Here is a 131,331-nt window from a genome sequence, read left to right on the forward strand (position 1 = left end):
GTGGGTGGTGGAAATGCCTTGGATAATCAGAGAGGAATCTCCACGGTTACTCTCCCCAGCCACAACAGCGCCACCCAAACCCGCCACCTCTGGCGCCAAGGACAGAGGGGGGGGGGGGGGGGGGGAGGGCAGCAAGGATCTGTAGATATGGACATTGTTCCAACTGATCTGTATCCTGCTGGAACCTTCAGCCATCTTGATTTACAACACCACCAACTATAGTTTCATCTGTGAACTTGTATCTACATTCACATCCAAGTCAATAACGTATCACTAGCACCAGCGGTCCTGGCATCCCGATGGTGCACCAGAGGTCACAGACCCCCCCCCCCCCAACAGAAAAGCATCCCTCCCCCATCACCCTCTTTCACCAGGTCAATTGTGGGACCAGCTGGACTGTGTCGAAGGCCTTACTGAAGTCAATGTGCCCCACCAATAAACATAGTTACAATTCAATCAATTTAATTACGGTGAGACTCCACAGAGAAGGGACCTGAAGACCTCCTTTCCCCCATCTACACGAATCCTGTTTGTCGTTATTGGTTCCTTATCCTTCCATTCCCTGGCTAGGGCCTGTCTAACATTGTGATTGTATCTGATTCCAACACCTCCACGGCAGTACCTTCCATATAACAGGCACTCTCTGTAGGAGGAGGCACTTACCCCTCAGATCTCCTTTCTCCTCTCTCTGTAAACTTATACCCTCTAGTTTATGATAAACACTACCATGGGGAAAAACATTCTGATTATCGACCTTATCTCAGCCTCTTGTAATTTTATATATATACTAGACCAAGTGCAGACCCGTTGGGTCTGTTTCCCCAACGGCGTTTTGCAGGGGGGGGGGGAGGGTGGGGCTGCGGCATCAAACTCATATTAACCAACCCCCAAACACACAGGTGGGGGGAGGGAGGGGGGATGTGAAGAGGGGAGGGAGGGGAGAGGAGGTGGAGGAAATGGGACAGATTTGGGAGGGAAAGGAGAGCGGGGTAGGGGGTGAGAGAGGGGGATGGGGAGAGAGATGTGGTGGAGGGGGAGGATGGGGAGGTAGGGAAGGAGGGAGGGAGGGGGAGAGGGGTGGGGGAGAGAGGGGAAAGAGTGGGGAGGGAGGTGGAGAGGGGTAGGGGGAGTGATGGAAGAGGGACAGAGGGGTAGGAGGAAGGGGGTGGCGTAGAGAGGGAAGGGGGGGGTGGGGGAGAGAGGGATGGGTGGGAGAGGGGTGCGGAGAGGGAAACATAGAACCATTGAAATTAAGTGCAGGAGTAGGCCATTCGGCCCTTCGAGCCTGCACCACCATTCAATATGATCGTGGCTGATCATCCAACTCAGTATCCTGTACCTGCCTTCTCTCCATACCCCCTGATCCCTTTAGCCACAAGGACCACAATACAGCCAATGAACAGGCCTCAACCACCTTCTGTGCCAGTGAATTCCAGAGATTCACCACTCTCTGTGTGAAAAATGTTTTTCTCATCTAGGTCCTAAAAGATTTACCCCTTATCCTTAAACTGTGACCCCTTGTTCTGGACTTCCCCAACATCTGGAACAATCTTCCTGCATCTAGCCTGTCCAACCCCTTAAGAATCTTGTAAGTTTCTATAAGATACCGCCTCAATCTTCTAAATTCTAGCGAGTACAAACCGAGTCTATCCAGTCTTTCGTCATATGAAAGTCCTGACATCCCAGGAATCAGCCTGGTGAACCTTCTCTGTACTCCCTCTATGGCAACGATGTATTTGAACATTGGGCATTGTGACATAACACGATGGAACGTTCACCATGGGCTGGGGCTGGTGCTGCTTCTATGGGTGAGAAGCCAGTTTATTTTTGAAATATTGGGGGGGGGGGTGGGTTAGGATTTGATTAAAAACGTGCACTTAAACACGACGACCAATGGCAAACCCGTTGGGTCTGATCCCCCAACGCAGCCGTTCCCTACCCGTAGCCCCCACTGGGGGGGGGGGGTGGGGGGCGGCATCACACACACTAACCACCCCCACACACAGAGTTGGAAAAGTGTATAAAGACCGTTCTATACCTGTAGCCCCCAGGGGAGACGTGGTCGTCGAAGTCGGGTTCCGGCCGTCTTAAAATGGCGTATCTTGAAGTCGTCGAAGTCGGGTCCGTCTCGGCAACGCGGGGGGGGGGGGGGGGGGGGGGTGTGGCGGGGCGGCATCACACACACGAAGCATGCCCACACACAGAGCCTTAAAAGTGTAATGCCCCAACGCAGCAGTTGCCTACCCGCAGCCCTCACGGGAGACGTGGTCCTCGAAGTAGTGCCGTCCCCGAAAGGCCGTTTTTAAATGGCGTCGCTTGAGGTTGTGCTACGGGCGCCAGCAGCCGTTATGGTCGCTGGCCAGCAGGAGGCGACAAAATGAGTGAGGGGGGGGGGGGGGGGATGAGATGGTTTTAATGAAAAAAATGGACATAAACATAACGAAATGTAATGAGGAGTGGATAGCTGGAAGGGAAAGTGAAATGTCTACCGAAATGTCTGCTTGTATGGGGGAGAAGCCAGTTTGTATTTGAAAAACTGGGGGGGGGGGGGAGAAGGCATTACACTTTTGCGTATGTGAGCTTGGGCATTGTGACATCACACGTTGGAACGTTCAGCAGGGGCTGGGGCTGGTGAAGGTTCTGTGGGTGTGAAGACAGTTTAGTTTTGAAATATTGGGGGGGGGGGGGGGTATGTTATCCATTAAAAACGTGCGCTTAAACACGACGGAATGAAATGAGAAGCGCATACTTAGAAAGAAAAGCGAAATCTCTGACGAAGTGGAAAAGACGTGGGCGGTCCTGCGGCCCCCAATAGCCCCCAATGGGGGGGGGGGGGGCCTCACACACACTAACCACCCCCACACACAGAGTTGGAAAAGTGCATAAAGACCGTTCCCTACCTGTAGCCCCCAGGGGAGATTTGGTCGTCGAAGTCTGGTCCCTGCCGTCTTAAAATAGCGTATCTTGAAGTCGTCGAAGTCGGGTCCGTCTCGGCAACGCGTGGGGGGGGTGGTGGGGGGGTTTGCGGTGCGGCATCACACACACGAAGCTTCGACACACACAGAGCCTTAAAAGTGTAAATGCCCGACCTCTTTTCCGTTTTTCTCTAATTTAATTAAGATGTGCAGGTGGTGTTCTTATCGTGGTTCAGGGGTGAATGACGTAAATATTTTCACACAATATGGGAACATCTCATGTTGTCTTGAAGGCTCCTCGGCCCTCATCTGACTCTCTGTACTGTCACTATGGCAACGATGTCTATGAGCACTGGGCATTGTGACATCACACGATGGAACGTTCACCATTGGCTGGGGCTCCTGCATAGGCATATGTAAATGGGTCCATTCCGATTGGTCATCTGTGAGCATTGGGCATTGTGACATCACACGATGGAATGTTCAGCAGGGGCTGGTGCTGGTGAGGCTTGTGTGGGTGAGAAGCCAGTTTAGTTTTGAGATTTTTGGGGGGGGGGGGGGGGGGTGGGTAAGGTTTTGTTTTAAAACGTGCGCTTAAACACGACGGAATGGAATGAGAAGCGCATACTTGGAAAGAAAAGCGAAATCTCTTCCGAAGTCGAAAAGACGCGGGCGGTACTGCGTCCGGTTTCGGAGTTGCGGAGAATCACAGGGAGCGCGCCAGCAAAGGGAGTGGGCCAGGGTGCCGGACGGACGGAGTTCCGTTTTGGAATCTGGGGCGAGAGTTTTATATATTATATGATATCGTCACCCTTCAGCCTTTTAACACCAGCAAAAGCAAAGCCCACACAATCTATCTCCGTAGCCCTCTATGGAAGCAAAATACTGGTGAATCTCCTCTTAACTCTCCCCAGTATAACCACATCCTTCCTGTAGCGTGGTGACCAACACTGTACCCAATGCTCCAAGTGTAGTCTAACCAGTGTTCTGTAAAGTTGGAACATCACATCCCCACGGTTCTATGCCCCAATTTATGAAGCCAAGCATGCCATATGCCTTCACTATCTGATCTACCTGTGATGATATTTGAGAAAACTGTGGACTTGAACTCCACGATCCCTCTGGCCATCGACATTCCTTAGTGCTCTACCATTTACTGTCCGTATCCAACGGCCACTTCCTGAAACACGTCACCTTCAGACCGTGGGCCGTACATCCAAAATGGGTCTAGATTTTGACTTTTGTGACTCATCTCTGGTATCTACTTGAAATTTGGCACAGAATTAGATAAACAATAATTGAGATGGAATTCACAACTAGTGCAATAAGATGCACAATAATTAATTAAGCTATACTGATGTAAAAGCTCAGTGGTATCAAAGAAAATAATATTCATGACAAAGTTAATATGTCAAGGAACTATCAACTCTTCATCTCAATCTTCATCAGATTCCAATTCTTTTGTAGTAAGAGAGTTTCTGCAGTCAACACACTTACATAATTCAGTACATGGCACACCATGCTGTTGACATGCACATCTTCCTTTTGCTGTATTTGACTTCTCACAGCTAGTTTTCTTGCATGAACTGTAGGTTAGTTCTAGCACGGTGCTTGGGGCTGGAGGCAGATCACCCCAGTCAATGTTTTGGAAGGAGTATCCTTCCTTTGGCTTTCAGGTACATGACATCCTGGGCAACTGACAGCAGACGGTGATGCAGCTCGTCAGGCACAACAACTTTCCCAGATTCTTTGGGCGGACTGTTCACTCTGGTGGTCCATGCCAAAAGCTGGTGGACTCTGGTGGTCCATGCCAATAGCTTGTACAGTTCAGCTGGGACAATCTCTTCAGCCTTATCTAATGTTGTGTCTTCAGAAGTTGGGGGGCATTGGATGGGGTTTGGTGAGTTGACGATACTGTTCTGCACAATCTGGACTACATGAAACATGTCGCTGAGGTGATGGAACGATGATCCACCTTGTTGATTTTCACCGACAATTTCGCTGCTCTCACAGTCTTCACTTGAATTATCTTGTACAACGCCTTCAACCAGCTCTTCAGCAGCAAGTGATTCTACAAATACAATATCACTTTCTAATTGCCTTATAAAACATAAGACAGGATGGGATTTCTTCAACCTTGCCTTCAAGCGGCCTGTCTTGTGAGATGATGCATCCAAGCCCTCAACTTCTCGAACCTCCTTGATGAGGAGTTGGTTATGTTTAGCAAGTCTTAAGATCTCTTTGCCACGGATGATTCTCTCCTCGATGACTCTCTTGCAGATACTAGAGTAGGACTTCTCATACACCGGCCGATTATTATCTTGTTTACTAATTTTTGCAAAATTAGTGACAACTTTTGTGTATTTACGGTGGCATGATTTATGGTATCTTGCCACCTTACATTAAGACCTTCAATAGCTACAAGATCTCTATCTCGTATGTATAAAATTCATCTTGCTTCATGGCGGCAGCAGTTAGTAATTGCCCCCAATGTTTTATTTCACATCGTACTTATTTCTCTACTTTTCGTTTGCCTGTAGCTTGTTCTTTGATGTACTTTGAGCCTTTACAGATGATGCAATGCACTGGTAGGTCATGCCTGCTCGACAGTAGCTGTTTGTTGACCATCACTTGTCATGGACTGAAGTCGTCTCTTTGGGGGCGGCTCATGTGGTTCGCCATCAGGAAGTGCTACTTGAGGGGATTCACCTGCTTTAGGCTTTTCAGCGTCTGTGGTTTGAACAAAATTAGAAGAGGAAAAAGAAAACAGAAAAGTAAAATAATTCAACTTCCTCAAATATATTTTCATTGTACAAAATAACACAATATGACCATAAATACTAATAAATGATTGAATCCTATCCAATATTTCAGGGGTGTTTCAGTAACAAACTTTGAGCATCACCCAAAACGACATTTAAGTGCATCGAGCATATTTGTTAAAATGTTTATTTACATCAACCTTGGTCACCATGCCCCAGTTGATGTTTAAAAGCTTTATTAAAATTTCACACACAACATTCATTGATCTATTGACATAATTTCTGAAACTATAAATTCTCGTCATACATTTTATTTTATTCTTGATGAGCTCTGCCTTTTTATTTATCATTTTTATTTCACAACATCATAACTTTACAAAGATAGAATTAATACATCGTCCTATACACTTCTCTGGAGTGTGGGAGGAGACTGGGATACCCGGTGAAACCCCACGCGGTCACGGGGAAAACGTGCAAACTCCACACAGACAGCACCTGTAGTCGGGGTCGAACCTGGGTCTCAGGCGCTGTGAGGCAGCAACTCTACCGCTGCGCCACCGTGCCGCCCCTCCCTACTTCCTCCACCGCTCTGTGTGTCCACGCCAAGGTTTATTGGTTGTCAAACTGACTCCAGCAGTGAGTGATTTGGCAGCTGCCCCGGGTGGCCCCGCCAGGAGCGGGCAGGTTGCAGCAGGAAGCGCGGGGCAAGGCGCCCTGGTTGGGGAAGGCGTGGAGCCATCAGCGGGGGGGTTGACTGGCGAGGTCGAGCCGCCCCAGCCCGTGTTTACCAGAAGCCAGCACTCGCCCAGCGACCGGGACAGCGGCTCACAGCCGGTCAGAGGGAGGTCTCTGCCCGAGTCTGGAGAGAGGCGACCCGCCGGCACCCAGTGACTCTGGGCACCATGAGGAAAGGGGCCGGGGTCTGGAGGCTGCCATCAGGGTGGGTGCCGGCCCGGGGCGGGGGCTAGATGGAGGGTGGGGAATGGGAGAAGAAGTGGAGAGGAGGGACAGGAATGGGAAGGGGGGGGGGGGGAGAATGAAGGGGAAGTGGAGGAAGAGAGGGGATGTTGGGAAGGGCGAGAATGGAGGCGAGGGGAGTGTAGGTGAGAGGGGGGATGGGGGGAGAGAGGGGGGTGGGGGGGGGGTGAGTGGGGTCGGCGATGCGGACACTGCGGATCGCCAATGAATGTTGTTTCTCCTCGAAGCGCTGGAGCCGCCGGCCGGAAGCCTCGGGCCGGTAAAGGGCAGAAGCCGAGGAGAGACCCCGACGCCCTGGAGCCGCCCGGCGGCAGCCCGCTGATGTACGACCCGCGGGTGAGTCCGGCCCCCGGATTAGTTCAGAATGAAGGGACGTTCTTTTAGGAAGGAGATGAGGAGACATGTCTTTAGTCAGAGGGTGGTGAAGCTGTGGGATTCAGTGGATAATTTTAAGGCAGAGATATATTCTTGATTAGTACAGGTGTCCGAGGTTATGGGGAGAAGGCAGGAGAATGGGGTTAGGGGGGAGAGATCGATCAGCCATGATTGAATGGCGGAGTAGACTTGATGGGCCGAATGGCCTAATGATGCTCCTATTCCTTATGACCCCGTGTCCCGAGACCCCGCACTCACCGGACGATGCCCCTAGGGCCGGATTTGCGTAGAAGCTTCACAAGTTTAAGCTTAGGGCCTCGAGATCTAGGGGGGCTTCATGCCCCCTCGCTGCCCCCCTCGCCCCCGCACCATCCCGACCTCAGGACCACCACCAGCCCACTTTGTGCCAATTCCCAGTTCCGGCCGCGATTCCACAGTGTTCACACTGAACACGATTCCAAGCTAAACCAATCTCCTCTACCAGCTCGTATCCACATCCCCCCCGTTCCCTGCTCCGCGCACCTCACAGCTCGGCCCTCTAGTCTTTGATGCCTCCACCCTGGGGAGGGAGGTTCTGGCTGTCTGCCCAAAGGCCCCAATCTATGCCTCTCATAATGTTATAAACTTCTATCAGGTCTCCCCTCAACTTCCAACAGTCCAGAGAAAACAATCCAAGTTTGTCCAACCTCTCCTTGTATCTAACACCCTCTAATCCGGGCATCGTTCTGGTAAACCTCCTCTGCCCCCTCTCCAAAGCCTCCACATCCTTCCTGAAACGGGGCGACCAATATTGCAGATGCAGTCTGTAAAGCTGCACGGCTACAGCCAGGTGTTGATCATTGACCGTGCCGGGGGGGGGGGGGGGGGGGGGGGGTTAGAGCGAGAACGCAAGGAAGGAGGTTGACTTTGATGGGTCTAATGAAGGGTGGGCCATTTATAGGGAGTGTTGGAGAACGGAGGCCTCTTGGTGTACAAAGACCCCTGGCGGTGAATGCGGCGCAGCACCGGGCACTGAGCAAGGGAGGGCTTGTGTAAGTTTGTGACACTCTGGTCAGGCCACACTGGAGCACCCCGTGCAGTTCTGGTCGCCGTTTTCACCAGGACTTGTGCTGGAGCTTCGTTGTCCCCAGGAGACCGACGTCTGTTCTCTCTGGAGCGCAGGGAATTCTTGACAGGCGAACACAGTTACCTGGGGGCACAGAGAAGGGAACGAGGAAAAACTTTTTCACCCAGAGAGCTGGGAATCTGTGGAATTCTCTGCCACAGAAGGAAGTGGAGGCCAATTCACTGGATGTTTTCAAGAGAGAGTTAGATTTAGCTCTTAGGGCTAACGGAATCTTCCCACTAAGAGGTGTCGAAAACCAGAGGACGAGGGTTTGGGGGAAATGGGTCGAGGATTGGAGGGGAACCAGAGGGTGGTTGGAATGTGGGACGCATTCCCTGGGGCTGTGGTGGGGACGGAGACGCTCACTGGAGACGGTTCCAGAGGAGCTCATGAATCGCCGAGGCAGAGAAGTGTTGCTGAATGGGGATAGTGTAGGTGCGAACATGATCGATAGCGTGATTCTCACATCTATCTCCCCCACTCCCTGCCTCCCGTCCCAGGCTGCGCTCCAGGAGCTGATGCGTCGCCACCGCCCGCCCCCGGACCTCGGCGCGGCTGTGGAGATCGCCGGGTACGAAGCCTCGGTGAGTGCCGGTGGAGGCGGAGCTGGGCGAGAGCGGCTCAGTCTGGGCGCCGGGGACCGGAGCTGGGAACCGGCGCTCCGTCTGCGAGTGGGAGGAGGAGACGCTGGAGAAACAGTGAAGACAGAATGGGAGGGGGGGAGGGAGAGGTGGAAGAGTTGGGGATAACGGGGCGAGGGAGGGGGGTGGGGGCGAGGGAGGGTGGTGGGGGAGAGGAGATAACGGGGAGAGGGTTGGCGAGGGAGAGCGCGTTATGCGCGGCTGACTGCGGTTTTTCCACGTGTGCAGGTGCGGAGATATCCGCGCGTCGAGGGCAGCCTCGCCCTGTCCCAGCGACTCTGCAGATTCTCGCTGCCCAGTGACCTGCGACAGCTGGAAGGTGAGTCCGACCCCACGACCCCCTCCCATGCCTGACCCAGGGAGTGTGTGATGGGACGGTGTTGAGGGAGCCTCGCTCTGTGTGTGACCTGTGCTGGTCATTCCCTGTCATTCGGGGCAGTTGCTGATAAATCCACTCGTTGAATCCACGTTTCCAGGTCTGTCGCCGCAGGGTTACTTGATGAGCTATTGCCACGTCTGTCCGCGGAGGCAAGCTCACTACAAGAGATATTTCGATAAGTTTGACAAGGACAGAGACGGACTCCTCTCCTTCCAGGTAACAAGTGGCACCGTCGCTCTCTGCACCGCCCTCCCGACACACGGACCGGCAGAGGGGAGCAGACAGTGGGAACTGCGGGGAACGCCACAGCCAGTCCCAGTCCTGCGGCCCGCGGGTTGACCCCTGGGGAGGGGGTGATATCCTGCTCCCCTCACAAGTTCCCGTTCAACCATTCGCTCCTCGGGAACAGTTCACACCTCCAACCGCCGGCCAAGTATGGAACAAGCTGCCAGAGGAGGTAGTTGAGGCTGGGACTATCCCACGTTTAAGAAAGTTAGACAGATACATGGATAGGTCAGGTTTAGAGGGATATGGACCAAACGCAGGCAGGTGAGACAAGTATAACTGGGACATGTTGGCCGGTGTGGGCAAGTTGGGCCGAAGGGCCTGTTTCCACACTGTATCACTATGACTCGAGGTTCCTGTCCACCCTCGCTTGGCTTCTGGCGACCAGTTGGAGCTGCCTGACCTTGTGATCCCAGCACCAGAGCTCCTCGATCCCAATCCCATCTCCATTTGGACAATAATCTGCCTTTCGCCTCGCAGGAAGCGGCGAGGGCTCTGTTGGATTTGTACAAGGACCTGGTCACTCCGCTACAAGTGAGGCAGCTGCTGGGCGTGTTACAGGCGGACCACGCCACCAGCTTCTCCCAGCGCCTCTTCCTGCCGCTCAGCGCGCTGACCGAACGCCTCCTCTACCGGCCGTCTGAGTGAGTAAAGGTGTAGGAATGAACTGCAGGTGCTGGTTTACATCTAAGATAGACACAAAGTGCTGGAGCAACTCAGTGGGGGGGGGGGGGGGGGGGGGGGGGGGGGGGAGCAGCATCGCTGGAGAGAAGAAATTGGTGATGTTTCTGGACGAGAGATGCTTCCTGTCCCGCGGAGTTACTCCAGCATTTTGTGTCTATCTTGAGTGAGGGTGGGATCTCATACAGGACAGAGGCAGGTGAGAGGTTAGAAGTTGGTGTGGAGGATGGTGAGGGGAAGTTTAGTGGACAGAATCGGCAGGTGAAAGGCGGAGAGTGAGGAAGGAGGGTAGGTTTAAACTGCACGTATTTTAATGCAAAGGGCCTGACGGGTAAGGCAGATGAGCTTAGGTTTGGGCATGGGCGACTGGGACGTTGTAGCCATTATGGAAACCTAGTTTACAGAGGGGCAAGACTGGCAGCTCAATGTTCCGGGATACAGATGAGACAGGGGTGGGGGAGGGGAAGAGGAGGGAGGGGGAGGAGGGTTGCATTGTTGGTTAAGGAGGATGTCACGGCAGCGGTCAGAGGTGACATTGTGGACGGTTCGTCTAGTGAGGCTCTATGGGTGGAGCTGAGGAACAAGAAAGGGATGGTCACCTTGTTGGGGGTGTACTACAGACCCCCGAATAGTCAACGGGAATTAGAAGAACAGATATGCCAGGAGATTGCAGACAGCTGCAGGTCAAATAAGGTTGTTGTAGTAGGGGATTTTAACTTTCCCAATATTGACTGGGAAAATCATAGTGTGAAGGGTTTAAATGGGGTGCAATTCCTCAAAAGTGTTCAGGAGAGTTTTCTCAAGCAGTATGTAGAGCCCCCCTCCCCTGTTCCTGCTTTCCAGGAATGAGAACAAAGTGATTGAAGACAGGGAGAAGGACAAAGTGGAAGAGGCCGATTTCAGTGGTTTGATGTGGAAGTTTCAAGGCTGTCAAATAAGTGATGAGTTGAAGAAACTGATCTACCTTCTCTAAACTCCAAATGGAAGGCATTACTGACTGTACACCACACTGCAATGGCAGCAGGAACTGGACAGGTCAAGTTTTCACATCTCTGCCACGTTTGGGATTAGGGAAATCATCTTCCCAGTACACTTCACCACACAGCTTCAAGTCTTTAATCAAGCAGCAGGCAATCAAATCACCTTTTGTAGAAACAAAGATAGGGCTCTCTGTATGGACAAAGAGTTGCCTATCCATGTTCTCCAGGGATGCTGTCTGACCCGCTGAGTTACACTCCAGCACCGTGTCCTTTTCCATCATCCGTTCCTCCTGAACTTTATTATGGAGCTGATGTTTCAACGATTCAACAGAGTTGTTCTGTATTAGACAACAAATTCATCACACCTCTAATTTTGGCCTGGCAGCAGCAATTAACAATGAAGACATAGCAAGATTTATTTGAAGACACAAGGAACTGCTGATGCGGAATCTTGAGCAAACCACAAAGAGCTGGAAGAACTCAGTAGGTCAGACAGCATCAGGGAAGGGAATGAACAGTTGACATTTTGGTCAGGTCCTTTCTTCAAAATGAATTCACCTTGGTAATTCTTAAATATAAATAACTATCAATAAAAAAAATGTTTTAAAGTTTTTACCCATAGCTGTGAATCTGTGGAATTCTCTGTCACATAAGGCAGAGGCCAATTCACTGATGTTTTCAAGAGAGTTAGATATAGCTGTACGGGCTAATGGAATCGAGGGATATGGGGGGGAAAGCAGGTGATGATTTTAGATGATCATATTGAAAGGCGGTGCTGGCTCAAAGGGCCGAATGGCCTACTCCTGCATCTATTTTCTATGTTAATTAAAAGACTTTACTGCTGGAATGACAGGATTTCTTCAGATTACTTATTTTAATCAGCTGGATGAGCTTGGGGGTTTTAGACTAGTAGCTGCCATTTGAGGACCTAGCACTATTTGCCTTTTGGCCACCCCCATCTCCAGACCCATTGGATTCACCTAGTGCAGTCAGTGGTGGCAGGACACTCATTACATGTGTGACCAGGAGTCTCAGGACCTTCCTGTTGTCTGAGTGGTGACAGGTACTCCCAGGACATTGCTCTTCCAAGTGGCAGAGTATTTGAGATGCTGTTGCTGCAGCTTGATCTGATGTGTGCTCACTTTCCTGATACCCAAATCCATGGCTGTAACCCTTGGGACAAACAGCTTCTGATCTTTTTAACAAGCCAAGATTAAAATAAATTCCAGCACAGCTGAAACTATTTGCTTGGATCAATTCTCAATTGCTGATTTACACTACTCACCTGTTACCAACAAAACTAAATCTCAACAAGTTAATGTGCAGTCATCATCAACAGAATGTACAACTGCACCTAGTCAAGTCTTCCTTGACACCAACTCCCACCTAGGTCAAAGAATGCATGGAAATGCAACTGTTTGTTTCTTCCCCTCCAACTCTCAAACCATCCTGACCAAAGATTTGTTAATTTCTGCTGAGGCAAAAATCCTGCACTCCCATACCCCCGAGAACAGAGGGACCCACTGGACATCAATTCAACAGGCTTCACCCTCTTGGTCATAGAGCATGGAAACGGGGCAACATGTCCCAGCTACATTAGTCCCACCTGCCCACGTATGGTCCATATCCCTCCAAACGTGTCCTAGCCATGTAACTGTTTTTGAAACGTTGGGATGATCCCAGCCTCAACTACCTCTTCTGGCAGCTTGTTCCATACACCCGCCACCCTGTGTGAAAAAGTTACCCCTCAGATCCATATTAAATATTTTCCCCCTTCACCCTATGTCCTCGATTCACCTATTCTAGGCGAGAGACTGGGCATCTACCCAATCTATTCCTCTGGTGATTTTATACTCCTCTAGAAGATCACCCCATATCCTCTGTGCTCCAAGGAATAGAGTCCCAGTCTTCTCAACCTCTCCCTATAGCTCAGACCCTCTAGTCCTGGCAACATCCTCGTATATTTTCTCCGTACCCTTTCCAGCTTGACATCTTTCCTATAACATGGTGCCCAGAACTGAATACTATTCTCAACAGCAGCCTCACCACCATCTTATACAACTGCAACATGACCTCCCAACTTCTATACTGAATAGAAGGCCAATATGCCAAAAGCATTTTTGACCACCCTATCTACCTCTTCAGGAAAATAAATTTAAGGTAATCTATTAAATAATTAATTCAGAAGAGTTCCCCTGTGGGGAAGAGTTGTGTTCTTCAGTGCATCCCATCAAAGAAGCAGAGCACCTTGCCAGCAATGGCACAAGTGAATACATCTTTTAAAATCTAGTTAAGTACCAATGGTGAAGCAAGAGAACGCAGTAAAGTTGGCTTTTTAGTCTGGATTGTCTTGTGAGCAGTGAAGTGGAACTTATCCAGTTGAGCAGAAAGTGTTGCATCACATCCCAGCTATGTGCTTTGCAGATGATGGAGGTAGAAGGCAAGTCTTACAACCACACAATTTGTATGGCTGGGTCAGAAATTTACAAATGCCATTGAGGGTGATGTTACTGAATATCAAAGGGCCTTGGCTATTTCTTTATATTTATAAATAATGAAATTGCTAGTTTCTGGGATAGCATCAATCTCAAGCAGAGGTCAGAATGCACTATTTGTTGAGCATTTCTGTGTGAAGAAATTGCTTTAAGCCAGCATTTTGTACTCAACGCTAGTTCTAATTTCATATAGGATTTGGCTATTGTTGAGGTCACCTCTTCTCATAAAATGTCCATCACAATTCAGAATGGTCCACAAAGATTTGGCTTCATTGCATTGTTGCAGAATTGGATGTCTGTGGCAATAACATGGTTCTTTGCTGTGTTTATTTCTGTTGTAACACCATCAGATCAGCACCAATAGGCTTGTTACTCCTGGCACAGCCTTTTGCATTTCCTCACTGAACCAGAGACTATCCTTGTGTCGAGCAGCTGGTAGCTCTCAACTCATGGATAGGCTCAAACAAACAAGAATGGGGCATGTTAGAAAAGGGTAATGAAGTGGAAACATAATGAACAGTTCAAGTAGTTAGTGATCAACAAAATTGATCGGTAAGGAATCTGAAGTAGATGGGAGATTCAGCTCTAACCAAAGGCGCAATGGATTGAACCTAGCTGTTCTGTGCTGTATAGCATTCTGCAAAGAAGTTCTAAGAAATTCAGATTTGCCTAAGTTTTTGAAGTTCTTGGAACAGTGAAGAAAATCGGCATGCTTCTCAGAAAGACTTTAAGACAAACTCAGTCAGAATACACAACCGTTAATTAAGACAGAAAATGCTGGTCAGACAGAATTGAGATAAACAGGTTACACTCCTAGGGAGCTACCCGACCTGACTACTGGCATCATTATTCACTTTTACTGCACGTTTCAATTTCTGCTGTCCCTCAATAATTCTTGATATCATCTTGAGCATTAAGTTATTTCTACTTAATGTTAAGTATTGCCCTTCCCCCATCATAATTTCCAGTCAGTTAGTAAAACATAGCCGTTTTCAATTCTTTGTTGGCTCCTGCGTACAACTATCATTTCCCTCTGCCTCCCAGGGAATTTACTAAACTGATTCCTTAAATATAATTTGCTAATTTACTGGGCTAATTCTTTCCCACATGAACCTTAGCCCTCATTTACAATTCTTCAGCCAAACCATGCCCTTCATTTTCCTATATTACAGCATTATATCATTGAAAAAAATCGTTCCAACTACTTCTATTGTTTGGAAAATGTCCCCAGATCTCTTTCATGTTAAGCACTTGAGATGGTGCAAAACCAAAAAAATATATCCAATTAAAACTTTCTAAACATTTTCCGTATAATTGCTCCACTGCCTGGTCAACATCCCTGCAGCTATTTTTAAATACACCAGTGTCTGAATTGTTCACTACATAACACTGGTTGAAATTATATTTTCCTCATTCCTACATTTTACCAAATTATTGATTCTTTAGGGCTGCTGACAGTTTCCCCCCCCCCAAGAACTTCAAACAGTAAGAGCCTTCTATTAGGCATAGGGACAACTTCCATACTGTAGCATGAGCCTACCTATATTATTTTGGTTGAAAATTGTCACCTGCCAGCAGAAAGTAGTAGGTCGTTCTGTTCCACTTTGCAGGCAGTCAGCTCAACATGTGGTCAGAGCTACTGCTGCACTCAACCTTACTTCATGGCCAGTACTCTACCTTGCAACTGATTCTCTGACAACAAGCCCCATTTACAATTCCATATTTATCACAGTATTATTTAAATAAATTGGATGGTCACATTCACATGAAGGATTTGACCAAACATTTGAAATAGATCTCAGAAACATCCAGAATTAGCCTTTTGTTTTACCTCTTCAGAATGCTCCCTACCCATTGTGTCGTTAGCAAATTTTGCAATCAAATCTTTGTTGCCTTTATCCAAGTAATCTTGGGAAATTGCATAAATTCAATCCCTACCACCTAAGGCACACTATTTAACACATCTCACCCACCAGATAATTTTCCAATCATGTTCTTTTGTTCAGCCTGGGAAAATTTGTCACAGGCCAGTTTAACAGATTCTGTATTTAAACCAAGATTCACCAATTTCTCTCCAAAATCTCAAATCGTGACACCAACTCCTTACAAGGGACAATCTCCCATTGAATGAATCTGCCTATTTACTACTCATTGTTTTCTCAATGTCTGGAGAAAAATTGACTGTCACAGAGGATAAACAGCAAGACAGCTCTTAATTTAGGTTCTTTTATTTTAAGTTTAATATTAATCCATGCTGTGTTTCAGTAAGAAGGATACAGATCTGTATCGGTGGCTCCAGTCAGATATATCCAGTAGTACAAATTAGCTTCAAGTTACACATACTGAACAAAGAGAGAAAGAGAAGGGAAGGGGAGAGAAAGAGGAATGGGTCAGAAAAAAAACAAAAAACTTGTTTTAACAAAGCATGCAGGCTTCAACAGCAGCTCAAACACGACCTGCTCCGCCAGGATGGACAAAAATTAACAGCAAAGGACTACCTATGGATTGTAACTGGCACCTGCTACCTTCAGGGTTAAAAACACTGAAAGAAAACACTGTGCACATCACGTTCAAAGACTTTCAGAGCAAGCTACTCGACTGCTCACCAGGAACACAGTTTTATTTGCTTAGCTAGATGTGCGTGTACATTTTATTTAGGGGAAAAAAGCAAACCAAGAACATGCAATCACAAAGGTGGTTAAGACTGTTTGGTGTATTGTAAATGCCTAATTCCCCATCACCCCCCTCCCCCCAAAAAAAGACCAAGGGTTTTCCAGCATTTGTAGGAACTGGGCTCAGATCAATCATTGATGATTCATGACTGACCACCAATTCACTGTTCAGATTGCCACTGGTAAAAAGGTGGAGGCATGAATTATTCACAAAGCTGTATTTAGTAGAATCGAACAGTTTATTCAAAAAGATTTTCAAAGGACTGTGATATCTAGTCAAAGACAGCAGGTCCCAGTTAAGCATCCATAGAGAGCCAGCAATGCCTTTAGATTTTTTTTAAACAAGTAAAAAATAAAAATAAAAAAACAAAAATAATCCTCGGAACCCAAATGGGCACATAGCTAATTCTGAGGTCCAGTACCAACATCAAATTTACTGGTTCTCAGCTTGGACTAGGACTGTAGGGAGGGCAGGAGAGGGGCAGACAGGGTCTTCTCATTCGCCATGTCTTCTCACTGATTGTCATCATCAACATCTTGCACCACATCTTTACTTGGTTCTTCGCCTGGGCAAAAAGAACGAGGCAATAGAAAAAGCAATTAATTTACATAACAGCAGCACACGACAATACTGGCTACAACCTCCCTTTGCAGCCCATACAGAGATGCATGCAGGATTTCTAGAGATTAACTGTTGCATTCCTCCAGCTACTGAAGCAACAGGCAATTTGCCCCAAATCATCTTCTAATCACGACACGGCTCTTCAATGCTGACAATCTGGCCAGATTTCAACAGCTTCAAGCACACTTTCATCTTACAAGACGATCAGAGAGCTCACAAACCTACCCCCATCACCATTCCTTTTGCCTTAACTAGTCACAAAACCTAAAGGAAATTGGATGATTTTCATGCAGGACTCCAGAGTAACACGTAATTCTGCAAATGCCACAGAATAACTGAATGCTATGCAAATTTTGTATGCTACAAAATAACTATTTTCTGACTTTTTTTCAGTTGGAAGAGCACATTAAAATAGGGCATGATCACAATTATTCAAATGACACCTTTAATAACTGACAAATTCATGGCAGTGGTGAGTGGAAACAGGAGTGGGGAGATGATATATTATAATATAATGTCTGTGTGTAGACCGGAACCGGAACACCAGGTGAATGTAACACTTCCAACTGTAAGGGCACAAGCAAATGCAAGATCTATGCCTCCGACTACAAGGCCCCAAGATACTAGCATATAAATGCTCAACATACTTACGCATTAACTGGCTTACTTTAGAATGGATTAATGCCTGTTAAAATAGCAGTGGAAGGATTGATTTTATTTCTTGTCCATGCTACAACAACCAGAACAATGGGCCCAAAGCAGGCCACCTGGCAAAGTCATTCACTATCTTGGGAAACATTTTCTATGATTTATTAGTGGTTAACAAGTACAATTCTGGTTATTCCAGGCAAATATGTTCATGAGACAATAGGACCAGTAGTTCCTCAATAAAGAATGTAGTCAAAATGTAAAGGTTCAACAGCCAACTCAGGCAATTGGCTCAAAAGCAAACTACCCTGTAGAAGACAGTACCGTCCAGAATTTAAATTAATTAGGCACCATGTCTAACAATTAATAACCAAGGCCCTGGAATGACAATGGTGGTCTAAGTGATCTAAACTATCAAAAGTATTAAGTATCGTTTCAGGGTTAGTTGCAAATTTCACAACTCTATAACATGCACCAATGCCACTTAAAACTGAAAACCTGCGATTGATGTCAGTTGAGGACACACACACACAGCAAAACATCAACTTTAAAAAATCACTGTATATAGGCGGTGTGAATATCATTGCTCCCAGTTCAGGGAAAGATCTCAGTATCATGAAGGGTAAATTTCTGGTTTAACCCTAATGTTTATGAACTACACAGTTTTGCAGTATTTTAAAAACATACCGTTTGGCAAAAACAAATTAAAGTATAGAAGAATCAGACTTACTGTAAACAGTAGCTATAAGTATAAGCCATGTAATAGCAGATGCTACAGTATTTCTTGTGGTACATCAAGTCCATAAGGACCCAATTTGTGTGCCATACGAGGTCAGTGTAATGCGTGTCCGCACTGCAAAGGTAAATAGCCACCACAATACTGGATGCGCCTGACACTATGTGTCCACACACCCATAAAGCATGGTGATAATTGCCTCTTACCTCCAGTGCATGGGCTCAATGAAGGAATGCAATTGATGGGAGTCACAACACAAGTGGGAAGCATTAAATGGTGCACAATTTCAAACTAACCGTACAAATATATGAAGATAGACAAAAAGCTGGAGAAACTCAGCGGGTGAGGCAGCATCTATGGAGCGAAGGAATGGGTGATGTTTCGGGTCAAGACCCTTCTTCAGACTGATGTGGGGATGGGGGGGGGCGGGAAGAAGAAAGGAAGAGGCGGAGACAGCAGGCTGTGGGAGAGCTGGGAAGGGGAGGGGAAGGAGGGAGAAATTGGAGAAGTCAATGTTCATACCGCTGGGGTGTAAACTACTCAAGTGAAATATGAGGTGCTGCTCCTCCAATTTGCGGTGGGACTCACTCTGACCATGGAGAAGACCCAGGACAGAAAGGTCGGGTTCGGAATGGGAGGGGGAGTTGAAGTGCGGAGCCACTGGGAGATCAGGTTGGTTAATGCGAACTGGGCGGAGGTGTTGGGCAAACCGATCGCCAAGCCTGCGCTTGGTCTCACCGATGTAGAGCAGTTGACACCTAGAACAGCGGATACAATAGATGAGGTTGGAGGAGGTGAAGGTGAACCTCTGCCTCACCTGGAAAGACGGCTTGGGTCCTTGGATGGAGTCGGGGGGGGGGGGGGGGGGGGGGGGGGGGGTGGGGGAAGAAGGTAAAGCAACAAATGTAGCATTTCCTGCGGTTGCAAGGGAAAGTACCAGAGAAGGGGGTGGTTTGGGCAGGAAGGGACGAATTGACCATGGAGTCACGGAGGGAGCGGTCTCAGCGGAAAGCCAAAAGGGGAGGAGATGGGAAGATGTGGCCAGTGGTGGAATCCCATTGCAGGTGGCGAAAATGTTGGAGGATTATCTGTTGTGACGGCTGGTAGGGTGGAAGGTGAGGACAAGGGGGACAAGGGGGGATGGGGAGTGGGAGCGGAGCTACGGGATATAAAGGAGACCACGGTGAGCGCCTCATCTATAGTCTAAGAGGGGAACCCCCGTTCCCTAAAGAATGAGGACATCTCGATGCCCTGGTTCGGAACACCTCATCCTGGGTGCAGATGCGGCGTAGAATGAGCAATTGGGAGTAGGGGGATAGAGTCCTTACAGGAAGCAGGGTGGGAAGAAGTGTAGTTCAGATAGCCATGGGAGTCAGTGGGTTTGTAGTAGATGTAGTGGATGAAGTCAGTGAGTTCTGCATGGATGCAGCAGGTGGCACCAATGCAGTCATCACTGTAGCGGAGGTAGAGTTCGGGGATAGGGCCACGGTAAGCCTCGAACAAGGATTGATTGGCGTACCCTACAAAGAGGCAGGCATAGTTTGGGCCCATGTGCGTGCCCATAGCATTGGTGTCACCTCCTGCACCCATGCAGAACTCACTGACTTCATCCATTTCACCACTAACTTCCATCCGGCACTCAAATTCACCTGGACCATCTCCAACATTTCCCTGCCGTTTCTAGACCTCACTATCTCCATCGCAGGTAACACATTACTGACCGACATCTACTACAAACCCACTTACACCCCAGCGGTATGAACATTGACTTGTCCAATTTCAGGTAGTCCTTGCTTTCTCCTTCCTCTCCCCAGCTCTCCCACAGCCTACTGTCTTCCGCCTCTTCCTTTCCTCTTCCCGCGCCCCCACCCCAGTCTGAAGAAGGGTCTCGGCCCGAAACTTCACCCATGCCTTCGCTCCATAGATGCTGCCTCACCCGCTGAGTTTCTCCAGCTTTTTGTGCACCTTCGATTTTTCCAGCATATGCAGTTCTTTCTTTAACAAATATATGAAGTGCTCAAAAGACTAAAGAAGATGCATTAAAGTTGGTGAGATTGGACATGGGGCTGAGGGAGCACACTGTAATTCATTCATAGAAGTTACAAAGGCAATAAAGTGCAAGGAAATCTGACATTTCAAATGAAAAGGGTGTTAACATTCAGTGTTGGTGACTCAATAAGGCAAGTAGTCGTTTTCAACAAACCAATTGCTAAGGATCTTCTGAAATACATATCTTTCCATTGATGTTAATCAGTTAGAGGCAAATAGGACAACTGCAGTGGTTTTAACAGCTCAGAAGTTTAATTCAATTTCACAAATCACTAGCCTGTACCGATTTAGAAGAAACTAACTGACCAGTGTTAAAGAACAGGAAGCACAGCAACAAGTGCAGCCAAGGAATGAGCAAATTAAATTTGAGCAAGCCCAGACTCTGGACTGAGACTACCCATCCTGCATCATAAAAAAGCACTTTGGATTAAAAAAAATCTTTCCTGAGATTCAGGTCTCCAGGCCATTTGCTCTGATCACTTCTACGGGAGACTTTGCATTAAGCAGAAATAGCTGGAATCATATCAAGTCTGAGCACACCCACAAGTTGAAATGCAACTATGCCAAATAAGTTCCAAGTCTATTAGTGCACTGATTCAGGTCCAGCTGTGAACAGCCACAAACGTTACTGCAAAGATGGGCTAATGTCAGACATAAAAAACACAATCCAATTTTAACACTGCAATTTCCCTCTGCCATTTGCCCAGAATGATTTCTCAGCTGCTTAAAAATTCACAATTGCCCATATGATTAACACCTGTTTCTGAGAATTTTTAATATTTTATAGGAAGTATTTTAAAGGCCAGTATTAGTGGCTTGTAAACTGTACAGAGACTGGCTAAGAAACTAGTAATGGAGTGATTTTGTCCAGTTGCCATTTTTTGGCAAGTTACTAATTTTCTATAAATTCTCTTTCAAACATTTCAGAACCCGAGGACAAACATTTGCCCCAGCCCCAGATTTTGGCTGTGCCATTTGAAGCAGCTGTTATGATGGAAAGCATCAGCAAGTATCTGATCTTTAGTTACAAACTCCACAAATTCATTGACATGATCGGGTGGGAGGGAGCCAGCAGACCTCAACTCTTTTTGAGCTTATATTTTTACATTTCCTCTCCTTGTTCCCTTTGATAATGCCCAGACTTAGTCTAGACAAAATTAAAAGGATTTCACCATGATATTTACTGCATGATAATTGAATCCCCCATGCCTGATATTTACAGCAAATCACAAAATGGTCCTGAATCAGCATCAGTTAACAACTTACTGCTTGCAAACCAAAAGCACCAAACAATGCATCATTAGAATTTAGTTTTAAGATGGGACTGAAGTCTTGGAGATGGAACTGCTTGACATTTTAGAGCAACTTACAAATTACAGATTACAAGGGAAGTGAATGGTTCATATCCTTTAGGAATCTATTCAGCAAGAAGAAAAAATAAAAAATAAAACAGGATGAATCCAGAATCACAGGAAGATTTAACAGTATTACAACAAAGGACACAAGTAACAGCGCAAAATCCCTCATGAACCGTGAGGTTAGTGATTGAAGTGAAGGCCTAGTTATATTGCAGTGCTAATCCACATTCACTCAGTAACCACAACATTGATATTCAATGACACTGATGTCACATTCAGTGCTAAATTTCTTGAGACAAGATTTTCACAATATTAAACCCAGGGACAGAGAGAAGAGTGAGTGGTGTGATAAAAATCTGATCAGCAATGCCTAGCACCTGAAACATTACATTTAAGTATATAAACAGTTCTAGCCATTAAACCTAGCTATATCATAAATGACACTACATAACTAAACGGTTAATCTAGAACAAATATTAATTTTAAATCTGAAAAAAGGGATTTATGAGCAAGGCACAATGAAAGATACTTATTCCAGGGACAACTGGGATTTTAAACTTTGGACTAAATCAATTTTGTATGGACATCATCGGGTGGTTTCCACTAGTGGGAGAGTCTAGGACCAGAATAAGTTTTAAGATGGGACTGATGTCTTGTAAATGGAATCGCCTAAGAATAAAAGGACGTACCTGTAGAAAGGAGATGGAGGAATTTTCTTAGTCCGAGGGCGGAGAATCTGTGGAATTCATTGCCACAGAAGACTGGAGGCCAATTCAATGGATATTTTTACAAGAGGAGATTGATAGATTCTTGATTAGTACGGGTGTCAGAGGTTATGGGGAGAAGGCTGGAGAGGGAAAGATAGATCAGCCTAGATTGAATGGCAAAATAGACTTGATGGACCAAACGGCCCAATTCCACTCCTATAATTTATGAACCTATATTTATGGCTGCCTACCTAGTTATAGCCATCTTTGGAAATACTCCAAATGCCATTCAGCAGATGAAAGCAATATATCATCAACTCAGGGTAGGCCAGTCAAGTGTTTGCATCCTCCACTTGTCTGAATGTTGAGAATTCTAAGAGCACCCAAACACTAACATGGCTTCAGACACACATCCACGAGATGACTTTCTGCAAACACAAGCCATGTGCATTTTGCAAGTGTCTAGTCAAAGGAACATAGAGTGACTTCATAAGGTAGTGCAAAATCTAAAATCTTGCACCAAGTTAAGTGGGTCTTAAAAGCTCGCAATGCTGACTTTACCATACTTTACGTTCAGATAGATAATTTCATCTTGGCAGTAGAGACAAATGTTGTTCTTCTGAGATCCCAAAAAGCTTTTTAAAATTTCCTCTCCTTGTTCCCCTTTGATAATGCCCAGACATAATAGTCTAGCAAAATTAAAAGGATTTCTCCACTATCTTTACTGCATGATACATGCAAGGATACATGAAATAGTTGTAGTGATTACACCACATACCTCAGACAATACATCCACCCCTTCTTGGGTTTCAGAGAAATAAAGTCGAAAAACTGGCAAAACAATTTCATACTTCACAAGAAAACAAGGTTTCTGCAAATCAACAGATGTTGCTGTACACGTACCATCTCCCTGCATGTCTGAAGTCCATAGTGTCAAGTTGTCACGTAACAACTGCATAATGAGTGTAGAGTCCTTGTAGCTTTCTTCACTCAAGGTATCCAGTTCTGCAATTGCATCATCAAATGCTGCCTTTGCCAATCTGAGAGGCAAAAATTATTATTTTGTTGTGTCAAGTTAGATATAAATTTCACAGCCCTGATTGGTTCCAAACACCTCAATCCAAAATGTTCAGACTATCACTTCTGGTGGAGTGTCTCACCCGGCAAGTGGGATAGCTGTTTTAAATCAGCAAACTTTCACAAACTGCATGTTGTAAATGAGAAAGCTGTTTGTTTTGGCAGCACTGCAAGTGGGGGAACTGCAAGTGACTGGAACATCATAAATGCCTCAAACAATTAGAGAATTTTTTATCCATTTGACAGAGAAAAAACATGGCATTATAAAGCCACAATGAACCCCACTGGATTACCATGTTTGGATGGGGGTTAACTTCTACTATCCAGGCACAAATGTGGACTATTTTACTCTTTCATGCCACCACAGCTGAAACATCGGCTGAAGAATCACCCAAGCTCACACAAAGGGACCTTTCAGACAGGGTGCCTGGACCCATTGAAATGCATTTACAAGGATCAATAACTTCAAGAGAAGCAGCTATAACAAAAACTGTGCATTTGCACATAACAAAACAACTTTTTTTGCCAAATCTTGCAATTTCATATCCCATACATACCTGCAGGCGCGGTCAGGCGAATTGAGAATTTCATAATAGAATACAGAGAAATTCAAAGCAAGGCCTAAGCGGATGGGGTGCGTTGGCGGAAGTTCTGTCATTGCAATATCACTAGCCGCCTTGTATGCAACCAGGCTGTTCTCTGCTGCCTCCTTCCTGTCATTGCCTGTTGCAAACTCTGCCAGATACCTGTGGTAGTCACCTTTCCTGCAGTCAAACCAATGAATAATCAGAAATCAAGGAAGATAATTAAAGTGTTTTCCATTATCATTTTCCATTACAATGTAGATTTAAACCTTAGTTTAATCAAAACAGAAATACATATTATTTGCTTTTGAAAACTGTCAGCAATCAAATGATATAAAGCAATGATTCTAAATGGAAGATGGACACAAAAAGCTGGAGTAACTCAGCGGAACAGGCAGCATCTCTGGAGAGAAGGAATGGGTGACGTTTCTGGTCTGAAGGGTCTCGACCCGAAACGTCACCCATTCCTTCTCTCCAGAGATGTTGCCTGTCCCGCTGAGTTACTCCAGCTTTTTGTGTCTATCTTCGATTTAAAGCAGCATCTGCAGTTCCTTCCTACACAATGATTCTAAATGATTTATCTATAAAATCACGAGGGGGAAATGCAGTTAGGTCAGGGGGACCTCCCCCCGCAACTGGTACTAAATAATCCCGTGCTACCTGCTCCATGGTCGGATAGTCAGCGACTAAACCGTCTCCCCCACCTGGTTTGCCAGGTGAGGAGGGGGCTGTGGACCCCCAGCAGGACCAAAAACAAGACCTGTCAAAGGGCGGATGAGCTTCTAGCGAGTCTTTAACATTCATGATAGAACATCCAAGCATACACATTAGCTCGGTATACAGTGCCCTCCATAATGTTTGGGACAAAGACCCATCATTTATTTATTTGCCTCTGTACTCCACAATTTGAGATTTGTAATAGAAAAAATGCAGAGTCAGATTTTAATAAAGGCCATTTTTATGCATTTTGGTCTCACCATGTAGAAATTAAAGCAGTGTTTACACATAGTCCCCCCCCATTTCAGGGCACCATAATGTTTGGGACACAGCAATGTCATGTGAATTAAAGTAGTCATGTTTAGTATTTTATTGCATATCCTTTGCATACAATGACTGCTTGACGTCTGCGATTCATGGACATCACCAGTTGCAGGGTCTTCTCTTGTGATGCTCTGCAGGCCTGTATTGCAGCCATCTTTAGCTGATGCTTGTTTTGGGGGTTAGTCCCCTTCAGTTTTCTCTTCAGCATATAAAAGGCATGCTCAATTGGGTTCAGATCGGGTGATTGACTTGGCCACTCAAGAATTGCGCTTTATTTAGCTTTGAAAAAACTCCATTGGTGCTTTAGGAGTTTGCTTGGGGTCACTTCAGAATTCAATATGCTACTACCATCAGTATTTGTATCCAGTACTTTTAGCAGCCATACATGCCCAGGCCATAACACCCCCACCGCGGTGTTTCACAGATGAGGTGGTATACGTTGGATCTTGAGCCGTTCCTTCTCTCCTCTATACTTTGCTCTTGCCATCAATCTGATATAAGTTAATCTTCATCTCATCTGTCCACAAGACCTTTTTCCAGAACTCTGATTGCTCTTTTAAGTACTTCTTGGCGAACTGTAACCTGGCCATCCTATTTTTGCGGCTAACCAATGGTTTACATCTTGCAGTGTCGCCTCTATTTTTGTTCATGAAGTCTTCTGCGGACAGTAGCCATTGACAAATCCACACCTGACTCCTGAAGTGTGGAGGTCTTCCTTGGCCTGCCAGACCCTTTGTGATTAGTATGCTCACCAGTGCTCTCTTTCTTTTGAAAGATGTTCCAAACAGTTGATTTTGGTAAGCCTAAGGTTTGGCCAGGCATGATATTTACCTCCAGAAAAAAAGTAGGAAGTACTAGCCGGGGGTCCAGGAGGCCGGTTAGGCCCCCCCAGTAGAGGTTCAGGGGGCTCCTGCATTTTCAATAAATTGAAAGTGATTCCCAAGCATTCTGCTGGTAGTTTACATAACAGAAGCTTAGAATTTTTATAATACATAACTAATAAAATAACACCCAAAAGGTAAACATTTCATGAAATAAATGACTTCATACAGCTAAAAAATCGTTACAAAAAATGATACCTGAAATGTCTCTTTGCCTAGCACTGTGTGCAAACAGCACAGAAAAAGTGATTTTGGGTGCAGCTATCTTCTGTTTTAGTAAGGGAAGCTGGTCGGTGATTGGCCGCAATGTCCCTCGGATACTGCATCTGATTGGCCACCAAGTGACCGGCGCATTATGTGGTTGGACAACGCCCTTAGAAACAGCGGCTCATTGGATGGCAGGAGACCGATTTGTTGATTGGACGGGAATTTTAAGGGAAGCTGGTCGGTGATTGGACACAACCCCCTTAGAGTCAGCGGTTGATTGGCCGCCAAATAATCGGGCACAAAAAATGAAAGAATAGTAAAACAAAAAAAATCGGAATTCCGATTTAAATCGGAAGATATGCCTGTTTGGCTGATGTCTCTAATAAATTCTTGTTTCTCAGTCTCATAATGGGATCTTTGACTTTCATTAGCACAACTTTGGTCCTCATTGATAAACAGCAATAAAAGTTTCCAAAGGTGATGGAAGACTGGAGGGAAGACTAGGTGCTGAGAGCTCTCTAATACCTGCATGAAAGAGGCAATGAAACCTACCTGAACAATTACAAATACCCATGAAACCATGTGTCCCAAACATTATCCTGCCCTGAAATGGGGGGGGACTATGTATAAACAGCTGTAATTTCTACATGGTGAAACCAAAATGTATAAAAAAGCCCTTTAAAAAAATCTGACATTGTGCACTTTAAACACATGTGATTTTTTCTATTACAAATCTCAAATTGTGGAGTAGAAGCAAATAAATAAATGATGGGCCTTTGTCCCAAACATTATGGAGGGCACTGTGTCTCCTCTGGACTGCCTCAAATGTTAGGGCTCTGCACAGTACTCCAGGTGCAGCCTCACCTGTACAATTCTAACAATATTTCACTCTTTATAAACTTCAACTCCCCAGAAATAAAAAGCTTTCATAATCACCTGTTGTATGGACTGAAAACCTTCTGTATTCATGCATAAACCTCTTTGCAATCCATTCACTGGTAATTTCTCTCCATTCAGAAAATATTGCTTTATTTCACTCAAGTGCATGACTTCATACTTTCCTGGATTAAACTGCATTTAGGTTTTCACATACTCGCTCAACTACAAATATCCTCATTTTACCATACCTTCCAACCTTTGTGTCATCTGCAAACTTACACTTTACTGCCAGCTCCAAGTCGTCAATATAGATGGTAAATATTGAGGGCTGAGAATAGATCCCATGGGGCACTGCACTCATTGTCCTTCCAGCCTGATAAAGGACCACTTTATTCTGACTCAGCCATTTGTGAAATGTCCAGACTTCAATTCACATTAACACACTTCCTTCAATACTTTGACCTCTTACTTTATCGAACAGGCTTTTATCAGCATGAAGAATTTTAACAATAGTGTACTTTACTGCTTAATAATAATGGATGGGATTTATATAGCGCCTTTCTAATACTCAAGGTGCTTTACATCGCATTATTCATTCACTCCTCAGTCACACTCGGTGGTGGTAAGCTACTTCTGTAGCCACAGCTGCCCTGGGGCAGACTGACGGAAGCGTGGCTGCCAATCTGCGCCTACGGCCCCTCCGACCACCACCAATCATTCACACACATTCACACACAGGCAAAGGTGGGTGAAGTGTCTTGCCCAAGGACACAACGACAGTATGCACTCCAAGCGGGATTCGAACCGGCTACCTTCCGGTTGCCAGCCGAACACTTAGCCCATTGTGCCATCTGTCGACCCATTAATAGCATCCTTCTTCCCTGCCTGACCCAGCTGTGATGCAGTTTGATAGGATGAAACAAGCTCAATCATAACTGGCTGATTTTTTGAAGATCCACATGGAGACACTCTGATCAGTCACCCGATAATTATTTTTGACTGATATTTTATTTCAGCTGAGGTACTGGCTAATTACAGAACCCCCAAATGTTGTTCAAATAACAGCTAACTCCAATAATTAATAATGAAGGGTCCAGAAATCCATTGTGTCTTGTGATCATATGCACATGAGCAATCAACTGCTAAACAAACAATTATGGTAACATTTATTTTACTCATCTCTTAAGTAAACTTTGGCTATTTTATTTTCCATAAACACTGCTATTTGATAATATCACCAGCAACTGGGGCCAAGGAAAGAGCGTTCACGTCGCGGCCCTGTTTCAACCAATCTTTCCACCACCACGCACAAGAAGCGCAAGACAGACACCATTGTGCAGATGCCGAGAAGTGTGTTCAGCTCTGGCTGAACAACTTCTAGTCTTGTGTGTGGACTCGATAAGAAGAAGAGACCAGCAACTGAGAAAATGTAGTACAATTGCAATGGCTATAACTGGCCTTTGCTCATGGAAGAGTCAGAGTTCAGTTTATGGCAACATATGTACTCCTCTGTCCCAGCACGTCCCACCTGATACGTACATTTTATAGTAGAAAACCTTCGACTCCCCAGTGGTGGCAGCAGGAATGAGGTGCTTATCCAGTACATCCAGAATGTCATTACAAATTGATTTCAGCTCATTCTCAACCTGAAATGACAATAGCATTTAATACACGCTCTAGTGGTAGGATTAAGCAGCATTACATATTGACACAAGATAAATAGAAATTCAACAATAAGAGGCAAAATTTGTGCGTATAGGCTTACAGTGACATTTACATATTGCAGATACCATAAAGCTAAGGAATGCAAGACATTTAAGATAAAATGTTGTCATGCATTCAGTCATCACTGATAGGTTAATGAGTTCCAAAGATTACAAGTTCAGTTTTACTTATAACATATTCCAGAGCAGCTTTCTCATTTTAAAAACAACCAACAAACAAACATGGGTATCCACAATGAATTCAAAATAAGCACTTTTTAGTTGAGATACCTTTATTGGATGGCATTGTTGTGGGAATACATTTAATACGTGCTCCTACGGCAAAGGAACTTTATCCTAGTAGTTTTGTGGGGCCAATTAATGACTCAATGTCTCACACCACATGCAAAATACTGAACTAAACAAAAGCACCAGAAACACTTTCAAGTAATTGATTCATTAATTGATTGGAGGTCTCCAATGATGCACCACAGGGATCGATGTTGGAACCTTTTGGGATGAGAACAAGTGTCCTGATAAGTTTGCAAACAACAAAAATTGGAAAGGTACCCCTACCTTTTGTTGTACATTTCACTCCTCTTCTCTCCTCATCAGACACCTTTGTCATCTCTTCACCTCTATCTAGCCTTTGGCCACCCATCTGCTAAACAAAACCCCTCGCCTGTATCCACCTATCACTTTCCAGGCTTTATCCCACCCCACATCTTCTCCAGCTTTCTCCTCCCCCACCATTTACAATTAGTCTGAAGAAGGCCCCCATCAGAAAAATCACCTTTGTATTCCCTCCACAGATACTGCCTGACCCACTTACTTGTTCTAGCTTTACTCATCTCCAGTTCCCTGCGTCTCAATTTCTCATCTGGGATTTGCCATAAGCATAAAATAAAATCATTAGTGATTCAGGCATTAAATTTTGTGCCTAGATGTCACACTTCAGCATCAAATAATAACGGTTTGGTTAGGTAATCACTAGCTGCAGACAATCCATACACATTTGCAGCAATTGCATTGAGTGGAGATGGAAGAAACTCGTGGTATTACACTGGGTCAGGCCAACCCCTACTTCAGACCCGCCAGGATACAGGCCTTACGTGAGCAAGGAAATTACATATTTCCATGGCCCAAGATTGGGCATTTCAGAAGCTTGGAAATTGCAAGTTGGCAGCAAAATCTGGTGGCTCTGTGTTGTTCTAAAAGAGGATCTATTGTACTTATGTATAGTATGATTGCACTGGATATCATGTAGTACAAGCATTTCAATGTGCATCTGTTCACATGACAATACTTTAATTTAAGCAGTAAATGAACCAGTTAGATGTGGCCCTTGTGGCTAAAGGGATCAGGGGGTATGGAGAGAAGGCAGGTACAGGATACAGAGTTGGATGGTCAGCCATGATCATATTGAATGGCGGTGCAGGCTCGAAGGGCCGAATGGCCTACTCCTGCACCTATTTTCTATGTTGACAAAATGTTTACTCAAGCTAATCAATATTCCTATACTCGGCTCATAAGGGCCTCGACCCGAAACGTCGTCCATTCCTTCTCTCCAGATATGATGTCTGTCCCGCTGAGTTACTCCAGCTTTTTGTGTATCTTCCCTATGAAACTTTCCTATCCAGGTATGTCTAAATCTCTTTTAAACATTGTAATTGTACCCGCCTCCATGGCTGACACTGGCAGCACGTTCCATATATCCAGCACCCAATTTGTGAAAATGTTGCCCCGCAAATCTTCTAATCTTTTTTCTTTCTCACCTCAAGTCGAAGCCCTCTAATTGACTCCCCTACCCTGAGAAAAAAGACTGACTGTTCACATGATCTACACACAATATGATTTTATATACCTCAAAGGTCACCCATCAGCTGCAGGAAAATCTCAGCCTATCTAATTCCTCATTTTAATTTAAATCCTCCAGTCCAGGCAACATCCTCATGAAATGTTTCTGCACCCTTTCCATCTTCATGGCATCCAGTACATAGTGATCTCATCCATTGAGCACAGATGCAGATTAGAAGGTATTAATATGGATCTCCCACCTGCTTCAGTTGAACATATCAATAGCCAATTAAATTCCCGCAGGCAGTCAACGGAATGGGGAAAATGCCACGCATTTTTAAACTCGGTTTGATTTCTACCAAGCAGGAGTCAAAACAGCTCAATTTCTATCAGATTTCGACAGGGTATTTGTGTCAGGGCACATGCCTGTCCCAGCAGATAAATCAACTCAGTCCATTCCTCTCTTTTCCTCTAACTCTGCAACTTATTATCTCATATTCATCGATTCATCCTGGGTTCTTTTTGCCAAACTAAACGCTAATTTACAATAGCCAATTAAACTACTAACATGTTTCAGATATGGAAAGAAACATGCCATTGGTCGAGGAGAACAAGAAAACTTCACAGGTCAGGATCAAACTCAGCTGTGAGGCAGCAGAACGGCACAGCAGCTTAAAGCCGGTTTCAAATTAAACCAAAAGTCTGCAGTAATTGCTGTGCAAGGGATCAGAAAATTTACTTTTGATTTCTTGAAGGGAAATGTTAAAATATTTCCAAACTGAAGACAAATGAATAATCAAACCATTTACCCCATGTTCCAAATGGAGTTTCACTAACATAGCAACATATATTTAGTCAAGATTAACTACCCTTCTAATTAGATCAGCAAGTGAAAATTATCACAAAAGGAACATGGGAAGAAACTTCAACAAATACTTAATCATAGAGAAATAAGCAGCTTCTCAAAATCTAAGGATATTCTTGGTCCAATGTCTCAACTCCACACAAAGTACAACCTGTATCAGCCATCCACTAAATGCTAGTTTGGATACGCTCTGCATTATTCTGCCATATTGTGCTCTGTAAATCCCACAAGTACTAACTGAATTTGGAAAGAAACATGTAAAATGCAAGTTTGCAAAAAAAAGTTTCACAACCCAAAGGAAGGGTAAAGAAGGAGGAAGGAAAACACCAGAAGACACTGAATTTTTGCCCGTGTGAAAAAAAAGATAATTCTCCCATTGTACTAAAGCTAACTAAATTCACTCCCATACACTAACGAGAGATCACAATGGTTATTAACTCAGAGCAACAAGATCATGTACATAGGCAGGGATTCTGCACTACACAAAATATTGTGTAGTACTAAATGCTAGTACTTAATGTTACATAGCTATGGTGGATTATAAACCAAATGAATTTCTAAAAAAAGGACCTGCCGTCATAATTTAACTGAAACTTATATGCTAAACACCAACCAGAGCAACAGGATGTTGGAATTTATTCATCTAATACTCAGCAACCTTCAAATCAGACGCTTTCCCCATACAATCTCTTCCACCAGCTCGTGTTCAGCATTCCCAGCCACAAATTCCTTGCATAGCAAGATTTCATCTTGATCACAGTCTTACTGATAGTACAGTAACAGTAAAATAGTGCAGGGATGAACTGCAGATGCTGGTTTAGCCCGAAGATAGACACAAAAAGCTGGAGTAACTCAGCATCTCTGGAGAGAAGGAAGGGTGATGTATCGGGTCGAGACCCTTCTTCAGACTGGTTATGGATAAGGGAGATATAGACGATAATGCAGAGAGATGCAAAAAAAGTAACGATGATAAAGGAATCAGGCAATTGTTAGCTGTTTGTTGGGTGAAAACAAGAAGCTAGTGCGACTTGGGTGGGGAAGAAATAGAGGGAGGGAATGCCGGGGCTACCTGAAGTGAAATAAATCAATAATCATACCACTGGGCTATAAGCTGCCAAAGCGAAATATGAGATGCTGTTCCTCCAATTTGCATTTCGCCTCATTCTGACAATGGAGGAGACCTAGGACATTCCCACCTGTGTGGGAATGGGAAAGAGAATTAAAGTGTTTAGCAACTGGGAGATCAGGTAGGTTCAGGCGGGCTGAACAAAGGTGTTCAGCTAAACGATCGCCCAGTCTACGTTTGGTCTCACCGATGTATAAGGGTCCACATCTTAAACAACAGATACAGTAGACGAGGTTGGAGGAGGTGCAAGTGAACCTCTGCCTAACCTGAAAGGACTGTCGGGGTTCCTAGACAGAGTCGAGGAAGGAGATATAGGGACAGGTATTGCATCTTCTGCGGTTGCAGGGGAAGGTACCTGGGGAAGGGGTGGTTTAGTTGGGAGGGGATGAGTTAACCAGGGAATTGCAGAGAGAACTCGCAGTAGCCACGATCGGCCGGCCCTCCGCTGCTTTTCACCGTCCTCAGATCGCTCCGGGCCTCGCTCTGGTCCATGCCGGCCGCAGCCTAGCTTGGGCCCAGTTGGGAGGCCTTCTCTACGACCTGGATAGGTGCTGCCTCTACCCCCACCCCGGGGAAGAGAAAGAGAGAGAGAGAGAGGGGAGGGGGGGGGGGAAGAGGGCCCTCCTTCTCTGCCCCCCCCCCATCCCCCTCCTCTCTAGGGAGTGGTGAATATTGGGATCCATGGGTGATTGGTGGACTATTGCGTTTGGGAACCAGCCCTCCCCACCCTTTCTACCCCACTCCCCCTCCCTCTCTAGCCGCGCCTGCGCAGTTGGGGGTTATGCGAGAGTGGATAGGGCGGGGGATGGGGCAAAAGGAACAAAATAATAATATTAATATCGGGGGGGGGGGGGGGGTAGTGTGTGTGGGGGTGGTTAGTGTGTGCGTGATGCCGAAGCCCCCCCCCCCCCCCCCCCAAGGGGATGGGACCCAACGGTCTAGTATAGCTTATAAGGCAATCATTAAACTTGCAAGGTTCTACTTTGCTACTACCACCTGGCAATTCGTTGCAGTTGTAATATTCTCCACTGGCATTTTTCTTGTTGCACTAACTGTTGTACTTGTGTGTGGTTTGATTGCATCCATTTAATTTTCCTGAAAGGGCCCAAATCATTTTCCATTTTATCTCAGTATACATGACAACAGTACACCAAATTGCTTTCAAAGGTGAGTCACTGGAGTATTTTTGATGAGAACACAATATATTGCAACGTCAGGAAGTGTGTAATTTGAGTGGAATTTAATGGCAGTGGCTTATCCACATACCTGCTACCCATGTTATTTTAGATGGTAGAGGTTGCAGGGATGCAAATCATACACTGCGGCCACACTAATCTTGGAAGGCGGAAATATGTAGATGTAATAACAATTAAAAAGGTTGTCATCCTAAAGGTGCTGATATGATGTTGAACTCATTGGTAAAGTAGCCCATTGCACCTCACTTGTAAATTCAAAGTCAGAAGCCGTAAGCTGGGGTTAGCACGTTTGTGGATGACACCAAATTATGTGGTAGAATGGACAGTGAAGGTGAGCGAATATTTGAATAGGATCTAGATCAACTGAGAATGTGGGCCAAGGATTGACAGATGGAATTTAACTTTGATAAGTGTAAAGTGATACATTTTGGAAAGATAAACAAGGGCAAGACTGAGTAGAACAGATACCTTCCACGGTACAAGTACATAGAGTGATACAGTGTGGAAACAGACTCTTCGGCCCAACCTGCCCACACCAGCCAACATGTCCCAACTACACTAGTCCCATCTGCCTGCGCTTGGTCCATCTCCCTCCAAACCTGTCCTATCCATGTACTCGTCTACCTGTTTCTTGAATGTTGGGAAAGTCCCAGCCTCAACTACCTCATCTGGCAGCTTGTTCCATACACCAAACATCCACCACCCTTTGTGTGAAAAAGTTACCCTCAGATACCTATTAAATCTTTCCCCCTGCACCTTAAACCTAGGTCCTCTGGTCCTCAAATCCCCTACAATGGGCAACAGACTCTGTGCATCTACCCGATATATTTCTCTCACGATTTCGTAAACCTCTAAGATCAATCCTCATCCTCCTGCGCTCAAGGAATAGAGATCCAGCCTACTCAACCTCTCCCTATAGCTCACACCCTCTAGTCTGGCAACAGCCTCGTAAATCTTCTCTGAACCCTTTCAAGCTTGACAATATCTTTCCTATGACATGGTGCCCAGAACTGAACATAGTATTCTAAACGCAGTCTCACCAACCTCTTATACAACTGCAACGTGACCTCCCAACCTCTATACTCTGACTGATGAAGGCCAATGTGCCAAAACCCTTTTTGACCACGTTATCTACCTGCGACTCGACCTTCAAGGAACCATGCACCTTCAAGCCTATTGCCTACAGGAAGGTGAAGAAAGCATTTGGCACATCGGTCAGGGCATCGAGTATAAGAATCGGGACATGATGTTACAACTGTACAAGATGTTGGAGAGAAAACAATTATTGTGTGCAGTTCTGGTCATCATACAATAGGAAGAATGTAATTAAGCTGGAAATGGTGCCGGAGAGGTTCACAAAGATAATAGGACTGGAGGGTTTGAGTTTCAGACTGCTAAGGCTGGGGCTGTCCCCCATCTCCTCCCCCAAGAGCGTAGGAGCCTATGGAGCAATCTTATCTTAAAGAGATATAAAATTATGAGAGGCATATATATGATGGATGCTCACCATCATTTTACCAGGACAGGGGTTGGGCATAGATTTAAGGCAAGGGGAATAATTTAAAGTGGATATGAAAGGCGACCTTTTCAATACAGACAGTAGTGGATATGTGTTGAGAGCTGCGAGAGTAAGTGGTAGAGGCAAGTAAATTACAACATTCGAAAGACATCTGGACAGGTACATGGATAGACAAGGTGCGAAGGGAAATGGACCACACACAGGTAAATGGGACAAACTCAGATATATAACTTGAGGAATTTCTGTGATATATCTCAACAACACTTTTTCTCCTTTTGAAATAACGCTCAAGTTTTAAGGACGTTATCAAGATTTCCACCAGTTGCTCTGACAGAATGGCTGCCTAGACAATCCCAGCGTTGGAATAGTCCCTTTTCAACCAAATCTGGCAGGGCCCTCGCCATCATCTCACCTGCCATTTTTTCCTGCATTTTCTCCAAGGAACCTTTGCACTGGACAATGAAAATAAAATTGAACAGAATTTTAAGATACGTCTATGTATAAAAAAAATCAAACTCAATGGCTAGACGATTGGACATTGAGAAATCAGCATGTCAAGCAAATTATTTACTGCAAACAAATGCCACACATCCACAATTTGTAAACAATAACAAATCACTGGCCTCACCGTCTGTCTGTATTCACGTATCATTTTTAGTTTCTCCTCTCCACCTTTGTTCTCTTCCTTCTGCTCAATACTGCTGATTATCCTCCAGGATGCTCTCCGTGCTCCAATGACATTTTTGTAGGCCACAGACAGCAAATTCCTTTCCTCAACCGTCAACTCCACATCCATACCAGCTACTTTCTTCATTGATTCGACCATTTCTGTTGGACAAGGAAATGCGCGTATTGGTCAATACTTGTTACAACGCCAATGTATTGAATGACAATTACCACAGTTTTGCAAGTTTACCATTTCAATATTTTATGCAAAACAAATGTTTGAATAATAGATGTCACAAGTTTTACCATCCAAACATCAACAAATCATTTGCACTAATACTCCATACTCAAATTAACTAGAAAATCATTTAGGGCTTGAGCGATGTTCCGATACTTTTCCGATGCCATGCAGCCTTCCAGTGGTTGCTTTTCTCGTTTTCAATCCTAAAAATGTCAGCTTAATTTAATTTAGCATTACATTAAGGTAACACAGTGGCACAGCTGGTAGAGCCACTGCCTCACTTGGGTTCAATGCTGTCTATGAATGCTATTCGTCTGGAGTTTACACGTTCTCTGTGAATCTATGCAGAGCTGCCAAGTTTTGTCAGAGCATTTCAGTATTCTAGTACCTGAAAATTAGTATTTTGCTGAGGTGCCATTTTGCTGATTTTTTTTTTTTTTTTTAAATATGTGCGATCATACTCTTGTAATAGTACAAGAATGCATAACTTGTTTATTGTGTATTTGTAATACAGTTTATTGTGTATTTTATGTCATAGCTGCGTTCTTGCATTTGTCCAGAAGTTTATCATCGAAAGTCATTTGGTAACAACGTTGTAATCTCTCTATATCTCGTTCTTTCTCGCTCTCCTCCCCCCCCCCCCCCCCCCCCCCCATCTCTCTCTCGCTCCTTCTCTCACCTCGGCATTCCCGGAATCATTTGACATTATGCAAAGACAACTGCATCTGCAGTTCCTTCCTATTGAAGAAGAACCCAGGCCCGAAACAACTCCTACAGGCATGATATTCACCTCCCGAAAAAAAGTAGGAAGTATTGGCCGGGAGTCCAGGGGGCCGGTTCCCACCCGCCCACTGCACCTCGGCAATGGGAAATCAGTGACTCCTTGTTACGATAATCTATGGGCATTTTTTTTTAGCTCCGTATTTAACAACGCAAAATCGTATTTTAGTATTCTTATTGCATTTCCGTACAAAATACGAAAAATCCGTACTACTTGGCAGCTCTGTGTAAGGGTTATCTCCAGGTGCACCAGTTATCTCCCACATCACAAAGACATGCGGGTGTGTAGGTTAATTGGTCTCTGTAAATTTACCCCTTGCATGTGGGGAATGGATGAAAAAGTGTAATAATGATCAACGGCCAGAGTGAATTTGGTGGGCCGAAGGGCTCGTTTCCATGCTGTATTTTTACACTAAAAATTACAAAGGTTTCCATTAATATACACAGGGGAGCCAACATGCAGAATTATACAGAACAAAAAATCAAAATGGACAAGAATTATGCTACATTTTACTAACCCAAACACGTTAAAAATCAAAAGCTATTAATTTTACATGGGTTTGACCACTGAACTTGATTATTTCCATCAGAAAATAATTCTCAACATGCAACTCATTGTAATTTGCCTGTAATTTTAGTCCCAAACATAGGCTTTTGCACAATTTGCTATCTATTAGATGTCAAGTACAGCACTTCCATATTGGTCAAGCACCTAAAGCAACTTTGCTTCAGCACACAGAACAGCTTCACTATTAAACTATATACCAGTAAAACACTTGCTTTAAGGATTAATCAATTTTGTTCCAAGTAGAATAAATTTAGAATCAATCTCATGAACAGCAGAGAAAAACACCCTTCAGCATTTATGCTGACCGCCCTGGCCGCCTACATGAATCCCTTTTGCCTGCATCAATTCCATATCTTTTTATGCTCTGCTCATTCACAAATACCTGTACAAACACTTCTTAAATGTTGTTACTGTTCCTGCCTCCAGAAGTACCTCTGACAGGTCACCCCAGAGACAAACTACTTGTAGCGAAGAAAAAAATACAGGGAAATGTGCCACTCCCAGCAGAAGATGCTTGCAGCACTGCAGTACATGACAAACTCATCTCATCCACTCCAATGGACGTCCAATAAACACACGTTTGTATGTACAGGCCATGTGTAAGCCAGCCATTCATAACCAGGGAAGAACCTGTACAACCATTAGAGCCAAAGCTTTTCAAAAAGCACTGATAGTTGTTTAAATGCAGAAACATATATTACTGAGCAAATACAAATCACTCACAAAGCTGTTCTGGGCAAAAACTCTCCACATAATCTCCAATAAAATATTTTATATAAGCACCAATAAGCACAATGCTGCCTGAAATAGAAACTGGTTTATGTCCTGATATCCACAATTAGAAGAACATGTTCCACTTTCTGTGTTGCATTAATCTCATACCAGTATTAGGAATTCCTGAGGGGCCAGAACCAGTACAAGACATTCAAATGTGTACTCCTACTAAGAATCACATGCTTGCCACAACTGTCAGATATCAATTCAAGTTATAATTATGACAAGGTGCAAGGGCACATCTCATCAAGCAACCTATTACACAACAACAAATGCAAATTCCACTTTTAAGCTGAATCACTGGGGCGCAGGAGGCTGATTGGTGACCTTAGAGCTGCATAAAAGGCGCATAATCAGCCTTTTATCCCAGAGTAAGGGAGGGTATGGGTTTATGGCAAGAGTGGAAAAAAATCTTTAAAAAGGAACCTAAGGGTCAGCATTTTCCATATAGAGGCTCTGTACATATGGAGCAAGCTGTCAGAAGAAGTGGTAGAGGCAGGTACAGTCACAACATTTAAAAGACAATTGGGACAGCTACATGGATAGGAAGAGTTTATAGTGGCACAGGCAGGTATGGTTAGTTTGGTCAGGCAACTTGGTTAAACCCTATTCGTCTAGATGATAGAGCCTAATCTTGTCAGTTTTTGCAGCACACTTCACTGTTTACACATTAAAACAGTTCAACATTTGGAAAGTTCTGTGTTCTTTCACGTAGGCACCTCTTTTAGGTATGCCTGGAGCGGCATGCACTTCTGAACTCAAACCAGGATTGATATATGGATATGTCAGCTGTGATTACAACCGGTTCAGTACACAGTTCCGCTGCTGCCAACTAGCCACTGTGCCTCGAATGTCCAGTTCTGATCTGCCAGATTTGCTCTAATCAAATTTAACATAATTCTAGAGCCACATAAGTGTTTCCTTAGTATGTAGATTTAATTAGGTTTAATCAGCCATCTCAGGATAGCATTTTCAACAAGGACAGTACCTCAATGCAACATTGTTTCATTAAGCTGCAGTAATGACCTAGCATATGAGAGATGCCCTCGTTGATGAAAGCAGCAACGTGTATGTTTATGGCAACACATTGGTTCTACTTCATTGGAAGTTGGGAGCGAAGAGTTGGAGTGCTATTATGATAGGAGATTCAACTGCAAGTTAATTTTGCAACAGCGAATGAAATTAAATGGCATGTTGCCCCAATGCCAGGATCAAGGATGTCTAAAGACTGGCCAAGGAACATTACAGAAGAGGGTAAACCAGCTGGAAGTCGGTCCACATTGCCATAACATTGATAAAGAGGGAGATAAGGTTCTGCAACAACAACTGCAAGACTTAGTTCCGATTAAAAAGCTGAACCTCAAAATGTGAAATATGTTACTGAATATAGGAAAAGGATAAAGATATAGGAGGCAGGGCTTTTGTGTTTTTGGATCATTTGGGGCTGTTCCTGGGAATTATGGGACCCATACGGGCAGAATGTGAACAAAATGGACCAAACATCATAGTTGTGAGGTGTGTTCATGCCATTAGTTTTAAATTAATTTGGAAATGAATGGGGCAGAGTACATGTACAGTTGGGGGATGGGATAGAAAGGTAGTCAAATATAGATAAACTAGGTCAGTCCAGACATGAGCACGTAAATGTACTTGAGAGGATTGGATGGCTAAATTGCATTCTACTTTGAAAGCAAAAAGATTGTCTGGTAAGGCAAATGAACAAGAGCATCAATCATCATTTCAAAATAATTACCAAGACATTGTTGAAATGACAAGACTGGTGACTCAACCTTTCATGGTAAGAATGCTCCAAGTATGATATGGAAGAAAGTGAGGGCTCACTGCTATATTCAGTAGTGAGGATAGCCCAGAAAATGTTCAAATCAGGGCATTTGGGTGGAGCTTAGGAATTTAAAAAAAAAAAGGCAACCACTTTGCTGTAGTTACAGGTTTACCAACAGTCAACAGGAGAAAGAGAAGCCAACTTGCAAACACAATGCATCCATGCAATAGTCACGGTAATAGGAAATATCAACTTTCCCAATATTAACAGGGATTGCATTAACATGATAGGAATAGTAGGGTGGATTTTCTTTTAAATTGCACACAGCATAGCCGTTTGAGTCAGCATGTAGACAGAAGGGATAGTATTGGACCTCACCTAGGGGACTAAAGCCAGGCAAGACATATAGCCGAACCATCTGCGCTTCATTAAATAAGTTTCAAGATAATTCTGAAAAGCGATAAGCGTGTTCTAGAAATTAAGGTGCTTAATTTGTGATGGGGAGGGGGAACGGGAAGAGAAAGAAAACTGGTTTCAATATTATAAAACATGATCTCGCAAAAAGTCACGTTTTTTTATTGTCATGTGTACTGAAATGGGACAATGAAATTCTTACTTACAGCAGCACGACCGATTTATAAACACAATACTCAATAGATAATATAATGAACAAAATAAAAACATTCAATAAATAACAAAAGTGCAAAAAAAGCCCAAAGAACAGCTACTTGCAGGTAAGTGTACATTTGAGAAGTGCAAGTCCTAAAAAGGAGATTGTTGAGAATAGGGCAAATATGTTCCCATAAGGGTGAAAAGTAAGGAAGCAGGTCAAGGGGACTTTGGATGGCAAAAGATATCAAACGTTCAACAAACAAAATGCATGGCTGGCATAGGGTACTGAAAACATGAAACAGTCTGGAGTAGATAATGTGAAAAGGAGTATCTCGAAAAGAAATTAGGAAGGCAAAGAGGGGCCAAGAAATAATGGTTTGATTGTTTTTTGACTGTCACAATATTACTGGTAAACATGATTAGGGAAAATCCCAAGATTCTCCCAAGTATAGAAATATCAAGAAGGTAACCAGGGATATTATGGGCCAAGACAACAATCTATGGGTGGAATCAGGTAAGTGGTGAGATCCTTGATAAATATCTCATTTTATTTACCAAGGAGAAAGGCTTGTAGTTGTGGAATTCAGGGAAAGAGGCAGGGATGTTCTAGATATTACAAAGGAGGATGTATTACATGCCTTCAAGAGGCATAATAGACAGACATATCCCAAGGGACCTATGACACGCATTCCAAACTGCTCAAAGGCAAGGCGCCCGATTACTAAAGGGCAGAAAATGCAATATCCTTATTCAAGGACAGTCAGGTAATTATGTTCCAGCAAACTTAACATCAGTGCAGCAAAATCTGGAACAAATTGAGATCGGATTAATCTAGAGGGTAGTAGTATAAATTTGGAATGCACTGAGGCAGTTACATACATCATTTAAGAAATAAGCATGAGCACTTGCTACGGAAGTGAAAAATGGGATTAGTGTGGATGGTTAACTCGATGGTTCACATGAACATTGTAGGATAAAGCACTTTTTTAGTGCTGCATTACAAAGGAAATTACAAGACAGGCCAGTTGACTGCGTTGAAATAAGAATGAGACCACTCTAAAATATCTCCAATTACAACTAAGACCTTAGTGGGCATTAGAGCTAGCTGGAAATAAGACACAACTCAGTCTAGCTTACGATAGAAATACCTATGTGATGAGGCTTGGTCACGTGGAGAGCAAGATCTTTGTATGAACTGTCAGAAGCAATCAGTTTCATGCTCCTCAATACTTGATTTGCTCAGTACCAATAATCAGTATGCTCAAATGTGTAAAGCTAATGTTCCAGCTGCAATGAACAAAACTGAATCAAATGGGTCAGACCAGGATTGTCAACATGATAACAGTCTAAATAGAAAAAAGGCAGAGATGGGTACGGAAAATAGGATGCAACTCTTTAGCAAACTGTGGAATGACAAAAATTTAGAACTGCAGAAACCGTGGTATCAACATTCATAAGGACAGATCTTAGGTCCAGGACAGTGTGCAAAAGAAAGCCATTTGTCTGATTAACCCTGATCACGCGTCTTGGAGGCTGGTATATATTGTGTAAAGTCATTTACAACTGTAACAGTAATGGTACAACTGAGTGGCTAGCTAAGCTATTTAGGAAGTATACAGATTAGTGAGCCTGGAGTCTTAAGGATGGCAGAATGACATTAGTTAACCAGATGGGTTTTATGACTAGCAGTTTTACGGTCAGCATTGCCAGAATTTTTTTAAATCCAGGTTATTTATAACTTAAATTCCACAGCTCCCATAGTGGGAACCAAACTCAAGTAACTAAATGCACTGCAATACCCTCTTCCAATGGACTCAAACAGTGCAAATGCAGGCCAATCCAAGCACATACTTTAATAGGCAAACTTTGTGTTCTATCCTAATACATCCTATTGAACTGTTAGAATACATTTATTAAAAATGTCCACATTGGACCTGGAAACTATAATTTTGTATTAATCTTTTGCATAAGTATTGGTGCCTTCTATTTAACTTACCAGGACAATGCTATCTCTCCAATTCGTTGGGGATTGAGGAGCTCCAGTGTTTTGAGAATCTTAACAAATGGATTATCTTATCCAGGCCTTGGTAAATCTCTTGTGCACTCTTTCATTGTAATGAGGAAAGGGAATCCTGAATATTTTACAATTCCCCCCAATTCAATTTCAATTTAATTGCATATCAAGTCTAAACTTAGTAACTGTCACTGACCTAGATCAGCTAACAGAGGAATGCAACAATCGTCCTGATGTCTTGCTTATATGGCATGCAATTAGTACACATAAAATAAATCAGAAGAGCTTTTGTAAAGTTGGAGTCAAAATGTTCACAGCTCGATAAACCCTCTCAAAGTAGGCTGAGCAAACCATAGTGAAGGCAATTTGATCCTGTGGTAGAAAAAATATTGCAAATTCGTGTTATTGACTTCAATAACCATTTGGTAACTGTCACACATTTTGATTAAGCCCTTAAAACACAAATTAAGTACTGCATCAGAACCCAAGGTGATGAGGTACAACAAAATATCTAGAAATTATCTGTAAATAACTACAGTTTAGCAAGTCACCAACCACTGTTCCAGCAAGTTCACATATAGGACTGATGAAGAATTGGCTTGCTTCCAAACACAAGCGACCTAACCACCACCGAGATTTCCAAAACCACCTGGAAACCTAGTCAATATTAAATGTGCACACGTTTTAACCCACGCAGTGTAAAATAAATTTAATGTTAGTAAGAAAATTCACATCCATGGGCCCATTTCTCTATCAATTGTTGGAACAATTCCGTGCATGATTCTGTATAGTGAGTGGCATAAAACGGTTGACACAAGTGGGAAAACTCAATCTTGTTTGGCGACTAATTGACCTGCAAGCACCCAAAATTGCATAAATACAGTGCCTTCCGTCTTTCCATCACCATTGAAAACTTTTATTGCTGTTTATCAACATGAGGACCAAAGTTGTGCCAATGAAAGTCAAAGAAGAATAAACAATAAGTCAAACAAGAATAAAACTGTTAGAGACATCAGCCAAACCTTAGGCTTAGCAAAATCTACTGTTTGGAACATCATTAAGAAGAAAGAGCACTGGTGAGCTTACTAAACGCAAACAGACTGGCAGGTCAAGGAAGACCTCCACAGCTGATGACAGAAGAATTTTCTCTATAAGAAAGAAAAATCACCAAACACCTTCAGGAGTCAGGTGTGGATGTGTCAATGACGACTGTCCGCAGAAGATTTCATGAACAGACATACAGAGGCTACACTGCAAGATGCAAACCACTGGTTATCCGCAAAAATAGGATGGCCAGAATAGTTTGCCAAGAAGCACTTAAACGAGCAACCACAATAAGCGAGTTCGGTATAAATCGCCGCCAGCCCAGGGCCACCCCGGACAGGGACGGGGACAGACCAGCAGCAACTCAACAGCGCCGGTGACCCAGGCCTGACCTCAACCACGGACGAACGCAAGCCTGCTTTCATCGCAGCACCACAGATGCCGGTAATGTGTATAATGAGTGACCTATGACCTGGGCATGCACAATCAGAATACTGAATTTGCTTATTCTGGAAATAGGTCTTGTGGACAGATGAGACGATGATTAACTTATATCAGTGTGACGGCAAGAGCAAAGTATGGAGGAGGAACTGCCGAAGATCCAAAGCATACCACCTCATCAGTGAAACACGGAGGTGGGGGTGTTATGGCCTGAGCATGTATGGCTGCTGAAGGTACTGACTCACTCATCATCTTTGATGATACAACTGCTGATGGTAGCAGCATAGTGAATTGTGAAGTGTATAGACACATCGTATCTGCCCAAGTTCAAACAAATGCCTCAAAACTCATTGGCCGGCAGCTCATTCTACAGCAAGATAATGATCCCAAATATACTGCTAAAGCAACAAAGCTAAAAAATGGTCAATTCTTTATTGGCCAAGTCAATCACCCGATCTAAACCCAATTGAGAATGCCTTTTATATGCTGAAGAGAAAACTGAAGGGGACTAGCCCCCAAAACAAACATAAGCTAAAGATGACTGCAATACAGGCCTGGCAGAGCATCACAAGGGAATTCATCCAGCAACTGGTGATGTCCATGAATCGCAGACTTCATGCAGTCATTGCATGCAAAGGATATGCAACAAAATACTAAACATGACTACTTTCATTTACATGACATTGCTGTGTCCCAAACATTATGGTGCCTGAAATGGGGGGACTATATATAAACATTGCAGTAATTTCTACATGGTGACACTAAAATGTATAAAAATTGCCTTTATTAAAATCTGACAATGTGCACTTTAACCGCATGTGATTTGTTCTATTACAAATCTCAAATTGTGGAGTAGAGAAGCAAATAAAAAATTGATGGATCTTTATCCCAAACATTATGGAGGGCACTGTAACTACGCTAACTTTGGCGTGTTCATTTTTGATTGAGTTTCCTAGAAACAATATATTCTGTTGGACCACAACCAATATATTCTGTTGGACAGCGGATGAACAAAGGTGGAGGACTGACTGAATGTTATTGCCTTCCACCACAGTGAAGCATGTTGATTCCACTGTGGTGGATGTTCATGTTATATTCCATTGTGTATTGTGCTCTTTTTGATTGTGTGGCTGCATGGTAAATCAAATTCCACTGTGGCAATAAATGTGAACTTGAACTTCTAATACATGGGACTGTAAAGTTCAGAATATTACCAGAATGCTACAGAAGTGTAACTATTTATTCAGATTGCAATTAAAGTTTAGACAAGGCCAAGAGATCCGTGTGCAATATTTGTAGTGCAGTTAAATTACCTATAATCAATGGCACAGCGAGATTCTACTTGAAAGGAACATCAATATAACAACGCCCTTACATGCTTTCGGTGGAAATAAATGTCACCATGATTAATTCATAATGACTCACTGTCTAATGATGCCCAGCCCAATGACTGTGCACTACAGGCAGAAATAATCCCCAAATCCAGGCAGGCTACTTCCTCATCTCATTTGTGCAATAAAACCCAAAGGCCTAAACAATTCTGTAATTGAAATGGCGCATTTCCTCACTTTATTGTTTAAACACAATAATACCACCTGGTTGCCTGCGTAACGCACACAAGCTCCCAAGCACAAAACATCAGAGAATCTGTATTTTTTTCCGTTTATTTGCAGTTCATTTGTTTTTTTGAACTTTGCGCATTTAACAGTGCCATTTTAGCAGCGGTGTTGAGTTAGTCGTACTTTCTCCCCCCCCCCCACAGACGATACATTACTCTCAAATCACATACCTTACCTCTATTACCAACATAAAAACAAAGTGTAAATGCCCCTTCAAGGTAAACTAATCCCAGTGCTTCCACACCTCAATTTTTCCCCCCTGAAATAGAATCCCAAATTTCCTAGAATTTGATGGTATTTCCTGAAAATTTCAAAATGCTTCCTGCATGCTATTTGTTGTTTTTTTGTGGGCACACGTTAACAACACAAACAAGGCAAAACAGATCTATGTAACTACCCCGTATCTGCCTGCTTTCTCACTTGTAGAGTGTTATGCAAGGCAGCTACCTCCAACAGCTTTCGTTATCTTTGTTTTTTCAACCTGCTCTCATGTCTCAGTCTCTGCTCTCTCCAACTCTCCCTCTATCTCCCTCCCCTTCCCCCTCTCACCCTTCCTTTTTTCTCTCCCTCCCTCTTTTATTCCCTCCCCACCTCTCTCCTTCTCCCTCTCTGCCCCTTGAGCCCACCCACCGTTCTGTAAAATCACGGCCAATTCCACTGGTAACTGCAATCCCACTGGTAACCTTTCACCACTGGGCTTATCCAAATTCTACCACTGCCTGAAAAATAATCAAAGGCGCAACTTCCACTGAGAAAGAGAATTCCGAAGAGTCATTGTTATACGAGAATTTTCCCGAACAGTCTGTGACCCATAGCGCTATGTGTAAAGCCCATAGTGCTCCAGCCGGTATTTAGAACCCATAGTGCTGCAGCCGACAGCTATTCGTTTAAATTCCCACGCGTTAAACTGATAGCGCTCTGATAGCAGGACAGGCAGTAACTCTGGAGAGAAGGAATGGGTGACGTTTCTGGCCAAGACCCTTCTTCAGACTGAACTGAACTCTCGTCGGTGAGAGTACTTGTGATTGTTTGAAGAAGGGTCTCGACCCGAAATGTCACCCATTCCTTCTCTCCAGAGTCGCTGCCTGTCCCACTGAGTTACTCCAGCTTTTTCAATTTCATCTATCTATCTTCAATTTCAGTTAAATAAAAAAACAGAGTGCTGGAGGAACTCAGCGGCCTAGGCGGCATCTGTGGAGGGAATGGATTAGGAGTCGTTTCGGGCCAGGTTCTTCCTGGAGACGGGAGAGAGAGAGCGAGAGATAGAGAGATTCCAGCCTCTTAACCCCAAGCACCGTGGTAGATCAACGCTTACAAAAATAATCATCCAGATCTTGAAATTTAAAATACTAATAGATTTAATCTGCTACAATTTTTAGAGGTACAGTATGACTTTTAACATCCTTGCATTTTAAGCAGCAAGATCTTAAGTCAATTTCACCGGGTTATTACTTTTCCATTGGCGATAGTTAATGAAACAGGAAGACGGGCTGATCTCGGTTGTTCCCACCTGCCCGTTGCACCTCGACCAGTACAGCAGTGACTTGTTGTTACGATTATCTATTGTCGGATATTTTTTTAATCCACATTTAACAATGCAAAAGCATTCCCTCCAGTATTCTTATCGCATTTCCTTACGAAATACAGAAAATCCGTACTATTTGGCAGCTCTGTGTCATGGTTGTAGTTGAAACTGCGGATGATGGTTAATACACAAAACAACACAAAGTGCTGGAGTAATTCAGTGGCTCAGGCAGCATCTCTGGAGGACATGTATAGGTGACGCTGGGACCCTTCAGACTGATACAGTCTGTAGAATTACCCCAGCACTTTGTGTAATTTTATCTTAAAACTAGGTGCCCTTGCTGCTGGCCTGCACCAGCAAGACCTTCATCGGCCACTGCATGGTCCGGTTGACGCAGAAGTTATTGCGACTCACATGGTAACCCTGGCTGTCAGCTTTCTACCAAAAGCTGACAAAGACAAAACGCGCTCAGTCACCATGAGGCTCCCTCTCCTCTGACCGCAGTCCGCTCCCCACTTCACCACCGGCTCCTCCTCCTTCCCCGCAGCGGCCGATAACTTCCAACGTGGAGTATGCTGGCATCTGCGGGGGACGAGACCAAGTGGACAGGGCACCGGGAGGAAGCGACAGCAGAGGCCAACAAAGCGATGGTTAACAAGAAGAGGCGACCGCTGGTGAGTGGAGAGTCCCACAGTGACCGAGCGCAGACCGTCGGTGGTGGCGGCCTGAGGAAAGCACTGTTCCCTGGAGCTACAACCTGAGGTGTAACAGCTGCATGCATCACGTGAAAAAAAGACTGGCTGTTGCAGCTTGCGAGCCGGGAGTGGCGTGCAGAAGTCCACCCCTTATAACCGTATAAAAAATCCGTTATAAATGGGTCAGTTAAAGCAAGGGTTTACATAATTAATATGGTATTAACATTCAGACTGAATATCAGAGCCAAACTGATTTTTCTTTTAAAATCTACCACTTTTCTTCCATTGTCACTATGGAGAAAAACACGAAGGCCAGGAAACTTGGAAAGATTAATGGAGATGTCTTGAGGATAGTTCATATTATGTTTGAGGTGGTGCTGAATGTCCTAAGGCACATAAAGATAGATAAATGAAAGACGCAGGTGTTGCTGGATGACTGGAAGGTATCTAATGTTGAGTCACTATTTAAGAAGGGCTGTGCCTGGGAACTATAGACAGTGAGCCTAACATTAATGGTAGGTAAGTTACTGGAGAGGTTTCTGGTAGATAAGATATGTGCATTTGGACAGACAGGGGACTGGTCAGGGATAATCAGCATGATTTTGTATGTGGGAGATAGTCATGAATCTGATTTGAGATTTCTTTGAAGTAACTAAGAAGGTTGGTTAGGTCAAGGCCATAGACACAAAAAGCTGGAGTAACGCAGTGGGATAAGCAGCATCTCTGGAGACGGAATGGGTGACGTTTCAGGTCGAGACCCTTCTTCACCCCATCTCAATCCGAAACATCACCCATTCCTTCTCTCCAGAGATGCCGCTGAGTTACTCCAGCCTTTTGTGTCTATCTTCAGTTTAAACCAGCATCTGCAGTTCCTTCCTACACAAGGCAATAGACGTTGTCTATATGGATTTCAGCAATGCCTTTGATAAGTTTCTGTATGGTAGGCTGCTCTGGAAGATTAGATCACGTGAGATCCTGGGAGAGCTAGCTAATTGGATACAGAATTGGCTTCATGGAAGCAATAGGTGGTGTGGAAGATGAACAATCAAATTAGGCTACGTCAAGTCCCATTTCGTACATCATGTTCCTTCGTATAATAAGAAACTTGAAAGCCATCTTTTCACCCATCCTACTGCAGGCAATATATCCTACAATTAGGCCTGGATCTGTGGGAAGTAACAGAGTACATTTCTTCCCAATGCTATCTGGAACCAGGACCATGACCTCAGAATAAGGGGATCCTAAATTAAGGTGTAGAGGAATTTCTCTACAGATTACCATGAGGGCAAAATCATATAAAATATTCAAGACAATGATTGAAAACATTTAAACTACAAGACAAACAAGAGACATCAAGTGTAGAAAAGCAGCACTGAGTCCAAGAATGCACAGCCGTGATCTTAACGATTGGCAGAACAAGAGGAAGGGGCCAATTGGCGTACTTCCTCATCCTGTTTCAGATGTTAAACTCCCATTTTGCACTCGATTTGTCATTTACTTCCCTCAACACAATTCACTGCATTCCCGATCTTAACACGAAATCCATGTTTTGCCCACAACATTCCCTAAATTCAAGAGGTAGCCATTACCAATATTTCTTTCAAAATGACACTGTTCAGACAAAGGAAGGAAATGACAGTTCAAACCAACCATTTAAATCCCCGATGCTCACTTGCTTCAGAACAAATACATTCTGCAATGGACTGAACCGGCCAACTAAAAATCACTAAATTGACCGCAAATATTCCAGGCAAATGAATACGAAATCATGCTAATTCTTTTTATACCAATGCCAGACTTTCCTTTGGTAAGCACATAATGAAAATCTATCACTTAACTGATTACCACAGATCTTCAATTTCATTAGGGGAAGGTGATCATTTTCTTTAATATGACGTGCAATTTCCCCAGACCTATCCATTTTAAAACTGGAAAGTTTATGCTGAAATGAGCAACCCTCTCTACTTCAAAGTAACTAATATTCAGGGCACACACCTAGAACCACACCCAAGCAACCTAAGCTGACATGACGCAATTACTAGGTTGGGATGGATAGCTGGATTGTGATCGTGACACCTTGCTCCCAAACACAAATTGAATTTCCTACAGCTACTTTGATTAATTCAAACCAGGTTAGCGATGCTTTGGGCCGGGACTCTTCTTGGGGAAGGGGGGGGGGGGCTGGAGAAAAGGGGATACTGGAAGAGAGATGGGGCAGGTAATAAGTTGATATGGATGGGGGAGTGAGCAGAAAAAGTGGGAGGGATTTGTAGTTGCTTAAAATTAGATAATTCTAAGTTCACACCATTTGGTTGTAAGCTACCAAAGCGCAATAGTCCGTGGCCTCAATCTGGAAATAGAAGTGGTCCAGGACAGAAAGGTCAGAATGGGAATGCAAAAGTCAAAATGGTCAGCAACCCCAGAGCCTTAGCGGACCTAGCACAAATGTTCGGCAAAACGGTCGCCGAGTGCGATTAGTCTCGCCAATGTACAGGAAGCCACATCAGGAACATTAGATGAGATTAGACGATGTTCACATGCACATCAACAATACATCTATTGAGTCTAAAGCCAGACACGCACTTTAAAGTGCCATATAAATTCCAATTTCAGCTATTGTTTTGTTCGCAGTTTCAACAGCATGGCAAATAGAGATACAGGAATAAGCATAATCTGTAAAATTGAAATTAAGTAAACCCTGATCATTACTTTCAACCCAGCATAGTTTTATTCAATTACTTTGTACACCCTACCACTACAGGGACTTTAAACTACCCAGTTCAATTTCCAGCAATTAATGATCAAAATTTGTAGAGTTGCTAATCAAAAGAAAACAAAGGATTCTTGCAAGTAGAGCAAACTAAATTTAAGAATATGGTAACCATTATACATGGAAATAAAATTTAAAAATGGTCAAAATAACAGGGACTACAGGAAATAGCAATATCGCAGAATTACAACAGAATAGTTCAAATTAGTTGATTACACAAGTGCTACATGCTTGATGTCTACGATGCAATGGAGGAAAGGCCTATTTTAGGCAAATTCATGTTTTTAAGTTCTTATCTCCAAACTCCAACATTGGTATTTAAGAAGGAACTGCAGATGCTGGATAATCAAAGGTAGACAAAAGTGCTGGAGAAACTCAGCGGATGCAGCAGCATCAATGGAGGGAAGGAAATAGGCAATGTTTAGGGCCAAAACCCTTCTTCAGATTGATGTAGGCTGGGGGGAAAAGAAAGGAGAAAGGAAGAGGAAGAGCCCGAGGACTAAGGGGGGCTGAGATGGAGAGGAGACAGCAAGGGCTACCGGAAATTGGAGAAGTCAATGTTTATGCCGCTAGGAATACGAGGTGCTGCTCCTCCAATTTCTGGTGGTGCTCACTCTGGCCATGGAGGAGGCCCAGAACAGAAAGGTCGGATTCAGGAGGGGAGGAGAATTTGAAGTGCTGAGCCACTGGGAGATCAGGTTGGTGTTCGGCAAAACGATCACCAAGCCTCCACTTGGTCTCACCGATGTAGATCAGCTAACATCTAGAGCAGCAGATGCAATAGATGAGGTTGGAGATGCAACTTTCCCTACCATTTCTTGACCTCACCATCTCCATCGCAGGTGATAGACCTCTGACCGACATCCACTATAAACCCACTGGCTCCCATGGCTATCTAGACTACACTTCTTCCCACCCTGCTTCCTGTAAGGACTCCATCCCCTACTCCCAATTCCTCCGTCTACGCCGCATCTTCTCCCAGGATGAGGTGTTCCACACCAGGGCATCGGAAATGTCCTCATTCTTCAGGGAACGGGGGTTCTATAGATGAGCCTCTCACCAGGGTCTCTTCATTACCCCGTAACACTGCTCTCTCTCCCCATCCCCCCCCACACTCGTAACAAGGGTAGATTCCCCTAGTCCTAACCTTTCACCCCACTAGCCTTCACATACAACAAATAGTCCTCCGTCATTTTCGCCACCTCCAATGTGACCCCACCACTCGCCACATCTTCCCATCTCCCCCCTTTTCCGCAAAGACCGCTCCCTCCGTAGCTCCCTGGTCAATTCTTCCCTTCCCTCCTGCACCACCCCCTTCCCGGGCACTTTCCCTTGCAACCGCAAGAGATGCTACACTTGTTGCTTTACCTCCCCCCTCTACTCCATTCAAGGACCCAAGCAGTCGTTCCAGGTGCGACAGAGGTTCACCTGCATCTCCTCCAACCTCATCTATTGCATCCGCTGCTCTAGATGTCAGCTGATCTACATCGGTGAGACCAAGCTTAGGCTTGCCAATCGTTTCGCCGAACACCTCCACTTCCGCATTAACCAACCTGATCTCCCGGTGGCTCAGCACTTCAACTCCCATTCCCAATCCGACCTTTCTGTCCTGGGCCTCCTCCATGGCCAGAGTGAGCACCACCGGAAATTGGAGGCGCAGCACCTCATATTCCGCTTGGGCACTTTGCACCCGAGCGTCATAAACATTGACTTTTCCAATTTCCAGTAGTCCTTGCTGTCTCCTCCACTTCTCAGCTCTCCCTCAGCCCTCGGGCTCCTCCTCTTCCTTTCTCTTTTCTTCTTCCCCCCCCCCCACATCAGTCTGAAGAAGGGTTTTGGCCCGAAACATTGCCTATTTCCTTCGCTCCATAGGAGCTGCTGCACCCGCTGAGTTTCTCCACTGGTATAGTATGAGCACCAATAAGTGGCCAATGCAATTCAGTACAAATACCATCCACTCATTTGGTAAAGTTAAGGAGCGGTTCTCAAATGAAACACAAGCAGCAACTCCTTGTTTCCAAATAAAGTCCAGACCTATAGAGAGCCACGGCAAACAGAAGGCAAATATACTTAGTTCTGAAGATAACATTGTTTAAATATGCTATTTAACTACAAGTTTAAGTTTGTAATCTGCCGAGCTAGGAGATCAAATCAATCGAGGCCCCCACAATTGGAAACAGATGAGTTGGTATTTTAGTTATGAATTAATAATGATTTAGACAAAATTACTTGGGTAATAATTCAGAGATTTTACAAAAATTAGTTTTTAACAATTTTTACCAAGCCTTTCCTTGGCTCTATTACCATATGCAACCTTTTGCAATAACATTTATTTTTAGAATACTTCATTTTATTTAAGGTCTATTTCGTTCACCCAATATCCTGGCTTAACCATGATACAACTTGCTATCCAACATCTAATGCCAATCAATAGAAAATGCCACTCATGACTCCTCCTTTAAACTATGTCAATAATCTTCCATCTTAAAATCATAAATGGCCTTGAGCAATCTTCTGTGCACAGATGTGGTTTTAAATAGAAATTCTGAAATTTCCAACTACAGTACCATGGAATTCCAAGGAATTTTCAGCACACTGGAAATGTATTTCTGAAATCATTGATGAGAACTTGGATTTTAACTAGCTGTTCCCCGCTACAACGTTGGAAAAAGGTTATGCCTGTCGAATACAATTGGCTACTCAAACTGTTGACATCACTGTTACTGGCGTCTTTCTCAGCTAATAACTGAAGGAACAGTAAATGGGAACACAAGCAGAGCAGCTGCAAGCGCCATCTTCTTGCTGCAGATCATAAAACCCACCCCATCCCACCAAAGCAATTTTTAGTAGATGTACCAAAATCGCTAATATTCCCCCCCACAATTATTAATGACATCTCCAACATTACAATTCATTGAAATCCTAAAGTAAGCATGTTTATGGAAATTCTGACCGAAACAAAGGCAACCCATAGAAGATTAAAAACAAATCCTGACATGCGGATTAACTTTGCGATCATTTTTGACATTGCAATATGGTTGTACTTTTGACATGGTTGCTAAATATCTACTTGCCGTATATAAACGAATCTAGTAGTTGCACAACAACTTTTACAAACAGAACCACAGCAGTGTGGGTCCTTTGTATCGCACAACAAAATGGTGTACCCAATTCATTGGTTTTGAATGCAAGTACTCATTCTTAGATTTCAAAATCGATTTAAATCACCAGAACTTCTGGATAAACATTTCTCATTTCTAACTTGATTTGAATCTATCACAGACTTAATAACATTTCTTTTAGATGGCTGTAAATAACGACATCACATCATGATAATCCCACAAAAAATAGGGATTTTACAACTGTATTAAAGCAAGCTTTCACTCAAGGCATGTCTGAAGCCTGAATACAGAAATTGGAATAGTAAAATCTGGATTACAGTGGAGCCATAGAAATGCTATGGTGTCTTTAAAATAAGTATCAAATTAATAAATCATTCAACATTCCAGCCTAAGATCCTGCAAATGATAGAGCATTCATTTCGAATGCAAAGGCAGGCTTAGCAGTCACTGCACAGTTAAATAGGTTAAAGCTGAAAAGCACATTTCCACTGTGTCCCATATTGTTATCATATTAATGGATTTCCTTAAAGTATCTACTTGCTCTTTATACATAAATCAATAGATTCCAACAATATTCACAATCAGCACATTTACAAAAAAGGTGTTCACTTAATGAAGCTGTTGTGTATTGTGCCTTGATGGTTTATTTTTTGTTAAAGTCCATAACGAAAATGTAGCAAATGTAATATTACTTAGAAGCCTGAGAAAGTAGAGGATAATTAGAAATATCCAAAACATCTTATTATATAACATGTCAATAATGCTTTCACAGCTCCAAGCAGATATGTTGTTGGAATTTTCAGGAAAAACCTTTAACAGAAAACTTTAGCTACTTCTATAAATGTTCTATCTGCTTAATCCCAGTCTCAACATTAAATTATAAAGCGCTTCCTCCTACCAGCTTTACAATAAACTATTTCACCCCCTTTATTAAAGATCAGAAAGTACCATAGCCAAATAATCTGAATTGTCATGGATAGAAGAGATCATTATCATGGGCAGATCAAAGTAAGCAAAGCAGGCTTTGAGTTTGATTAGTCACCACAGCTCTGCTCTAACAAAATGCACTTGACAACCAGAAACTAGTCATAACTTCTGGGCATTTGAATAATTAGTAGTTGCTAAAGGGAAGTAAACCTCTTGAAATCTGATGCACAAACTATTAGAATACATTTGTAATAGCAGTAGATAAACAGCTGATGGTATTAATTGACTACTTGAGGATCATGGGATACAATTGAGAATTTCAGAAAATAAGACGAACACTACAAGGAATGCAACTTATTTGTGTTTCACCGATTAACAACTAAATGTCCAAAACAGTAGACTCGTTTACTTATAACTGGACAAAGAAATGATGCTTCACTGGGGATAAAGGCAATCTTTCTATCAGATGCAAACAAAGCTGTGATCCCAAATTAAGGACGTTCCCATGATTTGGATGGAAGGACGTAATGTTTTTGCACACCTTATAGCCAAGACTAAGAATACACCATGCGTCCAACACATTTTGAACAAGATAATTTTAAACTAAAGCTTTGAAAGTCATTCTGATACACAATCATGCATACATCCACAGCTGGGAGTTTTAAAACGGGAACAATATCTCAATTGACAAATTTACTTTAGCTTCCAATCAGCCTGCAATTGCTTTTGAAATATATGATGCCTTTAACTCAAGGTTCTCCCTGCTCTTAATTGATACATTGAATAGTATTTTATACTTTAAAAACTTGGTAAATTCCTAAAAATCCTCCAAGAAAAAACGTTTTGAAGCTGACTATTCTCATTCATGAACCTAGCTTAGATTCTTAAATTGTCTAATCTGTACACCAATAGCACCTGATCGTTGAATTTATTTGCATTTTGCTCTGTTGCTAATTTCCTGGCCCTGGAAGAGCCACAATAGCATCAGTCTCTCTATTTTAGTATAGGAAGTGAAGAAATGGACAAAATGTCAGCCAGGATACCAATCCTCATAAGAGACCAGAAGGAGGTTCATATGGAAAGGAGACAGTCACACTGAGCTATGATGATTGCAGCATTCAAAAAGCTTTCCCACCATCCAGGCTGCAAGACAACCAGTAAATTGGCAACAGGACGTTCTTTCTTTGTGAGTTACCAGACAGCAAAAGAGAAGCTGCAGATATGCATGTAGTGGTTAGGCTAGCAGACAAATGTCCGTATGCTTGGATAACTGAACCAAGTCTGAATCACACTGCAGCTGGGGAAATAATTAAAACTGAAATTGAAAGTCATTTGTAAATAGTGCAACTGAATAGTTAAAACCATATCCAAATCTTGTTCAAAAGAAATCTGCCATCATCGCCACTGCCAATCCACCAATGCAGTTCATGTCTACATGTGCAGCTGGGAGAATCTTGAGACAGAAAGAATCTCCCATTAGCAAGGAATTTCAGGGAGCAATGAGAGATGACAATAAGGAACATAACATTTATATAAACAAATTTTAAAAAGGCAACTTCTCAAAATTGTTACGTGTGTTGATAGTGATAGGCACATGTACTAGTGCTACAGTATCATCACTATATGGATGCTACACAAGACCTCCTGGGATGCGTAATCTCTACAAACAATTTTTCCTAATCACCATACTTTTTATCATAAAATTCTCCTCCACTAGTCTATTAAAACCTGCTCCATTATAGGCAAAGATCAAATGATATTGAACATCTTCACCCTGACTGTATTGAGAATCAACCCAAAAAGGATTCCCATTCATCATCTGTTAAATTGGGGGGGGGGGGGGATTAACCTTGAAATAAATATTTCCAACAAAAACAACCCCACATACCAAAATCAACAAGCAGGTTTTTCTTTTGGCTTCCGCGGAAGCAAATTTACAATTAAAATAATCACCTTTCACCTTAAAAGTTCTTACATGCAATTTAAAGATACCTTTAATTCATTTTGGTACTTCGATAAGAGTTCAGTGTGTAAAAAAGCAACCCAGAACAAGTAAAGACATAGAGGAGAGCCACACCTTACGGAGATACGTTCCTAGAATACAATCTGTCACGTTTTCCGTACCATCACAATTCCCATTGAATCCCATGTTATAAGCGGAGAAATGTGTCTGCAGGATATTTCTCTCATATAAGCCATTTAATCAGCAATTATTAAACATTGGCCAACATTAGACTCGTGGATTGCACAATCATGTACTAGGAAAGATTTCAGGAAAGGATGGTTATCAAGGAAGTGGGTGAGTTCTGAGATTCAAAGGAAAAAGATGGCATGCAGTTCAAGAGAGCAATGGGATAAAGCACAGTGACTTGGCGGAAGTGGAGTAAAGACTGAAGGATTACTTTCAGGAGCCAGTGCAGCACGTCACAGTAAATGCTTCGCAGAAATGCTGCATTCTGTATCGTCTTTTCATATGTCCTCAGACTGGAGAGGGCGTGGCAAAGGAGGGACTCTGCTACCAACTGAATTTACATGGTGACCTCATAGCCAAAACATAATGCTCCACGGTATTGAGGGACTTAAATAAAAACTGACAGTGTTTCTTTTGCATTGTTTCATCCCCCCCCCCCCCCCCCCCCCCCCCCCAATTTCATTGGAGACATTAATTGCTGAAAGGTTATGAACTTGAACATTCCTCACCCAGATGCTACCTAACCTGCTGCATTTACTGATTTGAATATTTTTGGAAAATGAAGTTTATAAAATGGCAAGTACAACATATGTATCCCAACATCAGAAATGGGGTGGTAGACACAAAATGCTGGAGTAAGTCAGCGGGTCAGACAGGCAGCATTTCTGGAGAGAAAGACTGGTGACGTTTCGGGTCGAGACCCTTCTTCAGACATTAGAAATGGGGCTATTGCAGAATACTAAAAAGAATGCCATGCGTACATAAATCACCAATTAGGATCTTGTTAGAATATCTTCTGGCGTAAATACTACTACCATATGGTACAAAAAAAAATATTTGAAACTGGGACTCATTCAGCAGATTTGAAAAAATAGTTTTAACAAGGTCAGAATAGGGACAAACTACTTATAATAAACAATAACCCAATTTACCACTAGTTGAAAATCTCAACTGTTATAGAACTTTGACCTGAAAATGTGATGGCGGCTAAATCCATACCTGATAAATATTAGACATGGAAAGTAAAACGGGGGAAAAGAACTGACATAGATTTGAGCTCTGGTGCAGGCAGGTAGGATGGGCTAAATAGACATCCTTGCTAGAATTCTGATTCCAAGGCTCCATAAAATATCAGGCAGTCTTTCTCAGTGTACGGTTAACCAACATGTTATAACCCACCTCCTTTATGCCATCTGTTTACCATGACAACCAATCATAATTAGATATGTCAGATCATTGACTAAACACCAAACCTCAAGCTTTGATCACACTCCTCTACACTTTGTGCTCCAAATCTGTTCCCTGTACAACCTTGCAATTTACTTGCACTTCATTAATTTAGCAATGAATCTCTCCAAGTCCAGGGTCCCTCTCCATCAAAACAGTAATTGTTTTGACAATCACCTATTTTTTAGCTTACAGAATACTTTCCAGTTTTTCCACAAATTACAGAATTATTTTCTTAAAGATGTCTTAACAATAATCCATCTTCTTCCAACACCTGTCCCTAATGTATTTCAACCTAACAATTCGCTTTACCTATTATGATTGTCTGAACCTCCTGCTCCTTCACATTGTTTATTGCTTTATTTTCTGTCTAGCTTAATCTCTCCTCAAAAAGCCTCATTAAAACCACGAATCAATCACCATTATCCAATTTTTTTTCAGTACTTCCAAACATAATGCCCAGCATTAATCTTCAAAAATAAAACATAGCACATAAGAGGACAAGGGGACACGACCCAAGCATTTCTGGTGCACATCAAATTTCCATTATGTACTTAAAATTTGAAGACTTGACATATGATCAAGCTTCTACTTAAAACAGTATGTGATGCCTAATTCTTAATTTAGTTTGTCTTTAGCAACTGAAGCCAATATATTAAGCAATATATCATAAGCAATGTAGAAACAAGGAACTGCAGGTAGTGGTTTATGACAAAGATTGACAGTGCTGGAGTAACTTAGCTGGCCAGGCAGCATCTCTGGAGAAAAACGATGGGCGAAATTTCAGGTCAGGAGTCCAAAGAAGGGTCCCAACCCAAAACGTCACCCATCCTTTTTCTCCAGAGATGCTGCCTGACCCACTGAGTTACTCCAGCCTATCTTTTATAATCAATATCAAAATGACCCAAACCCTTTGAGCTGCTTGGATATTGTTTTAAGTAGTAAAAGTAAATTATTAGCAGTTTTTCCAATAACTGAGCTGGCAAATTCCACTACAAGCTACTTCAACTAAGGAATGGCAGGGATCATTTACATAATTACCACATTTATAATTATGTGCTAGAAATTCTTAAATCTCCCAAAGTACTACTAAACTCATCCCAACCGAGAATATATTTGTCCTCTCAGGATGCAGAAACATCAACATTAATCGCCACAGCAGCTTGGTAGTTAATCTGAATAATGCCCGTTTTCATTAAAACTGAAGCTTTTTAGCTTCCCTGACGGCAAACCTGGTCATGCTGGGTGGAACTAAACATCAGTTATCTTGTCACATCTACACATCCCTGCAGACTTCAGCATCAATTCTGGTCAAACAGTACTAATGCAGTATAGGTATGTCATATGTGGAATCCAAGGCTCCACCTGATTAAAGCAGAGTCATATCCATACATCTTGGCCTCAACAAACATCAAAATTAGGAATTAGTCACTTTTGTTAATGCAGAGTATGTTATGCAAGTAGGACTGCCCCACTTACCTACCTTAACAAGACACCACACAACACTGATTGTGTGGTCCCTCAGGATGTTATGAGATATATTATTACACAATATAAAAGAAATTGATTCATTCTTTAAGGACAATAGACCCCAATTGCATTTTTAGCACGTTGGTAATTACCTGATCCGAGTTACAACAGTAATAGGGCAGCCACAAATGGCCCTCTGTCAATGCGGATTTCCAATTCACACTATTATTTGTCGCTCCCACTGGCAAGTTAACAAGATTAGGCCATTTGATCAATATACTGACACGGTCTGGCTGCTGACATTGTACAGAATATTGGAAGTTTCCAATACCTGGTAAAGTATCTAAATTTAAGATTTTGTACTACTTCAAAGTACAATCAAATCCTGTACCAAGAACTAGCTGATTTAATGACTGGAATGAAAATGCAGAAGTCCCACCCACATAACTGGCAGGCAGGTGCCAAGAATGTTTTAGTCACAGATTTTGTGGCATTTTCAATCTCACGAGCCACCATAACCTATTTCATACCCACTAAATGGACCAGGATGGAGGTACTGTACATGCCATTGAAGGCAATCAAAATAAAAAAATAATGGAAGAAGCAAATGGGTCAAATTCCAGAACCATGTCTCCACTGCCTCAAATTATGGAAATTCAGCATGTCCCCAATAACTAACAATTTCTACATCATCGTAGAAAGCAATCTGTTGGGATGCATCAGAGCATGGCAACAGTACTGACCAAGACAGCAATAAATCTCAGTTGTGAATGCAGCTGAGTCTATCACACAAACTAGCCCCTACCCCCCCCTCCTGTACTTCCACTACACTTCACACTACTTTTCAAAAAGCAGCTAACATAATCAAGGATTACTCACACCATACATTGTCTCTTGTTCCTTCGGGCAGAAGATACTAATCCTGGTTAGTTTGTACCACCAGATTCAAAAACAGCTTCTTCCTCCACTGTTATCAGACTCATGAATGGAACACAATTGGGGGACGTATTCCCAATGTTTCAATCTACCTTGCTGCAGCCCTTTGCAACTTCATTTGTACTTTCTCTGCGGCCATGACACTATATTCATAATTTTCTCAGTGCACTGTTGTACTTATCTATTGTAGGATTGCACTGGTTTATGGTTAGAATTTCCTGGATAGCACAAAAACATTTTTCCACTATATCTCAGTGCACGATAATACCAGAAAGATTAGAGTCCACGCAAACTAAAATTCTGAACTTTGAACCAGTTTAGGAGACAAGAAATTCCGCTACAATTAAACTGCAGGTGGTTGAATCAAAATTGGCTGCTGGGACAACTAATATCAGTTAATCAGATCAAAGAATTCATCCTCTTTCCCCAAATTATCCAGTTCCATGAAAATGAGCCATTATTTTCCAATATTAAACTATTTAAGATAAATGCCTCTACGTAATGCAGATATTAATTTAAAAATAACACATGGGAGACTTGTTTACAAATGAAACTTTATTTGTTGCAAATATGAATGTTCACAATTATTCTCGTCTCACCTGCCCATCATTTTATGCCGTTGTTCAAATTAAATAAATATTGTTAACAGCTTTATCAGTTTCTGAGCAGTTGGAATCAGCATGTGATCTTTGCAGATGGAATGCCATAAAACCACCAAGTTAGGTACTTTTAACATACAAATGAGTGTTTCTGAAAAAAGATACTATTCCTTCTCTTCACAGTCCTCAATTAAATCATATGTAAATGAAGATTTTTTTTAAGCTACAATGTTCAATCATGTCTGTAAGACTGCAATATTATTAGCCTGGTTAGCATCATACGCCTATGATGGCATGGAGCAACCATTCGGGTATCTTCATCCACAAAGAATCTCAAACCAATTCTGTAGCCAAATCATTGTATCACATGCTGCCTGGGAGCCAGTGATTAGATAGATACATTATGCTCTCTGCTTATGCCACCCACACACCGGAATAATGGCAGCACTAGCAAAAATCACTGTACAATTGCACTTAAGTGTAGAATTGGCAAAAAAAAAATCATTCAATGATCATGGCTGAATTAAGTGATAGGTGCAAGATTTCCACAAACCCTTTTAATGGCCTAAATACTTGACTTCATCAGAACTCAACAACCTTGAATCAAAACTGCAAGATCTCACCCAGCCTGTTAGCTTTCTGAATGTAAAACTAAAATGCACCAAGTGTCTCACTTTTGACTTACACAAGGCACAACCCTGTTAAAATAAAAGCTCCTAATAGTTTTGGGATAATACATGAAACAGGGTGAAATCTGAATACAGGTGTAATGTCATTAATCTCCTTATACCTGCAAAACATGAATAGCTTCCCACCCTTCAAAATGTAATTGGGCATTAGTATAGAAATGAATTTACTGTCACAGAGGCATGACATTGCTAAACATTAACAATACTTGATTTGATGGTATAGCGGAAGGGGCTGATTTTAAAACTGTTTGCCACAATTAACAATTCAACAGATGAGCTGTTTGGTTAAGCAAGATGTATTTTTTATTTTTTTATTTTAGATTTCATCACTACTCAACTCCAAAGCTACATATTGCCATGACTATGATTACAGAACTCAGACTATAACACTTAAAAATAGAAAAACAATTATCCCAAAAAACATTAACTGGATTTTTTTTTTAATCAATTCAATAGGACAAGCCAAATGGGTGGAAAAGAATATGTAAAAACAGCATGCTGTTCGACTTTTTAAAAAACTGCTTGGCCTTATTCCTCGGCATGTGTGCGCCAAGGGTGACATGCAACTTCCGCCACGGCAGAGAAAAAATTTCCTATTGTGTAATTATTTAAAGCCATAATATATTAAAAGGAGTCTTTTTTTAAAATTCTATTTAAAATACATTTAAACAATTAGTAATCAGCTTTCTTGGAGGGTCTGAATGGGGACAAATGTCATTAAAATCCTTTAAAATAAGTACGACACGGGGGGAGGGGAGAGCGATCCTGCCCCCTTTCATTGACCCCTCCATGAATGCAGGAAATCATTCAACGCCATTCTGGGCAGGGAATGAGAGATCATGTCGAACCGGTTTGATGGTGGTGCTGGCAAAAATATCCCTGAGAAAATGCATTTAAGTTAAAGAGGAAACGGCGAGGAAGGAAAGAAAATGCAGGGAAAAGTAAAGAGGAGGGGAGCCTGCGGCGGAGGCACCGCGCCATGCCGAGAAAGGGAGGGGTCGGTGCGGAGTGGGGAAGGAGGGTGGAGAGAGGGTGCGGATTAGGGATCAGCCTCCCACCCCACGATGTATCCGTGCCCATGGCATGGGGAAGGTGGGGAGCAGGGCTGGGGGGGGAGAAGGAAGAACGGGGAAGGGGTGTGGAGGGAGCGCGGGCTCCGAGCCGCCGCCGGCCGCCATTTTGTGCAGTTGTATGGAGCCGGTAGCCGTGGGCGGGGAGCGGGCTAAACCCCGCCGGGTTGCGAGATACCACGGCACCCCCGCCCCGAAACATCACCCCCTCCCCACTATCCACTCACCGTCATAGCGCTCAGCCTGCTCGGCCAGCTTGGCTTGGTAGACCAGATCCTCGCGGTCATCCATCTTCTCCGGCGGGGGGGGAAGCTCAGGCGCTCGACGGGGGGGGGGAGGGCTTTCTCTCTATCTGCCGGGAAGGGGGCTGGCCGAGTTTTATTTTTTTTTCAAGATGCTAAAAAAATAAAGGTAACGGATGTTCTACGCTGCTTTATTCGTGGGAGGAAGATGGTGTGAAGAGAGAAAGAGACACAGATGAACGAGCGCCGTGCTCAGGACACACCAGCCTCGCACCCGCCGCCGAGCAGCTGCCAAAATGGCGGACGACAGAGTGTAGTGCCGGGCCGGGTCTGCCGGGCGCTTGCGCCTCACCAACCCAGCGCCGTCGGTGATGAGGCTAGCGCACTTATTTTTCCACAGTCCCTACTTCGTTGTGGGCGCGCACATGCGTAACGAGAGGAAAGAGTGCGGCGGAAGGATACCGGGCGAGCTTTCTTCCACCGCCCTCGAAAAGGCACAAAGCACATAGTGCCGGGCACCGCGCCCTCGGTGCCTCGCCCGAACCGTCCGCAATGTACTTCGGCGCAGCGGAGCGCAGACACAAAGAGAAGCGAAGGCCACTGTGTCAAGTCACGCTTGGAAAATAGTGCGGTTGTGAGCAACGTGTGGGCGTAGGGAGAACAGCATGCACACGAAGATACTGCGAGCTCTTCATCAAAGATTGCATTCCTCATAATGCACCCCCCCCCCCCCCCGGGTGAATTCTCCCATTTAAGACGCGTTTCGCTCTGGAACGCAGCACCCAAGCATTGCCCATTTGGTATTTTCAATAAAGGCCACCAATGTAATTTCTCAGCAAAATGGCATTAGTCAATCAGTCAGTCAGTCGTTAGTGCAGGAGTGGAGGATCGCCACACTGTGGGAAGGATGAGGAGGGAGCGCCGCGCTGTGGGAGGGGCGGTGAGGGAGAGCCACACTGTTGGAAGGGGTGGTGCTTCCTCACTTCCCCTCCCACAACGCGGCGCTCCCTCTCCACCCCTCCCACAGATTCCCTCCACCACTTCTCCCACAGCATAGCCCTCTCTCAGTACTGCACCTCCCACAGTAAGGCTCACAGTATGGTCTGTCTCTTGCTTCCAAGTAGGTTTCAATTTAACTGCCTTTACCCAGTGGTTCATGTAAAACCCTTGAAGAGTGGAAATGGGGAACTCCCATCTGCGAGGGCAAGTTGAAGTCAACCCCTCAGTACATCTCTGGCAGGGAGAAAAAGCACATTTTGTTGAGATTTCCTCACATGAGGACTGTAGAGGTTGGGACTGTTTCCCCCTCCTAGATTGCTGGACTCTTTACACTCTTTCGCAGAAGAGGATCGACTCATCCAATGCAATCACCCTACTCTTTTAAATCCCTGTACCACTTGTAAATCTAGCACTATTTCCAGAATCTATATTTCATGGACTTCGGTGTTTTTCTCTTCACTCTATCTATGGTACATACGTTTAGCTTAGTTGTATTCATATGTGGCGTAATCTGATTTGATTGAATGGCACACAAATTATTGTACATGTGACAATGCTGAACATTTGCAATAAAGGACACATCAGTCAGGGAGTATCTATGGAGAGAGAATTACTTAACGTTTTAGTTCTGGCACCCTTCATCAGAGCTGGGAAAGAGAGAAAATACATTAGTTTTACGTAAAGAAGGTGGGGGGGATGAGTAGAACAAAGGAAATATCTCTGACAGGGTGAGACCATAATGCAGTAGGTAAGGGGCAGATACGGTCAGATTAAGATTCTTTGCCTGTGTAAAGTCTTCCTCCTGGTGAGGGACTTGCCTAGAAGTCAAACCTTTCCAAAAAGGGAAAAAAACCCCCAATGAGTGGAAATGTCAAAGACAAGAGGGCAGAGGGACAAAGTTTAAAGGAGATGTGTGGGGTAAGTATTTTTACAACAAAGGATGGTGGGTGCCTGGAACGTTCTGCCTGGGATAGAGGTGGAAGCAGATACAAAAATTGCATTTTAAAGGCTTTTAGATAAGCATTTGCATATGCAGGAAATGAAGGGATATGGACAATGTGCAGGCAGAGAAGATTAGTTGAACTTGACATCGTATCCGGTGCGGACTGTATGGGCCAAAGGGTCTGTTCCTGTGCTGTTCATCCTGCGCAGTGTCAGCAAGGGAGAAACATAAGGGGCGGAGATAAGGTGAATGGTTACAGTCTTTTCCCAGGGTAGGGGAGCCCAGAATTAGAGGGCATAGGTTAAAGGTGAGAGGTTTTATTTATTTAGCGAATGCAAAGTCCTTTAGCCAAGCAGTTGCCTCTTGATCTGCTGTATGAAGGGTGACAAGTCCTCCTTTGAGTCTTTGTTGAGGGCATGCTTCAATGATGTGTTGCATTGTTTGCTGCTCTCCACAAGCACACCATGGGGTTGGACTGCTGCCCCATTTGTGAAGGCTGGCCAAGCAGGGGCCATGTCCAGTCCTGAATCTATTCAGCGTCGTCCACTGCTTCCTTGGGAGATTGGTGCCAGGGACCGGTAGGGTGGGGTCTGACACCAGATGTTTATTTGGGACGTCCTTGGACTCCCATTCCCTTTTCCAAGCTGATTGGATGGTGAAATCAGCTGGTGGTGGGTTCTTCCAAATTGGTCGTCTAGATGGAAGTCGAGCAGTGGGTGGGTTGAAGATGTCCATGTGAATTGGCAGGTGAGGGGAGTTTTTGGTCTTTTGGAGCATCCTTTGAGTGAGGACTACTCGCCGGATGTGTGGAGGGGCTATGTTGGATAGGACAGGGAGCCAGGGGAGTGGTGTTGAGCGGATTGTTCCTGTGATGATCCTCATTGTTGAGTTCAATTGGGTATCCACATGGTGTGTGTGGGATGACCTGGACCAAACAGGGGCACAATATTCGGCTGAAGAAAATGCAAGGGCTAGTGCTGAAATGCGCAGTGTGGGGGCTGCTGCCCCCCACTTTGAGCCAGCAAGCTTACTGAGGAGATTGTTTCTGGACTTCACCTTAGCTGCTGTTCTTTTAAGATGTTCCTTGAAGGATAGGGTCCTGTCAAGGGTCACTCCGAGGTAGGTTGGAGTGGGGGCATACTTCAGTTTGGTCCTGCTCAGATAGATGTTTGGTTCTCTTGTGGCTTCTGCATTATGGAGGTGGAACACACTAGAGACCGTTTTTGCTGGGCTTGGTTTTAGGCGCCAGGTTTTGCAGTACTCGTCCAGTTTAGCAAGGTCTTCATTGAGCACCTGTTCCAATGTACCAAAATCTGGTGCTTGGAAGGCCAAACAGATGTCATCTGCATAGATGAATTTGCGGGATTTGGTGGTGGGTAGGTCATTTGTGTAAAGGTTGAACAAGGTTGGGGCTAAAACTGACCCTTGCGGGAGCCCATTCTTCTGTATTCTCCATGCACTCTTGTTCTGTCCAAGGTGAACTCTGAACCTGCGGTTGGAGAGCAGAGATTTGATGGTTTCTGATGCCCAGGCAGGGAGTGCTTTGGTGAGTTTTAGGTGGAGGCCTTTGTGCCACACAGTGTCATAGGCTGCGGTGAGATCAAGGAACACTGCCCCGGTCTTCAGTTTGTTCTCGAAGCCGTTTTCAATGCAGGTGGTTAGGGCCAGAACTTGTTCTCCTGTGCTGCGGTCCTTGCGGAAACCTGCCTGATCCACACTGAGAATCTCTTCTACTCCTGGAGATATACGTTGTAGTATAAGGCGTTCTAAGATTTTGAGTGGGACGCAGAGTAGAGAGATTGGGCGGTAGCTTGCTGGTAGTTTTTTGTCTTTGCCAGGTTTTGGTATAGCAATGACTTTTGCTGTCCGCCATATCTTTGGGATGGAGTTAGTCTGTATGGCCCTAGTGTAGAGTTGGGTCAGCCAGGTTAGAGCTCGGGGGCCCAGGTGTTTCATGAACTCTGGAGAGATGTTATCATAACCTGCTGCCTTTCCACATTTCAGGCCCTGCAGGACCTTCTCCAGTTCAGCCACCTCGAAGGGCTCAGGGTTTCTTTCCTTTCCAGGTGTTCGTTGAAGCGTCCTTAGCTCTGTTGCGACAGCTCTTCTGGTGGACTTGTCTTGGGGTGCTTTTGCAATATTCAGTAGGTGGGATGCAACCTGGTTGGGTGTGACAGAAGGTCGGCTTTGGGTAGGGGGTTTCTGTGCAGCTCCTAGGCGGCGGATGAGGCTCCAGCATTTTCTGCTAGAGTGGGTGAAGTTTAGCTCTGTTACTGTCTCCTCCCATTTCCTTTGCCGAGCTGAAGATAGTGATTCAATGAGATGTTCTGCTATCTCAGGGTCCCCTGATGTTTTGTAGGTTTGTAGGAGGGCAGCGCTTTCTCCATCCAGGCATGGGACGTAGAGGGGACGGTAGCCTCTTGGAATTGTTTTGTGGGCAGCTTTATAGATGGCGCTGCAGAAACGGTTGTATGCTTCATCTACAGTGATGGTGTGGAGTGGGATGGTAACAACACTCTGGTCTAGAGTTTCACTGTATTTCTTCCAGTTGGCTTTGCGGAAATTCCAGCGCATCTTTCTTGGACTGTTTATGACTGGGAGGTGTAGGCCGATGTGTATGAGTGAGGGGCGGTGTTGACTGTGTGGGAAATCTTCCAGGATGAGGGTCTGTGCAGGGTAATGGGTTCCATTCAAAGAGCTGACCCAGCACAGGTCAGGAGAGTAGTCCTTGTTCCACCTGGCAGAGTGGAATGTTCCTCTTTGTTTTGGGTCGTGTATGAGAGCAAGGTCATTTCTGGATGCCCAGTCTGAAAGTGCCTCCCCATCATGATCCGCTGCTGGGTAACCCCAGTCAGGGTGGTGGCTGTTAACGTCTCCCACATAGATGGCAGGGTGGGGAAGGGTGGGTAGGACTTGCAGATCCCAGTTGGCACTTGGTGGCTTGTACACATTGACAATGTGGAAACCACCAATAGTTATGGTATCCTTTTGCAAAAGGTGAGAGGTGAAAGATTAAAAGGGACATGAAGGACAATGTTTTCACACAGAGCATTGTAAGTATATGAAATGAGGTTCCAAAAATAGAGATGAGCACAATTACATCATTTAAAAGTCAATAGACATTAGACAATAGGTGCAGGAGTATGCCATTCGGCCCTTGAGCCAACACCGCCATTCACTGTGATCATCCACAATCAGTACCCCGTTCCTGCCTTCTCCCCATATCCCTTGACTCCGCTATCTTTAAGAGCTCTATCTAACTCTCTCTTGAAAGCATCTGGAAAATTGGCCTCCACTGCCTTCTGAGGCAGAGAATTCCACAGATTCACAACTCTGGGTGAAAACGTTTTTCTTCATCTCCATTCTAAATGGCAAACTCCTTATTCTTAAGCTGAGGCATTTAGATAGGAACGGTTTAGGGGGTTATTGAAGAAAGGCAGGCAAATGCCACCAGCTCAGGTAGGCATGCTGTGTAAGGAGAACTCTAGGAGAACAGCCAATTGTGTGTCAACAGTACATGGGTTAGGCAAGCTTTGTTGGGGTATGTGTGTGGGGGGGTGGGGGTGGTGTGGGGGGGAGGGGGAAACTTTTAAATCTCTCCCTGCACGGGAGACCCGACCTTTTCTTTGTCGGGTCTCCGTTGTCGTTGGGGCTGCAACGAGGAGCGGCCTCCAACAGGAAAACCGGGGACTCCAGTGCCGAACTCACCTCACCGTCGCGGAGCTGGCCGAGTCCAGAGCGGGTGGAGCTGTGGTGGACGCTGCTGCGACCCGACCCCCGGAGATTCGGTGGCTGCAACTGCGGGTTTGGCGGACGGCACCGGGAGCCCGCTGGTCCCTGGAGGGAGACCGCTTTTCGGGGCTTCCGCAGCGGCGACTTCTCCCGCCCGAGTTGCGGGGTTGAAGAGCACCTGGAGCGGGGCCTTACAGCACCGCCCCGCGCGGCTTGGAATGGCGGCGGGCTGCGAGCGCACGCCGGGGGCTCTAACACCAAGACCCGGTGCGCGAGCTTGCATTACCCGGCGTGGTTTAATGGCCACGGGACAATTCGCCATCGCCCGCCGGGGGCTTTGACTTTGACTCTGACATGGGGGGGAGAGTGCAGTGGAGAGAAAAGTTTTTTTGGCCTTCCATCACAGCAATGTGATGGATGTTTATGTAAAATATGTTGTGTCTTGGGTCTATTTGTTGTAATGTATGGCTGCAGAAACGGCATTTCGTTTGGACCTCACGGGGTCCAAATGACAATAAATTGAATTGTATTGTATTCTTCTTGATAACCTGGCAAAACGCCAACTTCATTAATTTAAGGTGTTTCGGTTAAATTTCTTCTCTTGCTTCCTTCAGTTCCAATCACTGTTAGTTTTCCACTGGCACAGACAACCAGACAGTGCTGTGGTTGTAGTGATGAAGCACTACCCCCTTCACACTGAGGAAGTGCTGGTTTTGCATTTGTAGTCACACTCACTTCCGAGGCTGAGGTTGGAGGACCGGCAGCCAGTTTACCACCGACCCACGTACAAGCTAGGCTGATTACGTTTTTTAATTCTGTCATTCATTCACATGTTTTGGGGTCACTGTTGAGACCTGTATTCGTAGCCTGTTCCTACTCGCCCTTGAGGACAGAGTTGGGTTTCCCTCCTCAAGCAATAAGGACCCCACAGGAGTTGTGGCCAGGGAAGAGGTTACTGGTACTTTGATTAAAGGAAGTCTTCACCATTGCTGATTTGAATCGTCAGTCTGGGCATGGGGAGAGCCAAGTGAAGAGTGGTTAATTGACATATGTGCTACGAGAGTGCAGTATTTTATTGTAATATGTCCCAAAATAGAACAATGCAATTCTTACTTGCTGCAACATTACAGGCTCGTAAACACAATACACATTAATAATTTATAATAATCAAAAATGATCATTAAATTGATAACCGTAATACTAGTTTGAGGGTTTAACCTGGAGGATGGTGAAGAAATCAACAAAGAAGGAATGTAGTGACAGTACATTATCAGGATGTTCATAGACAAACTAAAAGCTGAAGTCAGTTTCGACAAAGAAAGCGGAAGGAAATGTTGTCTTTTCAAAGCAGAGGAATTACATTGGGGTGACTTTAAACAACGACTTTCCCACTGTGCTCAGGGTGGGTATACAAGGAATCAAGGGCCCAGTACCTCATGAGGTTGAGGGACTCAAAGGCTCACCTCTCAAAGACAAATGAGACAAGCTTTAAAGGCTGGTCGCTACAGTGCCCCCCACATCTTAGGAATTATTTTTTTAAAGAAATCGAGAAACTAACGGGACTAACATCCAATACTCCTCTGGACCTGATAGCCTATGTCCTTGACTTTTGAAGAGCTAGCTTCAAAGATTCAGATTTATGGAATTTGGAAGGGATATGGATCATGTTCAGGCAGAGGAGATTAGTTTAACTTGGCTTCATGTTTGGCACAGACATTGTGGGCTGAAGGGCCTGTTCCTGTGCTGTACATTTCCATGTTCTAATGGCTCCTGCGGGTTGGGAAGGTGGAAAGTAATTGTCATTCATGAAAGGAGGGAGAGATGAAGCCGGGAATGAACTGAGTGTCCGACACACACCAGCAGACAGGAAGTACGGAAACCCATTGTTGAAGGTGTTTCAAAAGTCTGCAGACGCTGGAAATAGAACCATAGAGCAAGACACCAGAGGATCAGGCCCAAAGATCCTATACTATAGGATCTTTGATCAGGCCCTTCAGCATAGCACGTCCATATCCACTATCACATACCCATCCATATGAATTTCACTTACCAGCGCTTGGTCGGTAGTCTTTAACGTCTTGGGATTATGTGTTTGGCCATATGCATCTTAAATGTTTGTTTGATCGATTGAAGGATATACAGTGTAGAAACAGGCCCTTCGGCTAATGAGTCCACGCCTATCATCAATATCAGTCAAACCAATCAAATCACTTTCTCAATTACTCCCTACACACATGGGGTGGGGACTGGACATTGTGCCTTCCTCCACAGTGCTATCCACTGTGGGGGGATGATTTTTTTTGTCTAACTGTAGTCTTGTAGGTCTGTGTCCAAGATGGCTGCCGTGAAGGGAGAGTGGACGCTGGCACGAATTGGTTGCCGCTGCTCTCTCTTCACACTGTGTTTTTGATTTTCTGTTTCTGGATTGAATTCTGTTTTTAATTTGTGTCTCTGTGATGTCTTTATTATTTGTTATATTCCGATTTTATGTTATTCCGATTAAATGTCTATTATTGTTATGTCTGTATTCTTTCTTTATGTCCTGCACGGAGAGGACGCTGGCGCTGTTTGTTCGCCGCTTCTCCGTTTGCTATTGTCTGTTACTATTGTAAAGCGACTTTGAGTCTTAGAAAAGCGCTATAAAAATAAAATTTATTATTATTATTATTAGAGGCAATTTAGAGGCCAATTAAACTAAAAGCCCACACATCTGTGGGATTTGGGAGAAAACCGGAGCACCCAGAGCAAACCCACCCAGTCACCGGGAAAACGTTAAAACTCCACACAGATAGCACTGAGGTCAGGATTGAATCTGGGCCTGTGGTGCTGTGAGGCAGCAGCTCTACCAGCTGCACCACTGTTATGAGAGTACCTGCTTCCATCACATCTCAAGTCAAGTCAAGTTGAGATTATTGTCTTGTCAGTGCAGTGAGGTACAGACACATTGAAAATCTTGCTTCCAGCAGCAGCACCGGCATCTAGACTCAGACTGCGCACGAAAACATAAATTATGCATAAATCACACATACATTCTGCAAGACAGTGAAAAGAGAAAGACTGCAGAAATAAATATGTTGATAAAAAATTAGATATTAGTGCAAAACACAATGAGAAAACAAGTCCATGGTAGTGCATGAGGTGGTCTGCAGTGGTCAAGGACATAGGCACTGCAGACGCTGGAGTCTTGTGCAAAACACAAAGTGACGGAGTAACTTGGCGGTGAAATGTAGAAACAAGAAAATGTAGATGCTGATTTACAAAAGACGACGCAGAGTGCTGGAGTTGCTCAGTGGGGCAGGCAGCATCTCTGGAGGATATGGATAGGCGATGTTTTGGGTCAGGACCCTTTTTCAGATGCCAGTATTTCGAAGCGTTCAGTTGCCGAGGTTGGATTAGGGTCGTGTAAGTCAGTTCAAGAAACTGATAGTTGTAGGAAAGTAGATGATCCTGAACCTGGTGCTGTGAGACTTCAGGCTTCTGTATCTCCTGTCCGATGGTGGCAGTGAGAAGAGGGCAGTGTGCACCAGATTCTGCTTCAGGGAACAGTGCAGGAGGTTCAGTTGTTACATAGATGCATAGACAATAGGTGCAGGAGTAGGCCATTTGGCCCTTCGAGCCATTCAATGTGATCATGGCTGATCATCCACAATCAATACACAATCAAGTTGTATGGTTATGGTATGAGTGCAGGCAGGTGGGACTAAGGGAAAATAAATGTTTGGCACGGACTTGTAGGGCCGAGATGGCCTGTTTCCGTGCTGTAATTGTTATATGGTTATTATATGGTTAATACCCCGTTTTGTTACAGAGAGTGGTGGGTGCCTAAAATATGCTGCCAAGTGTTGGTGGTGGAGGTAGATCCAATAGTGGCGTCCATGAGGCTTTTAGACAGACACATGGATATGCAGGGAATGGAGGGATATGGAGGAGATTAATTTAACTGAGCAGCATGTTCAGCATGGACATCGTGGGCTGAATGGCCTGTTCTGAAGCATTCTATGTTGTATGGTCTTGCTGACAGCCTACAGATGCTCACTCCACAGTGTTCAGAGATGAGGTCATGCCTGGCGTTGATCCATTCTTTATTGATATCTTTGTTTTGTGAGATCACACACCTTTAGAAGGTGCGTGAGTAGCTGAATGTATGAAGTTGGATGTCGCCTGGATCAGATGGATACGCCCTAGATTTCTGAAGGAGGTAGCTGTTGAGATTGTGGAGGCTTGATTAGTGGTGATTTTTCGAAAAATCACTAGAATCTGGAATGGTTCCACAATACCTGAAAATCGCTAATGTAACTCCACTATCTAAGAAGGAAGCAAGGTAAAAAAAAAATTTATAGGCCGATTAGTGTGACCTATTGGTTGGGAAGATTTTAGAGTCCATTATTGGATGAAGTTTCGGGGTACTTGGAAGTACATGACAAAATAGGCTGAAGTCTGCATGGTTTTAGTTAAGGGGAAATCTTGCCTGATAAATCTGTTTGAATTCTTTGAGGAAGAAAAAGCCAGATGAAGTTGAGTCAGTGGATGTTTACTTGAATTTTCAGATGACCTTTGATAAGGTCCTGAACGTGAGGCTGCTAAACAAGGTAGGAGCCCATGGTGTTGGAGGCAAGGATGGGAAAAGCCTCAGCAGAGATTGGCTGACTGGCAGAAGGCAAAGAGTGAAAATAAAGGGGGTCTCTTCTGGTTGGCTAGTGGTTTTCCGCTGGGATCAACGTTGGGTCCGCTACTATTCACATTATATGTTCATGATTTGGATGATGGAATTGACCGCTCTGTTGCCAAGTTTGCGGATGATACGAAGATACGTGGAGTGGCAGGTAATGTTGAGGAAGCATGCAGTCTGCAGAAGGACTTGGACAGACTGAGAAAGTGGGTAATGAAGTAGCAAAGCGCAGCCAAATGTACTGCCATGCACTATGGTTGTAGGAATAAAGGCGTAGACTATTTTCTAAATGGCGAAAGGATTCAGAAATCGGAGGTGCAAAGGGACATGGGAGTGCTGGTGTGGGATTTGCAGCTCTAGTCGGCAGTATTGAAGGCAAGTACAATGTTAGCATTCATTTCAAGAGGAATAGAATATAAAAGCAAGAATGTAATGCAGATGCTTTATAAGATACTGGTCTGGCCACATTTGGAATATTGTGAGCAATTTTGGGCCCCATATCTGAGGAAGGATGTGCTGACATTGGAGAGGGTCCAGAAGAGGTTTATGAGCATTATCCCAGGGATGTTTAGGTTAATGTATGATGAGCATCTGATGGCTCTGGGTCTGTACCGACTGGGGTTCAGAAGGATGATGGTGGGGGGGGGGGGATCTCATTAAAATGAGTAATGAAAGCCCTAGATAGAGTGAATGTGGACAGGATGTTTCCAGTAGTGGGAGAGTCTGGGACCAGAGGGCACAGCCTCAGAATAGAGAACGTACCTTTAGAATGGAAATGAGGAGGAATTTATTTTGCCTGATGGTGATGAATCTATGGAATTCATTGCCACAGACAGCTGTGGAAGCCAAGTAATTTGAGTATCTTTATAGCGGAGATTGGTAGGTTCTTGATTTGTATGGGTGTTGTGAGGAGAATAGCAGACTCGATGGGCCAAATGGCCTAATTCTGCTCCTATATCTTATTTCTGCTCCATTCTGCTTGGACATTTACTCTCTGTTGGGCCTTTGGTTTTAAATAATAAAACAGCCTAAAAGCCTGCTCACAAAACTTGCTCCCTTTAAGCTCATGGGGGCCCCATCCCCACACTCCCTTTAACCTCATGCGGGCCCATTCCCACACCTTTAATCGCATGAGAGCCCATTACCACACTCCCTTTAATCCCATTAGGGCCACATTCTCACATTCCCTTTGAAACCCACAATGGTCCCATTTGTTAATTCCCTTTAAATCCCTTTCCCTGCACTGTCTCCTCCCCTTCTCAGCTCTCCCTCAGCTCTCGGGCTCCTTCTCTTCCTTTTTCCTTTCTTCTCCCCCATCCCTCCCCCCCCCCACCCCCCTACATCAGTCTGAAGAAGGGTTTCGGCCCAAAATGTTGCCTATTTCCTTCGCTCCATAGATGCTGCTGCACCCGCTGAGTTTCTTCAGCACTTTTGTCTACCTTCCATTTTCCAGCATCTGCAGTTCCTTCTTAAATCCCTTAAAACTCACTGGAGCTCCATCGGCCAGGCACCACCAAAATCCTGAGAGTGCCAGATTCTCGGAGTTTCCTATACATGTTTTCGCTCTGGTTAAACAGCCCTCTTCTGCCCACCAAGAAGTTATTTGGTGGGGTATAACCCAACTGAGATCCCTGCCTCACGATGCTAGAATCGGTGCTTAAATCCCCTAGCCACTCCTATCATTTGGACCGATACCACCCACAAACAATTCAGACAGAAACCTCAGCGCTGAGATGAGGAGAAATTTCTTTTTGCAGAGGAATACAATTAATTGGACCTCCCCTCGTCCCTCCTCATGACCCCCCCCCCCCCCCCACCCCCGCTGAGCTGGACAGTAACAATAATCAAGGTATGCTCACAGGGGGGAATGGCAGGGTTTGAGGGAAGGTGGATCCCAGGCAGACAAGGCCGTTATTACTGCGATGAAACGAGCTCGAGTCGTGGGAGCCAGCTTTCAGCTCCCACCATGTCAAGCCCTCAGAAAACATTTTCTGTTTCAATGAGATCACTTCTCATCCTTCACAGCTCCAGAGAGTCTGCAGGATGTGCGATGCGTGATCATTAAATTCATCGCCATCTGTGCAGCCTGGAAGCACCGGTGATGCCTTGTGTCATCGCTCTGTGATTTGCTGAGGCCTCTGACACGACTGTTGTTAAGCGGTGCAGGTCCCGTGGGCGAGGCTGGTCAGGAGGTGTAAGTAACCACCAGCTTTGGCAGCTGGTACCTTCGCCCAAGCTCAGTTCTGGAGGCAGGATGGGGCTGCAGAACAGGTGCCAAGGGAAGATGGTAGTGGGCGGGATATGTACCTCCTCAGGGTTTCTCCCTCCTGCAACATGATGCGGAATTGCTTAGCATCTCTTATTCAACATTCCTTTGGTGCTTATCTTCAGTGCAAACTACAAAAGCGCAGTGGGTAGCCACAATCCCTAGAGCCTATCCCACAGTTCTGTCAGATCATGTCCTCATTAGCCAATACCCTAACTGTTTACCTGCCTCCCCTCTGCAACCATTAAGATTATATTTCCATGTGACCTTACGATGTAGAGAAGGGCATTCGGCCCATAATGGCTGAGAGAGCAATCCTATCGCACACTATTTATCTAGTAAAATTACTCAACTTGGTTTTGAACTTTCAGTTCATACGTGATAGGAGCAAAATTAGGCCCTTCGGCCCATCAAGTCTACTCCGCTATTTAATCATGGCTGATCAATATTTTCCACCTAACCCCATTCTCCTGCCTTCTCCCCATAACCCCTGACACCTGTAATAATTAATTTTCAATGGACTGTCTAGCTCCCCCACTCCCTGATGCAGAAAGAAACAGGATTCCAGTCCCCGTTGGACATCACATCTTCTTCTTCCAGTCATCTGGCACCTCACCTGGGGTCAAACATCAGTCTGAAAAATGGTCCCGACCCAAAATGTCGTCTGTCCATTTCCCTCCACAGATGCTGCCTGACCCACTGAGTTACTCCAGCATTTTATGTTTTGCTCAAGTTTCCAGCATCTGCAGTTTCTTGTGTCTCCATTTAAATATGTGTGTCAGAGCCCCAGTATTCCCCTCCCTGCCTCCCACAGCAGCCTGGGAGCCTACCTCAGGCTCTGGGGATTTATCGTTTCGTTGTCTACTGCATTTCGTTGTCTACTGCATTTCGTTGTCTCTGTACTGTACACTGCACAACGACAATAAAGTTTGAATCTGAATCTGCATTTGTGCCCGTTAAGATATCCAAAATCTTCTCTTTTTTTAATCTTAACACGTTCTGAAATTTCAACGTTCCAACTGAAAAGTCCAATTATAATGTCTTTCGCCTGAGTGAATACAGATGAAAGCTATTCCTTTCCTTGGATTAAAGGAAAGGTATTCCTTTAATCCCTGGCTCGATCTACAGTTTGCCCCTTTGTGTTTTAATGAGTCCCACTCTTTCCCTGTTTCCCGCTCACTCGTGATATGCTTGGGATTTTAAATATTTTTATCCGCCACTGATATTTCTTGGCCTCTCCATGCCATATTTTTTTTAAGAACCCTCCATCCCCCTCTGCTGACAAGAGGTCTTTGGTGTTTCAATGCTCTGTACCTACCAAACATCAAGAGCAGCTGGAGGAACTCAGCGGGTCACAGGCAGCATCTGTGGGAGGAAATGAAGTTAACTTTTCAGGATGAGACCTTTCATTGAGTTGAAGGATCTCCACCTAAACGTTTGGCAGCTTACAGCCCAATGGTATGGATATTGATTTCTCTCACTTCAGGTAGCCCCAGCATTCCCTCTCACTCTATCCCTCCCCCACCCAAGTCGCACTAGCTTCTCATTTTCATCCTACAACTTGTTTGCTTTATCCTCGTTACTTTTTTGCATATCTTTCATTTGTTGTTCTTTATCTCTCCACATTACCGTCTATATCTCTCGTTTCCCTTATCCCTAACCAGTCTGAAGAAGGGTCTCGACCCTAAATGTCACCCTTTCCTTCTCTCCAGAGATGCTGCCTGTCCCATTTGAGTCACTCCAGCTTTTTGTGTCTATCTTCGGTTTAAACCAGCATCAGCAGTTGCTTCTTACAAAAACTTTGACTGTCCATTTCACTTTCCCGATGCTGCCTGAGTCGCTGAGTTCCTCTAGCTGCTCTCGCATTATTTGTAATAGATTCCAGCATCTGTAGTCTCTTGTGTTTAGATACAAACCGTATGCTCCCGTTTTCCTCTTTATCCAGGCCTCAACATACAGGGTTCCTTCGACTTGCCATCTGCAGCCTTCACCTTCGGACATTCCATGACTTTTCCACCATTGAAGAGGCGGAAGTCAGGAATGTGATGGACCACTCTCCACTTGCCTGGGAGAGTGCAGCTGAAGAAGCTCGACACCATCCAGCACAACAGAGCCCTGTTGACTGGCACCCATCCACCACCCTGAACTCTCACTCCCTCCAGCACCGTGGCACAGTGTGCACTGTAGTTAGCCAGCCAGGCTGCTCCGCCTGCATCTCCCAAGCCCGCGGCCCCAGCATCCAGAAGGACAGGGGCACAAGGTTGTCACCATCACTTGGAATCTGCACACTCAAATTGGGTCCCAATGCACAGGAAGATGTGATCTCCCTTGACAGGTACAACTTGGGTTTACTGAACAATCACAGCCTCATGGAAAACATGTACAGTTGGAACCCGTTTTCCCTCGAGTATAAAATGTTAGGGGTGATGTGAAGTGTTTATGAAGAGTGAAGGAGGGAGGCTACATGGGTGGAGGGAAACCATTTTCTTTGGTTAGGGAGAGAGACCAAGGGGATAAAGCCTTAAAATCATTCTGTGCCATTGTGGAGCGATGCCAGAGTGATTGTGGTACAATATAACACATTGATTAGTTCATGCCAGGAGTACTGTCTGCAGCTCTAGTTGCCACACTGCAGCGGGATGTGATTACACTGGCGTGAGTACAGAGGAAATTCAAGAGAATCAACAACTTGGGTTGAAGCAATTCAGGTACGAGGAGAGACTGCAATGGTTGGACCAGTTGCAATCAGTCTGAAGAAGGGTCTCGACCAGAAACGTCACCCATCCCTTCTCTCCAGAGATGCTGCTTGACCCGCTGAGTTACTCCAGCATTTTGTGTCTACCTTCGATTTAAACCAGCATCTGCAGTTCCTTCCTGCAATGTTTGGATTTGTTTTCCTAGGCTGAGGGAGGACGTGATAGAAGTGTACAAAACCATGATAGTCGGAAACCATTCCCAATGACAGTGTTGAGCGGAGGTTTAATGTGGGGAGTTAAAGGTTGAGAAGGGGTCTGTGGAAGAACCTTTCCCTCCAGTGGAGAGAGTGCAGAGGAGATTCACCAGGATGTTGCCATGACCGAGGAAAGCAAGCATGCCATACACCTCCGTTACTACCATATCTACTTGTGTTACCACTTTCGGAAAGCAATGGATATCACCCAAAGATCACTGTCCATTAAGGTTAATTTTACATCCCTCAAGCGGTGTAAGGGCTCACTTGCAGCTGGGTATCAATGGGTTCAGCGGAAGGACATGGCATTCTCAGCAACCACGTGGAAATTGAGTCCACACCACCAAACATTCCCCTTGGCCGAATAAGGAGATGGGGTAGTATGTGGTCAGGGCTACCTCTGCAGATCGGAGGAGGTTTGATATTGCTTTAATGGTGCCAGACAACCCAAGCCACACACAGCTGAATCATGGAGGAGGATTGAGTATAAACCAAGTGAGATACATTAAAGCAGAGAGATGTAGGAGGGAACAGTGGCGCAGCTGCTGCCTCACTGTGCCAGAGACTCGGGTTTGCTCATGACCTTGGATGCTGCCTGTGTGGAGTTTGCACGTTCTCCCTGTGATCATGTGGGTTGCCTCCCAGTGCTCTGGTTAATTGACCTCTCTAAAAATGCCCCTGATGTGCAGGGAGTGGATGAGAAAGTGGGATAACATAGAACTAGTGTGAAAGTGTGATTTATGGCCGGTGTGGAGTCAGTGGGCTGTAGGACTTGTTTATATGCTGTATCTCTAAAACTAAACTAAACAAATGTACAGAGCTCTGGGAGACAGCAACCTGTTCCATAACCATTGGAAGCAAAAGGGAGGTGAACATTGGGTGGTCACTGAATAATGGAATCAAAGAAAGAACAACACAATGAACCGTCCTCCTGCGTTAATAACACCCCCTTCCCCTCGCTTTTGCCTTATAGTTCTGATTCATGCCTCCCACCCCATTCTCCACAAACTCCATGGTTCCGCCTCCCTCCACCCTGTGTCCCAACCAGTGGCCAACTCATCATTTCTAAACTGGTGTTAAATGACAAATTAATTTTATTTTAGTCTTTACAGGGAACAAACAAGCCAGGGGTTAGGGGAAGGAACTGACAGACGTTATCACAATGGGCACGACTGCAATGGATCAAATTGGGGAACTGAAGCCTTTATCTGCAGAGCCAGAAGTGTTTGATGATCAGGAGAATGGAGCTCTGGATACTTTGGTTAAAATTGTCCAAAGTCAAAACAGGAAGGAAAAAAAGGAGGCAAGGCCGGTGTATACAGCAGTAACGGGCACCTTCAGTGAACTTGGCAATTACTCACACTGTCCATACCTGTTGTCGGTGTGGCCGTCAGGGGCTGGGGCAGGAGGTGGGAGAAGGGGGTCACCCCTAGGGTTACCGATATTGGATTCCAATAATGAGCAGGGCAGGTGGATTGTGGAACATGGTTGTGGAGTTCCCAACCGTTTCTGGAGACCAGCACAGGTTCAATGGACCAAGCAGTCATCTAGGATCATGGGCGTGCTGTGAAATGATGTTAAATAAGTGGGAGGGGGGAAAGTCAGTCAACAAATAATGAAATCTGGCAATGAAATTGCAGAGACACCACTTCAGGCCATTCAGCTAAAGACGTGCAAGTAAAGCGAGATTTCTTCCAAGATCTGGCTGTTCACAGGCAGATCTCAGTGAGCCAACAGTTCCCAGTGCCCTCAATCGGACGCTGGTCATATCCTCCCAGCCCACACTGAGAAAGCACTGAGCTTTGAAGCCTCCTGCAGATACACCAGCACGCACCTGCCTCCGTCAAGGGTAAAATCTAGGGGGGGTGGGGGGGGGGAGAGGGGAAGACTGGGGGAGGAGTGTAACTCTTTAAAGAAACTATTTAGAATAGCAGTTAGTGCTGGGATCAGACTCCTGCTGGTAAACAGTTCAGGTTGTGTCGGTTAGAAACGGGGCTGCAGTGGGTGGGCGAGGAAGGATATTAAATGAACCGGAGCACAAAGAAGAAAGTGGAGCACACAGTGGCGCAGCGGGTAGAGCCGTTGCCTCACAGCGCCACAGACCCTGGTTCAATCCTGACCTCGGGTGCTGTCTGTGTGGAGTTTGCATGTTCTGCCTGTGCCCGTGTGGGTTTCCTCTGAGTGCTCGTTTCCTCCCACATCCCATGGCATTGCAATTTTTTTCCACCATATATTCATAGTTTCCTCTTGAAGGCCACAATAGAACCTGCTTCCACCACATCTGCAGGCAACACGTTGCAGATTCCAACCACACACTGTGTAAAGACTCTCCCTTATGTCACTCTTAATTCTCCTTCCCCTTTATTGCGTACAAGTGATCTCTAATCTTCGACCAATGAGAATAGCTTTCCACTGCAATTTTTAAAAAAAATCTTTCAAATCTCCCTTCAGCCTTTTTTTTAAAAGAAAACAGTCTCGAACTCTCTAATCTATCCTTGTAACATTGGTCCCTCGAACCAGGAATCTCCTCTGGACCCTCTCCAATGTTCCCACATCCTTCCTGTAATGAGGTGGCCAGAATTTAGCGCAGGACTCCAGCTGAGGCTGGAACTGTGCCTAGTAAAAGTGCTGCATAATTTCCCGTTTTTTATTCTCTAGTGATAAAGTACAGTTATGCTTGCAGTATTGAATATTAAATGTGGTGATCTTTCTAATCCAATGTAGGGCAACTGGTGTAGTAGTCATCTAGGCCGTGCAGGGGAGGCGGAAGGTGGTCAAATCTGCGGACAGACATGGACAACCACCAAAATCTAGCATCTCGCCAACAAACCCCCCGCGGAAAGGTTTGCATTTCTGTGGCACCGTTCACCACCACAGGACTTTCCAGAATATTCCACAGCTGCAGAAGCACCTCTGCAGAGTGGTCACTATTGAGGGGAAAGGAGGCAAGCTCCCACAAGCAGCTGTGTAATGACCAGCAGGCGGCGTTTAGGTGAGGATTATCGAGAACATCAGGAAAATGGCTGCTGACATTGGACATGGCACAGTATAGCACAAGAAAAGACCCTTCAGCACGCAATGTCTGCATCAAACAATGTTTCCAACACATTATCCATATCCATCCTTATCCATTATGCCTATCTAAAAACTTCTTAAACACCACTGTCATATCTGCTTCAACCACCACCCTTGGCAGTGCATTCCAGGCACTCACTATTCTCTGTGTTTAAAAAAAAAAACGTCCCGGCACATCTCCTTTAAACTTTCCCCATTTGATCTTAAAACTGTTTTTTGTCATTTCCACCCTGGGAGAGAGATTCTGATTGTCTGCCTATCTGTGCCTCTCATAATGTTTCAAACACCGATCAGATGTCAACCTCAACCTCCAATGCTCCAAGTTAGTCTAACCTCTCCTTATTGGTAATACCCTCCCGGAGGCATCTGGTAAACCTCTTCTGCACCCTCTCCAAAGCCTCCATATTCTTCCTGTACTGAGGCTACCAGAACTTCCCGCAATTCTCCAAATGTGTCATGTTTGTTTACCTGTTCACTTCACTTTTTAAAATTTATTTATTTATTTTTTAAAAACCTTTTTCTATGGTTTGTATGGAAACTTATTATTTATTTTATGTAAAGCACTTTGGTGTCAATGCGAGTTGACTTAAAACGTGCTATATAAATAAAACTTACTTACTTGACAATCTTTGTTGGATAATGCTATTGGCTCCCAGAACATTTTCCTGATAAATGCAATTTTTTAATGGAAATTGTTTCATGAATGCTTTTCAGAGACGGATTCCTGGCCCGACTCAGCCCACATGGGCTGAGACACGTCTCCAGTCCACAACACTGCGGTTGAATTTAGCTATTATTCTGGAGTCACAACTGACCACAGCAAACTCACCGATACCTTCACAAGCTGGTGATAGGCCATAAATGCCAGCCGCATCCACGTGCTTGGAATCAGAGTCGGAACTGAACAAAGACAAGTCAGTGGTAGATCTGCTTCGTGGAGGCAAGAAGAAAACAGCCTTAACTTTGCTCCTGTCCTTCCACAACCAACACCTCAAATCCAGAACCTACTGAGATCCACGTGCACCAGTTCTGTCTCGTTGACACTGTCCCCTGGTGGGCAAGTAATCCTATTACCTATTGACAACTTATCTCTCCTGATGAGAGCGGCAGAGTGGCACAGCTGGTACAGCCGCTGCCTCACAGCGCCAAAGAACTGGGTTTGATCCTGACCTCGGGTGCTGTCTGCATGGAGTTTGCACGTTCGCCCTGTGACCGTGTGGGTTTCCCTCGTGTGTTCTGGTTTCTTCCCACATCCTAAAAACATGCAAGTTTGTGGGTTAATTGACCTCTGTAAATTGCCTCTATTTATGCAGGGAATGGATGAGAAAGTAGGATAACAGAACTAGCATGAGAAGATGATCAATGTTCGGTGTGGACTTGATGGGCTGAAGGGCTTGTTTCCCTGCTATACCTCTTTTTAAAAAACCTCATGTCATCAGCAAATTTATCAACGTAATTTATAAACCATGATCAATATGATCAGCCATGGCCTACCCCTCCACCTATTTTCTATGTTTCTGTTTTTATAAACAGCAATGATCTCTGTGTCACACCACCAGATTTCCTGCTGACTTGCTCCCTTTTTGAATTCAGGAACTACAATTGCTACTTTCCTATCAAATTGAACCTTTCCCAAATCTGAGGTATTCTGGAAAATTAAATCCAAACATTAACCTTTGCAGTGGATATTTTAATTAAGATCCCCAGATGAAGTTTATGAGGATGCAAGGACGCATTAGCCCACTGCCCCAATAATCTGCTCCGTACAACTACCCACTGATTTCCCACGTTCCTCTCGTCTCTCCTTCCAATTTCTAACTTAGCTTTTTCTAGGAAATTATTTGGATCCTCTACAGTGAAGAGTGACATAGAATACCTGTTTAATTCATCAGGCGTCTCCATATTTTTTGTTATTAATTCCGCAGACGTATGTTTTAGAGGACCTATGCTCATTATTATTTTCTTAAAATAAAATATATTACTGCTCTCCTTTACTGGGTCGCTTCATTCCACATTTGAGCATAAAGTGCTGGAGGTACTCAACAGGTCAGGCCACATCTGACATGACCTTTCAGAATGGGAAACTTCTTCAGACGGATCCAGCCTGAAGAAGGGTCCCGATCCAAAACATTGCCTGTCCATTCCCTCCACTGATGCTGCCTGACCTGTTGAGTTCCTCCAGCATTTTACGTTTTGCTCGAGACTCCAGGATCTGCAGTTTCTTGTGTCTCTCTTTTAATTCCACACTTAATATTTTTTGTCACTATTTTGATTTTTATATTCTGTCCAATCTTCTTAACTATCTTTGCATTGATAATATCAACGTTTTGAATGAACCACAGATAGTGGATACGCTGTTTGTATATTTCTCTCTCTTTCAAATCTGATTTGTGCATTCTGATGATCCCCTTAAATGTCTGCCACTATGTCTTGATTGACCAATCTCAACCCAGCCAGCTCATTCAACTGCCATCCACTTAGCTGTCTGTATTTAAGTCTAAAATATTCATCTTGGACCCATTTTCTTTTCCTCAAACTGAAGATAAAATTGAATCATATTACAATTTCTGGGGCAGAGATTTGCCTTCACCACGGGATTAATTTATGAACCGATTTGATTTCACACCTTACCTTCTCTTTAATATTGATACGAGCTGACCAATTCCTCCAATTAGTTCTACGTACTAGGTTTACATATCTGTTGTGCTGCTGCAAGTAAGGATTCCATTTTTCTGTTTGGGGACATTTGACAATAAAACATTCTTGACTCTTGAGCTCATTCCTTAAGCTGGAATGTCAACATTGATCACATTCCACACCACACACAAAGATCTAACCAGATAACCTCCAACACGCTCACCACCTGGCAGAGCCTTTGTTACTCTCAACAACTTCTTGCTTGATTTCTCCAACTTTCTACAAATCAAAAGTGCAGCCACAAGCACTTGCTTAAGCCACAGCGTGCCTGTCTTTTCACTGCCTGCGAGGCACAATCTGTGTCCCAAACCTCCTCTAACAGCCGCTCCCAACTATTTCACCGCCACATTGAGGACTGCATTGGTGCTGCTTCCTGCACCCATGGGGATGCTGCTAACTTCCATCCTGTCCTGAGATTCACTTGGACCATTTCTGACCACTTCTCTCCCTTTTATGGATCTCGGTCTCAACATCAGGAAACAAATTATCCATCGACAGTTAACAGAACGACAGAACAACAGAGGAGGATGACTGAACTTTGGTGCCTTCCCTCACAGTGGGAAACTTTGATTCCGCTGTGTGGGGATGTTTGTGTTAAAGACTATCGTGTTCTATGTTCTTTTTTTATTTGTATGGCTGTATGGTGACCACAAATTTCACTCTACCAATTGGTGCTTGTGACAATAAATGTCTCTTGTGTTGACACAAGGAACTGCAGCGGGAATGGAACACTGAAATTCTTGCTGCATGTCTACTACAAATCCACTTACTCCCAAAGCTACCCTAATTACACCTCTTCTTTATTGATTTTTTGTTTATTATGTATTCTCAATGTTGCGTGTTAAGCTGCTGCAAGTAAAAATGTCATTGTTCTGCTGTCGGTAACAATAACAACTGAACACTCTTGAATCCCGACTCCCACCTTGTCTCCAGTAAGGGTGCCAACCCTTTGCTTCAGTTTTTCCATTTTTGCCACATCTGTTCTCAAAATTATGCTTTCCAACCAGGGTCTTTTTGAAAAGCCTTCCCCTCTACCATAGTTGCAGCCCTTGCTTGCATTTTCTCCATTTCTTAAGACGTCTGCGTTCGCCCATCTCCCCCCCCCCCCCATCAACAAGAGATACAGTTCCCTTTATTCTCACCTTTCACTCCAGCAGCCTCTGCATCCAGCACATCACCCATCACCATTTCCACTAGCTGCAACAGGATCCTAGTATCAACCACATTTTACCTGCTCGCCCCTTTCTGCTTTCTTCAGGGACTACTCTTTCCATGACTCCTTGGCCCACTCATCTCCCCCAGTCCCCTGCCACTTTCCCCTGCAACCCTAGATGGTGGAACATTTGTCCCTCCATTTTCTCCCTCAGTCATCCAGGGACCAAAACAGTCCTGTATGAACATTGTAGTTCCTGAATTCAAAAAGGGAGCAAGTCAGCAGAAAATCTGGTGGTGTGACAGAGATCATTGCTGTTTATAAAAACAGAAACATAGAAAATAGGTGCAGGAGTAGGCCATTTGGCCCTTCGAGCGAGCACCGCCATGGCTGATCATATTGATTATGGTTTATAAATGACTTGAATGAAGCACTGAATGTATGGTTGCTAAATTTGCTGATGACATCAGTTTTTTTCAGCTTCAGGTAAATCTCATCCCATGTTTTTCCCCCACTCCACATTGGTTCTCTTTTCCTTTTTACCCAAATCTGTTTTCAGCCATCACCCTCCACACTGCCACCAAGCTGCTTCCTATCCACCTTTCTCCATCTGCCCATCAGTCCCCACCTCATCTGATTTGTCCTATCCCATGCCAGCTTATCACCCTCCCTCTCACTTCATTATCATGGCTATCTTCCCTCCACACATTCAGTCCGGATGCAGGGTCTTGACTTGCAACATCAAACATCACTTTACCTCCACAAATGTTATTTGGCCTCTTGAGTTGCCCTAGCAGTTTAATTTTGTTTTGCTCCAGATTCCAGCATCCAATATCCAGTCTACCCCGTATCTCACGGGGAAATTGCAATTAAGTCACATTGCACAATTTAACCATGTCAGTATAGAAAACTCTGCCAATATCCCACAAACGGCAAATAAAGAAGCACTGTAGAAAACATCCAGTTGGGATGCACCACAGCTTGGTTTAGCAACCAAGACCACAAGAAATTGCAGAGTTGTGGTTGCACCTTAGTCCATCACACAAACCAGCCTCCCCTTTACTCGGGAAAACAATCAACATATTCAAACACCCAGATCATTCCATCTTCCCTCTCCATCAGGCAGAAAAGGTTTGAAAGTACACATCACCAGATTCAAGAATAGTTTATTTTCCACTGTTATCAGACTCTTGAATGGCCCCCACATTTGTGTAGGCCATGATGTATTCCCAATCTTTCAAACTGCTTTATTACGGCCTTTTCACTTCACTTTCTCAGAAACACTATATTCTGCAAGGTTTGATTGAATTCACATATGAATGTTTTACTGGATAATACACCAAGTGGTTTTTCACTATCTCGGTATGCTCGAAACTCATACCAATATAGATAAGGTGGTGCAAATTGTGAGTTCAGATTGCAAAAACATCACAAAATTATTCTCTTGAATATGAAGATTAAGTTGCAATCTAATGGATAGAAACTATTTCCTCTGGAAGAAGAATCCCCAAAAAACGTTAACATTAGGGCTATGACATTTTCAGAGGCAAATCGTGAAGCACTTCTGTGCACCTTTGCCAAGACAATACATACCGAGAACTGATTGGGATACCTGTCAATAGATTTATCATGGACACAAGTCAGAGGTGACAATTTTAAACCAGTAGAGGAGGATGAGCAATACATTATTTCCAGTGATGGAAATGGGGGGGGGGGGGGGTATGCAGGGGACAGCGTTCCCCTACTTTTCAGTTTCCAGTTTATGTCCAATTTCTGTACAAGAAGGGAGCCAGAGTTGTTAAATACGGATTTTTGTTATATAATCGTTACGGGTCACCGCTGCACCGGCCATGAGATGAAAATGATTTGTTAACTACCACTGTTAGCACTTGTTAACAGCCAGTAGTTATTTTGAAAAAAACATTAATCGCCACATTGAATAGCAAAACTCAACTCGCCACATTGAATAGCAAAATAACTATACAATGTGTCATCAATACATCGATCCACATTCCTCAGGAAATGTAATTGTGTCTTGACCATGTATTAATGACGCCACGTTCCTTTGAATAAAATTCATGGGAGAATTTCTTAAAACTTACTGTCATTAAGGGCTCCGAACGGGCTTCTTCCTGGTGTGCAGGTACAGTAATTCGCCCACGTTATTCTAAGAAGGAACTGCAAATGCTGGAACAATGGAAGGTAGACAAAAATGCTGGAGAAACTCAGCGGGTGAAGCAGCATCTCACTCGCTGAGTTTCTTCAGCATTTTTGTCCACCCACGTTATTTAGTAATTTGTACCTGTCATTTAGGGATGTTATATGAATTTTTTTTTAAAGTTTGTGTTGTTTTCTCTCTCACCTTCAAGGTTAGTTCGTCTGTTAGACTTTATTTGCTTCAGTTTTATTTAGTGCTATTTATCACGTTGTGGTTGCAGCATTTGAACGATTTAAACGTATCGGATTTTTAAAATTCATATAAATTCATAGCGTCGCCCAAGCGCCAAATCCCTTCAGCTGTACCTGCAACTGTAGACTTTGAAGAGGCATTGACACTTTGTTTTTATGTAGAGGGGCTGACTGAATGATACAGACGTCCTGACTGAAAATCACACCCTTCCGATCAATTATTTTAGGATAAGCCTTTCTAGAGAACATGCTACTTTTTGCTTTGCCCATTTTCAAAATATAGAATTTTGAATTTGGTGTTTGATTGGTAGACTACAAAGCTCGTAATCTCTATTTTTTTTACACACTGTAACTTTCCACATTTCTATTTTTGGGTATGTATGTGGTAATTATGGCCCATGGAATTTTCTCCCACACTACTAGTTATATTTGTAACAACATATTTAAATATGTGAAATTTTCAATCTTTCCCAACCCCTTAAAAAATACCTGAAGAAGGGACCCGACCCTAAACGCCGCCTAGCCATTCCCTCCATACATAGACATAAAATGCTGGGGTAACTCAGCAGGTCAGGCAGCATCTCTGGAGAGAAGGAATAGGTGAAGTTTTGGGTCGAGACCCTTCTTCGGACCCTCCAAAAATCCAGCCTGACCTGCTGAGTTCTCCAGCACTTTGTTTTGCTCTTTAAATAAATCCATGGTCCGCTGAAGAAACAACAAGATAGACCACTCTGGAAGTGCAAGTTTTGCTGTACACTTCATACTGTAGAACATATCATAATACACCCCGAGTGACTTAATGAGGTTAGATTATTTTTTTAAATCTGTTGTCTAGAATTAATCGATACCCACCCTATGTACCTTATATCAGATTTAAATCCGAATTCAGATTTTTTTGTTTTCCTATTTGTCAATTTTTTGTGCCCGATTATTTGTCGGCCAAGGGGGTTGCTGTCTCTAAGGGGGTTGCATCCAATCACCGACCAGCTTCCATTAAAATTCCCGTCCAATCAACAAATCGGTCTCCTCCCGTCCAATCAGCCACTGTCTCCAAGTGCATTGTGTCCAATCACATAATGCGCTGGTCACTCGGCAGCCAATCAGACAGTCTCCAAGGTGCGTTGCGACCAATCACCGACCAGCTTCCCTTACTGAGATACCTATCTTTATTTGACTGAGTTACTGATACAATGTGTATGTAATCATCTATAGGCTCAAAATGGCCCTGAAATTTACCATATTACAAACCATTTCTCACGAAGGGGGGGGGGGGGGGGGGGGGGGGGCGCTACCCCCCACCCCCCTTCCCAACCTCAGCCTCACGGACCTTAGTGTACCCCTAAAATCAATTTCCCTCACTGATTATTTCCATGCCTGGAGAGGAATTTGAAGGTTATGGTGCCTCACCAAATAGCTCTGCAGGATGTAGAGGTCACTGTTGTGGGAAAGTGTTGTTGAAGGAGCCTTGATGAGTAACTTCAGTGTATTGGTAATTGGTGCATCAATGGACCCACTGCAGTTCATTTCGCACCACAACAGATCAATGGTGGATGCGATCTCACTGGCTCTCCACTCCGGACCATTTGGACAACAAAAAATCGTATGTCAGGCTGTTATTCTTTTACTACAGCTCGGCATTTAATACCACCATCCCCTACAAGCTGGTTACCAAGCTCTCAGATCTGGGTCTCTGCGCATCCCTGTGCAATTGGATCCTCGACTTCCTCATCCACAGACCACAGTCTGACCGTATTGGTGGAAATGTGTCATCCTTGATAACAATCAGCACGGGAGCACCTCAAGGCTGCGTGCTCAGCCCCCTGCTGTACTCACTCTATACTCATGACTGTGTAGCCGGACATAGTGCGAACTTCACCAAGTTCGCCGACGACACCACTGTTGTGGGACGTATCACTGATGGGGACGAGTCAGAGTATAGAAGTGAGATCGACCGATTGACCAAATGGTGTCAGCACAACCTGGCTCTCAACATCAGCAAAAGTTGGACTTTCAGGGACTATCCCAATGTTAAAGAAACAGTTAGACAGGTACATGAATAGGACAGGTTTGGAGTGATATGGACCAAAGGCAGGCAGGTGGGACTAGAGTAGCTGGGACATGTTGGACTAGAGAAGCTGGGACATGTTGGACTAGAGTAGTTGGGACATGTTGGGCTAAAAGGCCCGTTTCCACACTGTATCACTCCAACTAAAGAAATTCCTCCGATTTCTGGATTATCTCCCCATTTAGAAAATAGTCTACCCCTTTATTCCCACTACCAAAATGCATGACTCCACACCTTGCTACACTATATTCCATCTGCCACTTCTCTGCCCACTCTCCCAACCTGTCCAAGTCCTTCTGCAGAGTCCCTGCTTTCCCTGCACTACCTGCCCTTCCCCCTATTTTCGTATCATCTGCAAACTTGGCCACATAGCCTTAAATCCCCTCATCCAAATCATTAATATACAACGTAAAGAGTTGCAGCCCTAGCACCGATTTTACATAATGAAAGGTGACCTGAGATGGAGGGACTCAATTTAGATATTCAGAAGTACGTGAACACAATGCAGTTTTGTAAAATAAAATGTTGACCCGGATTGACGGAGTCATCACACAGTCATTTCCAAAGTGATTTATTTGCTAGGTATAATAAACATACATTACAGTACATGCTACAGAAAATAAAGGCATATTTTAATTGTCATGGAGAATATAGTGTTGTAGATGGTACATCTCTTCATATTAACAATACAATAAGTTTTCCACAGTATTAACCCATAAGTCCCCATCCCAACAGCTCGACAAGGTATGGTACAATTACAAAAATAAGAGCATCTTAAAACATCGATTGACATTTACTGAGGGAAAACAGTGTTAAAGTCAGTATGTATAGCTTCTGTACGAAAACAAAGTAAAGCAACCGTAACTCAAACTCTCTCCCCGTAGCAAATAATCACCACCCCTCGATATTGATCTCTGCCAGTGGAAAGAAACATTAATTGAAAGATGGAAATGTGTTATTTGAAATAAAGAAGTGTTTATATGTCCCATAATCACTGTAGGTCATGTTTGGAATGATGTAGGCTTGGTCCTCACAGTATCCCCAATATGGGGTCTGCATGGAAAAGAAACATTGACATTTAATGCTTGGACTGTTCTCAAATGAATCACAAAAAAATGATCAATTAGCAGCAGTGTGGTTACAGTGGCGCCCAACCCATTCTAATTCACTGGCTGCATTAAGTTAGTCTTACCCACCAGAGAAGTCTGTAAACAAATTACACTGTCCAAGCCACCCTGAGTTTCTTCCCCCAATAGCTCTGGCTGTTCAATTGCACTTACACCAGCAGCTTTCTGCACTTTACCCATAATGCCAGCCTGTTGTTATAACACAGGTTCCTGGGCAGGGCAGCATAGATTTCCATTTAAACCCAAATTCCAACTCCAGCTAATGTCAAGGTCACCTTCCTGTTCATTTGCCCAAACCCAAACCGGTGATGCTAAACATGAATGTGGTACTATCCCCGTCTCACTAAGATGTGCTGAAATCAGTTAATGCAGGAAACAATGCACTGATTGGGAAGGAGATAGGAATCCGAGTTTAAATGCCCATGTAATACACAAAGCAATTAACTACCTGTTACACTCTTGGGTTGGGAGACAGGTTTCAAACTGAACCTCCTGCCTTATGGCACAGTCAAGGTATCAAACTGAATTGCTGCATTTATATATCATTAAAAACTGGCAAAGGTCACTGCTGCTGGGTGCCTGACAAGAGAAAGGGATGGAATGAATTTTGCACTCATTTAGCATGCTTCTTCACTGGTCCCCGATGTGTATCAGTTGGAAAATGCACCCAATTTCACTCTTTGTTTCTGCATCTCAAGGTTAGACTGCAAATTGCATGCTTTGCACTACATGTTGCTCAATCCCTCAACAGGAAATGCGCTCACCCACTGAGCTCCAGGGAAATTATTTGCATCTTAGTTGGCAGGATGGGCGGAGTGGGGACAGGCCGACTCACCCGTCTCCCGGTAAAGGAAATAGTCCCCAAAGGGAACATTAATCCAACAGATCAGAGACAAAGAATGCTTGAATTAGCTGGTTCAATGCCAATGCTGCTGCTTCTCCACAGAATGTGTCAAGTATTTTCAAGTAACTATTGGAGGGCTAATGTATTTTGTGGTGCAAGTCACTGTCACTGATCATCACAGGGGAGTGTCAGGTAAAAGATTGACAAATCACACTCTCTACACGCTCTATGGAGAATGGCCACTTCCATAGATACCAGTGGGAAATATATTAATATACTGGAAACACAATAGACCAAGGCAGCACCATAATGTCATGATGACCCAAAGGCAATAGCAAGATTTTTGCATCTGTCCATTCTCTCAATTAGTTGGAATGCTCTCATTCCAAACCGTCCTCAACAATTAATAACACTGAACATTTGATTTCAATTCTATTAAACTATCAGAAAATAAAATATTTTTAAAAGTGTCTTTCAAAATAAACAGCATTTACTTTTTATTAGCAGAGTAAATCAGTGGCTGAAAGGAAGTTACCAAAGATTCATCTGTGCATGCAGTTTGTAAGCTCACTATCTTTGCAGTGATGGGCACAGTAGGTACAAGAAGCACATGCTCTTGACCCACAATTCGTAATTTGATAATTCATGATCACAAAAAAAAAAAAATCAAAACCAGAATTAACCAATAATGTAGAGATTTATTAATGGAAGTCAGTTTAGTGTAAAAAAAAGTGTGAAGTAATACATTAGATGTAGGAAGTGCAGAGAAACACTACTTGGACAGCAACTGCAGAATTTATAATGGAAATATTTGTGAATTAAAAAAAAGAGGGATTAAGGAAGAAAAGTATTCAAATGGAAAGTACATCCTAGATACATGCCATCTGGACCAAATTGTTTTTTTTGTTTGAGGTTCAGAATGTTTTACATTCAGAATGCTTTAACAACATCCAACTCTGCAAAAACTGCATGTAATTTGGGGGGGGGGGGGGGATATTATCTTACACAAATGACAGGCTTAAAAATCAAGTCCACTAACTTTCATTCATCAAATATACAAGGGCAGGCTGGGAAAGGAAATCATGTCCTCCCTCCCCCTCACCCCAAAACAGGTTAACATAAAACTTTTGCGATACATGAAATACTGTAGGTAAAAAGATCTGTAGCACTCAATAATTTTGCTTGAGATGCAGTGAATTTAATGATAAATACAACAAAATATGAGAGCATAGACATTCCACTTAATCAGTTCACTTCTATGTTTAAATCAGTTTGATCATCTTAGACGACAGGAACTGTAAAAGGGCGTTAAGGTGTGAAGCTACTGGTCACAAGACTTCAGTGGGCGGGAAAAAGTAAAATTAAAAAGCAATATAATAGCAATATTTCAGTCATGGGTTTCAGTAACACCAGAATACCATTAACACTAAAAATTCTACCATAAGAGTAAAACTCACTGTGCAAATTTCCACCAATCTCTAACCCAGGCAACTCAAAGCGGATTTGTTCTTTGGCTCTCCTACTTCTGTCTGCTAAGACATAATAAATTCAATCTGCAGATTGGAGATGCCGGCAGAGAGATTCAAGTAGTACAGTATTGGCTCCACAGGTTGCACATCAGCACCGATTTACTGACTGTTGTGACTTGCAATATGGAATTGTGCCCAGGTTTCCTCCACCCTTCATCATCCAAGGTCACTATTGCCTCAATAATTGTTCACCAAGCATGCCTGTGAGAGCATTGCGGGAGAATCAATTCCACAGGCTCTTTAAGTGAGCATTGACAGTTTAATCACCTGAAGATATGCTTGGCTAAAAATTAGAGTGACCCTACCAAAGAGATTATGGGTGGAATTTACATTTTGACTGAGCTACTGTATTGCAACTGCAGACAGTCCATGCAGAAAATCCACACAGCTACAAAATAATAATAAAGGACTTGGTATGAGCCGGGTGTGAAATAAATCACATTTAAAACACTTAATCAATAAATCACTGCACAGGTAATCCCAGAATATGAACAAGAACACACCTATTTCTCTTAAGTGCCAAATGCATTTTACAAAAGATTACCACTCAGGTATTTGGAAAGTTCTACTAGTGTGCTGACGTGCTTGTGAGTGGAAGAATTAAATAGTCCATCTACAAACTTGCACAATCTACAAAATCACAGCTGTGTCTTTTTCTGACCTCCAACAGCACCCACTTGTTGCACAAAGGAAACATGTTTCTTTCCTATTTGACTGGATGGTAAATGGAAAGAGGAGCATCACCCTGGAGGCTTCAATAAGGACAAATAAACCATAGTCACACCTGATAGTTTTGCCCATAGACTGACAGGGAAACCCAGAAAGGGGAAGGTTACTATTTTATAAAGGGATTATTACAGATCTTCCAATGGCACAATAACATAATTCAACAGGTTTAGCTATAAACTTGTTCCATTCCACTTTCCTGATCTAAAGAAAGCTTTCAAAAGTTGAAAGAATTTGGCAATCACAAGTAGCAGCGAACCATCAAAGGAGCCATGTATAAAAGGAGGCCAAACATTAAGTCCCCACAATTATAAAAGCTTCAATATAGAGAATGTTTTTTATATTTTTTAAATAGCCAAACTTCATACTTTTCATAGTATGTCTACCAGTAACAATATAAGTCAATATAATATGGAACTTGTATTGACTATTCCCATTTCCTCTCCTCACACCCCCGCCAGCTGGTTGAATCAGTTACATCATTTATATCCCAATTCTTTTGAACATTGTGTATTCTGCTTTTGCTGATTTTTGTATTGTAAATGAACTCAATTTAAACACTGGAAATCAATGCATATATTGAGAACCACTGGTCTGTCAATGCCATCCATGTTCTCATTCTGTTCCCCTTTCTACCAAGGATAAAGAACGCAATATCTGAAGATAAACAAATCTCACCTATTCATACCTCCCTACCGAACATAATGTTTGCGTCAAGGCACAGTGTGTTTGCACACAAATTAAACATTTTTCAAACACTTGTCAAACCATGATTATAACAGTTCTCCAGAGTGAAACCTGAGCTATCCTTATATTTCCTTAATTTTGGTGGGGAAATTTTAAAAACTCACATCATGCATCGTAGACCTATTTGAAAAGAAAAGTTGTGTCCTAATGTGATGTTTGAATACTAATGGCAGATGTGAGATACAGGCATAGATCTACAGTGCCCTCCGTAATGTTTGGCACAAAGACCATCATTTATTTATTTGCCTCTGTACTCCACAATCTGAGATTTGTAATAGAAATTTTTTTTTTTAAATCACATGTGGTTAAAGTGCACATTGTCAGATTTTAATAAAGGCAATTTTTATACATTTGGTTTCACCATGTAGAAATTACAGCAGTGTTTATACATAGTGCCCCATTTGAGGGTACCATAATGTTTGGGACACAGCAATGTCATGTAAATGAAAGTAGTTCGCACTGGGCAGTTCCTTCCCTCCTCCATACTTTACTCTTGCCATCAACTCTGATACAAGTTAATATTCGTCATATCTGTCCACAAGTTTTCCAGAACTGTGGTTGTTCATTTAAGTACTTCTTGGCAACCTGTAACCTGGCCATCTTATTTTTGCGGCTAACCTGTGGTTTTGCATCTTGCAGTGCAGCCTCTATTTCTGTCCACAAAGTCTTCTGCGGACATTGGTCATTGACAAATCCACACCCGACTCCTGAAGAGTGTTTCTGATCTGTCTGACAGGTGTTTGGGGATTTTTCTTTATTACAGAGAGAATTCTTCTGTATTCAGCTGTGGAGATCTTCCTTCGCATGCCAGTCCCTTTGCGATTAATAAGCTCACCAGTGCTCACTTGCTTCTTAATGATGTTCCAAACAGTTGATTTTGGCAAGCTTAAGGTTTGGCTGATGTCTCTTAACAGTTTTATTTGTGTTTCTCGGTCTCATAATTGTTTCTTTGACTATCATTGGCACAACTTTTTTCCTCATGTTGATAAACAGCAATAAAAGTTTCCAAAGGTGATGGAAAGACTAGGTGCTGAGAGCTCTTATACCTGCATTAAGGAGGCAATAAGAGAGGCCATACCTGAACAATTACAAACGTCAGTGAAGTCATGTGTCCCAAACATTATGGTGCCCTGAAATAGGTTTCACCATGTAGGGTGTAAACACAGTTGTAATTTCAACATGGTGAAACCAAAATGTAACACCCTATAATAAAATTGGACAATGTGCACTTTAACCACATGTGATTTTTTTTTTAAATTACAAATCTCAAATTGTGGAGTACAGAGGCAAATAAATAAATGATGGGTTTTTGTCCCAAACATTATGGAGGGCACTGTATGTTTAATTTCCATTTAGCAATTTTTCTCATGATAAGCAACACATAAGCAAATGTTCCAAGTCTAAATTTAACCTAAGAGCATTAATGGCCAGTGAGAAAAGCAAAATGTCACAAATTCCAACATGGAATAAAACCTCATTCTAATGAATATCAATGTTTGGGAAGCAGAGATGATAACTACTTTCTGCAATGCTACCAGAAGTTACAGGCCTCAAATGACATTAAATTGCATAGTAGTTTGGCCACTAAATGTTTACATTTGATGTTAGTTAAATATTGAACAGAATTCTCTTTCCTATTCCTCTCACTGGTCATTTTCCACCTTTGCCAAGAATCAGTTCTACAAGCTCTTTAGGAGCTGCTTCTGGTGCAATCAGCCACCAGCACACCATTTCCACGCACTATACCACAGCCCGTTTAAACACTCAGCCATCGGCTCAAAGAAAAAGTGGTCACAGCAATCTTAAAACAATAAATACATGTCTGTGTTTCGTTACAATTGTTAAACAGAATCTTTTTTTTCTTTTTACAGAATTTTAATACAATCTCAGAGCAGAAATAAGGTTAAAAGGAAAATAATTTCAGAGGAGCCATTTGTAAAATGTTAGTATAACTGCTATATTTAACTGTGCTATGTGTCATAAGTAACATAAAAGATTAAGACACTCAGGTCAGTTCAGAAGATGAACAAGTACTTGTTCTTTCTTTACATCTTCCTGTACAATTATTAAATGTTTGTGCTGTGTAATTTGCATTTTCTCAAGAGCAATGGGGCTTCAGTCAAAGTAACAACTGGAAGACCAGGTATCCTGGGATCAATTAAGCAGTTTCCAGGAAAGAATAGTCCAAGGAATGTGCCAGGATTTAGGTAGTGCATGATAAACAAGAGAGCATTTTCATTGACACTGTAGAGAAACATGATTCTTTGTTTGGAATGGCAAAGTGTACATAAACATTAGGCACGTGTTCATCAGCAAAAAAAATAAACTTGATTAATTCATTTCCCTTGTCCATCACCACAAACCAGCTGCACGATTAGCAAACAAGATCATAACTTACTTAAACCCTCTACCCTCCTATCCTTCAACATAATTTTTTGTAGTGTTTCCTATTTTATGTGGCAGCAAGTTACAAGACAAACTATACTTGCATTTCTTTCCATTGGTTCTTGCATAATCCTTGCATTAGTTAAGGTGTTTATTGGCAAAGTAGATATCTTGGAAAAGGGGTTCAATAAGATTGTCACATTTGATGTTTTTAGATTGACAAATGATCAAACTGTAAAACAGTTGAGTTTGCTAATAAAAAGTAGCTGACAGTGAGATGTTTACATGTCCTAAAAGCTATTCCTAACCTGGTTGATATCAATTTTCTGAAAAAAAAGTAGTGTCCCTTTAATGGTTACTGCAAAATAAAATAATTTACTGTGATTGTTAAAGTGATTCAGACAAATTATTTTAAATGATTTGCTTTTTACGGAGCTGAACTTATCATGGTACATCCCTATCCAGTAGTGTTTAGTATTTGTCCCCACAAACTGTGAAGTTGTGCGAGATCATGCAAGAGAGACTGCTGTCCTTTCCAATTGCTGGGAAATGGTTATGCTGTGACATCTGCGCCACTACACCGCACTTCATGCAAACAAGTTATTTAGTATCCAATGGGGCAGCTTGCTGCTCAACCACAATTGAAGACCTTGATCCCACCTTCAGGACAAGTATACAATTCCGGCATTCCGACAAGGATACAGGATGACGAACAGAAACTTGGAATGATTCTATTCTTTTCACTCCGTTACCCAATTCAGGGACAGCAAAGGTAATTGTAGTTCCCCAATTAACTCAACACACAGCAGGGCTGAGAGCAGACGCTCAGCATGGTTTAGTGTTGAACTGGAGCCATCATTGCTCACTTGACCTGAAGTGACGTTGCATTTGCTTTTTGTAAAAAACATCTCACACATACATCCAGATTAACAGCCACAATACTTGCAGGAACATTAGTTAGGGAAGAAGCTCTCAACTCCAAAGGCGCCCACCATGTGAATCTTACACACCAATGAACATTAAAACCGTTAAATCAAAAAGGAGAGCAGTGTCAAAAGCATACATCAGCGCTGTCACTGCAAACAGTTTCAAAGACAGGGCATTCCATAGTCAAGTTAACTGCAATCTTACTGGGCTAGTGTAAACATTAGAGGGCCAAAGTCTTGGGTGCGAGGTTGGTTGGGGAGGGGTTTGTCAGGAAATGGAACCATAGAAAGTCTGTTCCCATCTGTAATTCAAATTGTTGTTTTCTCTGAAACAAATCCACTCAGCTTAGGTCCTCCTCAGGGTTCTGTTGATCCAGTAGCCGGACATGAGTGAAAGGGAAGTGGCCATGTTTACCATTACACTCTCCTTCCCACTGGCCACTCACATTGATCTTGGTTACCTTCACTAGGTCTCCAACCTATAAAAAGAAACAATGTCAGTTACAATACAAATCAAAATTAACATTCAAAAGCTTTAAACCGGGTAAAATATTAAAATAATACAACAGAGGAGCACCGGCACCTAATTCACAGCATATTTCTCCTCATACATTTCCTTATAACATAGGAGGCCCAAAATTATATTACCTCTCACTGCAACCCAAACAATCCTATTGCTTCACATATTTCCATGTAACCCATCATTTCTCATATGTCCAACAACTCCCCAGCTTTACGAGTAAAGTACTAGGGGTATTTTTTCACCTAGAAGTTCCAAGAATCCTGTCTATCAGTAATAAGAGGTGTCACAATAAAGTTGGCTATGAATTTGTCAATGGCATTTTCCACTGCTGAGCTATTTATGTCAACTCTGCATGGATTAAAAGTCTGCTGGGCCTGAACCCATACTCAGATGCATATAATCCCCTTGACTACTTGCACAATTGTAAATCAGTGATGGGGGAAATTCACAGACACCAAGTTGTACATGCCTCTTGCATTAAAGACTGCCAAAGTCCCAAATAGCTGAACTTCCCCCACATTATTGAAATTATACTAGCCAAAAGTCAGCAGCATGCATAGAGATTGTATATCATAATGAACATGGCGTTACATAATATCTTGATTTAGTAAAGAAGTTCAATATATTTTATTGATGTTAGCTAATAAACATATTGTGAAAAAAGAGATAATTTAAAAAAGCTGTCAATATGAGGATTAATAAGGTTCTCGAGGCAGGGGGCGATACACTGAACATAGGAGAGATTTACAAAGGGAATTCCAAATCTCAGGATCTTTGTAACAGAACACATGAACAAAAGTTGAAAATACAACCCCTTGTGGTTTTTGTGCTTTTAAGAGGGACTAATCTTCTATCTCAATGCCATGCTATCTTCATGAATCTCAATTCGCACAATTACTAAAAGGTATCGAATATAGCAAATGAGCTTCCACATCCCTCATGGGCAGAACATTCTGGGATTAGTGACCCAGTTCTAAAACTCCAGCCAGAGGTAACATCAACACTGTCAATTTTCTATTTTAGCAAGACCAATTCTCACTTCTTTAATTCCTACTGTAAGGGTCTAGTCCACATGGTTTATTCTCTCATGGCAAACCTAGTGAATCTTCACTGCATTCCCTCCATTGCAATCATATCCATCCTTGGGTATGGAAATCAGCAGTGGTCCCTCAAGGGTTACATACACCTTCTTGCAATAAACAAAGGGCAAAGTACCATTGACCTTTTAATCTGCTTGTTGTATCTGCACATTAACTCCGAACAATGGTGATAAAGTGATAAATGTAATACAGATAAGTTTAACTCCTTCAGCCTCACAACATTCAAGGCACGAGTCCTACAATTGAGGCCACCCCAATTCTAACTACTCGATAATTACAAGTTATGCGTTTGTTGCAAAGCTCTGGATTTCCCATCCAACATTAAAATCTTCCTTTTTAACCAAGCATTTGATTATATTTCCCAATACATGCAAAGAATGATCACTATGGAAAAGGTATAGAAGTGCCTAACAGGCCAAGAAATATTAATATTTCACAAGACCAAAAGTCGAGGCACAGCACAGAAAATTGGATCCGTTTAGTCAGTGTTCATCACCCAGCAGAGATAGCACAAGTTGGATGCAGATTGCTGCTCCCTCTGCACTATCCTGTCACGCACTTTCATAATAGGGACATTGTGGTTAGTTGCAGTTTCTTAAAACTTACGACAATCTTAATATCTAACAGCCATGACTCAGCAAAGTATTAAACAGGATACATATCTAGCAACATTTTCTCAGGGAAAGGAGTCAGATGCTTGAAATCCAGCAGGTCCAGACTGATAAGTCACTTGGCTGTTACTATGTCCTTGCATACCAAGTTGAAGGAAGGATGGCTGCTATCAGCAACAGCCGCAGAAAGTATGTAATTCCACAAAGTGGGCAGCCATCACGACAACACCCTGCTTCTTTAAGGAAAAGCATTGTTTTGTTCCTAAAAAATCGCCAATTAGCTTAGACCCCGACAAGTCTTGATATTTAAGTTGAGTTTTGGATTTACATTTGGGACCGTGTAGAGGGGGGGGGGGGGGGGGGGGGGGGAGGAGGAAGAGAAGCAAAAGAAGAAATGTCTACTTCAATTCTTTTCAATACGCTATGTCAAGAGTGTTTTATTGTCAAACGTCCCAGATAGAACAATGAAATTCTTACTTGCTGCAGCACAACAAAATATGCAAACATAGCACACTGTAAACAATATGATACACAAGAGAGAATAAAGTTCAGTGTGCGCGCACATGTGTGTGTGGTGTTGCAGCACTAATATATTTTTCTTTGCACTACCTGTTGTACTTATGTATGACTTAATTATTATACTCACATATAGTATGATTTGACAGGGTAGCACACAAAGTTTTTCACTGCATCTCTGTACATGCGACAATAATAAACCAATAACATGTCTCGATGCACCCAAAGTATAATAATTAAACATGAAACCCCTTTTCAGAGGCACCCAAGCTCTTGCCTAAATCAAATGGATTTAATTGAGAATGGGCATTGGTAGATGGGTGCAGATAGATAGTAAATTGAATCTTTTCCTCCTGGAATAACATTGCCATTGTTGAAATGTTATAAACATTTAACCTTCCTCAAAGCCAACAAAATCAGAAATCAACTTAAGCTCAAGGCAATTGAAAAAAAAGATTCAGTACATGACGTGTGGTCTGTCTGGTCATTGAATAAAGTAGGATTTGATAGGTAGAAAATGTGATGAATCATGTACCACACCCAAAGAAGGGAAAGCATTCCATGAATTTATTCATCTATTCACAACTGCATTTTTACTATACAGAGTAAATTCCAGTTTAAAAGCACATTTTTAGTTTTCACCGATTGATACAAGACTCACAAATGAATTTACATAGAACAATTAAATGGACAAAGGTGCCATACCACCCAAAATCACCCCAATAAACACCAGAAATTAGGAAAAGGCAACTGGTGAAAATAATTGAAAAATACCTGACGTAGGCACAAGATTGTCCTTGGCTCTTAAGCTCAACGAAATAAACAATTACCAGAAAGCATTCCAACCAGCACACATCACATTCCAACACTAACCTGCTGACCTCAGATGTTAGTCTACTGGAGAACTTAAGTGCAAGATCTGAATTAAGTAATGCCAAACAATTAGATATCATGGTGGGATTCTTAGAAGTGGAATTACCATGATTTTTTTGCAGCACAAACTCATCAATGGAAGAGTGTACCCTCAGGAAGGGCAGTACCACTGTTCAAATTCTGCAGCCCCCTATTACAAACAAACATGCTTGGCAATGTCATCCACTCCAGTGGGATCAAGGGCAGAGGACTATAGAGGTGTCTGATTCAGCAATATGGTCATGACCATTATTCAAGTCGATTCTTTTATGGAAAGATTTCATAAAAAAGGAAAGATTTCATAAAAAAGTAAACCACTCCAAGTGTTCAGAATCATTCCAGCAATTATTTTAAATTATTGGCAGTCTTGTTTTTGGACCTTGATAATAGTAGATTCCCAATTTTGAATGTGGTATAGAATTCAAGAGTCATTGAATGGCAGGCAACAGCATTCCTCAGGCTTTTATTCTGTCAAACATTTCACATATTGCCTTTGCACGCATCTGTCACATTCACAGCAATCTTTGCCATTTTCAATTATACTCAGGGAAACAGTGTCATAACAGGTTGGGATGAGAGTGCCAAATTAGAAAAGCAGCTGAGTGTACAATCCAATCGGCAGAACAGTTCCCAGCCAAAGTATTCTGTTTAAAAGAATTTATAAGCAATTGCAACCCTCACCAGTCATGCAGCTTGATTCCAGCTGCCCAAGTGAAACACATTCTCACTGGAGATCATTCCTCATCTTTAGAACATCAGTTAAATATGTCAGCTATGAACTTTTGGAACCAAATGTTTCCAGTTGGGTTGTTCATTTTAAAGCAGCAATATTCAATAGATGTCAAGAAATAGGAGAAAGTTTGCAGATGTTCCACTGAGTCTTGGTAAACCTTTACATTTAAAGAAAACTCTAGTTTTGTACATACTGCTAATAGAAAAAGTGTGCAACTTCATCAAAAACATAAAAGGTAAATCCTGGATGAAGACAATAAACCAGAAACTCACACGAAAAATAGGTTTAAGCTATTAAGCCCATCAGGTTTCTTCTGCCAGTCATTCAAAACTTGTTTTTATGCTCACTTTCTTGAAACAGCCTCCACCTGCTTGATAATGATCCCAGAAACATTGCTCGAGTGATTTTTTATTGCAAGAAAAGAACATCAATTGAAATATGAACAGTCCTCAATGGTTCACAAGTTTCATATGCATCTACTGTTGGGTTTAGTTCTACCGTATTGTCAAAGTTTGTTTCTTAAAAAGCAAATAGCAACAAACGTTAAAGGTGGACTATGGCAATCTTTAATTGATCCGTCAGACGGGAGTGGCAAAGATCTACAATGAGCACAAACATTGCTCAGTGCTTCTCAGGCTCTCACTCACAGAACAAAGGTGAGTTAGCACAATTATAGAAACATAGAAACATAGAAATTAATTGCAGGAGTAGGTCATTCGGCCCTTCGAGCCTGCACCGTAATTCAATATGATCATGGCTGATCATCCAACTCAGTATCCCGTACCTGCCTTCTCTCCATACCCTCTGATCCCCTTAGCCACAAGGGCCACATCTAACTCCCTCTTAAATATAGCCAATGAACTGGCCTCAACTACCCTCTGTGGCAGAGAGTTCCAGAGATTCACCACTCTCTGCACTCCCTCTATGGCAATTATACATTTTTCTTATCAGTAAAACACTCCTACCAAGTCTGAATATGGCATGACTGAAAGATTCTGCAGCCTTTCACAATATAGGAAAGCTTGGTCCAAATCAAGCTCATCAATAACAATTATTACTTGTCCGCTATTTTTTTTCAATCTTGGCTTCTTTATGGCCTTGAATGAAGCACATGTTATTACTGCAGGATTCCATCTTAATTTCTTTATTGAAAAGACCTGTCCTCCATATTGTGTTCCATATAATTTACAACGTCATTCAGACTTGGCACCGAGCCATTCTTTTGTTCTACTAGTCCATGCTTTTGTAGAAGAACTCCATTTTAGGTTTGACTATTAGATTTGACTATTAGCTCTTTCATTCCCTCCTTTTTATCAAACATGATAACATTCACAGTCCTCGGTAGGTACACATAATGGTCGCAAGTATTAGAGCAATGATTAGCAGAATGATAGAGCCATAATGTATCACAGTACCCCCAAGTCCATCAAACCAAAGGTATGGCTTCCAGTTCAATAGTACCACAAAGTCCATCAAACCAATGGTATGGCAACCAGTTCTCACTCTCTTCATTGACAACCATCCTGATGAAGCTTGTTTAGGGTCAATGGATCAGGTGCCACCTGTAGGCCAAATTTACAACAGTCCTTTCAAAACACTATCTCTTCAAGACACATTGTCTTTTCAATACACTTCTTTTCAAGACACCTTGTCTTTCCAATACACATTAGTCACAAAAACGTTGTAGTCTGCCGTGCCCAATCCTTTATTCCTTTCCAATGCACAAGCCAATCCTTTACTCATTTCCAATACAGAAGCCAATCCTTTACACAAGTGGTCTTATCTTCGCTGTCTGCTTCTAAGGATCTTGTCTGGAACGAGGCCAACCTCGGACTGAGCGACCTTAGTTTTTTTTACTGGGAGCTTCTTCGGGAGGCCAGGCTCAAAGGGGGTGACTAGAGCCCAGTTTTCTCCCCTTCAGATCCCAGTCAACTGCACCCTCTTACTCAGTCATCTGTTGCTGGTCCCAGCGAGATCCCTGCCGACTACAGCCAAATGTCAAAGTTTGTTTCTTAAAAAGCAGATAGCAACAAACGTTAAAGGTAGACCATGGCAATCTTTAATTGATTCGTCAGATGGGATTCTTTTGTTCTACTAGTCCATGCTTTTGTAGAAGAACGACTCCATTTTAGATTTGACTACAAGCTCTTTCAGTATAAGCTGCCTCACGATATCTTCCATTGAATCAAATGACATTGTATCATGGTTGAATGGGACAAATTCAATTTCAATGCATAATAAAAACCAGATGATCTCTTAAATCCGCTTACTTACTTGGAACACACTGTTCCAACACTGCAAGACATCCTCTTTCCTCTATTATTAAAATCAAGAATAAGGCAACATAACTGCACTCAATGCAGTATGTCAACTTTCCCCTGAGGTTTAGCTTTCTGCAATTCAATATATAGGCAACCCCTTCGACACGGTGAGGGCAGGAGTTCCTGGGAAATAGTAGTATCACAATTTTCTATAACAAAAAGCCATGCCATCTGGTAATATGTCAAGAAATACAAGTTAAAAAATAAATTTTGAATGGATTTATTTAAAGCAATGATGGCAAGATTCTGGAACCTTGGATGAGATGCATGATAAATTTAGTCAAAAAAGAGGAAATGTATGTGAGGTTTAGGAACGTTAAATCAGACAGGGCCCTTAAGGAATATATTGAAAGCAAGAAAGAATTCAAACAGGAAATCAGGGGTGTCAAAAGGGGCCACAAAATGACCTTGGCGAGGAGTTAAGGAAAACCATAGGCAAGTTGCCAGTGCACTGGACAATAACTAATTCTTTCCTTTAAGATGGGCAATAAGGATAACAGAATGTGATATGGTAAATCCAGAAATTATAAACCAGTGATTTTCTATCAGCAGTGATAGGGAAGCGATTGGAGAAGATTCTCAGGGATAGGATCTACTCATGTGGAAACTTTTGTATTTATTAATGATAGTCAGCAGAGCTTTGTGCAGGAAAGTTCACATTGTATAATCTTGGGAAAGTTTTAAGAGGAGGCTTCAAAGATGATTGATGAAGATAGGCAATAAATGTTGTCTACCTAGACTTAAAGGCATTTGACAAGATCCCTCATAATATGCTGACCGCAAGGTTAAGACACATGGAACCAACAGTGACTTGGTATTCTAGTTTGAAAAATGGCTTGGCATTAGGAGTGCATCAGGGTTTGGTGCTGGGCCCATTACTGTTTGTCATCTATATCAATGATGTGGATAAGAAGGTACATGGCGTGATTAACAAATTTGCAGATAATACAGAAGTGGGTGGTATTGCAGACAGTTAAGATCGTTGTCAAAAATTGCAGCAGGATCTTGATTGGTTGGCCAGGTGGGCTGAGGAATGGTTGATGGAATTCAAGATTTGCTTTGGAAAAGTCAAAAATGGGCAGAATCTACATCGTAGGTCTCCAGGGAGTGTTGTAGAGCAGAGGGGTCTAGGAGCACAGGTACATAGTTTCTTGAATGTGGCATCACATATATATGTGGGTAGGGTGGTCAAAAATACTTTTGGCACTTCGAGTATAGGAGTTGGCAGGTCATGTTGCAGTTATATTGGACGTTGCTGAGGCCACATTGAGAGTATTGTGCTCAGTTCTGGGTACCAAGTTACAAGAACATTTTTGTCAAGTTGGAAAGGGTATAGAGAAGATTTACCAGGATGTTGCCTGGACACGAGGGCCTGAGCTACAGGGAGAGGTTGAGCAGGCTGGGACTATTCATTTGACCGCTGGAGGATGAGGGGTGATCCTAGAGAGGTGTATAAAATCATGAGAGTAATAGATTGGGTAGACGCACAGAGTCTCTTGCCCAGAGTAGGGGAATCGAGAACCAGAGGACGTAGATTAAAGGTGAAGGGGAAAAGATTTAATAGGAATGCGAGGGGTAACTTTTTCCACACGAAGGTTGGTGGGTGCATGAAATGAGCTGCCAGATTAGGCAGATGAGGCAAGGACTATTGCAATGTTTAAGAAACAATTAGGCAGGTACATAGGACAGGTTTAGAGGGATATAGGTCAAACACGGGCAGGTGGGGCTAGTGCAAATAGGACATCTTGGTCAGTGTGGACAAGTTGGACCGAAGGGCCTGTTTCCATGCTGTATGACTCTATAACTAGGAGAGAAAATAGTGGTTCAAAATTAGCTCATGGTATGCACATCTCAGGAATATCATACTACAAAGGAATTACATGGAATTCTGATAGCAACGATAGCACCACTTACTGACAATGGTATAAATGTTAGACATGGATCAGAAACACTAGCATTCTCCAGACGTGGATTTCATCAGGGAGCACGGATTTCTTTTGCCTTACATTTATCAAAAATGAGAGAGCCATTTATAGATGTGTTATTCAATAGTGCCCATATCAAATATTTTGAATTTGCTTCACATGTGGCAATAACAGACAGTCAATGATAATTTCAGGTGCCTAACCATGTTTGGTATTAAACTCAGTAACTCAACTGTTCATCCTCTGTGTTGGTCTTCATCGCTGAGGAAAGTTAACTTTGAACAAGAGGCCATTCACTCAGCCCACTTTTGTAGAGTTTAATTAAAGTCTTTCCACCCTGGCTACTCAAATGTATTCAAAAAGGCAAAATTGAACAAATTAATTCCACGTATTCCAGAATACCTTGATTAATGTTTACACTAAACAGTGTCCAAGTTTTAGCATCCATAAGACCAGAATTAGGCCATTCGGCCCTTCAAATCTGCTTCACCATTCAATTTTAGCTGATCTATTTTTCCCTCTCAACCCCATTCTCTTGCCTTCTTCCCGTAACCTTTGACGTCGTTACTAATCAAGAACTTTTCTATCTCCAATGAAAGACACAATATGCTGGAGTAACTGAGCAGGTCAGGAATCATCCCTGGAGAACATGGATAAGTGACATTACGGGGCCATTTTTCAAACGTCACCAATCTATGTTCTCCAGGGATACTGCCTGACCCGCTGAGTTAGTCCAGCACTTCGAGTCTTTCTTCGGTACACCGGCATCCGCAGTTCTTTGTTGCTACCTATCATTCTCCGCTTTAAAATATCCCAATGACTTTGTCACCACAACAGTTTGTAGCAATGAATTCCACAGATTCACCACCCATGGCTAAAGAAATTCCTTCTCATCCAATCATAGAGCCAAACAGCACAGAAACAGATCTTTCAGACCAACTCATCCATGGCAATAAAGTTGTGCAAACAAGCTAGTCCCACTTGCCTACACCTGGCCATATTCCTCTAAACCGTTCCTGTCCAACCATTTTTAAAAAAAATGTTATAATTGAACCCAACTCTACCCTTTGCATTAGAACCTGGTTCCGTTTACTCACCATCACCTGAAAAAGTTGTCCCTCAAATCTCTTGTATTTTTCCCCTCACCTCAAACCTAAGCACTACAATGCTGAGAACTATACGCTGCACTCCATATCTTCCACTTTGCTCTACCTGTTGCACCTGAATGTGACTAGATTAGGGGTCAGCTACCTTGTGCTGCATACGGGCCAGGACGCATGCCTGTGAGCGGATGGCGGGCCACATCTAACACGTGTACATATGGATCCCGCCCACATCCCTGGGTGGCAGGCATCAAATCATATGTTCACACAGATCCCACCCCTTCGAGGCCGCCACCCGGAGCTCTGGCCTAGTTATGGGCGCTCACGAACATGGCGTACCTACGACCATTTCCTTGGCTCTGTCCTGAAGGCGATGGCTCAAATACTCACACTCACTCGTCCCCGGCCTATTGACAACCCTGATCCCGACAGTGAAGCCCAGACACAGAAGGTGCGTCGCTGGGCTGGCGACTTTGCGCAGGGCATGGTACAGCCAGAGCTTGGCTGCGCTCGACACTCCTCAGTGGCTCCACCATTGTGGCCGCCAGCGCAGGCCACCTTGCGTCACCGTGCCTGGGCGCTGCGACCTCAGTCCCGGGAGGTACCAGGGATGACGGAATTCTGCAGGTAGGATAATTACGGGGGAAAAAATACGCCTGTGGGCAGGATGATGTCAGGTTACGGGCCGCATTCGGCCCGGGGGCCGTGGGTTGCCGACCCCTGGACTAGATTGTATTTAGGTATAGTATTATCTAATAGGATTGGACAGTATGCTTCTTTCAATGTACCTTAGTTCATAATAACAATAATAAATCTAAACAACAGTGTTTTTTCAGATTATCGATGCTCCTCTTGATTTTAGAAGCTTCCATAAGTTCATCCCTCAGTCTCTTGTGCTCCAAGAGGAAAGTCCTAGCCTATCCAGCCTCTCCTTATAACTTAAACCCTCCAGATCCAGAAAGGCCTCCAATCTTTGCAAACCTTTCCTGGCTAATAACATCCTTCCTATAGCAGGGCGAACAAAATTGTACACAATACTCCAAATGCAGTTGTACCAATATCTTGTACAGCTCTAACATTACATCATAATTCCTAAATTCAATACCTTGACTGATGAATGGAAGCTTGCCAAGCATCTTCTTCACACCCTATTTATCAGTGTTGCCTCTTTCATAGAACCATGTACCTCCATTCTTGGGTCTCTGCTCTAAAACATTTTGCAGAGCCCTAGCACTTAGAGCACAAGTGTAGCCCTGGTTTGTTATATCAAAACACAACTCTTACATGCATTCATCCAATTGGTTTGCTCACCCTGGATCCCATGTGATCTAACCTTCCAGACCAGCCTACATGTGGTATCTTGTCAGAGGCCTTGCTAAGATCCATGTTGACAACGTTTACCACACTGTCCTCAATCTTCTTGGTAATTTCTTCAAAACACAACCCAATTTGTAAGATGCAGATGTTAGGCTCACCAGCCTGTATTTCCCTGGCTTGGTCTTGCAGCCTTTTTTATCCCCTTGTTTCAGTATCAAATCCAGGACATCTTAATCTAAATCTAAATCAGAAGGTTAGGCGATTCCAATCCCACTCAAGATGCAGGCACAAAACGGGAATAGATGAAACACTGCATTAGTTGCTTTTTTTGGTGAAACACTAAATTGAAAATGTGTTAGCTCTCCCCAGTAAGCATTAAATATCCTTAGGACAATTCCCAAAGAGCAAGAGAGTTACCCCATGCCCTGGGGCAATATTGCTCCATCACATTCAATGAATCTAGTCATTATCATTTTACTCTTGAGAAATATCATGCACAAAATTGGTTTGCATATCTTTTACATTAAATCGAAAAATACTTGTCTGCCTGCAAGGTGGCTTGAAACACTTTGAAAAGGTACATGAAAGAAATTCAAATTATTTATTTTACCCTTCATGCTCTCATTCCTAAATCTAACCCAATCTATGGACTTGTACCTCGCGATCCTGCTGTACATCAATGCAACTCATGGCCCTGCCATTTAATATATAACAATCTGACACGACAAATCCAGAACTATTCTCGACTGGAAACATTGATCATTTCCTTTCCCCCATCTGCCCCAACCCACGAGATAGTTTGAACGGCTGAGTGCTTCCAGCATTTTCCAGTTTGCTACACATGTACTTGAAACTGTACATCATTTTTTATCAGATGATACAGATTTCAATGACAACCCACAGATACCAATAGCTGAACTACACTTGATGAACATCTTTTTTACACCAGCATATTTCAAGTGGCATAATTACATAAAACACAGATCAGTACAGGACAGGAACAGGCACAGCAATCCACACTGTCTGTGCCAATCATTTTGCCAATTTAAACTAATCCCGTCTGCAAATGGTATTTAACACTATCTCCTGCCTGCTCATGTGCCTGTCTAAATGCCTCTTTAATGATTTGGCATATTTGGTTGTACCTAAAAACAAGGACTCTGGACACATTTTCACTGTCTAAAAGGAAGCTTCAGAATTGAAGTTTGGTTTATCCACATTAAAATTAATTATAAACACGATTGGCACAAATCTCATTTAAAATGTAGAGCAAGGCAGAACCTATTATTACACTTGGTTAGATAAACAGTTTTGCAATCTTTGCTCGTTCCACACTTGCTTACCTGACATTTTTTTTTAAAAACATTAAATAAAGTAGTTTCAGCAAACTAACCAACTGATCTAGGAACAATGTGATTTAATGGAAGTCAAATAAGTTATTTACATCACTGTTGGTTCTTAATAAATAATATTTAAATACTTGAGTCATGCATGAAATATCTGCAAGCTTCAATTACCGACTCAAATATTACAAGAATAAAAAGGTGTGGAATCAAAGATCAATTGCCGATTAGAAAGAATGTAATCGGCAGACATGTCTACAATCTTATTGCTCTGTAATTTCCTTCTGAAGCAGCGATTCATGAGTTCACACGTTGAATTCAGCATGTTTTATAAGTTGCTATTATCGACATAATGAACTTTTGTTTTCTTAATTTTTGGTTCAGTATGGAAGTTATTTTCTTAAAGTTTTTATGAATGTTTTTAATTAGCATTTGAAAAAGCTGTTCATTTTCCCTCTTAAATTTGACATATTTCATTTTACCTAAAAATTGGTGTGGAAGCATCTATAGGGCCTGTCCCACTTGGCGATTTTTTTTGGCGACTGCTGGCATCATATCAGTGGCGCCAAAAGATTCTGAACATTTCAAATCCAGCGGCGACAAAAAAAAGTTGCGACACTTAAAAAAACACCGTGCGTCATACTTCATCACACTGCGTATTTTTCGATGACCTGATACGTCAGTCAATGATGCTGGTCGTCGCCGAAAAAAATCGCCAAGTGGGACAGGCCCTTATCTCTGTCACATCAGACACTCCACCAAGCTCATACAAAAAACATAAAATACTAGCTTAAAACACAAAATGTCCTTTTGCCTTTACAGATGCTTTTAGACCTGCTGAGTTCCTCCGGAAGTTTGCTTCCAGTTCCAGCATCTGCAGCATTGTGTCATCTACAGATAAATTGCTGTATAGTAATTTGAAAGTCATGCATGGCACCAAGTCTATATTGATCAAATGCCCATTATATTAATTGCATTTACCCAGATTTTGAATGTTATTATCAAAGTACTTTTCTACAGTCATTTTACTACCCATATTTCATTGGAAGCATCAATAAGCCAGTTCGGTATTCAGACTGCACATGCCCAGGTCATAGGTCACTCGCGATAAACATTCTCGTCAGCTGTGCTGCTTCGTGTGTACAGATCTGCGTTTCATCCGTAGTCAGGATCGAACCCAATTCTCCAGGCAGTTGAATTGCTACTGGACCTTCAATGTCCCCTCCCGAGTGTCCAATCCCTGTCCAGGAGCGGCCAGAGATGCCCGGGATGACCCTGGACTGACGGGATACCGACCCGGAGCAGTGGCTGCCCCAGGCTTGCAGCCAGCGCGGAGATGAAGCACTAACTCCAGCTCAATTCTGCCCGTCCCGCTAGGTTAACCGACAACCCTGGACAGGCGGGACATCAGCTGCCCCAGGCTTAAAAGCTAGCATGGAGAAGAAGCACCAACTGCTCCTAGCTGGTGTCCCGTCAGTCCGGTGCTGTTGGTTAACCCGGTGGGACAGGCAGAATTGAGCTGGAGTTAGCGCTTCTTCTCCGCGCTGGTTGTAAGCCTGGGCCGCCACTGCTCTGGGCCGGTGTCCCGTCAGTCCAGGGTCACCCCGGACATGGATGGGACACTCGGGATGGGACGGGGATGGCCCAGTAGCAATTCAACAGTAAGAGATCTGGTTTCAATCCTGACTACGGATGAAACGCACGTCTGTATACATGCAGTAACACAGTTGCCGAGAATGTTTATCAGGAGTGACCTTTAACAAATCCCATGATTCCTTGTGTTTTTTGGAATACCAAACTCGCTTATTGACTGAAATGCAGCAGAAAGGCCACCCATTTCCTTCCACGACAGTTAAATTAAACAGCTCATATGTTTTCCAAATGAGCCGAATAAGCCCATTTGGATACACCAAATATTTTTGAATATACGCTATTTCTTCAATTGGCAAGTAATTGCATGTCCATTAAACTCTCCCTAACAAAGAGATACCAAAGAAAGATATTGTGTTAGTGGTGCTAGTGTAGAAGAAATTCTGGTCAGCACATTGGGAAAAGAGATTGGTGTTCAAATATTGTAGTGGGGCACGATTTCCTTCTTTGACTGGCAGTTAAGCCTGGTTTAACATTTCAACTAGATTGTCTACATAAATTGTTACACGTTCAGTTGCATGAGAATATACATGGATACGATTTTGTTCCATTACATAAAACATGCAGGTCTGCATTTGTAGAAATGACATGCCGTAGTTTTGATCCATCTTGCTCTTGTCAACCTTTTAAGCAGTTCCTCAGGATTGAAGACGACTTGCTTCCACTCCTATTTTGTGCAACAGTGCAACCAAATGGGTGGCTTCATGACGTTGCTGATGCATGCACTCTAGGACCTCAGTGCTATCCCCAATGTCCCTTCACCACTTCAAATAGCCAAAAGGAAGAGATGCATGCAATAGAGGGATATGTATCACTACATCCTAAAATCTTTTGTTCTGGCTGCCTTGGAATTGAATGTCTAATTTTGGACTTATGAATGCCATGGCCTGCCCAAGCGAACCAAAATAATATAATTACTGCCTTAACGTCAAGGATGTTGGCCTGAAATAGGTAATTAACTTTGGTTCATATATCTAGCATTACATAGTATCATTTAGCCATACAGCACAGAAACAGATCTTTTGGTCCACCTTTTATTATGCGGTACTGCACTTCCTCCCACTCTGCTTCCCATTATGACTCCATTCAATTTTTCAATTTCTCCATCTTAGTCATATGTCCAATGATATGACCTCCACCACCATTTGCATCTATCACCACTCTCAGGGCTGTCAACCTTATCTTCTCTATTTCCCCACACTTAATAACGCAAAATCCAATGCAACTTTGAGGAACAGAATTGCATCTTCCATTTGGTATATATTACAGCTCTCAGGACTTCAAAAGCAAAACAGGGCTCGAAATTAACGGTTGACCGGGTGCCATTGACCACCCAAAGTGCCGCCGGGCAACCTAAACGCTGAGTCATTTTACCCGGCTTGGCACTACAGATACTGGTTTATAATGAAGATAGACAAAAAATGGAGTAACTCAGCAGGTCAGGCAGCATATCTGGAGAAAATGAACGTGACGTTTCATGTTGGCGACGGCTGTAGTGCAGGGCAAAGATATAGGTGCTGTGTGACGAAGGGTCGGAGCGAATTACGGGCCCCGCACAGCGGCTGCGCGAGCGGCTCTACGTCCTCCTCCTCCCGCCCCCCGCCTGCCCTGATAGCGGCTGCTGCCTGCCTCTCCGCCAAGGGCGCTTTCAAAACAAACCCTCCTGCACGCCGAGGCCGGGAGGGGAGGGGAAGGCCTCCTTCCGCCGTCTGAAGAAGCTGCACCAAAGATCCTATAACTATAGGAACTTTGAGCTGCACCACTCGGCTACGCACCTTGGCGTTGGCTGGCGGAGATGGGGAGGCGGTGGCGAGGATATCCCAACTGCCTCCCCCTTTGGCGGCGGCACTTGTCGTTGGACAGGGACGGCCAAGGCAGCGGGGCGATGTTGTCCGAGGAGTGCTGACCTTGCTCCCTCCCCACATCCTCTGCCCCTTCCCCTCTCTCTCTCGTACGCCCCTCCTATCCTGAGACCCCTCCTCTCCATCCCGCACTGATCCCCATTCCCGCCTCTATTCAGTCCTCACTGACATCCCCTGTGCTCCCCTCCCCATCTACCACCCCCCACCATGTATTCATCCTGCGCTGATCACCCAATCCACCTCGCATTGATTCTTCTGCCACCCCCTCATCCATCCTACACTGGTCCCCTAATTCATCCTGCACCAACCCCCCCCCCCCAATTCATCCTGCACCGATCCTCCCATCCATCCTGTAGTGATTTAACCATTCATATTTTACTGATCTAACCATTCATCCTGTACTGATCCCCCCCCCCCCCCATTCAACACCACTGACATCCCCAGTGCTCTCCCCTCACAATTTTACATAATCCAACCAACACGTACTAATTCACCTGCCTCAATCCATCCATTCCGCAATCAAATGTGTTTTAATTCCCAATGTTATTATTTGTTTTGGTCCATAAAGATGGATTCATTAAATTGTGAACATGTGAATTATCATAAATTTGGTCAGAAGATATTTCAGTTGAAATTTTTAAAGTTAATTATGAAGTGGGAATGATGGAAACAGCGTTTATCAATATATATTTTTTTAATCTAATGCGTACAAACTGGGTATCTTCATGCTGTTCACAACACGTACATCTAATCTGAATGTACGGTAATGTGGCGTTTTGACACCTTTAAACATATTACCAAAAGAACATTTGCTGCAGTTATGTCCTTTGGTCATCTCTTGTCAGTTAGTGTAATGTTTAACCTGTCAGATGGGTATGGTTGGTTTTAACAGCTATCATAAAATGCCTTTAGAAATTTTCTTGCAATCTGTATATTTTGTTATGGATAAATTATGTGGGAAGCGAGAGTGTTTCTGTACCAATAGCAATAACGACCCATGCTATGGCCATGTCATGGTAATTTTCAATCCTTCACAGAAAACATGTTGGCATCAACCTGTAGTTGATGTGGTTAATAAATGTGGTTAAGCATTTATGTTACCATGGTCCAGGATTAATTGACAAAGGTTGATCATACGTTGAATAATCCAACCACATTTTTGTTTGGAAGTGGAAACAGCTAATAGAAATTGCATTCATTGCAATATGTAAAAAGAGTTGAGATACTGTATTATAATTTTGCTGCATGTCATTGTGGTGATCATGTCTTGATTGGTGAAAATGTTTAGTTTGTGACTATTTGAAGCAGAGATAATATGTGAATACTTCACTGGGCATAATTCCGACTGGTAACCACACTTAGTCCGAGCATATTATCGCACGCGTCATGCAAACCGTCTTAAATGACCACCTAAACTGTAATTTGGCAACCTAAAAAGCTGCCAAGGTTGCCTGGCTGGCAACAGGGAAAAACAGCTAAGGGAGCTAAGGGAGAGCCCTGCAGAAGCTTTAGGCAACCACCCCTCCTCTGCGCACCCCCACCCCCCAGGAAGCTGCAGGTATTTCTGCAATAACGTGTTTCCATTTTGCGAGTTGAAACATTCTGCAATTGATGAATATGGGGAAATTATTTATATTATCTGGGCTGAATCACGACTTGAATGAATGAATGAATGAATGAATGAATGAAAACTTTTGAGAACCAAATTCCACAACTAACATGATGGGATTTGGATCTTTCCATTTAGTCTATGCTTCTAGATTGCTAGTTCAGTATAGTCCTAACCCAAAACCCTCTACAGATGCTGCCTGACCTACTGAGTTTCCTCAATATTCTATTTCTTGGGCGTAAATAACTGCAGTTCACAATAGGACATTAGTTAAAGAGGGTTTATACAACAATCTGGTACTTTCAATTTTGAGCTAAACTTTTTCTTCCAGTTTTAATTAATTATTTGAATTTAAATTCTCAGCTACTTGCGTGGGAAATCAGTATCTTTAGGTCAGCAATCCAGACAAACAATCCCAATACTGCTATTTTCTTGACCCTCTCTCATTTTTCGTTTAGATGCTACCCGTGAGCAACATTGTCTGAAATGGCATCAGAAGAAAAGGTAGGGTAGATGGAAACCTTTTCCTTCCCATGGCAGAAACGTCAAAGAGAGAGTATAGGTTTTGGGTGAGAAGGGGAAAGTTTAGAGGAGAAGTGAAAGGCCATAAAAAAAACACAGGAATGGTAAATACCTGGAATAACCTGCTAATGAACAGGGGAAACAAATACCAGACTTTTAAGAGATACATATAGGCAGAAAAGACAGAAATATAAACCACGTGTAGGCAGACGAGAGTAATTTGCATTGGCATCATGGTCAGTTCAGACATGATGGGTGGAAAAACATATTCCTGCACTGTACTATTCTGCAAGATTTGTAGAACAGCAGCACTGAATGTATCAAGGCAGAGACTGACAAACAACAAGAAAGTCAAGGATAAGGGCGAGGGCAAGTGATGAAACCAAGACTGGATGTCATGTTCTTAATGAATGCTAGAGCACGCTTGAGGGACTTAATGTACCATTGCTGCAAAATAAAATGCTAGAAACAGGGGTATGCAGCTTCTTACGAGCAGTGTATGAGCATTGTGGCCTTAATGCCACTCTGAGCTCTGATAAGCAGGCCACATCAAGATTCTGAAATAGACACTACATTTAAAGCTTTGTGACAGGAAGTGATAACCACGCAGAAAGGGTGAAGCATCTCACAAACCACCCCACCAATAGGCATCTCCTGTCATACCTGTAGTATCTACATGAAGAAGAGAAAAAGATTAGTTAAAACAAATGTAGGTCCCTTGCAGTCAGAAACGGGTGAATTGATCATGGGGAACAAGGACATGGCAGACCAATTGAATAACTACGTTGGTTCTGTCTTCACTAAGGAAGACATAAATAATCTGCCGGAAATAGCAGGGGACCGGGGGTCAAATGAGATGGAGGAACTGAGTGAAATCCAGGTTAGCCGGGAAGTGGTGTTAGGTAAATTGAATGGATTAAAGGCCGATAAATCCCCAGGGCCAGATAGGCTGCACCCTAGAGTACTTAAGGAAGTAGCCCCAGAAATAGTGGATGCATTAGTGATAATTTTTCAAAACTCTTTAGATTCTGGAGTAGTTCCTGAGGATTGGAGGGTGGCTAATGTAACACCACTTTTTAAAAAGGGAGGGAGAGAGAAAACGGGGAATTACAGACCAGTTAGTCTAACGTCGGTAGTGGGGAAGCTGCTAGAATCAGTTATTAAAGATGGGATAGCAGCACATTTGGAAAGTGGTGAAATCATTGGACAAAGTCAGCATGGATTTATGAAAGGTAAATCATGTCTGACAAATCTTATAGAATTTTTCGAGGATGTAACTAGTAGAGTGGATAAGGGAGAACCAGTGGATGTGTTATATCTGGACTTTCAGAAGGCTTTCGACAAGGTCCCACATAAGAGATTAGTATACAAACTTAAAGCACACGGTATTGGGGGTTCAGTATTGATGTGGATAGAGAACTGGCTGGCAGACAGGAAGCAAAGAGTAGGAGTAAACGGGTCCTTTCACAATGGCAGGCAGTGACTAGTGGGGTACCGCAAGGCTCAGTTCTGGGACCCCAGCTATTTACGATATATATTAATGATTTGGACGAGGGAATTGAATGCAACATCTCCAAGTTTGCGGATGACACGAAGCTGAGGGGCAGTGTTAGCTGTGAGGAGGATGCTAGGAGGCTGCAAGGTGACTTGGATAGGCTGGGTGAGTGGGCAAATGCATGGCAGATGCAGTATAATGTGGATAAATGTGAGGTTATCCACTTTGGTGGCAAAAACAGGAAAGTAGATTATTATCTGAATGGTGGCCGATTAGGAAAGGGGGAGATGCAACGAGACCTGGGTGTCATGGTACACCAGTCAATAAAAGTAGGCATGCAGGTGCAGCAGGCAGTGAAGAAGGCGAATGGTATGTTAGCATTCATAGCAAAAGGATTTGAGTATAGGAGCAGGAAGGTTCTACTGCAGTTGTACAGGGTCTTGGTGAGACCACACCTGGAGTATTGCGTACAGTTTTGGTCTCCTAATCTTAGGAAAGACATTCTTGCCATAGAGGGAGTACAGAGAAGGTTCACCAGACTGATTCCTGGGATGTCAGGACTTTCATACGAAGAAAGACTGGATAGACTCAGTTTGTACTCGCTAGAATTTAGAAGATTGAGGGGGGATCTTATAGAAACTTACAAAATTCTTAAGGGGTTGGACAGGCTAGATGCAGGAAGATTGTTCCCGATGTTGGGGAAGTCCAGAACAAGGGGTCGCAGTTTAAGGATAAAGGGGAAATCTTTTAGGACCGAGATGAGGAAAACTTTTTTCACACAGAGAGTGGTGAATCTGTGGAATTATCTCCCGCAGAAGGTAGTTGGGGCCAGTTCATTGGCTATATTTAAGAGGGAGTTAGATGTGGCCCTTGTGGCTAAAGGGATCAGGGGGTATGGAGAGAAGGCAGGTACAGGATACCGAGTTGGATGATCAGCCATGATCATATTGAATGGCGGTGCAGGCTCGAAGGGCCGAATGGCCTACTCCTGCACCTATTTTCTATGTTTCTATGGACTTCATTGTCATGTCAGACCAGAAATAGAAATCTACTACACAAAGGTACAAATCTTCTTGACTTTTCCTTAACTCAATAGCAGCACTCACTTTTATCAGTTATTCATTCAAAACCTGCTTCAGGTTTGAGTCCACACATTAGGTTGTGCTTTTGGAAGTGTCATTTACACAAAGCCAATTAATCGCTTCTCAGGTGAGTTATAAAAGTAACATGCACCAGTATTACAAAGCTGAGCTCCTCCCTCGGGTTTCTTCTGGGTAATGTTTAGCCATCAATAGATTAGCTACATATTTTAAATGGCAAGTCATACAGCACAGAAACAGGACCATTGCCCCGACTCATCCATACAGACTAAAAAGTAAATCTGATCTGGACCTTTTTGCCTGTGTTTAGCCATGTTTTTCTCAACCTTTCCTATACGCCTATTTAAATGCAAGTATACCCGCAACTACACCTTTCCCCGACAGCTCATTCCATGTACCCACCACCATCTGTGTGAAACAGGTACTCCTCATCCCTTTTAAAGCTTTTGCATCACCTTAAACCCATACTCTCCAGTTTTAAATTCTAGTACTGTGGGGAAAAAGACAGTCTATCCACCTTATCTATGCCCCTAATGATTTTATACACATCTATAATGCTATCCCTCAACCACATACACTCAAGTGAAGTCAGCCAAAGTTTATTGAGCCACAACATACAATTCAAGCCCCATGAATCTTCATTGCATCCTTTTCAGCTTAATGTCACCCTTCCAATAGCTGGGCAAAGAGAACTGAATACTATTCTAAATGTGGCCTCACCAATGACAGCATGCCCCGACTCCTGTCCTCAGTGTCCTGACAAATGATGGCAAGCGTGAGAAATGCCCCTCATCACCCTGTCTACCTGTTGCTACTTTCAGGGAACTATGCACTTACACCAATTGTTCTCGCTGTTACACTATACTTCCCAGGATGTCTCTATTTACTGATTAAGTTATGCCCTGGTTTAACTTTACAAACTACAACACTTCACACCAGTCAGTTAAATATACCTGCCATTTATTGGCCTACTTCTAGTCAATCTAAACACTGTTGTGATCTTCAAAAACTTATTCACCAACCATAATGCCAATTTTAGTGTCATCCACAAACTTACTAACCTTGCCACCAACATTCTCATTGAAATTATTCATAGAAACAACAAACAAATGGATCCAACACCAATCCCTGCAGTGCACCACAAGTCACCTTCAATCCGAACAATGACCCTTCACTACCATCCTGACTCCTTATACTAAGCCATCTGGCTAGCTCTTCCTGGATCCCATGTGATCTTACCTTCCAGAGTAGCCTATAAGAGGCCTTGCTAAAATCCATGTAGACACCACCCATCCTACCCTAATCTTTTTGGTTATCTCTTAAAAACTCTCAAATTGCTGACATGATTTCCCATGCATGAAGATATCCCTAATCAATCTGTGGCTTTCCAAACGATGGTACATCAAACCTCTCAGAATCCCCTCCAGTAACTTTCCAATTTCACCGTTCATGGACCGAGCTCCGAGTAAGTTGGCTTACCAGACAAGTTCTCAGGTTTCTAGGCTATATTTTTTTAATGAAGCACATTGCAACATTAAGATGCTGGAAAGAGGCAAGTACCGATTCCAACAAATCTTCCACCAATTCATTCCAATACTTGTGGGTTTACTAATTACATTCATACTGTTTCTGTACATACACTAAAACACATTGTGAACATCTTAGTTTAATTATTACTTAACACAATCTTGTTCAAGAACAGCAATTCCAGCACCCCTAGTCTTTCCACACAACTAAAATTCCCCTCAGATACATATTGTGTCTTTGGTAAAACAATTCAACACACAAATTAAAAGCATTAATCAAAGTTGTGTCTACTCTGCTGTTCAATAAATGGATGGCTAATCAAATTCTAACCCATATTCTTATGCACTCATGGTAACCTATCAATGACTTAGTTACTTTAATAATATTCAAAGACTTTGCTTTCACCGCCATTTGAGGAAGAGACCACCAGAGACAGTCCTGATTTTTGTTTGTTCTCAAACACCACCCACATGTTAAATATTTTAAGGGAAGCATTTCATCCAACAGGCATTTGCACATTTCCACAAAACTTTCCAAATCATTGAAATCTCTGTACAAAAGTTTCCCTTTCTTTATTTATGATAAATCTGTGTTTATGGTTCTCTATTATTGGAAATACTCAGTTTATTCAATAAATGTTTTCCTTAATTAGAACAGATAGGGTGGATACAGCACCTTTTGTCCAGAGTAGGGCAATCAGGAACCCGAGGATAGAGGTTTAAGGTGAGAGGGGAAATGTCTAAACTCAAATGCTAACTTTTCCAGAGGGTGGTGGGTATACATACAAGATGCCAGATGAGATAGATGAGACAGGTACTATAACAGCACTTAAAAGTCACTTGGACAAGTGAGTGGAAAGCAAAGGTTTCTGGGGATATGGGCCATATGCAGCCAAATAGGAATATGAATAGTTTAGATGAGGCATCATTCCGTGCTGTACGACTTTTCTAACTCTCTCATCAGTTTTAGAGAAACTCCTGTTTCTACAGGTTGGCCTTCCCACATTACATTGTATGTATGCCCCGACTGTATGCGAAAAGAAAACAAGTGAGGGGGGGGACAAACAAGGTGAGGTCACGAAGGCCACCTACCTCCAGGGCCAGTGCCGTCTTGTCGTACGCATTGGGCACCCGCTTCTGGAAGGCGCGGGCATAGACCGGCCCGTTCTGCAGATTGGGCAGCGGGGTACTGACATTGGGCTGAGCGTAGGGCCCGAACTCTTGCTGCCCGCCGCCCTGCTGATGCTGGGCCGCAGCCAGCGAGCTGTCCGGGCTGCCGGCCGGCCCGAGCACCGAGCTGGGCCGACACTTTTCCACGTAAGGCACGGGGATCATGCCGCAACGGCCGTCGGCACTCTGCGCGTTCCACCACTGGTCCTCGGGTTTGTCGATAACTCGCAGCAGGTCGCCCTTGCGGAAGGGCAGGTCCTCCTCGTCGTTGCCCGGGAAGTCGAAGAGGGCGCGGACGTACTCGGTGTCCTGATGCTGCCGAGGGCCACCGGGGCCGGAGCCGAGCCCGAGGTGCGGGGGCTTAGCCACCGGCTCCTGCAGGGTGGTGGTGTCCAGGTAGTGGATCTTGTAAAAGTCCAGCAGGCCGGGCAGGTGCTCGAACTCCTGGTCGCCGATGCGGAAGCGAGAGGGCCCGGGGCCGGAGCCTGGCTGCGGGCGGCTGTTGATGATATAGTGAGACACCTTGGAGTTCTCGCTCACACTCAGTACGTAGTCGCCGGGGATGGTGCGGCTGTCCCTCACCAAGAAAGTGCCGTGCCTCTGGCCCTGCAGCAGCGACACCGCCTCGTCCCGCCTCATGCTGCCGAAGTACCAGCTGGCCCGGTCCTGCACGTCGAAATTAGACGCCATCTCGGCGCCCGCAGCCCGGCCGCCACCACCCCGCCGCCTAGGCCGCAGGCTCGCCTGCTCCTTCCCTCGCACGCCTACCGAATGTAGTTTAATTAGCCCGAGGGCGCGGGTTTACCTCATAAAACACACCCTGGACCAACCCACACCCGTCTGCCACAGGGCATATCCAATAGTTTTGTTGTTTAAATAACTAACTGGAAAATAAAAGTCAGTGGTCCCACTGCTCTCGCGTGCTGCCTCCTCCCCGGCGATTTCGCCGAGTGTCTAATCGCTAACCAGTATTTTTTGATAACGAGGAGGCAGCGTCTGGTGTCTAAAAGGCGCCGCCGCCCCCCTCCCGCTCTTCTCAACGCCGGAGTAAAATGGCGGCGGATAAGGGAGGGAGGGAGGGAGACGGCAGGAAGATCTGACCTCACCCGCCGGAAGTTGGGAGAGGAGCGGGACCGAGGAATGGTCTGCCATGTTGTTACGGTCAGACGGTGTGATTGCGTCACTGGCAGTTCTGAGCAAAGGTCATTCTATGATCTTTGGTTCTGAGTTGGAAACGTCCAGGGCAACTTGTGCGTCTGGAGCAAAGATCTTTGGTCTGGAGAACATGAATAGGTGACTTTTATTTTGCTCCATTGTGAAAGATTGCACAGCCGTCTACAATCTCGCGGTGTCGCGTAATAGTTTGCAATTAGTAAAGTGTGAAAGAAAACCTGGGGCTGACAGATATTAAAAGTGTATTTTTTAAATCAACTCTTCTCGGTACACTCATGGTAATAAAAAGAATACGTCGAAAAAATATATTTTATATTATATATATATATATATAGAGAGATAGTCAGTCTCAGACCAGGAAGGAAACACCCATTTACACAAATCACAGTTAAATGGAGACCCATTGAACTGCAGGTGCTACAAGCATGAGTAAAATACAAAGTGCTGGAGTAACTTAGCAGGTCAGGCAACATCTGTGGAGGGAGTGGACCCTGCTAACTCCATTCAATCCTTTCCCTCCATAGATGCCGCATGATCTGCTAAATTAATCCACCCAGCACTTTGTGTTTTACAAAATTCTACATTCCGATCTTCTCCCCGTAGATTTTACCCCCTCGCCAGCACATTAGCAGCAATTTACATCAGCCAATTAAACTACCTGCCACCAAATCTTTGGGGTGTGGTAAGGAAACATAGCAGTTGGAGGAACCCAAATAGTCACAGGCAGACCATGTAAACTCCACACAGACAGCATCTGCGGACAGAATGAAACCCAGGTAGCTGGAGATGGGAGACGGCAGGTCTCTTAGCTGAGCACTGCGTGCTGTCTGGCCTACTCAGTTTTTCATTCTTTTTCTTGCAGATTTTCAGCACCTGCAATTCTTTTTACATGTTCATATATGTGAAAAGAAAGAGATTAGTTAAAACAAATGTAGGTCCCTTGCAGTCAGAAACAGGTGAGTTGATCATAGGGAACAAGGATATGGCGGACCAATTGAATAACTACTTTGGTTCCGTCTTCACTAAGGAAGACATAAATAATCTGCCGGAAATAGCAGGGGACCAGGGGTCAAAGGAGGTGGAGGAATTGAGTGAAATCCAGGTTAGCCGGGAAGTGGTGTTGGGTAAATTGAATGGATTAAAGGCCGATAAATCCCCAGGCCCAGATAGGCTGCATCCCAGAGTACTTAAGGAAGTAGCTCCAGAAATAGTGGATGCATTAGTAATAATCTTTCAAAACTCTTTAGATTCTGGAGTAGTTCCTGAGGATTGGCGGGTAGCAAACGTAACCCCACTTTTTAAGAAGGGAGGGAGAGAGAAAACGGGGAATTACAGACCAGTTAGTCTAACATCGGTAGTGGGGAAACTGCTAGAGTCAGTTATTAAAGATGGGATAGCAGCACATTTGGAAAGTGGTGAAATCATTGGACAAAGTCAGCATGGATTTACAAAAGGTAAATCATGTCTGACGAATCTTATAGAATTTTTCGAGGATGTAACTAGTAGCGTGGATAGGGGAGAACCAGTGGATGTGGTGTATCTGGACTTCCAGAAGGCTTTCGACAAGGTCCCACATAAGAGATTAGTATACAAACTTAAAGCACATGGCATTGTGGGTTCAGTATTGATGTGGATAGAGAACTGGCTGGCAAACAGGAAGCAAAGAGTAAGAGTAAACGGGTCCTTTTCACAATGGCAGGCAGTGACTAGTGGGGTACCGCAAGGCTCAGTGCTGGGACCTCAGCTATTTACAATATATATTAATGATCTGGATGAGGGAATTGAAGGCAATATCTCCACGTTTGCGGATGACACTAAGCTGGGGGCCAGTGTTAGCTGTGAGGAGGATGCTAGGAGACTGCAAGGTGACTTGGATAGGCTGGGTGAGTGGGCAAATGTTTGGCAGATGCAGTATAATGTGGATAAATGTGAGATTATCCATTTTGGTGGCAAAAACAGGAAAGCAGACTATTATCTAAATGGTGGCCGACTAGGAAAAGGGGAGATGCAGCGAGACCTGGGTGTCATGGTACACCAGTCATTGAAAGTAGGCATGCAGGTGCAGCAGGCAGTGAAGAAAGCGAATGGTATGTTAGCTTTCATAGCAAAAGGATTTGAGTATAGGAGCAGGGAGGTTCTACTGCAGTTGTACAGGGTCTTGGTGAGACCACACCTGGAGTATTGCGTACAGTTTTGGTCTCCAAATCTGAGGAAGGACATTATTGCCATAGAGGGAGTGCAGAGAAGGTTCACCAGACTGATTCCTGGGATGTCAGGACTGTCTTATGAATAAAGACTGGATAGACTTGGTTTATACTCTCTAGAATTTAGGAGATTGAGAGGGGATCTTATAGAAACTTATAAAATTCTTAAGGGGTTGGACAGGCTAGATGCAGGAAGTTGCTCCCGATGTTGGGGAAGTCCAGGACAAGGGGTCACAGCTTAAGGAACTTTTTTCACACAGAGAGTGGTGAATCTATGGAATTCTCTGCCACAGAAGGTAGTTGAGGCCAGTTCATTGGCTATATTTAAGAGGGAGTTAGATGTGGCCCTTGTGGCTAAGGGGATCAGAGGGTATGGAGAGAAGGCAGGTACGGGATACTGAGTTGGATGATCAGCCATGATCATATTGAATGGCGGTGCAGGCTCGAAGGGCCGAATGGCCTACTCCTGCACCTAATTTCTATGTTTCTATATCGAGTCAGAATATGGTGCTGCTGGGTAGCAGATTTTATCTAACTTTTGGACGTCATTCCAACAAGTGACACTCCAACAAATGTTTAATTCACTTTATGACCTCGCAAAGGCAGTGAATTTTATGGGAGTCAGGGTCCTGTGTGTTTCAAGGCAACTGGCAAACACTCAGCCAGGTGTCAAACCATTGGAAGGAACTGCAGATGATGGTTTACACCGAAGGAAGACTCAAGATGCTGGAGTAACTCAGCAACATCTTTGGAGAGAAGGAATGGGTGACATTTTGGGTCAAGACCCTTCTTCAGAGTCGGGAAAGGGAAACGAGATATAGACAGTGATGTAGAGAGATATGGAACAAATGATTGAAAGATATGCCAAAGAAGTAACAATGATAAAGGAAACAAGCCATTGTTAGTTGTTTGCTAGGTGAGAATGAGAAGCTGGTGTGATTTGGGTGGGGGTGGGATGGAGAGAAAGGGAATGCAGGAGTTACTTGGAGTTGGAGAAATCAAAATTTATTCCACTGGGTTGTTAGCTGCCCAAGCGATATATGAGATGCTGTTCCTTCAATTTGCATTTGTCCTCACTCTGATAATGAAGGAGGCTTAGGACAGAAAGGTCAGTGTGGGAATGGGAAGGAGAATTAAATATTGGAATTTCCGATCAAATAGATAACAGATTATCGGAGTTTTACGGTACATGAACATACAAATGGTATTAGATAAGGTGCTTAATAACATGCTTGTCATCAGGATTGAAGACCATAAAATTATCCAGTTAACAGGGATGAGTGGTTTCCAAAAGTTGTTTTGGGATTGAAAGGAAGTGTACAGTGTGTTCTTTAGAAATTAGAAATTAGAAATTGATTTTCTAAGTATACATTAATGATGGATGCGGCTGCACGGGGACAAGTTTTACATCTGCCGATGACTCAAACCATGGGGGCGTAGTGAAAAGATGGGAGGACAGAGCATATTTCACAGTGATTTCACGGGAAGCCCAATGCAATGGGTGGACAATGACAGATATGAAACATAACGTTGATTATTTTATTTTATTTACTCGTTTTTAGAATCTGGGTGTCGCAGGTAATGCTAATATTTATTGCCTACCCCACAGTAGTTCAGAGTAGTCTACTCATTTCTGTCCTGAGCCTCCTCCATTGCCAGAGTGAGGCTACACTCTAATGATATGAACATTGAATCCTCCAGTTTTGGGTAACACCCCACTTAAGAGTGTCAGGGGTTATGGGGTGAAGGCAGGAGAATGGGGTTGAGAGGGGAAGATAGATCAGCCATGTTTGAATGGAGTAGACATGATGGGCCAAATGGCCTTATTCTGCTCCAAGAAATTATGAGCCCCCACCTCTCTCTTTCCTGTGCCAGCTCCCCAATGCAGTGCGCACACATTTATCCCACTATCCCATCCCTCTTATCTCCTCGCCCATCCCATTCCACCTACACCCCCCTATCTCTTGCTTTCCATGTTTATTTTTAGTTTAGTGAGGAAACAGGCCCATCGGCCCACCGAGTCCGCGCCGACCAGCGATCCCCGCACATTACTACCATTCCACACTAGGGACAATTTACACATACACCAAGTCAATTAACCTACATACCTTTATGTCTTTGGAGTGTGGGAGGAAACCGAAGATCTCGGAGAAAACCCACGCAGTCATGGGGAGAACATATAAAACTCTGTAAAGACAGCACCCATAGTCGGGATCGGCAGCAAGTGCTGTAAGGCAGCAACTCTACCACTGCGCCACCGTGCCCCCCTCTCCTTACCTGACACCCTTATGTCTACTTGGTCACTTACCTTGGTCACTTACTTCGCCCACCTGCCAATCAACCGCCGTCACATGTACTGCTTGCCCGACCTTTGCCCTGCCTTTCTTGTCTACCTCTCTCCCCAACTACTGCAATCTGTCTGAGGTTTAATGGTTTCTTTTGTTGAAAAAAATAAAGGAATCCAAACATCGCTTCTCCACCTCCTCCAGAGATGCTGCCTGCAGCTCCAGCCAATTTCCCTCAACTCACCCTCTCCTCCACCCTCTCTCGCTGCTGCCTGACTTGTTGAGTTAGTCCAGCACTTTGTGTTCTGCTCAAAATTCCAGCATTTTCAGTTCTTCGCGAGTCCAGAGCAAGTGGTTGTTCTGGTGAGATGATAGAGTGCACGTAATTGATTGATTTAGACCCAGCATGGGTTGAAGGGTCAGCAGCATATTTTCAGCTCCGGATGCTGCGCAATGTACAGAGAATGTAGAGCTGACGGTACTCCCATGCATTGCTGCATTTGTCATTTGTGGTGATGGAGGTCGCATAATTTGGGGAGTAGCCTCACTGAGAAGCAGTGGTGCATTTTGTACACTGCAGTTGGTGCACCAGTGATGGAGAGGTGGTTCAGGGTGGTAGATGGGTGACAGTCAAGTGGAGAAAAAACAAACCGCTGGAGGAACATTTTAATGCAGTAAGGCTGATGAGTTAACAGCACAGACAGCAACATACGAGTTTGATCTAGGCTTGATGTTCAGCATGGGCATTGTGGGCTGAAGGTCCTGTTCCTATGCTGTACTGTTGTGTGTTCTATGATCTATCTGGTAGCTGTTAAGGAGACATCGTTGCCGGGTGACCGGGTCTGGGTCAATATTCCAGGTTATACAATGGTGCAAAAGAACAGGTCAGAAGGGAAAGGAGGTGGGGTAGGGTTGTTAATCAAGGGAGGTGTCAGAGACGTGATATCGAGGCAGTGGATGGTTTTGTAGAATTAGTTTGGGTTGAAGAGTTTGGGTTGGGAAAGAAGACACAGGTGGGAGTAGTCTATCAGCCTCCAAAATATGACCTCTTGCTAGGGCGGTGCATCAATGGGGAAATACCGAGAGCATCTTTGAAGGGGGTTGCGATTGTCCTCAAAATTTGAGGAAGGACATTCTTGCTATTGAGGGAGTGCAGGGTAGGTTTACATGGTTAATCCCCGGGATGGCGGGACTGTCATATGCTGAGAGAATGGAGCAGCTGGGCTTGTACACTCTGGAGTTTAGAGGGATGAGAGGGAATCTCATTGAAACATATAATATTGTTAAGGGCTTGGACACGCTAGAGGCAGGAAACATGTTCCCGATGTTCGGGGAGTCCGGAACCAGGGGCCACAGTTTAAGAATAAGGAGTAAGCCATTTAAAACGGAGACGAGGAAACACTTTTTCTCACAGAAAGTGGTGAGTCTGTGGAATTCTCTGCCTCAGAGGGCAGTGGAGGCAGGTTCTCTGGATGCTTTCAAGAGAGAGCTAGATAGGGCTCTTAAAAATAGCGGAGTCAGGGGATATGGGGAGAAGGCAGGAACGGGGTAATGATTGGGGATGATCAGCCATGATCACATTGAATGGCAGTGCTGGCTCGAAGGGCCGAATGGCCTACTCCTGCGTCTATTGTCTATTGGCCTGAGAGATTTTCATCCACATATTGACAATCAAACTGGCAAGGGTATTAAGGTCATAAGGTCATAGGAATAGGAGTTGAATTAGGTTCATTCGGCCCATCAAGTCTACTCCACCATTCAATCATGACTGATCTATCTCTTCCTCCAAACCCCATTCTCCTGCCTTCTCCCCATAACCTCTGACACCTGTACTAATCAAGAATCTATCTATCTCTGCCTTAAAAATATCCACTTGGCCTCCACAGCCTTCTGCGACAAAGAATTCCACCGGGGGTCTGAAGAAGGGCCCTGACCCGCAAAGTCCGCCTTCCATTCCCTCTACAGATGCTGCCTGACCCGTTGAGTTCCTCCAGCACTTTGTGTTGCGCTCAAGATTACAGCATCTGCGGTTCTTCTGTCCCCGCTTTCTCAGCAATTTCCGTTTTTATTTCAGATATGCAGCATCTGCAGGTTTATGATTTTTCATTTAGAGTCTTGTGTTAGTCTCTGAGCCAATAGCTGGGGTGTTGACGGAATGACAACTCAGCGAGGTGTTGAGTTGAGGTGTCACGAATTCTTTACCGACGTGAAGAACGTGGCAAATGTGCCGGTGTGTGTGCAGTCAGGTCCACGGCCACCTGATGGCGCTCTACATCTGCCCTTCAAACAACCTCCTGACTACAGATAGACACACAAAGCTGGAGTAACTCAGTGGGACAGGCAGCATTTCTGGAGAGAAGGAATGGGTGACGTTTCGGGTTGGTTGTGCAGGAAGGAACTGCAGATGCTGGTCTGAGTCTGAAGAAGGGTCTCAACTTGAGACCTGCAGTTCCTTCCTACACAACCTCCTGACCATTGCAGCTCACGCTTAGCAAACATCACAGCACAATCATCAATCAAAGTTAACATTGGCCATCGAGGAAGATAGGACAATGGGGAACTGAAAGATCAGTCAAAGGTCTGCTGCCGAGAGGCTGTAAGGTTTCAGGGGCCAACTCCAAAACCTAGACCTTAAGTAGCGTAAATCGTGTTCCATCCTGAAGAAGTGTCTCGACCCGAAACATCACCTATTCCTTTTCTCCAGAGATGCTACCTGACCCGCTGAGTCACTACAGCTATTTGTGTCTATCTTCGATCCCGACCTCGGTGCTGTCTGTGCGGAGTTTGCATATTTTCCCTGTGACCGTGTGGGTTTCCTCGGATGCATTTATGGCTCGGGTTTCAACCCACATCCCAAAGATGTGCGGGTTTGTAGGTTAATTGTCCCTAGTATGTTTGAGTGGATGTAAAAGTGGGAAACATAGAGCAAGTGTGAACGGATGATCGATGGTTGGCATGGACTCGGTGGGCTGAAGGGTTTGTCTCCATGCTGTATCTTTAAATCAATCAGTTCTTTAGTATGGCTGCTGGGGGTGGGGCGGTTGAAGTGAAGTGGCCAGAATTGTGGGAGTGAATGGATCTTGTGTTCCAGGGATTGGAAGAGGCTTCAGACGTTGGGAAGGGCAAGAGGAGGAAGGGAGTGGAAATGATGGGTTAGTATTTGAAGATCTAGTCATTGTTTACCAAGGAGCCAGTCATCGCAGATGGCGAGGTCTAGGCCATAGAGGAGACACAAGAGACTGCAGGTGATGGAATCCTGAGCAAAAAACAAAGTGCTGGAGTAACTCTGTAGGTCAGGCAGCATCTACAGAGGACGGACGGCATTTTGGATCGGGACTCTTTAAGGGAATTGGCAGAAGTTGCTGAAGCTCTGAGTTTAATCTTCCAGACATCCCTGTGAGCTGAGGTGATAGCAGTGGACTGAAAAACAGCGTGCAAAATCAGTGATAAACTCAGCACCCACAAGTCTTGAAGAAGAGTCCTGTCCTCGGGTGCAAGACTAGTTTTGTTCACACAGAACAGTGAGTGCCTGGAATACCTGGTGGTGGAGGCAGATACGATGGTGATGTTTACAAGACTTTCCAACAGACATATCCATGGAGATGGATCAAGTGCAGGCAGATGAGATTAGTTTAATCAGGTTCGGCACGAACACTGTGGGCTGAAGGATCTGTTCCTGTGCTGTTCTATGTTCTTGAATTTGTGACTGACCAGTTCAAGGAAACATCTTCCCTGTTTTCACCTTGTCAGGGCCTCTAAGAATTTTGTATGTTTCAATGAGATCATGTGCCATTGTTCTAATTAAATAAAACAGGCCCAGT

General features: G+C 43.6%; 2 protein-coding genes across 3 annotated transcripts; both read right to left on the reverse strand.

The window, feature by feature from the left end:
- Nucleotides 1–15,808: 15,808 nt before the first annotated feature.
- Nucleotides 15,809–63,627, reverse strand: ywhae (tyrosine 3-monooxygenase/tryptophan 5-monooxygenase activation protein epsilon). 2 transcript variants are annotated; one of them, XM_033045878.1, is made up of 7 exons: nucleotides 63,254–63,595; nucleotides 35,892–36,091; nucleotides 28,597–28,703; nucleotides 24,023–24,229; nucleotides 23,292–23,428; nucleotides 21,694–21,740; nucleotides 15,809–16,834 (listed from the first exon to the last, which is right to left on the reverse strand). In XM_033045878.1, exons 1-6 carry the CDS (start codon nucleotides 63,315–63,317, stop codon nucleotides 21,733–21,735), a joined length of 723 nt encoding a protein of 240 aa, XP_032901769.1. In that variant the 5' UTR covers nucleotides 63,318–63,595; the 3' UTR covers nucleotides 15,809–16,834; nucleotides 21,694–21,732. The 2 variants fall into 2 exon arrangements, with proteins under 2 accessions (XP_032901769.1, XP_032901768.1); XM_033045877.1 differs by lacking the exon at nucleotides 21,694–21,740 and having other exon boundaries at nucleotides 63,254–63,627.
- Nucleotides 63,628–96,932: 33,305 nt separating this feature from the next.
- Nucleotides 96,933–122,923, reverse strand: crk (CRK proto-oncogene, adaptor protein). Its single transcript, XM_033045876.1, has 2 exons — nucleotides 121,771–122,923; nucleotides 96,933–98,989 (listed from the first exon to the last, which is right to left on the reverse strand). Exons 1-2 carry the CDS (start codon nucleotides 122,536–122,538, stop codon nucleotides 98,852–98,854), a joined length of 906 nt encoding a protein of 301 aa, XP_032901767.1. The 5' UTR covers nucleotides 122,539–122,923; the 3' UTR covers nucleotides 96,933–98,851.
- Between the last annotated feature and the right edge of the window lie 8,408 nt (nucleotides 122,924–131,331).

This window comes from Amblyraja radiata, chromosome 28 (assembly GCF_010909765.2).
Source record: "Amblyraja radiata isolate CabotCenter1 chromosome 28, sAmbRad1.1.pri, whole genome shotgun sequence".
NCBI classification, from domain to species: Eukaryota; Metazoa; Chordata; class Chondrichthyes; order Rajiformes; family Rajidae; genus Amblyraja; species Amblyraja radiata.

What these genes read in the sequence shown, in the direction of transcription:
- ywhae (XM_033045877.1), bottom strand. Translation starts at nt 63,317, where the DNA reads ATGGATGACCGCGAGGATCTGGTCTACCAAGCCAAGCTGGCCGAGCAG. An exon ending in AAGGTTTTCTACTATAAAAT is followed by an intron (nt 24,230 to 28,596) that starts GTACGTATCAGG and finishes GTTTGACTGCAG; the next exon opens with GAAAGGTGACTACCACAGGT. An exon ending in TCGCCTGACCGCGCCTGCAG is followed by an intron (nt 23,429 to 24,022) that starts GTATGTATGGGA and finishes TTTGCCTCTCAG; the next exon opens with ATTGGCAAAGGCAGCATTTG.
- crk (XM_033045876.1), bottom strand. Translation starts at nt 122,538, where the DNA reads ATGGCGTCTAATTTCGACGTGCAGGACCGGGCCAGCTGGTACTTCGGC. An exon ending in AGACGGCACTGGCCCTGGAG is followed by an intron (nt 98,990 to 121,770) that starts GTAGGTGGCCTT and finishes TTCTTTTTATAG; the next exon opens with GTTGGAGACCTAGTGAAGGT.